The sequence below is a fragment of the Acinonyx jubatus genome, chromosome A1 (assembly GCF_027475565.1).
Source record: "Acinonyx jubatus isolate Ajub_Pintada_27869175 chromosome A1, VMU_Ajub_asm_v1.0, whole genome shotgun sequence".
In the NCBI taxonomy this organism is placed as follows: domain Eukaryota; kingdom Metazoa; phylum Chordata; class Mammalia; order Carnivora; family Felidae; genus Acinonyx; species Acinonyx jubatus.
In genome coordinates, this window is record NC_069380.1 from 88,867,369 (window position 1) to 89,011,547 (window position 144,179).

At 41.3% G+C, this 144,179-nt stretch overlaps 2 protein-coding genes and 1 pseudogene across 6 annotated transcripts; 2 read left to right on the plus strand and 1 right to left on the minus strand.

The window, feature by feature from the left end:
* Positions 1 to 16,038: 16,038 nt before the first annotated feature.
* On the plus strand, positions 16,039 to 17,602 carry SCGB3A1 (secretoglobin family 3A member 1). Its single transcript, XM_027077015.2, has 3 exons — positions 16,039 to 16,193; positions 16,846 to 17,135; positions 17,460 to 17,602. Exons 1-3 carry the CDS (start codon positions 16,139 to 16,141, stop codon positions 17,481 to 17,483), a joined length of 369 nt encoding a protein of 122 aa, XP_026932816.1. The 5' UTR covers positions 16,039 to 16,138; the 3' UTR covers positions 17,484 to 17,602.
* A 10,828-nt stretch (positions 17,603 to 28,430) lies between these two features.
* On the minus strand, positions 28,431 to 102,832 carry CNOT6 (CCR4-NOT transcription complex subunit 6). 5 transcript variants are annotated; one of them, XM_027076954.2, is made up of 12 exons: positions 102,699 to 102,832; positions 80,779 to 80,892; positions 52,010 to 52,196; positions 49,762 to 49,847; positions 41,549 to 41,638; positions 41,385 to 41,453; positions 39,942 to 40,099; positions 39,000 to 39,154; positions 38,253 to 38,407; positions 37,103 to 37,333; positions 35,097 to 35,299; positions 28,431 to 32,465 (listed from the first exon to the last, which is right to left on the minus strand). In XM_027076954.2, the coding sequence occupies exons 2-12, from the start codon at positions 80,888 to 80,890 to the stop codon at positions 32,253 to 32,255; spliced, it is 1,659 nt and encodes a 552-aa protein (XP_026932755.1). In that variant the 5' UTR covers positions 80,891 to 80,892; positions 102,699 to 102,832; the 3' UTR covers positions 28,431 to 32,252. The 5 variants fall into 5 exon arrangements, with proteins under 5 accessions (XP_026932755.1, XP_026932754.1, XP_053075248.1 ...); XM_027076953.2 differs by having other exon boundaries at positions 41,534 to 41,638; XM_053219273.1 differs by lacking the exons at positions 80,779 to 80,892; positions 102,699 to 102,832 and adding an exon at positions 62,280 to 63,484 and having other exon boundaries at positions 41,534 to 41,638.
* On the plus strand, positions 67,669 to 68,341 carry LOC106970031 (factor in the germline alpha-like; annotated as a pseudogene).
* Positions 102,833 to 144,179: the final 41,347 nt, after the last annotated feature.

Sequence of the window (144,179 nt, forward strand, 5' to 3'; positions counted from 1 at the left end):
TGTGAGAGAATAAAAACAATTATAAATGACAAAAATCTCAGAAATAGACATTGTTAAAGATCTGATGAGAGTTCATTATGATGCAATTGACAAAGAAAATCGGTTATTTCTGTGACACATAACACTTCAAGTAATCAGAATATTAAGTGATGACCTTATATCAAAACATTAAAACTTTAGGAATTGCATATATATTTGGGCAGTTACGGAATTTACCTGTGCAATACAACCTAAGGTTTACCATTGTACGACAGTGCTTTTCCAAGTAACTTAGCATCCCAAATAAAAGGGCCTAATTGGTCAAAAAGACTTCATTTACCATTTAAATCCTGGGAAGTTTGTTAAAACCTTAGGAAGTTATAAGTACATCCTAAATAAGATTATAGATCATTACAAATCTTAAAACTTTATTTATTCAACCAAGGTGGCAATAAAAGATCCTAAAGGTGAATATATAGCATTATATAGTTGTTACAAAAACCTAGCTCCTTTAACATTGAGAAGTTTTAACCAAGTAATCAAAGAGCTGATAGATGAAACCTAAAACTTTGATTTTCCCAGAAGACAAACCTTGTTTGAATTGTTTTATCAAGAGCAGATCAACAGTCCAAGAAAACTTTGTCTTTGAGCAGAGAGAAAAGCAGAATTCAACCTTATACCAGTGTACTTTTAAAATTCCATTCATCTCAACCTTAGTCCCTCTGAGCACACATAAAATTCTTTTCCAAAGATTTCCCTTCATGAACCTTATACAACTTTCCTTTGCCTCCAAACTTTGTCCCAAAGCCATTTCTCTCCAAATAACCAGTCTCATTTAGGACAAAATTACTTTCTTCTACCCTCAACAAAAATGTTATTTCCATACCTTATATCTTTTTTACACACCTCTTACTTTCCTACATACAGGGTTGCTTTCCTTATTTCCATCAGTCTTAAATACACTTAGCAGAATTTTAACTCTAGAGCTTAACTTTAACTCTTAGGAAACCCTAGTCTTCAGTTGAGGACTTAGTAACCAACTGAGAGGTGTTTACACCAGATTTTTTTTAGATGTTAAATTCACAAACCAATTAAGTACAAAGGATGTTTTCCAATAGGTCCAAATAGCCTTAATTTCTCTGCAATAAGAAGTTAAAAACACAAAGCTATGTTCAGTAATCAAAGCTTTAGCAATTCATTCTATTTGAAAAAAACCTAGATGTCCAAGGGAGTGCAATTTACTCCTTGACCTTGAGGATGGGAGGAAGAGCCAATGGTGGTGAGGCACTGAGGAGGGTATAGGAATCAGTTATGGACACCACAACCAAGTTGGTGCAGAAACAGCAGGGGGAGGGGAAGGCAGAAGAGGCAAGGTGCCAGTAGAAGGCAGAGAAGGAAAACCTAATTCAAAACCTTATCTCAGAGGAGCAGATGCCATGTTTTTTCCACCAAAGTGGAAATATGGAGTCCATATCAGGCCAGAGGAGACTGGAAATTTCCCCAAAACAAATGGAGTTTAAGCAACTGCTTGGGAACATTCCTTAAAGTCCCCATCCCGAGGTAGACTAACCACAGTTGGCTCCAATTATAGCTGTTAACCTGGGAAATGAGGGAGAATCCCTCACATCTATTAGGCAGAGGAAGAGTGTCCCCTTCAGTCTGATTCTATTTCAGCCAGACCAGTAAGGTCCCCTTCTTGAGGTTCCTCCTGATGTTGGTTGGGTTTCTGGGACTTTCCCTGGTTGTGACATTTATTCTTTTAATGTCCTTTCTCCTTGCAGTAGGCTCACTGACCCACTGCTAAGGAGGTTCTGGGCCTCCCCACTTTTGGCAGCTAGACCTTCCCCGTCCTTTTGCCGTGGCTCTCTTGTGCCTCTGGAGCAAATGGTATAAGCTTCACATAGCCTTTCATAATAATCCCTGGGGGAATCCCCTTGCTGCTGGGCATATTCATGGGCTTCTCAGCCCCTGCTCTGATCCCTGCGGAGGAGAGCCTCTTGGTACCGGTGGATGTGGACCAGCATCTGGAGAGTGTCTGAACCTGGCCGAGGGCACAATCTGGCCACTGGTCCTTGTGGGGGAGGGTTTTCTGGGTCAGGAGGGGAGGAGAGATGGGCCACGGTGGTAGTGGCAGCGGTGGAGGAGGAGGAGAGTCAGACAGGGGAGGAGTTTCAAGCTTAGGGGCAGGGGGTAGGGAGCCCAGTGAGTCATAAGGTGGCAGAAAGACAGGATCTTCCCCCTGGGTCTCCTGCAAACACTAGGGGAGTGGTGGGTTGCTTCTTTGAGTTTCCGGATAAGGCCACTAAAACCTTTGTCTGACTCTGCTTGTTATGGATGAATCACACCCAAGGCAGAGGATTTCAGGCAATTTCAAGCCAGGAGGATGTATGGAAATTGATCAGGGTGACCTGGGTCTCCGGAGACAACATGCCAGATGCAGCGGACCATTGAGATATCCAAGGTTCCCTCAGAGGGCCCTCCTACACCAAAAGTGGGCCATTCTAACTCACATAGGGTCCTTAACGTGCTGGGGGTTATCTTAATTCCATAGTCTCCAAGCAACCCCTTTTTTTGCTCTGTCCCAACCCCATAATGTTCCCATGAGGTGGAGTCACAAAGACAGACAGAGGGATAGGGGGGTGCCCCCTCTAATGAGGAGACCAGTCAGATGCCCATCTGGCCATGTCCCAAAGGAACTTAGGTGACAGCCATAGCAGTCTCAGCTTTGTGACTTACGATCGGAAACTGTTCTGATGCCGCCATAGACCGTGTGCCATTCACCATGGAATCTCAGATGGGCCCACTCAGACTCCATGGGCTTTTGGGGACCTTAAGGGTGCCTGCCAATGGAGCCACAGAACCGAACTAGATAGGCAAGCTAGACTAAGTCGCACATCCACATTCACATACACACCAGAGGTTATTACATTCCCTCCCATAGAATTCCTACCTGTGAGACCTCTGAGGTCTCCAGGGAGTGATCAGATCCCTCTTCCACTCTTGCGAGTGGGCCTGACTAGATTGGGCCCCAGCCTTACCGGTTCTGATGTCGGGTCCAGGTCCTCACCTGCCAATTCTCCTCCAGTCCGGCGGGAACAGCAGAGCGGGGCCGGCCTAAGGCGACTGAGCGGGAGACTGCCGAAATTCAGGCAGGGCACACCTTCTCCCTTGCGATCCCCTGTTCCATCACCACCTAGCCATTCTCCCAAACTGGTGGCAACAACAGGCCAGCGCAGTTGGGTTTCCCAGTCAGGGAACCAAATATGTTATGGAACCAAGCTGGAATGCTGGAGGAAAAACCAAGCGACACTTGGAGATCTTGGTGGATCAGAGATTTATTTAACACCAGCGGGCTCAGAGGAGATGTTTCTCCAAAGATCTGAGCCCCAAATGTGAGCGGGAAGGTAATTTATAGTTTTCAGCTTCCATATCTGTGGGGGTTTTCACACGCACAGCAAACAAAGGAAGAAGAACCGGAGGAGGGGTCTCTAAGCTACAGACCAAAGCTTGTTTTAGTCTCATTGGCCATCTTATGGCGTAAAACTTTATTCATTTTCCCAACAGGTGGATTTAGCCACTGTTCCCTGGAGAGATGCCTCAACCCAGCTGTCAGCCATCAGGACGCCTACCTGGTTGCCCAGCCCCAAGCACACCTACATGTGCTAGAAACCACCACACTCCCAGTTCCCCACAGGATTGTGCTCATTCTCCTGGGATCCTCTGCTCCTACCTGGGTTGGATGCTCAGGCTGCACTCAGTGTCCCAAGGTCCCAGCCCAGCCCCACTCCCCACAACAGGTCTCCAGGTGTGAATGAGAACTCAGCCACAAGGGAACTGTTGGGGGTGTCCCGTCAGTGTGTTCTGCCTTTGGGTCCCTCACTCCACCTCCCCCTCCATCCCCGCCCCACACTGCTATCAGCCTCAACTCCTCTTCTTTAGGGGGCATCAGGCCAAGGGCACACTGGAGTGTCCCTTGATGCTAATGATTCCATTCTGACATGGCCACTGCAGGCCAAGGGACCCACACCCAGGGTGCCACACATCATCATGGGCAACAGGACATGGCAGAGTCCCAGTCCCCACAGAATTCACAGGCCATACTCCCTGCTTTAAGGAGTGACATGTGGGCAGAGCTCTTCACGGGAGGAAGATTGGCAGTGAAGGCTCAGGTCAGAAGAAAGAAGGGTCGAGGGGATGGGAGGAGGAGAGGCCAGCAGGGCCCATCCCAGTGGGCCTGGGAGCCCAAAATTAGGATGTGGTTTCTTATTTTAAGGCCAGAGGAAAGTTTTGATAAAGGGGTGATGTGCTCTGACTTACCCTTAGCCTCTTTTTTTTTAAGTGTATTTATTTATTTTGAGGGGGACAGAGTGTGAGCAGAGGCGGGGCAGAGGGAGAGGAAGAGAGAGAGAATCCCAAGCAGACTCCATGCTGGACACAGGACTCGAACACACGAACCATGAGATCATGACCTGAGCCGAAATCAAGAGTCACATGTTTAACTGGCTGAGCCACCCAGGTGCCCCTATGCTCCTAAAGGAGCAGAGTGGTGCCTTCTGGGAGCAGGGCAAGGGCTTGGTGGGGGAGGCTGGCACCAGGCTTCACCAGAGGCTAGGCTCTGAGAAGGAAGAGAGAATAGCTCTGGGAGACACAGAAGCAGAAGAGAGCTCAGCTGTGAGCTGGGTTTTTATCCACATTGGATATGCAGGGGGAAAAAAAACCCTTTTCTTACATGATCTTCTACAAAAGTGGGTTACCAGATCTGCTGTACCCCCATCACCTGAGACCCAAGGCATTCTCAGTCCTGGAGCCAAAGGGCTGGGGCAGGCCTGGAGGACAAGGGCAGGATGGGACACAGACCCTGACCCACACCCCGGGGGTCTTCCTGGCTTCCTCAGGCCTCGCAAAGTGCCAAGGCCCAGAGGGAGAAGGAAAAGTTCAACAGGGCGAGGAGAGCCGGCACTAGAAGCAAGCAGACTTGCAGGTGGGGTGGGCCTTCTGTGAAAAGAACAGGCAGGGGAGGTGGGAAGTCTGTTCTGAGAAGAATTGGGGTCAAAGTGACGGTAATAGGGGAAGATGCGTCTCTTGCACGAAACGGAATTGGGGAGATCTGGAAGTCAGCAGACACCCCCTGTGTATATGCTTTTCCCAAGCTCAGGAGAAACTGACCCAGCAATCAAGTCTGTCCTGTGCTGGGCTAGGCCACAGGGGAGTGCACAGTGGCCCTTATGGAGCCAACATTTGCCGGGAGAGATGGAAACCCCACGATTAGACCCTGGACTGGAGGTAGCAAAGTTTGCCATAAACCAGATGTTGGGGTGGGGGTAATCCTGAAGATGGATGGCTGCAGAAGGAGAACGGAGGGATTTGGAAAGTGGGGCAGGATCTCTGAAGGCCTCAACTGCCCTCTGTGGGACACGGTCTCCAGTTAGCCAAGTGGCTATGGCTCCAGGGGTGACATCTCTGCACTGCTCTGGACCCTGCCACAAGTCCATCAGAGCTAGTGCAGTGGGGCGGCTGGGCATGGCCCCCTGGAAGGAGGCAGCTCCTTTTCCCAGCTGCCCTTCCCATGGGCACAGCCAGGTATCCTGGTCCCTCCACGGCCTCTGAGGAGTGGGAGTAGCAGAGGGGATTGCTATTAAACCCTTGGGTCTCAAGCTTGTTGAATCAGCTTCGAGCCAGCCTTACTTTGGGATGGCAGTGAGTACCTCTCCATATTGGTGGGGTCCTGGTCCAGAGTTTGGGCTGGGACACCCCTTGGGGTCCGATCCAACTCTCACCCCTCACTTGGCGGGTGGCTGCTCCGAGGGGCACCTGCTGTGGGAAGGGGTCCAGGAGACCGTGCAGACCCACCAACTGGCCCAGGACCTCAGACAGATGGCTGATGTTCTCAGGGCTACATTTCTTCTGACTCATGAGTGTGGTACTATCTGCGCCCTCACCCCATACCGTTCCATTTAGGGAGCCACCACCAGCAGCCCCTCCGGTGGATGCTTCCCTGATTGCTGAGGCTCACTCTGGCCCGGGCTGAAACAGGAAAATGGGGCCTAGGTATCCAGGGCATGGCTCAGCCACAGCTGCTGTGGTCAGCATAGCCGCTCAGAGCAGCAGATCCCAGGGAACCTCACAGGGCTGGTGGCTGCAGGCCTGGGGAAGACAGCTACTTAGAAACTGGAATTTCAGTCTTTGCTTAAGCCATGCAGGCCAGCTTCTCTGTCACTTTTGCTCATGCCTCAAGCCCACACAGCAAAAACCCTGTGGCCGGCTGCCGAACCTCCCCACCCTCCCTGCAGCAGGGCTCTGGGAAGAAGCAGAAGGAAGTACTTGAAGAAGCCAGATCAATATTGACCCAAGCAAAGGCCCCATGGAAGCAGGAATACTGCCCAGAGCCTCAGGGCCCCAGGGCCCCAGATGACCAAGCTGTGAAGAAGAGGAAGGAGCCCGAGGTGGGGTGATGGCATAGATTCGTGGTGTGATTCCTGGGTGGGACACTGCAGCCCTTCTCCCCCGCAGGTGAGGCCAGCAGCCCTCCTGTTCTGGCCCTGCCCCCAGCCTGCTTCTGGTAAAGCCACTCTGAGGCTCCACTGGGTTGGCTGCCTCTCGGTCCCCCAAAAAGCCCTGGCCGTCCCTGCCTGTCCCCTCATGGTGATGACTCAGGACAGAAGAGTGGGGATCATCTGTTGTCTGGTGTGGTGGCCCCGGCCCAGGAGGACTCCCTGCAAGGAAACAGGGAGGCCATGCCCTCTGGGGGATCTCTGAGACCAGGCTACAGCTGGGATGGGGGGCAGTCCCAGGATCCAGGAACCTCTCAGGAACTTGCCCATTCTTCCATGGGAAAGGAGCTCATGAGGAATGAGGAAGGACACCAAGGGTACTGCTTCCAGGCAGTGTGTGCACAGGCCACAGAGATGGAAACAGAGGCAGTTCAGGCTTGAGCAGCCTCACAGTCACACCCCGAAGCCCAAACTGTCACACTGCACAGTGCTGGCCTCAGCAGCCCCCAAATGTGAGTGGCCCACAAGGGGACCACGTCACAGTGAGTTGTCATAGAGAAAGCAAAAGGTGGGCTTGGAAACCTGGTGAGCTCTGGTGATGCATGGTAATCAAGACACCAGCCAGAACGGGGGGCTCCAGCCACCCACAAGTGTGGGGGGGGGTAGGGCTGGGCCCCCTGCTCAGAGTGGCCAACCTCCCAACAGGTGGAATTGGTATCATGATCCACTCCAAGTTGCTTAATTTACTTAGCCAGGCTATCAGGCAGGACTCGGAAACCTGTTTCTGCACTTGGAGGCAGACAAGGCCAGCAAAGCAAACATGACCAGATGCTGATCTGGCAAAAAAGGGGATGGGAAGAGAATATGGGGACGCTCAGGGATGGAGGGCACAGCACTCAGTGGCCCCAGCCTGTTGTTTGCTGAAGTCAGAGCCATGGCCCAGGCAGAAGCAGCCGGCTCACTGCCCAGTCCCTGGCTCTGGGGTCTGGTGGATTTCTTGGTCCTTCTGTAGCCCTGAACTCAGTAACTGACCCACACCCCTGGGGCTGCCCAAGCTCTTGTCCACCTTCAGCACTTCATTCCAGGAGGAGCAAACCAGCTGATGTTTGTTTTGGCTCAAAGGATGTCCTGCAAACATTGCCCAGGACAGCCTGACCGTGTCATTCGCAGGAGGCACACCTCAGTGTCTACTCAGCCTTCTGCCAGCAGGAGGCAGGTGTGTGTGCCAGAGCGGGCTCAGGGAGGCCCAGGTGGATGCTGATGGCCGCCGCCCACCCTGCACACTCTCCTCATGCCAGCTAGGCTGTGACACCCTCTGGACACCCTCCACTGGCCTGGCAGGGACAGAAGGCTCCTGGCAGGGGCAGAAGGTGGACATGCACCCCAGCACTACCCAGGTCCTATCTCCTGAGCCTTTGAATGTTATGGGGAAAAAGAGTATTGGCAGATGTTACAAAGTTAGTTAGCTTGAAATGAAGATGAGGAGACTGGATTATCTGGTGAGCCCTGAATGCAAGCAATAGTATGTAATCTTAAAGAGGGAGGCAGAGAGGGGCACCTGGGTGGCTCAGGCGGTTAAGTGTCGGATTCTTGGTTTCAGCTTAGGTCATGATCTCGCAGTTTCGTGAGTTCGAGCCCCACATCGGACTCTGCGCTGACAGTGCTGAGCCTGCTTGGGATTCTCTCTCTTCCTCTTTCTCTACCCCTCCCCTGCTCACACTGTCTCTGTCTCTCTCAAAATAAATATAAACTTGAAAGAAAGAAAGAAGAAAGAAAGAAAGAAAGAAAGAAAGAAAGAGGGAGGGAGGCAGAGAGGTTTCACACACACACACACACACACACACACACACACACACACGAGGAAGAGGCTCCATGACCACAGAGACAGAGACTGGAGTGGTGCGACTATAAACCAAGGAATCTGGGCAGCCACCAGAAGCTGGGAGAGGCCCACAGAGCCTCTGGAGGGAGCCTGGCCCTGACAGAGCCCACACTTTGGCTCAGTCCAGCCTCCAGACTGGGAGCAAATAAATGTGTGTTGTTTCAGCCACTAAGTATGTGGTGAATTGTTGCAGCAGGATCAGGAGCCAAATGCAAAGGCACCCCCCGCGATGCAGGCCACCTAGGCTCTGGACACACCCTCAGCTGCCCCCACCACTGCCTTCTGCCAAAGGTTCCCTAGGGATTGGGGGTAGTCAGGGGGCTCTGAAAACCTATGTGAGGTGAAGGGTCAGTCTGGCTTCAATAAAGTCCTGGCCTTGACCACTATGATTTAGGGGCCTGAGACCAGTCTCTTGGCCTCAGTGGTGAAATGGGGACACAATGACACACACATTGCTGGGTAGCTATGGGGATGTATTTTTGGAGTTGGAAATCTTTGGAGTTGGAAATCTCCTTGGAAGGAGACCTACCATCACTGTTCAGGCTCATGGGAAACCAGGAACAGGTGTACTCTGACCACTATGCAGGAAGGAGGGGTGGGTCCTTTAAAGATAAAGAACTCCAGGAAGGGGATGAAGGGAGACCACTGGAATGCCGCCAAAAAGCCAGGCTGCTGGAAGCCCACAGATTGCATGCCCCTACTTGCTCCAGCCTCTGGTTTCTCTCTGTTCTTTCCCTGTAGTCAACTTTTTCTAGTCCTGTCAGCACAGGGGAAGGTGTCCACAGGTCAAGTCCCAAGGTCCCACACTGATCACCCCCAGCACTTCTGGGGTCTCCAGTGCAGAATTCTGGATGGGGTCCTGGCTTGCGGGGGTCTCGGCCCTGGGCCAGTGCCAATTCCCTCCAGTCACATGGGGCTGTGCTTGGTCAGCCACTTTGGAGAAATAGGTAGCTGCCTCTGTAATGAGGCGTACTTGGAGGCAGATGAGGCCAACAAAGCAAACACAACTAGGTGTCCATTCTAAGCTCTCCTAGCATAAAGAATAGGACCAGGGTGGCCCTCTCCATAATGCCACAAAAAGTGCCCCTCTCAAAAATGACTCAGGAGGGGTGTCCAGGTGGCTCAGTTGGTTAAGCGTCAGACTCTTGCTTTCCACTCAGGTCAGGATCTCATGGTTTGTGGGATCTTGCCCTGTGTCGGGCTCCCTGCTGACAGCATAGAGCCTGCTTGGGATTCTGTCTCTCCCTGTCTCTTTGCCCCTCCCCTGCTCACACTGTCTCTGTCTCTCTCAAAATAAATAAACTTTAAACAAAATGACACAGGAGGGGCGCTTGCGTGGTTCAGTTGGTTAAGTGTCTGACTTTGGCTCAGGTCATGATCTTGTGGTTCATGAGTTTGAGCCCCACATTGGGCTCTGTGCTGACAGCTCAGAGCCTGGAGCCTGCTTCAGATTCTGTGTCTCCCTCTCTGTCTGCCCCTCCTCCACTCATTCTCTGTCTCTCTCCCTCAAAAATAAATAAACATTTTAAAAAATCTTTTAAAAAAATGACACAGGAAAATGTCCCTCATCTGGACTGGGCCTGGTGTGTGGAGGATCATCTACCCCTCTGCACCCCAACCTGGCAGTAACCGTGAATTGGACTTGATAAGAACCCTGAAACCTTGATTGTCAGGAGCAGAGCTGGACCCTGAGCTGGGCCCTGGTGCCTGCCCTTACAGCGCAGTGACCATGGACCAGGCCACATGTGCTCAAGCAACACCAGGGCACATGAGCAGCATCACTGCCGGGGGCGGTGCAGAGGGGCAGGTGACCCCCCCAAGCACTCCACCTCAGTCCAAATAAGAATATTTTCCTTATTTTTGGCAGTGACATTATGAAGACAGCCCACAGTTTCTGTGACAATGGGTTGTCTCCAGTTACTTCCACTAATGGCAGATGGTTTCTCCACCATGTACATACAGGAGGCCCAAAGCCAAGTGCCAGTGATGTACTTAAGACCACAAGAAGGTTTTAATTTTAGTTTCTCTTTGAATAAAAAAATAATATAATAATAATTATATGTATAATGGATCCAGCCTGGATTCATCAATGTAGTCATGAAATATATACATGTATTTTTTTAATTTATGGAAGAAGACACCCACACACCAAGGCGAAAGTCCTGGGGAACACACAAAAAGCACACTGCAGGCCTGCTTCCTTTTATAAGTAATTGTCACGGACGTTGTCACAAGGCATTTTTGTTGGCATATCTGTTTATGTCTGTAGGATTAATTTCTAGAATTAGATTTGCACAGAGGGAGATTAACAAGAAAGGGGCTTGACCCCTGAGGCCTCTCAAATCCCACAAGGGATTTCTGTCATCTATAGAACTTTGTAAACACTGGTAATTTTTCCCCCAAAGGGTGAATTGTCTTTTATCAATAAATCGTTGAAAATTTCAAAACAATTTTAGTCATTATTTGTTTGAGAAAACTTGGGGCTTGCTTTCTCTGTGCTTGACTTGACAGTGGTCAGAAAAAATGAGGTTTTGCTCCCATTAGTGAGACACCAGGAGAATGAAGCAGGTAGGAAGACATCAGAGACATTTGCAAATTTAAATCTTATGATTTCCATTAAGCACATGCATTTACTTTACTCTCTCCCAAATTTCTACTAAAAATAGACTAATAATAATTGTTTCAAGTTGTAAACCCACAAAGACAAAAAAAATGGTCATAAAATGACAAACAAGCCAAGAAATTTCTGAATGATAAAAAATGGATGAATGGGATACCCACATGCAAAAGAATGCAGATGAATCCCTACCTCACACCATATACAAAATGTAACTCAGGAGCACCTGGATGGCTCAGTCAATTAAGCGTCTGACTTCAACTCAAGTCATGATCTCACAGTTCATGGGTTCAAGCCCCACATCGGGCTCTGTGCTGACAGCTCAGAGCCTGGAGCCTGCTTCAGATTCTGTGTCTCTCTTTCTGCCCCTCCCCTGCTCACATTCTGTTTCTCTCACTCTCAAAAATAAATAAACATTACAATTTTTTTAATGTAACTCAAAATTGAATTGACCAATAACCTAAATGTAATAGCAAAAAACACAAAACTCTTAGAAGAAAATATAAGGATAAATATTCATGACCAAATCTTGGCTTTGGCAATGAATTTTTAGATATGACAACAAAAGCACAAGCAAGAAAAGAAAAAAATAGGTAAATTTGATATCAAATTGAAAACTGTGCACCAAAGAACACTATCAAGAAAGTAAAAAAAAAAACCACAAACAAAAAAAGAAAGTGAAAAAACAACTTACAGAATTAGAGAAAATGTTTGCAAACTATTTATCTGATAAGGGTCCAGTATGCAGAATATATAAAGAACTCTTACAGCTCACAACAAAAAGACAAAGAACCCAGTTTAAAAACGGGCAAAGGACTTGAGTAAAAACTTCTCCAAGGAAGATATGCAAATGTCCATCAGTCATTAGGGAAATGCAAATAAAAACATAATTAAGGTACAATTTCACACACACTAGGATGGTTATAATAGCAAAACAAAGACCAGAAAACAAGCGTTGGTGAGAATGGAAACATTGGAAACCTCACATAAAACAGTACAGCTCCTATAGAAAACAGTTTTGGAGGTTTCTCAATAGGTTAAACATAGAATAACCATAGGAATCAGGTTTCCATTCCTGGGTATCTACCAGAAGAAGTGAAAACAGGTACTCAAATAAATACTTGCATACACATGCTCACAGCAGCACTATTCACAATAACCAAAAAGTGGAAACAGCTCTCATCAGTGGATAAGTGGGCAAGCAAATTGTGGTATGTCCATACAATAGAATAGCTGGCCATAAAAAGGAACGAAGCACCACACAGGCTACAACATGGATGAACCTAAAAATATTATGCTATGTCGTACGTTGTATGATTACATAGATAGGAGATACCCAGAATAAGCAAATTCATAGAGACAGGCCATGGACTGAGGGTTTGGCCAGAGCCAGAGAGGGAGCAGGAATGGGAAAGGGCTACTTAGTGGGTATGGGGTTTCCTTTCAAGGGGATAAAAATGTCTTGGAACTAGATAGAGGTTACGGTGGCACAACATTGTTCACTTTGAAATGGTTAATTTTATGTTATATGAGTCTCATCTCAATAATAATTTTTTTTAATTTTTAAATATATTTATTCATTTTTGAGAGAGAGAGCATGAGCAGGGGAGGGGCAGAGAGAGAGAGGGAGACACAGAATCCGAAGCAGGCTCCAGGCCCTGAGCCGTCAGCATAAAGCCCAACATGGGCTCGAACCCACAGACTGTAAGATCATAACCTGAGCCAAAGTGTACACTTAACCGACTAAGCCACCCAGGTGCCCCTCAATAATAATTATTTAAACCTTATTAGACAAACAATAGAACAATCATTTCCAGGATGAGGGGGTGGTAGGTAGAGGGATTGGCAGTGCCAAGGAAGGGAAACCCCACGGTCTGTGCAGACACCACCCCACAAAGGGCTCAGAACAGGGAGTCTGGGCAATGGATGGAAACAGGGATAATCCTATGAGCAGAGCAGCTGAAGCCCCAAGTCCCCTACCCCCACATACACCCCTCCACACACACACACAGCTGGTGACTACCCAAGCCCCATCCTGGCTGGAGCCTGAAGTTGACCTTGATCCTCTGGGGAAATTGAAGGAAACAAAGGGACACACACAACCCAGGAGGAGGTGATTCCCTGGATGGAATTCCCAGCATAGGGCAGCCACTGGGACCCCCTCACCTGAATGGAGCAGGAAGACACAGTTCTTGACATGGGTGTGTCTCTGTAAATGTCCCCATCCTGTAGATGACCCCAGTGAAGACATCCATGGGAAGAATCAGCAAGACTAGTAGACAAAACTTAGCAAGTAAAAATACAAGGCACTCAGGGTGCCTGGGTGGCACAGTTAAGTGTCCGACTTTGGTTCAGGTCATGATCTCACAGTTCATGAGTTTGAATGCTGTCAGCATAGAGACTACGTTAGATGCTCTGTCCCCATCTCTCTCTGCCCCTCCCCCACTAGTGTGCGTGCTCTCTCTCTCTCAAAAAAAATAAACATTACACAAAAATAAAAGGCACTTGTGTTTGATATCAGAAAAAATATATACAAAAATGTTAAATGTGACTTCATGCAATACTTTCATTGCTACCTCTTATCTCAGATGCAATGAATATTTGTGGGGGCACTTGCCCTGGGCACCAGATGCAAAGATGGAAGCCCAGCTGGGAACAGAGTGACTGTGGCTTGGCTCTGGGGAGGAAGGTCACAAAAGTTCAGATCCCTGGTTCCGTAATTCTGGGTCAACTCTTACAGTCGGCCTTCTCTTGTTGGGCCCTGCTCATTTAGTGCATTTAAAAAAGTCAGATAAGGCTCAATGAAGAGCCATCTGTCCCTGGTGAGGCCAATGTTGGGATTGCAGTTCCATTAGATGGGTTTTGGCCAAGAACTCAGGGAATTTTGCCTTGCTCTGGCTATCCCTTTGGAACCCCCAAGGGAGCAATGGTGGAGAAGAATAAAACCCCGGAGTCCTTTTGGCCCCAAACCACAGAGGCCTGAAGCTGGGTCAGAGCCCAGAGCCTAGACTGCAGGGCTGAGGGGCCGCTTCCATGGCCCGTACCTAAGAGAGAGAAGAGCCACGGGGCAGAGAGGACCAGCACTGGCTAAAGCACAGCCACCTGGACAAAAGAGGAAGAACAGTGGACCCACCAAATGAGCAGGACCATCAGCTGTGAGGGGCCATGGACCAGCTGGCAGGAGCTGTGGTCACTGGGGCTGTGGTGCTTGGCTCGGGATCCCACCCCTGCAGGAAACCTGGTCCATCCTTTTCTTCTGTAAACCCACCCTGACAGCTAAAGGTGTAGGTGACCAGGAGTGGAGAGCATCGCCACCTCCCGACCCCTGCCATCAATGACAGGGTCACTTTGCGTCCTTTGCTTCATGAGGTCAGGACTGCTGTCGGGGTGCGGTCCCAGAACCGTGAAATGGGTCGGTAATTAAGTCAGCCCTGAGGACCCACTAACTCAGAATCCTGCCCTGTTCTGGTTCTTATTTGGAATTGTGTTTGGTTGTGCTGTCCAAGCTCTGTGGACAAGGGGTGCACTGTGACCACAAGCCATGGAGTCTGGGTGAAGCCAGCTATGCACCACATGCAGGGCTTGACCAACAAGAGGGCAGCCCCATCTGCATTCCCCACAACCAGATGCCACTTGGAAGTCATGGCTCAAGTTCACAAGGAACAGAGCCTGACCTTGCCCTTCTCCCTGTCTCCACATTGCCCCCACCCACCCCCAAGACCCCAGTGGGTCTGGGGTCCTTTCGCTGCCTGAATCTGACAAGTTAGGTGGTCCTGTGACTGCTAAGCCTTCCTTCCAGTCCCAAGCAGGGATGAACCGCATCTCCTGTTTATTTCTTTCTTCGATTTTTTTAATGTTTATTTATTTTTGAGAGAGAGACAGAGTGTGAGTCGGGGAGGGGCACAGAGAGAGGAAGACACAGAATCCGAAGCAGGCTCCAGGCTCTGAGCTGTCAGCCCAGAACCCGACATGGGGCTTGAACCACAACCTGTGAGATCATGACCTGAGCCGAAGTCGGACGCTTAACCGACTGAGCCACCCAGGAGCCCCTACCCTGCTGGATCCTACCCCTACTCCTACCCTGCTGGATCCCACTCTCTTGTTGGGTCTTGTCCTTGCCTCAAGAGCAGGAACCCTTTGGAAAAATCCCCCGAAGGTGAATTTTTACAAGTTGGAAATGTATATTCTATTGCAATTAGTTCCACACTGAGAATGATAATGCAAAGCACCCCCAGACAATCAAGACAAAGTGTAAGAATTGTGTGAAGACCACACAAATGTTCACGCACTGGTCACAGCTACTTAATAAATCCTGTGCTGTCTGCAGGCAGAGGGTGCAAAGTGCCTGCCGTGGGAGCTCAGGAGTGGCTGGAGACCCGCCAGGCTGCAAAGGTCAAAATCCTCTTGTAACCAAAGTGGGGGGTGGGGGGGTGGTATTCTATGACACTCCGTGAAAACTCAGATCTCCCCACCAATGAGCCTGTGTCATGGGGCTAAATATGTTCTGCTAATCCTCCATTGTCATATTCTGTAGTGACAGATGTGTAAGGACTTTTAAAGAAACTCTTAGTATGGAGACTGATGGCAGAGTTGGAAAACTGTCCCAGGTCCTTGTGTTCTCACTGGTAGCTGGCTGTGGCCTCACCAGGGAGGTGGCCAGGAATGAGGTCTGACCTGGGTGGGCTTGGACTTTCCTCTCTGCCTCTCCAGGACCAGAAGAGCTAAGAGGACCCCCACTGCATGCTATTTCCATGGTCTGGCAGCAGGAGGAAGGACTTGCCCCTTCCTCAACAGGGCCCACAGCAGTGCTGGAAGACCAGATGGGGTCAGAACAGAGAGCTCTCTGCAAAGGCAACATCCTGGGTGGGCCTTGTGCGCACAAAGCATAGCCTACATTCCTGCTCTCAATGAAGAGCCCAGCCCTCTGGTCCAGGGGCCCTGCCAACAGGAAGTCCTTGGGCCCTGGGTGTGTAGCAGGGCATGGGTCTCCCAGGGCCCACCAGGCTGAGGAGGAAGTTGGCTGGGGCTCTACTAGCTGAGCAAACAACACATTTCTCAGGAGGATGAGGGGGGTAAGGCCCCAGCCTGGGAGAGGGGTGAGGACAGGGTATATGAATCACAGCGAGGCCTGTCTCTGTTCCCAGGAGCAGCCACTGAGCCCAGTCCACCATGGAGCTCACGGCCACCTTCCTGGTGCTCTGTGTGGCTCTGTTCAGTCATCCTGGTGAGTGCCTGCAGGACTTAGTTCCCAGCTCTTCTCTATGGGGCCTTGGCAGAGGCTCTGGTCGGGTCCCCTGTTGCCCCTGCCTTGGGCACCAGGCCACTCCTCTGCTTACCACCTCCTGGGCTCTTCGTCCCTCTGGGCAGGATGTCCTGCTCCTTCCTGGGACTTCAAGGTCCTCTGGGGTCTGCCTGCCCCAGCCCTCAGACTTCCTTTCCTATTCCCACCATTCCTGTTTTCTTCTCTTCACCCAACACCAGGCTGTCCAAGCCTTGGCCAATGCCAGTGCTGGCCCTGGTCGAGGACTACCCATCTGCTCTCTGCTTCTTCCTTCAAGGCACAGCCCAGGTGTCCCCTCATCTGGGAAGCCTGTCTTGGATCCTACTCAGAGCTTTCTTCACCTCCCTCCACCCTCGAGCCACCTTGTATGTCCCGCTGTCCAGCTGCTTGCTTGCTGGGCCACAGCGATCTGCTTACATGACTGCCTCTCCCAACCAGCAGAGGACTCCTCAGGGCTGGGCCTCCCCCAACTCAGACAGGGTAGCTGTCAGTGGGTGGTTAGGGGAGCATGCACAACCTGGAGGAGACAGGCCCTTGGCAGGTCTCCATAGAGGCCCAGTCCAGACAGAGGGCTCTTCTCTACTTGTGTTTGCAGCTGCCACTTTCTTCATGGACACAATGGTCAAGCCTGTGGCCTCAGCTCTGACCGACCTCAACCCTGCTGTGGAGGCTGGGGCAGAGGCCCTGGCTGGGGCAGAAGACATAACTGAGACAGCAGCTCTGGCTGGGGCAGGGGCCATGGCCAACCCCCTTCTCAAAGGCTTCAGCCCCCTGAAGTTCATCCTGACCATCCTGGGGATCCCAGTGGAACATCTCATTGAGGGTTCCAGGAAGTGTGTGGCCGAGCTGGGCCCTGAGGCCGTGGGAGCTGTGAAGTCTCTGCTGGTAATGTGGGCACCCTGTGCACCCTCCCTGTGAAGGCAGTCCTCCCCAGCCATCCTCCCAGAGTGGAACGATCTGCTCCTCAAAATGCCACAAAGGCATCCCAGCCCCATGTCAGGGAATACTCATTGCTGGCCCCCAGAAACAGGATGTCCTTGGGTGGGAACCAAGTTGACCACATACGAATGGCAAGGGGGCTGCTGAGGGCCCTTGGGGGTAAGGTATAACCCTGTTGGGAACTCTGTCCAGAGTCACATCTGTGCCCTCAAGTGCCCAGTGGCAGTGGGATGGAGGAGAGCACACTCAAACTTGGCTTCTCCTTTCCAGGGGTCCCTGATGTACCTTGGCTGAGCGGAGGCTGGAGTATCTCTGCCTGGGGATGATGCTGCCATCTGTAGGCTGGGGACCTGCTGCCCAGCCCTGAACATCCAGCCTTCCTTCCCCTACTCTCTCAATAAACATGGATAAGAGCAGCTTTGAGGCTGATTTCTTCTTGCCTTGATACCAAAGCCTGTTCCTCCCCCTGCTGTAAGTGATGGTGCTAAAGGGGCCTGCAGGTGGGATGGTCCCTATGCCTCAGGAGGTACACCATGCCCCAGATTATGTGAGGGTGCGTGCATGTGTGTGAAAGACACTACTGACATTTGGCAGGTGACTCAGAGCCACCAATTAAAGGTGATGGGGATTGGGCAAGTATTAGAGTTAGTTAAAATGGATTTTCCCCCCACCTGTTACACTCCACAATTGTTAATGAAGCATGGGAATTATCTAATCCTTGGAAATCAGTGAGAACCCTCCAAATCTAGCCATTTGTTGCTAATATTTGAAAGTTTTGTTATCTTCCCTCTGACAGCTTTCTTTCCTGGAATGGAGCAGGACTAAGGGAAGACTATGTCATGTTTGGTTTTTCTCTAGGTTTCTGGTAATTTATTACTGAAATAATTTAGTGACTTTGGGTCCTTCCATTCTACCAGAAGACCCACCATTCCTGGACTGATCCCCAGTGTTGTGGGAAGGTGCCCAGAGCCTGAATATTGATGTCTGTCTTGAGGGAAACTTCCCTGAAAACTCCTTTTTGATTGATAAATTATAACTCCAGGAAAAATATAATTCTGCTTCATGCTTTCTGGGAAGGGTTCTCCCTGGCTTGACTATCAACCCACTGTGGACAATCGAATCCACTTGTACGTATTTTATATGAAAACATGGATCTGGCTTTTTTTCTGTTCCTATTTTGACAAGGACATTCAGGGCTTTAAATGGGGGGGGGCGGGGAGTGGCTGTATTTTGACAAGTTTACACATCAACCTAGAAGAGGGGAGGCAGCCACTGGGATCCAGATTAAATTTAAATCTCTAATCAACACCATTGCCCCCAAGATTCTCAAGGGTTCTGAGTCTTTGTGTAAGGCTCTGGTCTGGACAAAAATGAACCAATAATTAGATGAATCATTATGAATCTCTGGTGAAGAAAGCAGTGGGGACATGACCTGACCTGAAATGACCACAAGCCAATTTCTGGGGACATTACATATGTTCCTCAATTAATGCTCTAGATTAAATTATTCAAGGGGATTACTGGAAAACACCATTCTACTACAGGAGCATTTTGGAACTGACAGGGGGCTTGGGGGTTCAGGAAAGGACCCCGTCCTGAGATGACCCTGCTACCTTCCATCTCTGGAGCCTTCCCAGGCAAACACTGGAGGGGAAATCACAAAACTCCCTGGAAGAGGGAGTTCATGAATTACACTTGAAACCCCAAGCCTAACAGCAATAGCTAGCTTCCTCCACCCTGCAGATTCCTGGGAAGATACCAACCATAATCCCAGGGAAAGAAGGAATATGGCAGAAGGCTAGATTTCCTTAAATATCCTATTTTGTGGGGCACCTGGGTGACTCAGTCGGTTAAGTGTCTGACTTTGGCTCAGGTCATGATCTCAATGTTCATGAGTTTGAGCCCCGCATCAGGCTTGGTGCTGACAGCTCAGAGCCTAGAGCCTGCTTTGGATTCTGTGTCTCCCTCTCTCTCTGCCCTTTCCCCGCTGGCATTCTGTGTGTGTCTCTCTCTCTCTCTCAAAAATAAATTAACACTAAAAAATTTTTTAAAAATCTTTTGCCCATTTGACTTGGTAACTATATAAATATTTTACATGATTCTAAAAGACCAAATAAAAAATTTTAAAGCACTCTAAAAATTGAAATTATAAAAAAAAGAGGAACAAACCTAACTTTATTTCTCATGGTGGTATAATCCCCAAAGAGTATTCCAGGGCACCTGGGTGTCTCAGTCTGTAGAGCATATGACTCTTGATCTCAGGTTCATGAGTTTGAGCCTCACGTTGGGCATATAGATTAGTAAAAAATAAATAAATAAATAAATAAACTATTCCAAGTAACATGAAAATACAGTAATTTAACTCTACATTCAGGGTGGGGGGGGGAGTAACACCCCAAGAATGAGAACAGTAAAAACAATCAAGTTTTTCTTGGTGGTGGTGTTGCTATATTGAGGCTATCATCTGCATATTCTGTGATATGACGAATGATTAATTACCTGAGTGTTATTGAAGAAACTTGAGATTTCTGGCAAAGTGGAAAGAAGGTGCCGATATAAGATTATTAAGGTTCAGTAAAACTTTAGGGCTCAACATTTGAACCGAAAGTACAATTATAAATACCTGGTGTGTTTTATCTTCAGAGAAAAAAAAAAAACTCTTATCTCTGTCCCCTGAAAATTTCTAGAAACTCACAAATCCAGTAGAAATGAGAATCCTCACACCTGGATTGTGGCCTCTAGACACCATTTCTCACTGAAGGAGCCAGGAGTCTTTGGAGAAATGGCTTGTTCCAGAACCTAGAACATCTTTTCATACCAGAATAGAAGTAAGCTACTGAAGACGACCAGGATGGTGCCAAAAAGACACAGGGAACAGTCTGAATAAATCTCTCACTGGCCAAAAATGGGGTAATCTGAACGTCAGTAATGGTAATAAGTGCAATGGATGGCATTAATCAAATATGTTTAAACTGTGTGTTTTTGAAACAGAGAGAAAAAAAAATAGCCTGTTTGGTAACATTTTGATGACACAAGAAAATCAGTTCATCATTCTGAAAACCGAAAAATATTTCAAAATACAAAGTTAAGAAAAATTTAAAAGACAACCGAGGAATTATGCAAGACACATTAACCGATGAAGGGTAAGCATCCTGTGTACATAAAGAACTGTGAATTAACCAGAAAAGGACAAAGTCCTCAATAGGCATAAAATCATAAGAGGAACCTGAAATAGCAAAAATATGTCTGTTATTAATAAAGGAAAGATAAACAGAAACACAATGAAATACCATTATACCCACCAGATTGCCAAAAACGAAGTCGGAGAAAAACAAGCATTGGTAAAGTTGTGGAACAATGGGAAAAATCTCATAAACTTCTGATTGGAGAGTAAGCAGAAACACTTTGGACAGGAATGAGCATATCTAGGAAAAATCACATTCATGCCCCCAACACCTAGCAATTCCAACCTTCTAGAGAAGCTAGCACACAGTGGCACCTACCAGAATGTTCAGACCAGAATGTTTTTAAGGGTTGGGGGAAGGAGAAAGAAAACTAGAAACAACGCAAAGATACCTGCAGAGAAGGGTAGAATTTGGAATATTCATACAATGGCAATATCACACTGCAGCTATTACAACTACATGCATTAACATGAGTGAATCTCAAATAATTGAAATCCCATAAAACTCACCCTTTTGAAGTATATAATTCAAAGGCTTTTTAGACTATTCACAGTATTGTGAAACCATCACTACTATCTAATTTCAGAATATTTTTATCACTCCAAAAAGAAACTCAGTCTTCTTGGAGAATGTCTATTCAAATCCTTTACTCATTTAAAAAAAAAAAAAACTTTTTTAATGTTTTTATTTTATTTATGAGAGAGACAGAGAGCGTGTGTGATTGGGGGAGGTGCAGAGAGAGAGGGAGACACAGAATCCAAAGCAGGCTCCAGGCTCCGAGCTGTCATTACAGAGCCCGACATGGGGCTTGAACCCACAAACTGTGAGATCATGACCTGAGCTGAAGCCAGACGCTTAACCGACTGAGCCACCCAGGCACCCCTCCTTTACCCATTTTTAAATTGGGTTGTTTTTCCATCGTTGAGTTGTAAGAGTTCTTTATATATTCTGGAGACCAGACTCATCAGATACATGGTTTATAAATATTTTCTCCCATTCTGTGGGCTGTTGTTCCACATTCTTTTCCTTTGATGCACAGAAGTTTTTCATTCTGATGAAGTCTAATTATCTGTTTTCCTCCCTTCAGTTGCTTGCACTTTAAGATGTCTTACCCAAGAAACTATTGCTCAACCCAAGGTCATGAAGATTTATACCATGTTTTTTCCTAGGGGATTTTATAGTTTTAGCTCTTAGATTTTTTTTTATTCCTTTTACTTTTTGTACGTGGTGTGAGAATGAGGTCCAGCTTCATTCTTCTGCTTATGGACACTAATCCTTTCCCTACTTAGGTGTCTTGGCACTTTTGTCACAGATCAATTGACCATAGATGTTAAGAGTTTATTTCTGGCCTCTCAATTCAATTCCATTGATCTATATGCTATCCTTAGGCCAATACCACACTTCTTGATTATTGTAGCTTTGTAATACATTTGAACTCAGGAAGTTTGAGTCTTCCAACTTTGTTCTTTTTCAATATTGTTTGGCTATTTGGAGTTCCTTAGATTTCCATGAATTTTAAGATCAGCTTGACAATTTCTGCAACAAACAAAAAGCCAGCTGTAATTTTGATAGGGACTACACTGAATCTTTAGATCAGTTTGGGGAGCATCACCATTTCAATAGTAGTAAGTGTTTCAGTCCATGAACATGAAAAGTCTTAACACTTAATTAGGTCTTCTTTCAATGTTTTATAATTTCCAATGTACCAGTCTTCCACTTCTTTCACTAAATTTCTTCTCAAGCATTTAATTGTTTATTGTTATTGTAATGCAATTGCTTTCTTAATTTTATTTTTGTTCATTGCTAGTGAATTGAAATACAATGATTTTTGTATATTGATCTTGTTTCCATTAACCTTGCTGAATTCATTTATTAGTTCTAATAGGTTTTTGGTATGTGGATTACCTGGAGTTTTCTATATACAAGAACATATCATCTACAGATATAGTTTTACTTCTTCCTCTCAGATTTTATTACTTTCTTTTTTTTGCCTAATTTCCCTGGCTAGAGCATCTGGCATAATGTTGAATAGAAGTGGCAAGAGTAAACATCTTGTCTTTTTTCTGATCTTAGGGGGAGAGCCTTCACTCTCTCACCATTAAGTAGGTTGTCCATTTTGAGTTCTTTGTAAAAGCGCTTTATCCAGCTGAGGAAGTTCTCTTCCATTCCTCTTTGATATTCTGTTGTTGTTTTTAAATTAAAGGTTATAGAATTTTTCTGTGCCTAATGAAATGATCCTGTCGTATTGCCCTTTATACTACTTGATGAAGTATATTACATTAAGTGTGGATATTAAGCCAACCTTGCATTTTTTAGATGAATCCCATTTGGTCATCAATTTTGCTGATCTTTCCAATCAACTTTTGTGTTTGTTGATCTATTTTCTATTCTCTATTTCATTATTTTCTGTTCCAGTCCTTATTATGACCTTTCTTCCAATTTTTTCCTTTGGCCCATTGGTATTTAGGAGTGTACTTTAAACTTCCACATATTTTCAACTTTCCCAACTTTCTTTCTAGTTTCACTTCATTATGATCAGGGGACATACTTTGTACAATTTCAATTAAGCTTATTGACTTGTCTTATGGCATCACCTATGGTCTACTGGAGAATGTTCCATGTGTGGACTTGAGGAGAATGCACATTCTGATATAGTTAGGTAGAGTGTTCTATACATGTCTGTTAGGTCTACTTGTTTTATAGTGTTGTTCATGTATGCTATTTCCTTGTTGATCTTCTGCCTAGTTGTTCTTGAAAAGCAACCCTAAACTTACCAAGATACCAACAAATTGTTCCAAATTTTTCTTGTAGTTTTAGTGGCCAACTTACAAAATGTGATTATGATTAAAATTTGTTAGAAAATGTACAAAAATCAGCATTCTTGGCTTGTATCATGATACAACATAAATTTTTTGTATCCGTCTGTGAAGGTCACAAATACTCTTTCCTTGGAGTTTCAATTTTTGTTCACTCATATGCAGCTTGATACTGGTGAGAAAAATGTGTATCATACTGATATGGTTTGCTTTTGATTACTGAATATTTGGCAAGCATTCCTTTCATTGCAAGATAACTTTAAATTGGTATTAAAATAACTGTAAGCCATTGTTAAAATTTCTTCATAATTCAACCAATGAGCTACTATTAGTAAAAGAAGACAAGATCATTAAATTGTCTTCTATCTCTCTGAATAGTCCTAACTGGTGATGGTTCTTTGATTTGAAATTGTATACACTTATCAGCTATGACACTTTTCAGTCTGTTTCGGAAATTTCAATAAGCATAAGGTGAAACACAATAAAGGAAATCAAGGCTCATAAAAAAAATTCCGATAAACCCAGATTTTTAACCTAACATAGCTAGAGTACCATCTGTAGTGACAGAAACAATTTTTCTTCGTATCTAGAAGAAAAATTTTGGCGGATGTAAAAGATGCAAAAATATCTAGGCTGTAAGTTTGATTTTAGGCCGAGAATTCCCATTTCTTGGTAAATTTGGAAGTCCGTTAAGAAATAGCATACAGTAAGTATTAACTGGTTAGTGCCTTTTATATCACAAAACTCCTCTAAAGCTAGTAAGTACTTTCAACTTTTCAAATATTGAACCAATTGATCTTTATTAGGAAAATCTTGTATTCTATAGGTAACTGTTGGCGTAACTGAACATATTTCATTTTTGTAAAATATTGTCATTTTCTAACAAAATTTCCAAACAAATATATTTTTATACCATATCTCCATTAAAAAATTCTTTTCCTGTGGAAGAATACAAGCCCTTTTATAGCTGGCCAAATCTACAAGCGCATATCCTATTATAGTTAGAAAAAAACGAAAAACACCTTTCTGTGGGACTTTCATTTCAGGTGATTAATTTCATCTATTATTCTTTTTTGACTGTTAACAGAACACTGAATTCAGTAAGTATTTGAAGAAAATGTATCTTAATGTTCACTTTATTACCTCTCTCTTTAACAGAGGTTTTTCCTTTTCCTCTGGTGCAGTAAATTGCAATTGTCATTAATCATGAAATTCAATGACACATTTTCTAGTCTTTATTGGGACTCACTCACTTCTATCTATATCACTACTGACTTTAAATTTAGTAATTTGACCATAGTTTTTAAACCAGAAAAATAATTTATATTAAAATGAACAAAGGGATCTCAATTACTAATGATTTACACAGGCACAGTAACTCCTGTTGCCAGCATAAAGAACTCAAACACATCTTAGTGTTACTTTGGTTAGTAAAATAGGGCAGAAACAGTTCTTTGACATCAACTGGTGAAGTGTTTATGTCTAACACAATACAGTGGTTTCATATCTTACACAATGTGTCAGATACAGGGAAATTTGGTCCTATCACAATAGGGTTTCATTTAACAGAAAAACATTTTAGTTCCAGTCACACAAGCCATGTTTCAAGTACTCAAAAGGCACGTGTGGCCAGAGGCTACCAGACTGAACACAGGTCTAATCCTCGGTGTGAGGGGATACTTACTTGGGTTTGGAATTTTTGGATTCCTTCCATTTGTTATGTGTTGCTGTATTAAAGTACCTTAAAAAAATTTTTTTTTAATGTTTATTTTTGAGAGAGAGAGAGACAGAGAGAGAGAGACAGCACGAGCAGGGGAGGGCAGAGAGAGAAGGAGACACAGAATCTGATGCAGGATCCAGGCTCTGAGCTGTCAGCAGTCAGCCCAACCGACGCAGGACCCGTGAACCCATGAACCCATGAACCGTGAGATCATGGCCCGAGCTGAAGTAGGACGCTCAATGGACTGAGCCACCCACGTGGTCCTTAAAGTATCTTTAAATGCCTACTAATTAATTGTTCAGCAGAGAGACACACTGGATCTATTTTGCAGACTAAAATCTGCATGAAAAATAATGCAAAATGTAGTAAAGCGTAGCTTGAGAAACAAAATTCTTTGCCTAAATGTTTCGGTGAGGTCAGTAAAGGAAAAAAAAACAGGTTGCTTTTGAGGCAAACACGTCTCTTACATGGAGTCAGGGTTTGTCTAATGAAAGTAAGGAGTGACTGAACAAAACTTGCTTTTCACCCACAAATGAGGAGGGATAAATCACGGTTCTTCCTAATTCTATTTCCTGAACATTTCAAATTCTCCTTTCTTTCTTCTCTTCTCTTACTGCCCCGCAAGCCATCCTCAGCTTACAGACCACAGCAGAAGCCAGTTAACTAGTTTTACTGTTTTTTTTTTTAATTTTTTAAATGTTTTTATTTATTTTTGAAGGAGAGACAGAGGATGAACAGGGGAGGAGCAGAGGGAGGGAGACATAGAATTTGAAGCAGGCTCCAGGCTGTCAGCACAGAGCCCAATGCGGCGCTCAAACTCACGAACTGCGAGATCATGACCTGAGTCGAAGTCGGACGCTTAACCGACTGAGCCACCCAGGCGCCCCTAGTTTTACTGTTTTAATCCACCCTCCATAGCACTACTACAGCAGCCTTTCTAAAACATAAGCCTGGTAATGCTGCTCCTATTTAAAACCCTTCTAGAGGCACCTGGATGGCTCAGTCAGTTAAGTGTCCAACTTCGGCTCGGGTCATGATCCCAAGGTTTGTGAGTTTGAGCCCTGCGCCTGCTTCAGGTTCTGTGTGTCTCTCTCGGCCCCTCCTCTGCTTGCTCTCTCTCTCTCAAAAATAAACATTAACAAAGGTCTTAAAAATCCTTCTGTGGCTCTTTATCACCACCTACAGAGTTAAGTTCACCACCTACGGCTCAAGGTTCCAAAGGCATCTACTGTGTCCCAGCCACTCCCTAGTGCACTTCCCACTGAAAGACCCACATGTTCTAAATCCATTCTATTCATAACTATGCACCTTTCACAGAGGGTTTTATTGTAGCTATTATTCACCTGGGAAGTAAGTTCTTAGTCCTTCAAAACTAGCTCTAAGGTCCCCTCTAGAAAACTTTATAGGCTCATGTACACAGAGATTTGCTCCCTCCATGCCTGGTGTACCTTTAGCACATGTTACATTGGATTATAATGACCAAAGAGCAACTTGAAGTCAGAGACCAGGGATGATAAATCTGTATTTCCAATCTTAGCATAATGTCTGACAAGAAGAAATTTCAAATGAGTATTGATGAGTATGGTGACCAAGAAATGTACATTAAGAACAACTCTGATTCACCAAAATGGACATAGGGCTCCCACTATCAGGCCTGTTCAAAGTTACCACTAACAAGCATCGCATCAACGAGGGGAGAAGGTTCTGCTAACTCACAAAGCTCACAGTGTTGAGCATATACCCCTCACACCTATGTCACTGCCCTGAGAACCAGCCACCTCCATCAGCAGGAGTATTAAAAGGAAAGCTTTGGTCATGCCATCATTCCTTTTCAGTCTTTAACAGACCAGGTTTTCAAGAATTACGTAAAATTGCAAAATAGATACTACAGGTGGGTTTGCCATGCAGGGTAGACACGGAACTCACAGGGCTGAAGGACTGGTGGATACGACAAAAACTAAGACACGGCTGTGCTGATGGGCTCCTTGGGGCCTGCAGCTTACTCAAAGTGAGTGCTGGGATGGCCTCAGAACTTTTGAGCCTGCCCGCCTCTGCAGAGTCACACTAGTGTAGTGAGCAAAATTTCTTATGACAGGCCCAAAATAATTGAACAGCTTTTGAATATTAGAGTGATCTGAGGGTTGCAGTTCAAGAAAATTTTTAAAAACGGACATCTCCTTACTTACTTGATTAAAAATGTTAATGTTGCTAAAGAAACCACAGAAAACTGGTTCACAATCCACCTTGTAATCCACTAGTTTTCCCAGTTCCTACAGACTGGTCAGTTAGAGTTATTTGGAGAGCAATCCACTTTGAACATTTTATGTTTTTTATTTGGAAGAAATTAGAGAAATGTTTCTCAACCTCTCACAAAATTCTAGTAAAAACTATCTTCTGTATGATTCTTCTAACACAGAATGTTTACTAAAGTTGTCTTTACAGTACTTGTGAAAGCTTATTTTTTAATGTTTATTTATATTTTGAGAGATATTGGGGGGGGGGGCAGAGAGAGAGGGAGAGAGAATTCCCCAAGTAGTTCCGCACTGTCAGTCTATAGCCCCCACATGCAGCTGGAACTCACCGAAACCTAGAGAGGGACACTTAACCAACTGAGCCACCCAGGTGCCCGTGAAAGCTTATTCTAAAATCAATTAAAATGTGAATACCTAAATAACACCCCAAATTGGGAATTCTCCGTATATACATGTTACCTAGAACCCAAAAAGCTTTATTCTAAATATATTTCACTTCATGTTCCCTTAGGTACTTGGTTCCTCTAAAGAACATAAACTAGAATTTATAAAGTAACACGGGCATAATACTTCACTTACTTTTTTACACACTTACTTCTTGACAGTTACGAGGAACAAGACTTTTCTGTTATAGAGACAAAATTACATATTAAGGATTAAGTAGAAAATGCCTACTTTAAAAACTGGACAGTCTTGGCAAATGCTCATTGTCATCTGATTTTAAAGGACTTTTTCTAGCATACATAAAAACTCACATGTGTTATCGAAGTAGTTTCCAAAAAGCAAATGGGCTTTTTCTGAAGAGTTGGGAAATCCCATCTTTAAAGCTTATATATACAATAAAATAACACACATGAAAAGCAAAACATCTAATGAATTAGTATAACCCCACCAACACAATGTTTGTTACCGTGTTTAAAAGCATTTATTTAAAATACGTCAAACTCCTTCCAAAAAAGACGGAAGACACATGAGCCTAATTCTTATATTGAACGAGGTATATTGGTAACAACAACAACAACAAAATTCCTAAATGCAAATGGACCATCAGTTGCCCAAATATCAAACTGAACTTTGGCAAAGATAGGAGTGTTATACAGAAAACACAGTCAGTACATGGTCTCCCATATCACGGCCCATTCACTCACCCTTTCAGAGGATGACTTACAACCCTGTCCCAGACGACTCAGAGTTTTAATCATATGGTCTGCTAACACTTATTCTTCTCAAACCTCAGTACTACAGCTATACAAATTACACTTTTAAGATATTTGAAACAGATATTGAATTTATTGGTTGGCTATGAGTAGGAAAATACATCAGTAAAGAAAAGAGACCCTGTATATAAATATAATACTAGCTAGTTACAATTTGACCAAGAAGGTTCCACTGAAAAGAACAGTAAAAGCCCTTGTTACCACCAGTCCATAGGTACATATTCAGTTTCCCATGACCCTTATCAAAGAGCTGCCTAGGCAAATGCGACATTCTTCAAGCTTAGTGCAGATAATGTGCTGGGTTCTGTTACATGAACGGTAAACACAAATTAGCCCAGTGCATATTACACAAGATAATGTACTGTGAATAAAAACTAGATCTTCTATTTTAGACGCTACTTCAACATACCGGTTATTAAACTTTATGTAACCAAAAAGAAGAGCCAAGTGAACATCTTAAAATACTGTTTCTGAGTAGGGGAGAGACACTTGCTAAAGGTGTTGTTTGAATTATCTGCAGCATTTGTATGGAATACTCTGATAGGTTCATTAAAAGAACAAACTGCTGTAATTGCTTTGCCTAGGTTGGCTTTTGTCTTACAGATGACATGACCCCAAGACCTTAGAAGTCACTATGGAAACGAATTCCATGAATTGAAATAGTAAAAAATGGAATACTACAACTGGAATTTGTCACTGAAAGCTTGAATCTTAGAAAAGCTTTGAAATTTTAATTTCAACATTTAGAAGTGCATTCCACCCAATTTAATAATGTCCTTAGGTTTCAAAGTGCTAACTCAAAATAAGTTTTCCTGGCTGTCACCAAATCAAGAATGAAAACACATTTCTTGGAGATGTTCCTTGCCTGTCTTCTAGAACTATTGAAGTTTCAATCAACAATTTCTACAACTTTAGTTTAAATTATGCCATAAGTTAATTTTGATGAACATTATTTAAATTCTCAAAGCATAAATAATTACCAGTAATATGGTAAAATGTACTTCAAGAGATTTACAACAAGGAATTGAGTGCCTCCAAATTTCTGATCAGTAAAAACAGAAAACATACCCCAAAATTCTCTGTAAAACATTCATAAAATGGATTTATCCAGCAAGAACACTGAAATTACATTATGGCAACACCACGTTAAATACATGTGTTACAGAATTTTGAAAAAAGTCTATACTGTGAAAACATACTAATTTTTATTGCATTTTAAGGAGTATGGATTATTGGAAATTACTCAGGACACAGAAAAGATTTAAAACACAAAACTTTGCTTAACAAAAGTTATTAGTCTATTTTGGTGTGACTGTTCAGTCCCTATGGACCCAAAATATTTCTTTCTCTTTTGAAGGTGACACTTGTAAATCTACACCCTTGGTTCAATTTATCACTAGATGGAGAAGCTGTTCAAACTGGCCCACAGAATGCAGTGTGCCCAGAAGAGGCAAGAACAAATAGTTGAGACACAACAGGCCCTCATATCTTACTATGCTGCCCCCAAATTCGAATATATTGTAGACAATAACAAATACAGATGAAAACATTTTGTGTAAAGCTCAAACCTTTAGCATCTAACAAGTGCACTCTAGTTCCAGCATCTACAAAAAGAATACATCCTCTGTTAACAAATACAAATGAGTAAGTGCTTCTCCCCTCCCCTGTCCATAAAGCTCTCTGGACCTGTTCTCACGTAATGCAGATCACAGGCAAAGCAGTTCCCTTGCCTCATCAGTCCAACCAGCTCCAGCTCGCCCTCGCTGGAAATTGTCAGGATGCACGTTACCAACACAGTGTTTAGGAAAAAATGAGTAAACACACCTTTTATTCACACTTTACAAAAAAATAAAACAAAACAAAACAAAAACCCCATAAAAAGTTATGCATTGGTTCTACATCAGTAATACCAGCTTTCCAATGTACTGATTATAAACTGGATGTGTTTGGTGTCAGCACAACTTAAAACAAAAAGCAAAAAATAAAAAGTCATCACAACAAAATCTTTAAAACCCTCAAAGGAAAAACCAGGTCCCAGACAAAGATTCAAGATCAACACCTTTTGGAAAATTCTTTAAAAAAGAAAAAAAATCATTTATTTAAACAGCATGTAATTTTATTTTCTCTTAAAAACAGAATAAGCACATTTAAGTGCTGAATATTTTTCATAAAATTTTAAGTCATTATCCAAAATGACTCATTCTCTGTATAAAAATTAAGAACATCTCAACGTTTTTTCTTAATGCTCACATGGTGTCCTTTTGCTCCCCTGCCTGCAGTTGAAACAAAAGCAGTTAGACCACGTTCCCTCTGAATTCATTTGACTTTTGAGAGAATGAATGAATGAGAACAGAATACATACAAGTTACCTTTGCAAAGTTAAAAGCTGGCTTTAATCTCTAATCTACTACTGGCACTATGGGCAAAATACAGGGTACAACAGAACCTTTATCTCGGTTGACCTACTAAAATGACTCAGTCACTTTATAAATGATCTGAAGAATTGTCGTAGGGACCTGTTTTGAAAATACATCTCATTTATACTGTTTCATAAATGGAAAATTATTTTCTTTTTTTTTTTTTTAAAAAGGAATGATTAAAAAAAACACATGGAAAACAAAAAGAATTCACATGATAGTAGTATTCTGGGTGACGAACAGCACTGTGCAATGACAGACACCAAGAAGCAGTGCTTGGGTCTGGTGAGCAAAGACCCAGGGGCCCACCCTATGAACATGTTCCAAAATGGGATATTCAATGCTTCACAATGGAAAAAAAGCCACAGCTCATACAAAAGCATTTTCATAAAATTCCCACAAATGTTAAAACAGTATTTAAAAAATATAAAAGAGGATGCACAGATTTTCTCTGCATGCACAGGCAGTGCTTGGTGAGAACAAATTTAGGCAGGCACAGTGGAGATAGGACAGGAAGTGTCTCAAAAAGGAGTTAAGAAGCTGTATCCAAGCAGCTGGAATTTTTTAACTTAAAAAAGTTAAAGATTAAAAAATATCAGAATGTACATATATCAACCATTACATTCAGTCCATAAATGCCTACAGATCATTCACTGCTCAGCTTATCTGTCCTGGTAGATAGTTTTTGTAAAAACCCAGGAATTCATGAACAAGTTGCCTCTGGTCTGAGAAAATGTCCAAAGCTTTAAGCAGATTTAGATTTAAAGAGCAATGTTCTCAGTTTAAAAATAAAGTAGTACAAAAGGGCTAACAAAACCCTAACAGTGCAAATCATCAGCAGAGAAAGTCTGTTGCAACTTCTTTTACAAGCTGGCCTTTATAACACATGAAACAGTAAAAAAACTTAGCCTTAGTTTACAATACAATCATTTCCAAATCTGAATTTTTAGTACAAAATTTCATAAATCAGGTCTTCTGTGGATCATATACAATCATAAAGGCTAAATTCAAAGTCTCTATTTTACAAACAAGTCTGAAAAGGGAGGGAGTAGAGTATGGAAGAATGGTCTCTGGATGTTATTACTGGCCTCAAAAAAGTAGTGCTACAGATTTCTGTGCAAAGAGAATATGCTGTTCAAACATTTTCCTATTTCAAGGCATGAAAATATTACATTGGATAGAAGAAACAGGAAAATTACTTGTAACAAATTAAAGATAGGTGTAAACACACCGATCCCTGTCTAACAGTATATAAAGCATATTGGGCTCAGAATTTGTCTGTTGCTAGCACCTGGCTTTCATACGATATCCTTATCAAATAATCAAGATCGAAAATTCAAATCCTCAAGGAAAAGAAAACAACAAAACAAAACCCTGGTGGCCATACCTCACTCCCCCACATTCAGATTTTATGAGTTTACAAGTGAAATTGAGGTTGTCCTCTGAAGGTACTTGACTACCTCCTGCCAGGGAGGTGAATGCCGTTGACTTGGGGCAGGAAAGGCAGTAAGAGCTCCAGTTGTGCAAAAAGTGAGAAGTGGTCGGAGGGGATGAGTGGATGTGGGCAGCCGCTGATGTTATTCTCAACTAGCCAGTGGTGGTCCAGAGGTCCCAGGATGCCTAAAGTGTTCAGCTGAGGTTTAGAATAGAAGATGTAGTCAATTATACCCTGAAAAATAGAAGGAAAAAAAGATACAGCCTCACATAAGAGAATACTGAAACACTGAGAGCTTTCAAGACATACCCTTACAGTCATGTTTGGTAAACAAAGAAAGTGGCTGGCGTGTGAGAGGTAGGAAGACATAAACCAAATTGTCCCCCAAATGTCCAATCTAGCAGAATGAAGACAGTTTAGGTAGGAATAATAATCATGCATTCTTCCTCCTTTCTGGACTTTTTAGAATCTTTAATGAGACCTACAGGATCCTTCGTGGTATGGCCTCTGCTTCTCTGCCCTAACTTGATTTGTAATATTTTCCTATGCTCACTACCCTATCACCACACTAGCCTTCTTTTTTCCGGGTGGGGGTGGGGAAGACATTCCTTGAAGATGCCAAGCTCTTTCTTGCCCCAGGGCCTCCACATATACTGTTCTTTCTGCCTGGAACACTTTCTTCTTTCTACATGTCAGTTGGTTCATTTCTTCTCAGCCTTCACGTGTTGAGTCCACTTTCCAAAGACCTTCTTGAATCCTGCCCTCACCCACTTAATACCTGTTACCACCTCCAAGTTTATTCTCTTGCTAAGGCGTACCCCAGGTGTAACTACACACTCATCTGCTTGGTCGAGACCTGCCTCTCCCATCAGACTGTCAACTCCATGAGGGCAGGGCCATCTCTGCCTTTCACATCCTCAGCAGCACCCAGCACAGCACCTGGCGTCTATTTGCCCCTCTCCTCCCTGTAACTTGAGCCTCTCCTCAACATGGTTTCAGCCAAAAATATTTAAGCACATTCAGGTGTCTTCCTATCTCTGTATCAGCAACAGGAACAAGAGAGAAAAAATCCCTATCTCTCCCACCTTTTGGTTATCAGCCTCGCCTCCTCTTTACATTTTTTAAAAATGTTTATTCATTTTTGAGAGAGACAGAGCATGAGTGGGTGAGGGGCAGAGAGAGGGAGAGGGAGAGAGAGAGAGAGAGAGAGACAGAATCCAAAGCAGGCTCCAGGCTCTGAGCTGTCAGCATAGAGCCCGACGTGGGGCTTGAACTCATGAACCGTGAGATCATGACCTGAGTCTAAATTGATGCTTAACTGACTGAGCCACGAAGGTGCCCTCCTCACCTCCTCTTTAAAACAAAAATCTAAAAAATTGGTTTTCACTATCAATCACCTCATTCTTCAACTCACCATATTCCAGTCTCTGTGCCTAGCTCTCCAGTGAAGCATCTTTCACCAACATCTTTCTGAAGCACAAAGCACACTCCTCTTTCCCTAGAAAGGCCTTCTTTCCTTGTCAGGTAGGCTCCTACACTGCCCTGGTTTTCTTCCTCTCTCTGATTACTCTTCTGTTGTTCACATGTTCATTTTCCCCAGAGTCTCCTCTAGCCTCTCTTCAACCCGATACACTCATTTGTTCCCAGGGTTAAATCATTATCTACAGTACTGTGGCTCCTCCAAAGTCAAATTAAAAAGATTTCAAGCTCTAAGTCTAAACAGCGCTCCCCCTCTAAAATTAAGAACCAGCTAACACTAGTATTTTCACTCTAACACATAATCTAATCTGAATGATTATTTTTCCAGGAGGTTAGAAATGGAAAACTAAGATTTAGGAGAGCAGAAATTCAAAAGATGGTTAAAAAGGACAGATGAATGCAAGTCCTAAACAATCACCGATATTATTATTATTTTTTTTTAACATTTATTTATTTTTGAGACAGAGAGAGACAGAGCATGAACGGGGGAGGGTCAGAGAGAGAGGGACACACAGAATCTGAAACAGGCTCCAGGCTCTGAGCGGTCAGCACAGAGCCCAACGCGGGGCTCGAACTCACAGACCGCGAGATCATGACCTGAGCCGAAGTCGGACACTTAACCGACTGAGCCACCCAGGCGCCCCAACAATCACTGATATTAAAAATGAGGAGAAGCTCTAAGGCAAGGCTCCATATTGTAAGCCGTTAACTGCGTATGAAATAAATAGAAGATGTATTTTAAAATGGCTAATATAAAACACATTTTGGCACTTGAGGAGTACAGTTTCACTTAAATTATAATATGAGAGATGAAATATGCCACTCCAGCTGACACCAAATTAGATACTACACAGTACTTTCCAAACAGCTGAGCATATAAGAAATGTATCTGCCCCAAAACAGTAACAGTTAACTCAGGATTTACTATCATTATTTCATATGACTTCTCACCCTGGAAATGATTCTATCAAGTACCTCTCAAGTAGGAATGGGACACGGATCACATCAAATTCCACAGAAGAGTGATAAGAGAACACTGCTGTGAAGTGATTCAAGATGGCTTGCTTCCAGTCTGAACACACACCCACACTTGTGTTCAGAGAGAAAGCGCATGCATGTGTGCACATGAGTGGTTGCGGGGAGGGAGGTAGCACAGAGGAAAGGGAGACAGAATCCCAAGCAGGCTCCACACTCAGCGAGGAGACCAACGTGGGGCTAGATCCCACGACCTTGGGATCATGACCTGAGTCAAAATCAAGAGTCAGACACTCAACCGACTGAGCCACCCAGGCACCTCTACACATCCACATTTTAAAGACATAATAAAGTTACAAGACTCTCCAAAAAAACTGGAGGTTTGAAAAGTTTCTCAATCTCAAAAGTCACCTTGAAATCGAACGTGTAATTTGTGTAAGGCATCAGGCCGCTCTCGTAGGCACTCTTCAACTTGAAACCATGAGTGATCCTTCCATTGGTTGTCCCGTTTTTCCCATTACAGCTGAAGTTTGTAAGACTCTCATTATATCTCAGTTCCTTAAAATCTTTATGATTTGTTTCTACTCCACCGGTACTCAAGTATTCCACAACACCTATAATGAAGATACAGGTCCTTTGCTCACTGTCAAGTAGAATATGCAGTGTACAAAATTACAATGTAACAGTAAATACTTTAAACAGCACGTTCCTCCTTTCTAAAATGTTTGGTTGGTTGTTTTACGTCTCCTAGAACCTATCTAAATCCATTTTTACATGGTTTTGATCGTAGTATACTGCATATTTTATACTTTGCTGTGGCACATGAACTCATGTCTTTTCGATCACCATTTTTTTAATGGCTGCTTAATACAACTGCCCTGGTGTTTCATATTTGTTAAACCAGTTCCTTATTTCTTAAAAAACTTCAGGTTGTTTCTACTTTTTAAGAAGAATTAATACCATAATCAACATCTTAGTATGTAGGTTTCTGCTTATGCTGAATTATTTACTTGGTATAAAATACCAAGATTAGAATTAATGTGCCATTATACATACTGCCCACTACATAAGAGAACGCCACCGGTTAGATGGGCTCTACAAATAGTTCTTTTACTTTGCATTTCATTAGTTAACAAGGTTGGATCCTTCCCCATGCGTCTGCCACTATTTTTAACACTGAAATGAGACTTACTATGTATTATTTGACTAGAGTCTCCCTTTGCCCCTCAGATACTTTGTAGCTAAACAGAATGCAGGACACACATACAGCAACTACTAGAGAATAGTTGTCAACTGCTTTAGCAACTGTAATGCCCAGATAGCTTGATGAGATGAACTAAAGAATTATGGACCTCAGCTACCTTTACTTGCCATGAAAATGAATTTTAACATAGTTACAGCTCCCATGTATCGTGACGGCAGTGATGTACTAGTGAACTGAACCAACCCAAGTGGACGTATGTGTGTGCATGCATGCTTACACACATACACAAGTGCCAGGGAAAGTATTTTGTGTGAATGAGAGACTATAATCAAGGAGGAGCTGAAATATAAAAAGGAATAAGTACTTAGTTTGATATTATAAGAACTACGGCTTGTTCACTGTACTATCTAATGGAAAAGTATTCAGAAATAAGCCTTTCTGTATTCTTCTGCTTTGTAATAAAAATCAAGATCCCTGTTTTTTGGTGTTTTGTTTTTTTTTTGTTGTTGTTGTTCAAATCACTTGCCCGATCTGTGTAAATAAAGGATCTCAATTTCCACCTAAGGTTTACTATTATTTTTTTTTATATTAAAAAAATTTTTTTTTAACATTTATTTATTTTTAAGAGACAGAGAGAGACAAAGCACAAGTGGGGGAGGGGCAGAGAGAGAAAGAGACACAGAATCCGAAGCAAGCTCCAAGCTCTGAGCTGTCAGCACAGAGACCAACACGGGGCTTGAACCCACAAACCGCGAGATCATGGACCTGAGCCAAAGTCAGACACTTAACCAACTGAGCCACCCAGCACCCATAGGATTATTTTTTCTAATCAAGCCCACCAAAACGGAAATCCTGTAAATATCCAATTTAAACTGGTTTGTATTACTACATGCTGGAATCCCAAAGAAGTGGTCTTAATAACCTTCTCAGAGTCTGGATTATATGTCACCTGGGGATATGGAAATCTAATCACACATTCTTTCAAGTTATCAACCACGTGTTTATCGAAGATGATTAATGTCCTTCCTTCTTAGGTTTTCATCTCATTTTTAAAATAGTCTCCCTATTTGCACACAAAATATGTTAAACCTGATTCATAGTTGACGTTACAAACTGAATATTCATTTTGACTAAATTTGGGATTATCAGAAATGATACCTTACAAAAACATTTTAAGTCAAAAAAGCATTCTATATAAAAGAACTTTTCTTACCAGAATCTGGCAAAGAATTAAGATCTGCACATAACACCAGTGGAATAGTTCCAAATTCTCCCAATACACTGGACTGGAGGTTTCGTGAGGCTTTATCAATAATGTTCTTCACTTCTGAGAGGAACATCATAGTTTGAACCAACTTCACATCAGAGTATTCAGGGTCCCAATGCATATGAGCATTAGCCACAAGAATAAGTTGTTTTTCTGTTCCAAGATGGGGCTTTCCAGCTATATTAGATAAAAAGAAAAGAAACAGACAGACAAAACCCGCCCATCAGCCCATATATTCTTACAGGATTCTTAAAGGATTCTACAGTTTCCAAACAAAAAAGGACCCTAAAATTTACCTAACAATCTCCCGACAACTAAATCAATCAACAGGACCACAAACCTGAGAAGCAGTCATCTATGCCTCTGGGTGAATAGCCTCTGGGTAAATACTCTTGAGTAGAGGGCATTCACTACTTGAACAAAGCCCATTCTATCTCCGCCAAAACAGCTATCTCCTTGAAACTTCTAGCTTCATCAAGATGTCCTAAAGTGAGTCTCACAAAATCAAATCTACAGCCTTTTTTCCTAGATATGTTTAATACAGTCACCAAGCTCCATCTTCATTTTTGACTCTTCAAGTTAAGTATCTCTAGTTCCAACTGTTCCTCAAGTGACAGAACTTCCAGTTCTCAGCACGATGGTCACTCTAAATATACTTTTAATTTGAAATAAGTGGTCCATTTTTCCAAAACGCAAGACATTCAAAGTAATGATTACAAGTAGGTCAGGAAGAGAAGTTAGCTTACAGAGTATCCTTGCTGTTAAGAAATTACAGGACTGTATGGAGTTCTTCTCTCTGAGCAGTTATTTTAACTAATATTTACTTCAACATTGTTTTTGTGTGAAAAATAGTGAGGAGCAAAAACACCCATTTTCTCCTCTGGTTTTATGCCTTTCAAAATTTGGAATAATTTTCTGGGCACTGCTTTCTCAATCTTAAGCTTTGTGGTAGAGAGAAAGGGATAGGATATTTTAGAAAGGACTTAAATTCTCACTGAGTTTCTTCAGGTGTTAGACAAGACTATTAATATGTAACAAATTTTCTTTCTATCAGATTTTGGAAGTCAATTTTACAGGAAGTGAAAAGGTCACTCACATGACATTTCAATCAATTCCTTTCGAAGTTCTAGCAGTACTGCAACTCCAATGTTATCTTTTGTCATGACTCTGTTCAGCATGGCTTCAGACCCTTCTGAATTTGCCATTGCTAGCTGATTAAATTCAACAGTGTGTTTCTGAACCAAAGTAAATCTAAAACACAAACAAAAACACACACACAAACATAGAATTGGGAATACCAAAGTATTAGCTTTGTGGGAAATGCAGTTTTCCCGAACTTCCTGAACAAATACAATGGCAAGTAAATCACATTATGGAAAATCATCCACACTTAACACCAAGCTTCCCACATCTGTTTCAAGTTATTCTTCATCTGTTATTGATACAAATAACATCTTGAAATACTTTTACAATGTAAGATAAGGTAGTCATCTTCTGTGTAAGTTTCATGTTGGAATAGTCCATCTTGTAATTTTTAAATAAATCTTTTCCAAAATCTGGATTTAAGAATCCCTCTACCATCCTAGAGGGAATGTTAATTACAAGAAGTTTCAATTAACAATTGGAGTTAAACCCTAGTAAACACCTGAAGAAACAGCAGCACTTTCAACAAGTCTCCAAAACAAGATTATTTCTGATGATTTAAAACAAAACTATTGAAGAGTACTGTTTTACTGAGCAATAACAACAATGCTTCATTCTCTTATTTGTCGACTAATTTCCACACCCTTGACTCCCTGCAAATACTGAGAAAATTTTCTTTTTTAAATGTAAGAGGACTTACTTTTCCGTCTTGAAGAATATTGCACAGCCATCGACATGTTTTCTTTCTTGTTCTGACATTGTCCTAGCTCTAGATTTAGGACTAAAGAATCCATTATAGCCACGTTCTTTCAGTTCTACCAGAAAAAAACTGTAATACTGTTCTGTTTCAACCTCCTGAAAAATTGTAAATGGCAAAGTTATTTCATAAGACAAAAAATCAGTCCTACGCATTAACTTTATGTGTACAGTTTGAGGGGCTCAAATAATTTCAAAGGACTGCTATGCACAATGAGGAACATAACATCTTTCCAACATATTTTATCTGAAACCCTACTTGTCATTTTATAGATACCTGCTGGTATCCTATTGCTTAGGAGTAAATAATGGAAAGACATACACCTCCATGTGTGTATATTTTCTTATGTTTTATAATAGATGGGGAACAAGAATCAACAGAGGTAGAAGGACCATCACAGATCATACTTTCAGACCACAGGGAGAAAGTGACTTGCCCAAGGTCATATGAATTATCAGAAGAGGACTGAGACCCCAAAGTTACTGTGCATCAGGTTCAACGCTCTTTCCACCATGTCCTAATTCCTCTATTACTGCTGATGGTAAAGCAAAACCATACCTTGACAATGCCACAGTTTCAATAATATTTGCCACCCAATTAAAAAATAGTGTGCAAGGGCATTTGAGAGGGAAAGATGAATATTTTAACTGTCAAAGCAAATGCCTAAAACCCAAAATAACCTATTTGCTTAATGTGGCAGCACAGCGCAGCTAAATGAAGCAGGTAGTGAATGTTCCAGGATTCACTAAAAACAGAAAAAGCCAATACTTTAAGAAGTGCTAAAGCTGGAACTTTAAATGTGTCAGGGTAATGCATTCCCATTTTGCTCCTTGCTTATCAACACTGGGGCATTTGTGCAATTTAAACACTGTTCCGATGACTTACCTGAAGACTTATGATATCAGCATTGCAGTTCAAAATTTCTTGAATAATGGCCTTTTTCCTGTAGTCCCAATTTAGTGCCCAAGATGGACAGTAGCCGTATAACTGCCGGGTCGCATATTTATCACAAAGAACATTATAGCACATGACAGAAAACAAGGCTGTAGGAAAGATAACTTTACTTATTCACACACGTGGCAGAAAAAAAAACATAATTAATATCAATAGTTTTCACTTAAATGCTAAGGTTGACTTTATTCATTCAATATATATTCATTGAAAAGCTACTATCTGCCAGACATAGCGGATATAAGTTGGATAAGGAAGGAAGGTCAGATAGGTGAACAAATTATAACACAATGTGTTATCTAATGTTACAGAGATACCACAGAAGGCTCAAAGCTAAAAGACTAAGATCTTGAGTCCCTTGGTCTGTAAGACCAGGGCTCCTCATTTCTATACTCCCCCTACCACTTTGCTACTGCTAATGTACAACGTGGAAAACTGACAATCCTCTTAATAGGCATGGCTTATTTTCTTTTAAAGAGCAACTATTATTAATTCACACAAAAGGAAAAGGTATCATAGACTAAATCCTATTATACACATCATGTAATTCCCAAACTATTTTCATACAATTTAAGTTAAAAGGAAATTAGGGGTCATTAGTTCAATTTCTCTCTCAAGTAAGTGCTTTAGCTGTCTTACAATTCTGTAGTATCAAATACATTTGGAACATAATAGGGTTTGAAAACTTCCAATATAAAGATTTTGGTATATTTATTATAACAAATGAATCTGATCAATTCTTTACAGCCCAATTAAAAAATAGTGTGCAAGCTGGGGCACCTGGGTGGCTGTCTGACTTCAGCTCAGGTCATGATCTCACGGTTCGTGAGTTCGAGCCCCATGTTTGGCTCTGTGCTGACAGCTTAGAGCCTGGAGCCTGCTTTGGATTCTGTGTCTCCCTCTCTCTCTCAAAAATTGAATGAACATTTAAAAAAATTAAAAAAAAATAGTGTGCAAAGGCATCTTTTCAACATAATTTCTTAACAATGGCATCACTAACATTACGGGTGGGTAAATTCTTTGCTGTGGGGGGCTGTGCTGTGCACTGCAGCATGCTCAGCAGCATCTCTGATCTCTAACCATGAGACATCAGCAGCACTTCCCCTATTTGTGACAATCAAAAAATGTCTCCAGACATTGCTAAATGTCCCCCAGGGGATAAAAATGCCTGAGGTTGAGAAGCATTGCTCTACAGCAGACCTACAGCATATTACAGAGGTCAGGTAAGCAATAATTAAGTCTTTATTATGATCTCCCAAGCCAAATCAATCTCAAGCATACATGTGTAACACAGCCCATAATCTAAAGAATGCCAACAACACTGTTAGATATGTAATATCAAGTAAAAATAAGTTAAAAAAATATAAGGCTACCAACCAGTTGGCCTTGTTCTGTCCGGTTCTTGTAACATAATCCAAGATCTTGGAGGTGGCTGTTCTGTTGAAACTAGTTGAATATAAACACAAAATTAAGTAATATTCTTACACATCTTCTTAAAAAAATCATTTAAGCAAATGACCACTTACTTCTTTTTGCAGTACCTGCCAAATTATCAAGCAAATAGTTCAGTAGCCTTCTTGTTCCATCTGGTTCCAGATAGAGGTTCAATATATCCTGGGTAAGTGGATTTCCTGGAAATATTTTTTAAAAAGGTAAAATGAAACCAAGAAAGGTAATAAAATATTGCAAAAGTGAAAAAACATACCAAAATTATCAGACCTATCACAATATTTGTAGTTATTAGTAAGATACCAAACTAGAGGAAATATTTTTTCAGTTTCTGACATGAAGAATAAAAATGATTGAAACCACGTTCTGCATAAGTATCCAGAAAACAATTATTGTGGACTAATGTCAATCTAGAAGATATCTAATAGTGCTCTGTATCTGGCCCTGTGTCATCAACACTTTTATGACAATCAAAAGCAAGTGAAACTGGACGGGGAAGAATGGGAAAGAGGACAAGGGAAAGACGACAGCCACTATAATGGATCAGAGAATCAAAAGTTAAGATGCAACAAAGCTAACACGAAGATATCCTCATGACAGATGTCTTCATTTAGATTTTTAAAAACTCTACTAAATAAAGCAATAACAAGATGGGACAGATCTGATTTAAGATCAAGTTACTGGAGCACCAGGGTAGCTCCATCGGTTGAGCATCTGACTCTTGATTTTGGCTCAGGTCATGATCCCATGATCCCATGATCCCAGGGTTGTGGGATTGAGCCCTCTGTCAGAGTCTGTGCTGAGCATGGAGCCTGCCTGAGATTCTCTCATTCTCTTTCTCTCTCCCCCTCTGCCCCTTTCCCCTGCTCATGCTCTCTCTCTAAAATAATAAAAACAATTTTTTTTTTAAATTTTAAAAAAGATGTAGTCACTAAAGAAAAGGGAAAACCTCAGGACTGTGAGCCATCTGTAAATTCAATGACGGTTTCATAAGTGCTAAAAATGAAAGCAAATGCAATGATTTACATGTATCTACAAGAGTCTCAAATCCTCTCAGAAGGATTTCTTATGTGCTTATGAAAATTAACAGTATAATGAACTGTTTTGAACAGTGAAGGTCCTGGATACCATAGCTCACTTTAAGAAAGACTAATAATAAATTTTATAAATTGAAAAGGACAAATGATTTATAAATCATTATAAAGTGATTATAAGATGTTAACCATGCCAAATGAAAGAAGTTCAAAAGATACTGCCCCCCTCACTTTCTCTGCCAGAGCAGTTAGAAAGAGCAAAATAGGTTTAAGTAAGATCCAAAGTTTTATAATATAATATGAGTACGTCCAGTTTCAGGTGAAAATCACTCATCCTACCAAGAACTAGGAAGAATTCAAACTAAATGAACAAAGATAAACAAGACTCAACACCAAGATGACAAAAACATTAGAATAATCTGACCTAAATAGAGCAGGCATGTTTCAATGAGAAATTACAAACATGCTTGAAATAAATGAAAAAATAGGAAGACTCAACCAAGAAAAAGTTTTGGCAAATTAACAAAACATATTTTTAAAAATGGAAATATTGAAACTGAAAAACTGAATACATGAAATAAAAAGCTCGGTGGATGGGTTCAACAGCAAAATAAAGCATCAAAGGAAATAATCAGTGAACTGGAAGACAGTAAGGAACAACAGAAAGGAAACTGAACAACAGAACAACAGAAAGGAAACTGAAAAAAAAAAATGAAAAGAGCCTCAGGAACCTGTAGGACCACAAGAAAATTCTAAGGTTCATGTCCTCAGAGTTATGGAAACAGACAACAAGAAGCACAGAGCTGAAACAGTACTCAAATAACAGCTGAAAAACTCCCCAGATTTGGAGAAACACAAACGTGCAGATTCAACAGTCTGATAAAATCCAAATAGGACACATTCAAAAGAACCCACAACAAACCACACAGCAACTAAACTTCTAAAAACTAAAGACAAAGACAATGTTGAAGGCAGCCAGAGTAAAACACCTTCCCTCTAGGTAAGAGTAAGAACTAGGGGAAACACAACTTGAATGAGCAGATTTCTCATCACAAGCCATGGCAGTTAAAGGGAAGTGGCACAATAGCTTTAGGTGCTGAAAGAAAAGAACTGACAACCCAGAACCAATCCCCAGTGAAAACAGCCTTTAGGAATGAAGGAGAAATAAAGACATTCTCAGAGGACTGAAAACTAAGAGAATCTGTTGCCAGCAGGCCTACTATAAAAGAATCAGAACAGAAGTTCTCTAAATAGAAAGGAAATGATAAAAGAAGGAACCCTGTAACATAAGAAAAAAGACCATGGTCTTTAAAAAGGGGCAAACATAGGCTTTCCTTCACCTAAGGTTTCTAACTCATGTTCAGCTGTTAAAATGTCTTTGTAACACTGACTTGGTTCTAAATATAGGTAGAGAAAATATTAAGACAATGATACTATAAACAGGGGGCATATGAAAGGTCATAGAGTTAGAGATTCTATTATTTCACTCAAAATGTAAAATGATAGCCCTACAAGACTTGATAAGTTATGTATGTTATCACATGAAACTTGCTTCAAATATAACAATACAAGCAGGCTGAAAAGGATGGGAAAATATAAGTCATGTAAACCTTAACAAAAGGAAAGCAAGGGTGACTAATATCAGATAAAGTTGATTTCAGAGAAAATAAATTTACTAGAGAAAGTGACATTATGTAATGATAAAGGAGAAGACACAGCAATTCTAAACATGCATCCACAAAATGAAAGAACTAAAAAATATTTTAAGCAAAAACTGATAGAACTGAAAGGACAATAGAAAAATCTACAATTATGCTGATACTTCAGCACTCATCTCACAATTGACAGAACTAGACAAAAACAAACAACAAAAAGAACTAGACAAAAAAATCCTCTAAATACCATCAATCTAACAGACCCTAGTGTTAATATAGAGGACCAAGTTGAGATTTATAGAAGATTCTACCCAATTCATATTCTTGTCCAGTGTCCAAGGGACACAAAATTTGTGACTGGACACAGCTAAAGCAGAGCCAAGAGGGACATTTATAGCACCTAATGTATACATCAGAAAAGGAAAAGTCTCAGGGGAGCCTGGGCGGCTTAGTCAGTTGTGCATCCAACTCTTTATTTCGGCGCAGGTCATGATCTCATGGTTCATGAGATTGAGCCCCACATCAGACTCTGCGCTGACCGCCTTAAATCTGCTTGGATTCTCTCCCTTCTCTCTGCCCCTACCCCACTTGAGCGCTCCCTCTCTCAAAATAAACATTTAAGTCCCATCTGAAGAACCTAGAAAGAGCAAAATAAACTGAAAGCAAAAAGAAGGATTAAAAACACTAAAAATAGGAATCAATGAATTGAAAACAGAAAAAGAGGACTTTTTTAAAAAGCGGTTTCTTTGAAAAGATCAATAAAATTGGCAAACTTCTACCAAGACTCACAAAGAAAATGAAGACAAAAATTACCAATATAAAAAATATAAACCCTACAGAAATCAAAAGGATAAGGGAATACCATGAACAATTCTAGATACATAAATTTAACAACATATATGAATGCGGCCATTTCCTTGAAATACACAAACTGTACTCACTCACCCAGTACAAAACTTAAATAGCCCTATACCTATTAAAGGAAATGAATTCAAAATTTAAAAACTACCAGAAATCTCCAGGCCCGAAATGTTTCACTGGAAAATTCTACTAAACACTTTAAGAATTAACTCTAATTCTATAGACTCTCTTCCAGAAAACAAAAGATGAGGGAACACTTTCAAATTCATTTCATAAAGCTAGCATTACCTAGATACCAAAACCAGACAAATTGAGCATAAAATAAATGAAAATTAAAGACAAATACCTTTATGAATATCGAGTCAAAAATCCTTAAAAAAATATTAGCATACAGAAGTAAGCAATATATAAAAAGATTTATAACCATGACCAAGTGGGATTTGTTCCAGGAATGCAAGGCTGGTTCAATATTTAAAAATCAATTACAAGGCTAACAAAGAAATCTTATCAACTGATACAAAACAAGCATTGACAAAATTAAACACCTATTCATGATTAATAACTCCCAGCAAAAGGGCAGAGGGAAACTTCCTCAAATTGATAAAGACAATCTACAAAATACCTACTGCTAATGTTATACATAATAGTGCACACAGAATACTTCCATATATCAGGAAAAAGAGGGATGTCTGTTCTCACAACTCTTATTCAACATGATGCTGGAAGTTCTAGTCAGTACGATAAGTCAAGAAAAGGAAAGAAAAAGCAGACATATTGGGAAGGAAGAAATAAAATTATCCCTATTTCCAGATGACATAATTTTCTACATAGAAAATTCCCAAAAATTTTACCATTAAGTATACCAAAAAAAGCAACTCCTAAGACTCTAATATAAAAATATAAAAATCCATCCAATTCAAAAAGATATATGAACCATGTCTGACTTATTTTACTGAGTATAAAATATCCTGTACATCCATCCATGTTGTCACAAATGGCAAGATCTTGCGCTTTCTCTTTTTATGGCTAAGTAATATTCCACGCAGCATTATTCACTATGGCCAAGAAGATATGGAAGCAACCCAATTATCCATCCATAGATGAATGGATAAAGAAGATGTGGTATGTACGTACAATGGAATGTTATTATACTAAGTGAAATAAGTCAGACAGAGGAAGACAAATACATGATCCCACTTATATGTGGAATCTAAAAAGCAAAACAAATGAACAAACAAAACCAGACTCTTAAGTACAGAAAACAAACTAGTGGTTGCCAGAGGGAAGGGGGTGGGGGTTGGGAGGATGGGTGAAATTAAAAAAAAAAAAAAAAATCCATTGTATTATGTCCAGGAACATACACATGGAAAGCAAAATTTAATAATTATAATTTACAACCACTTGAAAAAAAAAGAAACCCAAACAAAAAGACTTAGAAATAAATCTAACAAAATATTTATGTGGTTTATATACCAAAAACTACACAATACTGATGAAAAAAAAAATCAAAATTCTAAATATAAGGAGACATGGCATATTCACGGATCAGAACACTCAACATATTAAAGATGTTAATTCTCCCCTAATTTGATATACAGGTTTAACACTATTCTGATCAAAATCCCAGCAATATTTCTTTTAACTATAGACAGGACTATTCTAAATATATATGGAAAGGCAAAGGAACTAAAATAGCTAAAAAATTTTTGAAAAAGACTATTGTAGGGGAATCAGTCTATCCTATTTCAAGACTTAATTACCTTATTTCAACTTTCAAGTAACTATTGGCAAAGGGGCAGACACATACATCAATGGAAAAGACGAGAGAATCCAGAAATAGATCCACACAGATATGTCCAACTGATTCGAGAGAAAGGTGTAAAGGAAATTCAATGGCGGGTAGACTTTTCAACAGATGGTGCTAGGGCAACTGGACATTCACAGACAAAGAAATGAAACTTGAACTACTCCTTTACTTCTTTTAGCTCTATTTTAACTCAGATCACAGACTTAAATGTAAAACATAAAGCCATGAAACGTTCAGTACAAAACACAGGATCCATAAAAGGAAAATATGATAAACAACTTCATCAAAACCAAAACCTTTTGTTACAGAAAAGACCCTGTGTAACATCATGATTTATAATAAGAAATACATATCTGATCTTCATCCACTGTTCCTAAAGATCCTAAAATCCTGAAAGTGATTCAAGGATTTCTTCCAAAGTGAAGTTGTAGAGGTGCCTCTTGTGGTGTCAATGAAGTAACTTTCAGCCTCCACAGGAGGATGGGGGCTGGCTGACAGGAACCAACCATGTGACTGGAAGGTTAGAACTTCCAGTCCCAGTCCCCCAGGAGGAGGGGCTGGAAGTCAGCTCAATCATCAAGGCCAATGATTTAATCAGTCATGCCTATGTTATGAAGCCTCCACAGAAACCCAAAAGCATGGGGTTCAAGGAGCCTCTGGGTTGGTGAACAAATAGAGACTCGGGAAGAGTGGTGCTCTCGGAGAGAGGGAGAGGGCATGGAAGCTCTGTGCCCTTTCCCCATACCTTGCCCTACTCATCTTTTCCATCTGGCTGCTCCAGAGTTATATCCTTTTATAATAAATTGGGAATCTGTGAGTAAACGGGTTTCCTTATTACTGTGAGCCACTCTCACAAACTGATCAAACCCAAGGAGGGGACTGCGGGAACCTTGATCAGGAGCACAGGTGACAACCTGGCCTTGTGACTGGAATCTGAAGTTAGGGAGGCATGGGCAAGTAGCAGTCCCGTGGGACTGAACCTTTTATCCATGGAATCTGAGGCTATCTTTGGGTAGGTAGTGTCAGAATTTAGTTGAATTACAGGACATCTAGCTGGTATCCTAGAATTGCTTGTTGGTGTGGGGGAAAGCCCCACAGCGCTGGAACTGGGTGTGTTAAGTGGGTGAAAAGACTACACACTGGGGAAAAAATGTCTGCAAATCACATATTTGACAAAGGCCTAGTATCCAGAAAATATAACGGACTCTGAAAATTCAACAGTAAAAAAACAATTCAATTAGGACATGGGCAAAGGCATGAAGAATATTCCACAGATGATGACATACAGATGACAAGTAGGCACATGCAAAAATGTGCAATATCTTTACCTAATAGGAAAATGCAAATTAAAACCACAATGAGATGTCACTGCACATCTATCAGAAAAACTAAAATAACAATAGTGACAACACCAAAGCTGGGGAAGATTCAGAGTAACTGGATCACTTATTCATTACTGGTGAAAATGTTAAATAGTACAGCCAGTCTGGAAAAGTCTGGCAGATTCCTAAAAAACTAACCAACACTAAAATATGACCAAGCAATTGCATTCCTGGGTATCTATCCTAGAGACATGAGGACTCATGTGCCATAATAATCTGTACACAGAATTGTTCATAGCTGCTTCATCCACAATAGCCAAATACTGGAAACCAGCCAGATGTCCTTCAACAGGTGACTGGTTAAACAGACCATGATTCATCCATACCATGGAACACTGCTCATCAATATAAAGAAGCAAACATGCAACAGCCTGCGAGAATCATCAAAGAATTAACCTGAGTGGAAAAAACTAATCTCAGGTTACATACAGCATGATTCTACTAACACAATATTCCTGAAATAACAAAGTTTTAAAAATGGAGAACAAATCAGCGGTTGTCAGAAGTTAACAAGTGAGTGGGGCAAGCTCAGAAAAGTAATGGATTTGTCCAAAAAATCGGTGAAACTCTATTTCGAAGAAAGAAACCTAAAACCTAGATGTCAAACATTTTAGAGGATCTTTCTGAAATGAAAGAGCAAGGGATCCTCAAAAACTAAGGTGCCACAAAGACTGCCCTATCACTCCCCAACGCTTCCAAGGCTTTCATACACATTAACACAATGTGGACATGTGTGACCAATGACCCTAATGTCAAATAAAGTTTGTGAATCCTTAGAGAAATGAACACATTTTTGTAAAATAAATACTGTTAAGATTACAAAACCTGAAACTAAGAGGACATAAAACAGTAGCTGCTTCTGGGATGAGAAAGGGACCTAAAGAAGAACAAAGAGGGTTTTTACATTCTGTAATGTTCTATTTCTTTGTATTAGAAAACAGACACAAAAGTGACACAATATTAATTGTTCATTCTGATGTTGCTACATTTTATATTTTTGTTTTTCAAAGTTAAAACTTTAAAGGGCTTTTAAGGAGCCTCAGCCAAAGGGTGGCTGGGTGGCTTAGTTGGTTGAGCATCTGACTTCGGCTCAGGTCATGATCTCACAGTTCATGAGTTTGAGCCCCATGTTTGGCTCTGTGCTGACAGCTCAGAGCCTGGAGCCTGCTTCAGATTCTGTGTCTCCCTCTCTCTCTTCCCCTCCCCCACTTGCACTCTCTCTGTCAAACATAAATAAACATAAAAAAAAAATTTTAAAAGAAAGCCATTTATAGTATGATGACATAAAGTATGATCTGAGGAATGTATCATCAGAACACTGAACTGACTGAAACAAAGGATAGAAGAAAGAAAAGCCGGGCTAGGAGTAAAAAGGAATACAAAGATTAGCAGACAGTCTCCAGGTGGACAAGAGAGAAAACCACTGGGATGTACCTAAAAAACTGATGAAGTTTGGGGAAGAGTGAGCCTGCAAATCCCTGGCGACAAGATCCCCCTCTTACAGCTTCTTTAGACTCAAAGACACAACATACAAACCACAAGAAGCACAAATATGAGAAATCATACCTTTCAGGCCTAAAGTCTGCAACTGAAACAGTTTTCCCAGCTCAAAAGGTAGAACTCGTAACAGGTTGTTATTTAAATGGAGTTCCCTGTGGATGTAAAAATTCCACATCAGAACATATATTACCTTTTAACCCATGGCTAAAATCAGCACTATAATTTCTAATACTCTTCTCAGAATGAAAAATTTTATATTATATTCCAATGTCTAATACAGTGCTTCTCAAACAATGATGTAGCAAAGAAACAAAACACGACAAAAAAACCCCAGATTGCCACAGACCAAACATTTAAAAAATAACAGAAAACCGGGGCACCTGGGTTAGTATCCAACTTCAGCTCAGATCATGATCTCACAGTTCATGAGTTTGAGCCCTGTGTCAGGCTCTCTGCTGACAGCTTAGAGCCTGGAGCCTGCTTTGGATTCTGTGTGTGTCTCTCTCTCTGCCCCTCCCCCGCTCACACTGTCTCTCTTAAAAATAAATATTTAAAAATATTTTAAAATATTTTTAAATAACTTTTAAAATTTTTTTTAAATTTCTAATTCAAGAAAAGAGAGGAGAAAAAAAAAAAAAAAGACCAACAAAGCACAGGTCATATTTTTAAAGTGCATTAGATTCAATAGATACAAAACTGCTCTCACATGTTGTCTATTTCACTGCAGGCTGATGACACAGTTTACAAATGGGCACAGTCCACAGACTGCCCAAGAGCAGCACTGATCCAGCCATATGGAGTCTACTACACAACTTTAAGAAAGTAGAAATGATAAAACAGCCTAACAAGTGAATTGTTAAATGAGATTTAAAATGATCATGTAACACCGACTGAAAATAGCTTATGACAGCTGCAAAATTAAGTTTACCATTAATATTTCTCCAAATTTTAAAGTTTCACATTAGACATAATGGAAGCTTTATTAACAATTAATATTTTTTTATGAACTATCAAAAGAATCTTCAGTAGTGAAAAGAAACAAAGACCCAACACTGAGATACTTACAATTTTCTGCGGTAAGTTTTATTCATCAATTTTTAAAGGTGAGGAGAACTACTTCTAAAAAAAAAAAGAACCAGTATAATCCCTGGTTCTTAGAATTTAAATGAACCTCGATTACTACTTAGTGAACCAGAGGCTGGTGAGGCCATAAACTAAACAAGTCTAAATAATTTGTTCCCATTTATTTCCACATATATCACATGGGAAAGGAGGTCTTTTAAGGAGATTAAAAATGGTCATGGTATATACTCAGTAATTAAGCCCAAAACAATGTCAAAAAGCTGGAGTGGGAATAACAAAGGTAAAGAAACTCTCACGAGGTCCTTATTCCTTTTTACTATGCAGCAAATGGTAGAAGCAGCAAAACAGCCAGGGGAATAAAAGAAAAGGCAAGTAATACGATATGGAGCAAGATTTTTCCACTGGGATTAACATAATAACTAGAAATTAGCTTTACTTTCAACTTGGGTGGATCCCATCTACCATACAAAAAAACAGGGATAATAAAAGAAATAGCAATTACCATTTATTAAATACAATATGTGTCCAGCAGGGTGCTAGTAGTTTCTTACTCATTATCTCAGGTATCTCTAATCTCAGCCCTGGCTAGGTAGGCTTTACAATAACTTTACAGAGGACAAAACACTCAGCAAAGTTAAGGAGATTGCCCCAAATCACACAACTTGTAAATGGCAAAGTCACAGGATTCCAAACTGAACTGTGTGACTCCATATCCTATCTACTCCTCTACTCCGCACTCTAGTCCTCCAAATGCAGTGACTAATTCTAGCTTTTTTTTTTGAGTCCAGGCTTTATTACTATCATGCGTACAAGCCCTGGGATGGCCAAAAAGGTGTCATTCCTTGGCAGTGGTATCCTGGACCCTGTGTTAAGCATAATATGGTACCCCAGAATTTAGAGGGGAAAGCACCACAATCGTTTGTAACAGGAGAGTCCGTATGTAGGATTAACATAACTGCCTTTTATTTATTTACCCCCACTTTATCCAAAAATTTTGTTTAGGAATAAAGTATATTACACATAACATAGCAATAAAACAAATTTTAGGCAATGTATCTACCTAATTTATTATTTATTGACATTCAATTTTCCCAGAAAACTTTACAAGGGATACAATTATGTTTGCTCTTGTTCAAATACCATTTAATTGGTAGTGCAGTTTCCTAGCAAAATAAGTGTTCTATTTTGTTTGTAGGGGGTTAAAGTCAGAAAAGAAGTCGAATCTGCACACCTGAGTGATACCATGTTTCCGAGTTCTGCCGGTAAACTCCGGATTTTATTAGAGGACAGGTCCAGATACACCAGATTGTGAAGCTTGGCAATGTCTGAAGGAATGCGGGACAGGGAATTGTCACTCAGATGCAAAGCTGTCAAGTGAGTTAGTGACCACAAAGATGAGCTTAAGCTTCTTACTTTTCCTGTAAGAGAAGGAAAAAATGGGGAAAGGATTATATGGTGTTGTCTACAATTTGGTCCCTGGATCAAATAACATTTAGATGTTTCAATGAATAATAATGTATCTTTCAAAACATTGTGAGGAAGGGTTTAACAGGAGAAAGCTTACCTATTCTAGGACAACGTACTGCTATGATTAGGTTATAAGCTCTACTTAGCAAACTAAAAAAATCTCAGTGTTTAAAATGCATCATTGTTTTTTAAGAGCACAACAGCTAAGACTTTATCCTTTAAGGTTGCCTCCGCTATGACACAAAAGAAAGATATGAATGATTTATAGTAATGATAAATCTAGTATGTCACCACGATCAATTTGGATACGCAAAAAAAATCAAATCCTCTCTCGGAGGCTGTTCCTATCTATACTCTAGAAAACAAGAATTCTGCCTGCAAAAAAAAAGGTAAGCCATATATTCTCAGCTTAACAAAGTTTTAAGACCAGTGTACTCAAGTGATAACTGCATCAAGAATCATATAACTATGGGGCGCCTGGGTGGCGCAGTCGGTTAAGCGTCCGACTTCAGCCAGGTCACCATCTCGCGATCCGTGAGTTCGAGCCCCGCGTCGGGCTCTGGGCTGATGGCTCAGAGCCTGGAGCCTGTTTCCAATTCTGTGTCTCCCTCTCTCTCTGCCCCTCCCCCGTTCATGCTCTGTCTCTCTCTGTCCCAAAAATAAATAAACGTTGAAAAAAAAATTAAAAAAAAAAAGAATCATATAACTAAACAAAAGCTGTACTGAATAATTTACAAGCAAAAATACTTGCCCAGAAACATCAAAGATATGAAGTCATAATCAAACAGTAGTAGACCCCGGGTTCAGTAACTAAGAAAGTAATCTCTTTCAATGTAACATTAAATCAGTACTTTGGTACTTCTTGGTAAGATGACAATCATTTCTACAATCCATCTAATGACTTTCCTCCAATCTCTTTAATGGTCTAAGATCTAGTCTGAGACAGAATGAAATAAACAGATGTAATGGAAATACACTAGTCTTTGAGAACTGATTTTCTATTGGCTGAAAAAGCAATCTTAAGATTTCTAATCAAGGTGGAGTAACAGAGACCAAATTTACTATCCTACCTGAACAACTACCACACCAGACAATATACATGAATCAACAAATTTCAGCGATTAGACTTCAACCAGTGCAGAAGAGTGATCCCCAAATGATCACAAACAAGGCAGGCCTTACAACTGTCTCAGCTTCCTGGACTGCACAGGTAGGAGATCCCAAGGGCAGCACAGTGATCTCCCCTAAGTTCTGGAGCAGGGAAGCCAAGATGACCAGAATTTACAAAGGCAGAGACAGTACCAGAGAGGAAGAGATAAACAAAGAAGTCTGTCTGGAGATGGGAAAAAGTTCCCCCTCAAGTTTTCAGCTAAGTATTGATCAGTATAAACATGTGAGAAATTGCCTGAGCCAGAAGGAAAAACACCCAAAAGAAGTAAAAACAATCCCTACATTTACACAGAACTGAAGCTAGCTAGTGCTGCCAACTACCAGAAGGAAATGTATCATAACTCACAAGGTACTGGACTTATTAGTGGTATAAAATCAGGGGCACCTGGGTGGCTCAGTTGGTTAGACGTCCAACTTTGGCTCAGGTCATGATCTCACGGTCCATGAGTTTGAGCTCCGCATCAGGCTCTGTGCTGACAGCTCAGGGCCCGGAGCCTGCTTTGGATTCTGTGTCTCCCTCTCTCTCTGCCCCTCACCCGCTCATGCTCTGTCTCTCTCTCTCTCTCTCAAAAATAAATAAAAACATTAAAAAAAAAAATCAGCCCTGAAGATTGCTCTGGTCTCACCTAAGAAAGTTTAAGAGCAAGCCTCAAAAGAACTACACTGTTTCTGAGTAACCTAACTGTATCCCAAAATAAAGTTCAATACTGGTTATAGGAATACAAAAATATGCATTGCCCAACAGGGCAAAATTCACAATACAGCAACAAAACTACTCAAAATGAAAAGAGAGAAAAATACTAGAAAAAAACACATGCATGGGCACCTGTGTGGCGCAGTTGGTTAAGCATCCAACTGCCGATTTTGGCTCAGGTCATGATCTCACAGTTTGTGAGACCAAGCCTCACCTCAGGCTCTGCACTAGCCTACTTTGGATTCTCTCTCTGTCCCGCCCCCACTCGTGCTCTCCCCCCCCCACCAAAATGAATAAACATTAAAAACAACGTCCATGAACTCTTGGACAACTTTAAACAACCTAATATATATGTAATTGGGAGTCCCCAAAATAGGGGAGTTGGGGACAGAAAAAAATATCTTAGGAAATAAACCCAAAAGATAACCAGATATCCACATGTTTTAACTTTTAAGAGTTAAACCTTTACCTTACACCATATACAAAAACTGACTCAAAAACTTTTGGAAGAAAACAGGCATTTACCTTCAAGACCTGAGATTATGCAATGGTTTGTTAGATAGGACACTAACAGCATAAGCAACAAAAAATATGTTAAACTGTACTTCACCAAAATTAAAACCTTTTGTGCCTCAAAGATCACCATCAACAAAGTGAAAAGTGTGTTCACACAGGAGAAACTATCTGAAAGTCATAAATTTAATAAGATATTTGTATCTAGAATATATAAAGAACTGATACAACTCAGTAAGAAAAGACAAATAATTCAATTTATAAGTGGGCAAAGAACAGGCACTTCTCCAAAGAAGATACACAAGTGGCCAACAAGCACTTGAAAAGATGCTCATTATCACCAGCCATCAGAGAAAGGCAAATCAAAAACAACGATACGCTACTTCATACCCACTAAGATGACTATAATAAAAAAGACAGAGTATTGGCAAGGAGTAGAGAAACTAGAACCTTCACATACTGCTGGTGGAAATGTAAAGTAACGAAGCCACTTTGGAAAATAGTATGGCAGTTCCTCAAAAAGGTTATACAAGTTACATGAGCCAGCAATTCATTCCGATGAATATGCCCAAAAGAAAGAAAAACACGTGTCCACACAAAAACTTAAATGCTCACTGCAGAATTATTCTTAAGAGTCAAGAAACAGAAACAATCCAAATGTCTGTCAACAGATAAATAAAATGTGGTACATTCAAACATATGAAATATTAATATGTGTTAAAGCACGATTGAACCTTAAAAATAATTCGCTGAATGGAAAAAGCTAGTGACCACACATTACATAATTCCATTTATTTGAAATGTCCAGGAGAGTAACAAATCCATTCAGACAGAAAAAAGATTAACGCTTTCAAGGTCTGGCTAGCTGAGGTGAAATGAAAGCTAATATGTATCGGGTTTCTTTTGGAGGCAATGAAAATGTTGTCAAAACTAATTGTGGTAATGGGTGCAAAACTCTGTGAATATACAAAACCACTGAATGTGCATTTAAGTGGATGAATTATGTGAATTATATCCTGGGCTATCACCAAAAAGAAAAAAAAGACAATGAAGAGATGCAAAAAATTTTCTACTTTTCATGAAAACTATAAACCTAGACACAAAAAGCTCAATGAACCCCCAAGTATATGAAAACTCCACGAAGAATAAACAAGAAAACTACAGGAAGGCACATCTTAATCAAATGGCTTAAAACAAATGATAAACAAAATCTTAAAAGCTGCAAAAGGAAAAATAATTACACAGAGAAACAAAGATAAAATGTCTGCAGACTTTTACTTGTGAACAGTACGAGATGACAAGCAGAGCAAAATCTTTAATATACTGAAAGAAAAAAAATACTATGAACCTAGCAACCCAGTAAAAATACCTTTCAAAAAAGAAGACAAGTTAGAAGATGAAAAGAGCTACAGAGATGGATGGTAGAGACGGCTGCACAACATTATGAGTGTTTTGTTTTTTTTTAATTAAGTGTATTTTAAGAGAACGAGCACAAGCAGGGTAGGGGCAGAAAGAGAGGGGGGAGACGGGGGGGGGGGGGGAGGGAGGGAGGGAGGGAGGGAGGGAGAGAGAGAGAGAGAGAGAGAGAGAGAGAGAATATCCCAAAAAGGCTCCACACTGTCAGCGTAGAACCTGATGCAGGGCTTGCACTCATGAGCCTTGAGATCATGACCTGAGCTGAAACAAGGAGGACGCTTAACTGAGTCACCCAGGTACTCCTGAACATATTTGATAAAAACCTTCCCACAAAGAAAATTCTTGAACCAGAAAGGCTCATTGGTGAATACAACCAAATATTTAAGGAATAACTATAACAATTCTACACAAACTGATCCAGAAACGTGAAAGCAAGAAGATCCTTTTGAACTCATTCTATGTGGCCAACATCACTCTGATACCAAAACCAGATAAAACTAGTACCAAAAAAACTACAAATCAAATCCTTCATGAACAAAAATGCAAATTTTAACAAAATTTTAACAAATCAAATTCAACAATAGATTAAAAAGATAATGACCAAGTAAGACTTGCGCTAGGAAATTCAAGGTTTGTTAAACATTCAAAATAATTTTTCAAAAAACTTTTTTAGAAAAGAAAATCATATACACAGATGTAAAAAAGCATATGACAAAATCAACATTTAAAAATCAGCATTTAATCAAATCAAATCCTGATTTAAAAAAAAAAAGCTTGCTTGTAAGCTAAGAACAGAACTTCCTAAATCTTGAAGAAGGGTATGTATAAGAAGGTTAGTGGTGAGGGAATGAACACTTTCCTCCAGAGATCAGAAACAAAGCAAGATACGTCCACTATCACCACTCCCAATCAAAATTATGCTGTAAGTTTTAGCCTGTGCAATAAGAAAAAAAGTCCAAAGAAGTAAAGTCATGGTTATCTGCAAATGGCACAATCATCATGTAAAATCCTAAGAATCTACAAAAATACCACCAATAAATGAGTTTAGCAAGGTTGTAGGATAAAGTATCAATATACAAAATATCTACTGTATTTTTATATACAGCAATGCATAATCAGAAACATATTTACAATAACATTTACATTAGTACCAAATTACAAAGTAGAGGAAAATATGACAAAAATATGTGTAGGACCAATATATTAAAAACTACAAAACACCCTGAAAGCAAGTAAAGAAGTCCTAAAGAAGCACAGAGATATACAGTGTTCACAGATCAGAAGATTTAATGTTGGTAAGATATTAGATCTCCCCCAAATTGGTTTAGAGTCAACACAATCACAATCAAAATGCCAGCATGTCTGAAAATGGCAAATGGATTCTAAAATTTGCATGGAAATTCAAAGGCCTTATAAAATTCAAAACAACTTTGAAAAAGCTGGAAGACTAAAACTACCTGATTTTAGAAATTATATAAAGAACTCTCAAAACTCAGTAATAACAATCCAATTTTCAAAACAGGAAAAACATCTAAATAGACACTTCACCAAAGAAGACATACAGCTGGTAAATAATCATATGAAAAAATGCTCAACATCAGCATCATTAGGGAAATGAAAATTAAAACCGCAATGAGATACCACTACAAACCCAGAAGAGTGGCTAAAATTAAAAAGACTTGACAAGTGTTGGTGAGGATATGGATCAAAGATATCTAGTAAGAATGTAAAATGAGACAACCTCTTTGCAAAATAGTTTGAGGTTTTTAAAAAGTTAAACCTTACCTACCTTATGATCAATTTCATTCTTAGGTATTTGCCCAAGAAAAATGAAAGTTATATCCTCTATAAAGAAGTGTACATAAAGCTTTATTTGTAGAAATTATCAAATATTTTCATCAACAAAGAAATGGATAAATAAATGCTGGCACATACAAATAATAGGATACTACTCCGTAATAAAAACTATGAACTATTAAAAACCAACTGCATGGATGAATATCAAAATAAGTAGCAAAACTAAACAACAACAACAAAAAGTACATACTGTATTACTTCTTTTAAATAAAAATTCTACAAAATGTAAACCAATCCTATGGTTAAAGAAAACAAAACAGCGATTACCTGGGATTAGGGGAAGGGACAGAGAAATGAAGGAGGTAGAGAAAGGAATTACAAATTTAGGGGAATGATAGATATGTCCCTTGAATGTGGTGATGGTTTCAAGGATGTATAGATGTCCAAATATATCACATTATTCACTTTGCATACATGCTGATTATTACATGTCAACTTAAATCAATACAGCTATGCAATAAAATCTATCTTGGTCTAAGAAAGTATTTTTCCTTACTGTGTAATAATTACAGTAGAAACCACATCATTTCCTATTTGTAAAACAAATTTATTTACTTTTCAGTTCATAAAAGTAAAGCACACAGCTAATAGTCAATATAAATAAATAAAGCACTTAAAATATCACAAACTACTTATTGGGTACATGTCTTAACATATGTTTCAGCCTCAAGATAACACTTAACAAAAAAAGGTAGAAGGGTTTGAGAAATACATTTTTATACCTCAACTTAATAGGAAGGATACAAAATTAATTCTCAAGAAAGTAGGCAGAAAGAAAACCAAGAAGAAAGGATGAGGGGCTGGGTGGCTCAGTTGGTTAAGCATCCAACTCTTCATTTTGGCTCAGGTCATGATCTCATGGTTTGTGGGTTCAGACTCTGCACTGGACTCTGCACTGACAGTGCAGGGCCTGCTTGGGATTCTCTCTCTATTCCTGTCTCTCCGCCCCCACTCCTGTCTCTCTCTCAAAAATAAACATTAAAAAAAAATTTTAATCAAGTATAAGGAGTCATGTATTAAATAAATCAATCATACAAGATTTAAGGGAGAGGGAAAGGAGGAATCAGATCTCTACCATACACAGATAAGTAACACAAATAAATTTCTAAATGCCAAAAAACCAGAAAAGTAATGGAAGAGATTATTTCTAAAAATAACTCAAACCCAAGATTCCAAAAACTGTCAGGTTTGAGTACATTAAAATTTAAAACCTCTCTAATGTGGAGATGCCAACAAGTACAGCAGCCAAAGAGATAATATTCAGGGACACCCAGGTGGCTCAGTCAGGTAAGCATCCAACTCTTGATTTCGGCTCAGGTCATGATCTCGTGGTTGTGAGACTGAGCCCCACATAAGGCTCCGTGCACAGATCTGCATAGGGCTCCACACTGGACATGGAGCCTGCTTCAGATTCTATCCCTCTCCCTCGGCCACTCCCTGCATGAGTGCCCGCTCTCTCTCTTAAAAAAACAAAAAAAACAAAAACAAAAACAAAGAGAGAGAGAGATAACATTCATTTATTCGGTCAACTTTCAGTGACTAGTAAGCTGGTGTGGGGACAGAACAGTAAATATAAAGTCCTCAAGAAAAAAGGGTTAGTTATAAAAAAATGTTTATTTCAATAAAACATATGCAAATTTAAACAAAGTATTCACTTCTACTTATGCAAATAACAAAATAAGATTAGTATCCAATATTCACAAGGCCAAGAGGGTTGAGACACCTTCATTAATTATGGGGAAAAACACAACTATATTTTGAAACCAATCCTGAAATAGCTACTGAAAATTTTAAATGTGAATATCCTTTGCCCCATCACAATTCCTCAATTAGATTAAAACTCTACTGGTAGAACTATGTAACCTAAGAAATTAAGGTTCCTAATTTTTGAGAATAAAAGAGAGTCACCTTTTGAAATTCTGAGGATATCTATTTACTTCTCCATAAAATTGTACATATTCCTCTGCATCCAAAAATGTGCATTCAATTTTAAGCAGCTTTGTGACTTGAGAAATGCTGAGATTATCCTGACCTAAATTAAGAGCTGTGTTTTGAGAAGTAATTTCATTCTAACATATCCAGAATCCTTTATTTGTTACATACTAAGAGACAGGGGGAATCTAACTAGTGTTCCTTCAAATCAGAGGGGCGATTAGCAAACTCTAGGGACCAGGTATAATTAACATCCCTATGAAGAAATCAAAATTGCTACCTCTACATTTGCAGATTTAGAGAAAGCAAGGAAGAAAACATCTTGACTTGAATCTTTAAAACTGACATTTTAGAAGAAAAGGGAATTATACTTATCTCCATTATTCCCAGATTCTGTATCTGTGAATTCCCCTATCCCCTCCAGTTTACTTGTAACTCCAAATGCAATTCTTGTATTTCTGTTACACTCATTCACAAACATGCACAGAGAAGCAAAAAACTGTAGTCACCCAGAACAGTTCCCAGATGAGGTCCAACAAGGTAACACTCTGGCTTCTTGCTCCACTTTTCACAATGTGAACAAGTGTCTTCTTCATAATTTAGTGCTATATTTGTTTTTGCATATTTTTTTTTGCGTATTTGTGCTTTTTGTGGGTGAATTTGAGGTTTTAAATGGCCCCAAAGCATGGGGCTGAAATGCCAGCTGCAAGGCTGTGAGGTGTCTAGTGTTTGAGCTAAGTTTCCCTCAGGCATTCGTTAGTGTCCAAGAGTTCAAGGTTAATGAGTTGACAATATACATTAAATAAGGTGTCTTTAAACATAAAGACACATAAAACAAGCTTATGTATTGACTAGTTGATGAAAAGTGTTGTGACTAGAGGTTCACAGGAACCTAACCATGTATCTCCTCTCGGAGCAATGCTTCAGTACTTGCTAATTCCATGCTCAAGGTGACCATATAGAGCATAACTACTGTGAATAACAAGAATCCACTGTAACTGGAAACGGTGGCCATTTGAAATTTTCCCCACTCACAACTCCTGATGAAGTTAAAGACCAGGATTTCGGGGTCATGGTAAGGTAAACTTCACAAAAGGAAGAGGACTGTGCTGTGAGAATGGCAAATTGGATTAAGAAGAAGAAGAAGAGAGACCCGATTAAATTACATGAAGGGCACTAAGGAGAACATTTGGCAGATTAAATCCATTGATAGTGCTTAATTTAAAAATAGCAAAGTTGATGGGGAAGGAAACGGCCTTAACAGGGCATGTGAGTTAACAAATGGAAGTTTCAATCCGTGAAGGAAAACACATCTGCAAAGGTACCCTCATCAAACTTTGGTGGGAAAGAATTCAGGTCTTAAATGCAAGGAAAGAATGTCGCTTGTTCAAATTAAAGAGATCTAGTTTAAGTAAAAGAAGATTAGGCCTGGAGGTAAAAAGCCTAGAACCTGAGAATGCAAAGACTGAGGCGAGTATTAGAAAAAAGGCAAAAGAACAAAGAAAGGTGAGAATATCAGGCTCAAAACAGAATGACAGTGGAGGTGGTGTGATGCAGATGAAGAAAGGGCTGAACTCAGGTAAGGGGACTCACAATAGTCTGTGCTCTACCACTAAGGAGCTCCACCATCTGGTTAACTGACCTTAATAAAAGGAAATGTTTGTTGCGAAGCTCAGTCAGTAACATCCGAACCGGTTACACCTTTTGCACTTTTCTAACTTCATTTTTTAAAGATTTTATTTTTAAGTAATCTCCACACCCAACATGGGGCTTGAACTCACAACTTCAAGATCAAGAGTCAAATGACTGAGCCAGCTAGGTGCCCTGTTAATAAATTTATTTTTATTATTATTTAAAAAAATTTTTTTAACATTTATTTATTCCTGAGACAGAGAGAGACAGAGCATGAGTGGGGGAGGGGCAGAGAGAGAGGGAGATACAGAATCAGAAGCAAGCTCCAGGTTCTGAGCTGTCAGCACAGAGCCCGATGCAGGGCTCGAACTCACAAACCGTGAGATCATGACCTGAGCCGAAGTTGGTCACTCAACCGAGCCACCCAGGCGCCCCTAATTTATTTTTAAATGAACATGCTTATTATATAATTCAACACTGTTTAAAAATACCAAATCCCATCACCTGGTGTAACTACCATTATATCACATTCGTGTTAATATAAAAAAAAAAAAAAACAAACAGGAAACAAAATTAAACTATACATGATTCCTTAATGTGATTTAAAAAAAAGAAAAAAATTAAAAAATGATGGAACCATAGAACTTTTGTTTGCTATAAAAGATTTTCTAAAACTGATCTAAGATTAACAGAGATTCTAAAAACATTAAAGGTTATAAATCTTAGTTTTAACTGCATGTTTTGCTTTTAAACTTGATTGCCTACAATGAAAGTGAAATAGACCATCATTGTACATTTCCCCCATCCACTCATTACATACCTTTTCTATCAAAAGCTTGTATCATCTCCAAGGAAGATAAGTAAATGGTCAATAAATACACGCAAAGATGCTCGATTTCATGAACCATCAAGGAAACCCTAATCAAAGCCACAATGCTTCTTTCATGCCCACTAAGATGGCTAAATCAAAAAGACATATGTAACAATTGTTGCCAAGGAGTGGAGAAATTGTAACCCTTGTACAAGGTGGTTTAGAATGTAGAATGATGCAGAAACTTTCAGAACAGTCTGGCAGTTACTCAAAAAGTTAAACATTTACCATATGATCTAGTAATTCCACTCCTAAGTACCTACCTGACAGAAATGAAAATGCCCACAAAGAAACTTGTACACAAATGTTCACAGCAGTATTATTCTTAGAGCCAAAAAGTAGAAACAATCTGTGATGCTTTGATTTATAACAAAAAATATACAGTTGATCTTCATCTCTGTTTCCAGAATGGAGCTCCTAAAATCCTTGGAATTTCTGAAGTGATTAAAACAGTAAAGGTGTCTTTTATTACAGGTGCTCCTTTCAAGGACACCAGAGTTTAACCTTAAATGAGGTGACTTTTTTAATGCCCCCATAAATGGGGACTTGTTGCCAGGGACACCAAGCAGGATTAGAGAATTGAAATTTTCAGTCCCCACCAGCCCCCATCCCCAACCACCAGGGAGAAGAGAGGGGGGAGAAGTTGTATCAATCACCAGATTTAATCAACCGTGCCTAATGAAGCCTCTGAGGGAATCTGTTAACTATGGAGTTCTGAGCTTTCAAGAGTAGGGAACACAGGGAGGTATGGGGAAGGCGAGGGGTCTGGAAAGAGCATGGAAGTTTCTTACCTGTTCCCTACACCTTGCTCTATGGGATCTCTTCCATTGGCTGTTCCTGAGGTTTTATAATATGCCAGTAATCTAGTAAGTAAACTCTTCTCCTGGTTCTGTGAGCTGATAATAGCAAATTAATTAAACCCAAGGAGAGGATGATCCTGGGAACCTCTGGATTTGTAGCTCCTCAACTGAAAGCACAAGATAACCTGGACTTGTGACTAGTGTCTGAAGTTGAGGGGAGCAGTTCCGTGGGACTGAACCCTTAACTTGTGGTACCCGACACTAGTGTCAGAATTGAGTTCAATTATAGGACACCCAGCTGAGGTGGTGTCACAGAATTGCTTTAAGTGTAGAAAACGGGCACATCCAGTGTTGAAGTAAAGTAGTATTGTAGTAGAGTACTGAGTAGACAAGACACACAGGAGTGTGTTTTTACACAGATAAATAAATACAATGATACACAGATAAATAAATACAATACAATTTCATGTGTGATATCCACACATGGAACATTATTCAGCCACTAAAAGGAATGAAGTACTAATACATGCTACAACACGGATGAATCTTGAAAACATTATCCTAAGTATTAAGAAGGCAGTCACAAAGACCACAAGAAAATGTTTGGAACAGGCAAATCTATAGATGTAGAAAATAAACTACTGGCTACCTAGGGCTAGGGGACCGGAAGGAAATGGGAAGTGACTGCTAATGAGTATAGGGTTTCTTTTGGGGTGCTAAAAATGTTTTAAAAGTGAATGTGATAATGGTTGCACACCTGTGAATAAACGAAAACCCACTGACTGTGCACTTTAATGAATTATAGGATATGTGAATTATATCTCAATAAAACAGTTACATAAAAAAGTTTATAGCATAACAGAGAACAAAGCACAAAATAACATATGCAGAACAATTTGCATGTATACAATAATTAGATGAAAAAGTAACAGAAGATTCTATTCATAAGAAGAACCAGAAGGTAAAATACCTATGAATAAATCTACCAAGAAGTATATAGGACTTCTACAAAAAAACAAATGGAAAGACATCCTATAGGGAAGCCTGGGTGGCTAAGTTGATTAAGCATCTGACTTCAGGTCATATTACAGTTTGTGAGTTTGAGACCCACATTGGGCACTGCACTGATAGCTCAGAGCCTGGAGCCTGCTTCGGATTCTGTGTCTCCCTCTCTTTCTGCCCCTCCCTGCTTGTGCTCTCTTTCTCTCTCAAAAATAAATAAGCAAACATTAAAAAAAAAAAAAAAAAGGTATCCTACAAATCACCCTAGTTTATAAAACAACATGATCATGATAAAAATGCCAGGACCAGATAAGTTGATTCTGAATTTCATTATTGAAAAAAGTTGCCAACTATCATCTGTCAAAATTATAAACACATACACCCTTTTGATCTACATATATATTAGAAAGGATGCAAAACAATCTACAAGGTTATTCACTGTAGCAGTGGTTTGTCATAGACTGAACATCAATATAGTACTACTTAAATAAGTTACAGGGGTGCCTTGAGCCCTTCATCGGGCTACACACATGGAACCTACTTGAGATTCTTTCTTTCTCTCTCTTGAAAATGGGAAGGGAGAGGGAGAGGGAAGGAGGGAGGAAAAATTACAGTGATAAGAGAACTATTATTTAGAATCTCTGCACAGTACAATGTTACATGGGAAAAAAAGCAAAGTGCAGAAATTTGTACATAATATACTATCTTTTGAATTAAAAATAAGGTGTAGGGGCACCTGGGTGGCTCGGTTGGTTAAGTGTCCTGACTTCAGTTCAGGTCATGATCTTACAGTTTGTAGGTTCGAACTCTGCGTTGGGCTCTGTGCTGACAGCTCAGAGCCTGGAGCCTGCTTCAGATTCTGTGTCTCCCTCTCTCTATGCCCCTCTCCTGCTCATGTTCTATCTCTCTCTGAGAGATATTTAATGAATACACATTAAAAAAAATTTTTTTTTAAGTACGGTGTGGAATAAGAAACTATATTTGTATTTACATATGTATGGAAGGACTCCAGAGGTGTATAAAAGAAACTAATAACCCTGTGTATGAATGCATACGTGTGTGCATGCTGGGAGGTATAACGGGAAAAGGGGGATGAAAGGGAGACTTCCACCATATACTTTATATTCTCCATGTCCCCTTTTCCTGTGATGTCCTTAACTCCACTTTCTCCTGGCTAATATCATTAACTCAGTAGTCAGCTATTCTAGGATGTTTTCCCTGATCCTGCCAAGCTGGCTAAGACCGTCTTAAATAAAAGATAATATAATAGGTCAAGCTTTCTGTCCTGTATTTATCATGGTTTTATAATTATCTTCTTGTGGGAGTCTTCTATAGCCTGTAAGATTCCTGAAACCTTATGTCTCATCACCTTCCACATCAGAAGTCTCAGAGTAAATGAATAACATGTAAGTGATTTCCAGTAAGTTAGTGATGGCCTCAAAACTAGTATTGTACATGTCCTGCCTCCACTTGAGTTTCCCTCCTCTCTTGTTTACCTGTCCCCACTCTAGACTTCCCTAGAGTAGACATCAGGGTCACCGAGAGGGTGGACAGCTGTTAACATTCTGAAAGCTACTTGACTCTGGAGTTACACTTACCACAATTACCGAAAAGAGCTAAATGTAGTACTATCTTTAAAAAATTCAGAAGAACTTGGGACGCCTAGGTGGCTTTGTCAATAAAGCGTCCAACTTCAGCTCAGGTCATGATCTAACAGTTCATGAGTTCGAGCCCCATGCCGGGCTCTCTCTGCTGTCAGTGCAGAGCCTGCTTTGGATCCTCTGTTCCCTCTCTCTCTGCCCCCCATCCTCACTCATGCATGTTTCTCTCTCTCTCTCTCTCTCTCTCTCTCTCTCTCTCTCTCTCAAAAATAAACATTAAAAAAAAAATCATACTGGCACAAAAACAGGCACTCAGACCAATGGAACAGAATACAGAACCCAAAAATAGACTCACAAACATATGGCCAACTAATCTTTGACAAAGCAGGAAAGAATATCCAATGGATAGACAGTCTCTTCAGTAAGTGGTGGTGGGAAAGCTGGCCAGTGACATGGAGAAAAATGAACCTGGACCACTTTCTTCCCCATACACAAAAATAAACTCAAAATGGATGAAAGACCTCAATGTAAGACAGGAAGCCAACAAAATCCTCAAGGAGAAAGCAGGCAAAAATCTCTTTGATCTTTGCTGCAGCAATTTCTTACTCAACACGTCTCCGGAGGCAAGGGAAACAGAAGCAAAAATGAACTATTGGGACCACATCAAAATAAAAGGCTTCTGCACAGCAAAGGAAACAATCAGCAAAATGGAAAGGCAACCGACAGAATGGGAGAAGATATTTGCAAATGACATATCAGATAAAGGGTTAGTATCCAAAATCTATAAAGAACTTATCACACTCAACACCCAAAAAACAAATAATCCAGTGAAGAAATTGGCAAAAGACATGAACAGACACTTCTCCAAAGAAGACATCCAGATGGCCAACTGACACATGAAAAATGTTCAACATCACTCATCATTAGGGAAATACAAATCAAAACCACAGTGAGATCCCACCTCACACCTGTCAGAATGCCTCAAATTAACAACTCAGGCAACAACAGATGTTGGCGAGGATGTGGAGAAAGAGGATCTCTTTTGTACTGCTGGTGGGAATGCAAACTGGTGCAGCCACTCTGGAAAACAATATGAAGGTTCCTCAAAAAATTAAAAATAGAACTACCCTACAATCCAGCAATTGCACTACTAGGTATTTATCCAAGGGATACAGGTGTGCTGTTTCAAAGGGACATATGCACCCCAATGTTTCTAGCAGCACTATCAACAATAGCCAAAGTATGGAAAGAGCCCAAATGTTCATCGATGGATGAATGGATAAAGAAGATGTATGTGTGTGTGTGTATGTATGTACGTACACACACACACACACACACACACACACACAAATGGAGTATTACTCGGCAATCAAAAAGAACGAAATCTTGCCATTTGCAACTACGTGGATGGAACTAGAGGGTACTATGCTAAATGAAATTAGTCAGAGAAAGACAAATATCATAGGACTTAACTCATGAGGAATTTAAGATACAAAACAGATGAACACAAGGGAAGGGAAGCAAAAGTAATATAAAAACAGGGAGGGGGAGAAAACATAAAAGACTCTTAAACATGGAGAACAGACGGTTACTAGAGAGGTTGTGGGAGGGGGGATGTGGGCTAAATGGGTATGGGGCATTAAGGAATCTACTCCGGAAATCATTGTTGCACTATACGCTAACTTGGATGTTAATTTTAAAAAAATTTTAAAAAAGAAAATCAGAAGAACCTGATCCAGAATTTGAGCAACATGGTCTACCACTCTTCATGGAAAAACATGAAGAAAGCTTACTCAAACTAGACTCAAACTCAACTGAAGCCTTCAAAATGTCAGAAAATGTCACAAACTAGAAAAGGCTAATGTGTGACCCTACAGCTAAAGGCACCTGATTTATAGATCATTTAAAAACTACCAAGGAGGACCCCCACCCTCCATGGCCCCTACACCCACTCTCCTGGGTGCCCAGCAGGCAAAGGTGCTGGAGGACATGCTGTGGGAGCAGTCTGAGCCGCTGCCCTAGCTGGCCACCATCTGCCAGTTCAAGTGGTTACCTCCAACTGGTGCTGGAGCAGGAGCACGTGGCCAACACCAAAGAGTATGAGTGGATAAAAAAATCTGAACTTTGGTTTTGCCAAACTGAAGGCACTTGTGCTATTTCTTCCCCAGAGCAGGAAGCACAGCAAAGCTGATATCCTTAAAGGTGCAACTGAATACATGTAAGTTCCCAGTGATATTTTCAAAAGAGCCAAAGACTCAGAAGAAAATCCAGATCACCAGAACTATAGCAACAATACTTCTGAACCACATATATCCTTGGCTAGAAATCTATCGAGAAACAACACCCAATATCCCAGCTGTATTGTGGGCTTGAAGAATGAGGAGGAAAGGCCCAGGGCAGATGGTAGCAGTGGTGAGTCAGCATACACTTAGTCGCCAGAGCATGATGTCTAGGACTGGAGAGATCTCCCCAACCGGGAGTCTGGACAGATTCTTAGAAGTGGATGTCCTGAGTCACAGGCTTCCCCAAGTATGCGAAGTGAAAAGGCCAGACCAGGCCTACCTCCTAGAGACACATGCAGTCTTGAAAGTTTAAAAAAAAAAAAAAAGACTCCCAAGGAGTCCAGACCTAAGTTCCTATATCCTGGAAGGTTCCTTAGTGTGACTCTGGTCAGTATATCTCTCCCTACCTGCAATGCTGCCTCAAGGGCCTGGAACAAGTACCTGTTCTGGGCTACAGATGTACCTCAAAAGCAGGCAGTCACAGTGCTGCCACAACACAATGGAAGAACAAGAGGAACATGAAAGTTGTTTGTTATCTGCAGATTCTTTACGTAGAATTTAAAAATTTGTATATATCTGAATTTCAGCTTCCTGTAACAACAAAATAATTTGCTGTTGACCAACCACCCTACTGAAGGAAAGAAAAACTAGATGAAAACTGGGTACAAAACACAAAAATGAATTTGAAAGCACCAGAGAACTACCAAGGCAGCAAAGAGATGAGAGACAAAGAGCTCAGAAGAGAAGTACCAGGTAGGACAGGTCCCACATTACCTTTGGCAAAATATGCAGAATCACAAGCAGCTAAGGCAAGTAGATGAGGCGAAAGCAGAGAGGCTGAGGTGCTAAGCAAAGCTTTAATCCCTCTTCCACCGCTGGGGAAACAACACAGGAATTCGGGAACCATCACAGAAGACCCTGCTAAATCATCAAGATTCTAGTTAGGATCTATAAATGGTGGTGGGGGGGGGCGGTGCCTGGATGGCTCAGTTGGTTAAGCTCAGGTCATGATCTCACAATTTGTGAGTTCAAGCCCCGCATAGGGCTCCCATGCTGACAGCGCAGAGCCTGCTTGGGACTCTCTCTCTCCTGCTATCTCTTTCTGCCCCTCCCCTGCTCATGCTCATACTTCCTCTCAAAAATAAATAAATAAACTTAAAAAAAAAAAAAGAAGATCTATAAATGTAGTAAGTATGACCTGCAATAAGCCAACCCAATGAACACCACACAAAAGGAGATAAATCCTTGATTAGATTATGGTCAGCTGCTCCTACCGTTGACTACCTGCCCAAGGACAAAAGTAAATCCACCCGTAAGGAAAAAGAACACCATCCAGACTATCAAATTATTCTACCATTTCATACAATTTCCAGAACTCAATGAAAATCACCAAAGTGGGGTGACTGGGTGGCTCAAGTAAGTGTCTGACTCTTCATTTTGGCTCAGGTCATGATCTCACAGCTATGAGATCAAGCTCTGCAGCAGGATTCACGTGGAGCCTCCTTAAGATTCGCTCTTTGCCCCTCCCCCGCTCATGTGCATAGGCACACTCTCTCCCTCTTTCTGAAAGAAAGAGGGAGAGAGAGAGAAGGAAAGGAAAGGAAAGGAAAGGAAAGGAAAGGAAAGGAAAGGAAAGGAAAGGAAAGGAAAGGAAAGGAAAGGAAAGGAAAGGAAAGGAAAGGAAAGGAGGAAGGAAGGAAGGAAGGAAGGAAGGAAGGAAGGAAGGAAGGAAGGAGAAAGAAAATTACCAAAGTATCGAAAACCAAAAGAAAAAGAAAAACAACAAAACAGAACTCCCAGGAGATTTGGATATTGGAGTTATCAGACACAATCTTAAAAAAAAACTACGATGGGGGCACCGGGGGGCTTGGCTGGTTGAGCAATCAACTTCAGCTCAGGTCATAACCTTGCAGTTCATGGGTCTGAGCCCTACATCAGACTCCCTGCTGTCAGCACAGAGCCCACTTTGGAGCCTCTGTCCTCCTCTGCCCCTCTCCCACTTGCACTGTCTCAAAAATAAACAAACATTGAAAAAAAAAAAAAAAACCTATGATGGACTTGCATTTTAGGCAAGAAAGAGTGACACATACTAGATTTACCCTCCTACATAAAACAACTAAAAACCAAACAAATATATGAAAAATTGAGTTTCAGATATTAGACATCAAGTAGCACGGGACAATAATCATTGACAGATGGGACATAGACAAGGTGAGCCTTTGTGACAGTTGCGCCTGGACGGCTTCCTTAGAGTGGTGTGGGGAGATGGAACCCAAGTGGAGTCTGGTGGTCTATGTGAATTGAGATGAAGCTGTCAGTCCAGGGACATCAAGGTGGCTACAGTTCACAGGGCAAAGTGCCAGAGAGAGCTACACACATAGAAAGCTCTAAAGATCTGAAGATCCTCCTGAGTCTTCAGCTGAGTAATGATCGGCAAATGCATATGAACAGAATCTGAGACCAGAGATGGGGGAGGACAAACAGAAAAGGGCAGAGGAAACAAACCTTAGATAGATCACACAGGACCAGGGATAGTTTGTGTTCCCATCAGATGGAAAATTTCATAATTCAGAGAATTTAGAAAGGTAGTACTTAAAGCAGATCTTGAGAAAAATCAAACTGTTTCCAAATAATTCAACTGCATCCCAGAACAAAGCTCAGGAGTATTTATAGGAGTACAAAACCATCAAGCACCCAAAAAAGTAAAATTCACAATGCAATGTGACTAATACAAAATTACCAGACATGCAAAAGGAGAGAAAGAAAAAGAGCAATGGGTAGAGGGAAAGTGAAAAGGAATCATAACCAATCCAATCTATCTAAAAAGACAGAATTAGCAAATAAGGACATTAAAAGTTATTTTAACTGTATTACATACCCTCAAAAAGGTAGAGGCAAAATGTTAAGTAAAGGCATGGAAGATTAAAAAAAAACCACACTTTTAACTTCTAGTTATGAAAAATACACTATTACTGGATGAGATTAACAGCAAATTAGATATTGTAAAAATTAATGAAATTAAAGACAGCAATAAAAACTGTCTAAAAGAAAAAAAAGGAACAAATTAATAAACAGGATTAGTGAGCTATAAGGCAACTTCAAGATACAAGTACAGTAAAACCTTGGATTCTGAGTAACTTCTTCTCTTAGTGTTCCACAAGTAAACATTTCTTTTTAAAAGAAATTTTTTTTAATGTTTATTCATTTTTTGAGAGAGAAGAGAGAGCATGAGTGGGAGAGGGGAGAGAGAAAGAGGGAGACACAGAATCCAAAGCGGGCTCCAGGATCTGAGCTATCAGTACAGAGCCTGACATGGGGCCCAAACTCATGAACCACAAGTTCATGACCTAGCCGAAGTCAGATGCTTAACTGACTGAGCCACCCAGGTGCACCGATGAGCAAACATTTCTAGCACATTTTAACTTGAAAAACGAGCCATGTCTTGCAATAAGAGTAGTATATGACGCTGAACGTCACATGATCACAACTGAGCCAATGGTTCTTCTTTCTCTCTCTCATTGCAGGATTGTGGGTGATCCTCTCCCATGGCTGTGGTGCTTGCAGAAATCAGTGATTTCTTTTAGAATGTTGGAAGGGCACTAGTGTATTTTTTGTCACTTCAAAGCACCTATGGACAGTCCTTTTCCACAAAAGAGTAAGCTTAGGAATTCTTTGCTTCATTCTAGGTCAGGCTATCTGCAGGGACCCTTTCCTCTGTCTTACTGCCAGTTACATTAACTACAGTATATAACAAGAGTTTATTAATACTGCACTGTAGTAAACATCCATGAGAGCACATACAATGGCTCCCATGCAGAAAAAGGTTGAAAAGAAAGGCTGTAAGAAGATGATTACAGTGGAAGTTAAGAAGAACATCATGGAGGGACGCCTTGGGTGGCTCAGCCGGTTGAGCGACCAACTTCAGCTCTGGTCATGATCTCACGGTTTGTGAGTTTGAGCCCCACATCAGGTTCTGTGCTGACAGCTCAGAGCCTGGAGCCTGCTTCTGATTCTGTGTCTCCCTCTCTCTCTGCCCCTCCCCCACTCATGCTCTGTCTCTGTCTCAGAAATAAACATTTAAAACAAAAAAAAAGCAAATCACCCAGAAGCATGAATGAGGTATGAGGGTGGCTGAAATTGAAAGATTTTGTAAGAAGTCTACATGTGCATCTCATCTGTAGAGAAGGAGGAGAAAAGGCAGAGGAATCCCTCACTTCAAATGAGATTAGGGAGATATGTAAAATGTGGGAAACAGTCCAAAATTTTGTAAAAAAGCACCACCTGAATAAGGCTGTGGCAGTGCAAGTGATGAATCTGTTTCACAATAATACAATATTCCATTTCTGAGAAATCCTCAATGACAAAAGCCAAGTGTCATTGGATAGGTTCCTTGTTAAAGCTGCACCAAAAGAAAAAGATTCCATTGAGCCAATGAGTAACAGTGATTCCGTTAGGGATACTGGAAGTCGTCCTACACAATAACCCTCCTCTCTCATCTACCTCACATCAGTCATGAAGGTTTTCAAAGGTAAGTGCAGGTTAATTTATTTTTCTTTATAATTTTGTATTTTCTTTATTATTTTGTATTATATTACAGTATTGTAATCATTTTTATATGCATGTTTTTGGTTGTGGAACAAATCATCTGAGTTTCCATTATTTCTTATGTGGAAATTTGCTTTGATAGACAAGTGCTTTCTTTGGATTACATGAATGTTTCTGGAATGAATTATACTCACAAACCAAGGTTTTACTGTAACTGTATTCCAAAAAAGGTGGGGAGTGGAGGGAAGAATATAAAAAATTACTTAAAGAGTAGCCTAAACTCTTTCAAATTTTCTGAAAACTATTAACCTACAGATCCAAGAGGTTCAACAAAACCTAAGCACAAGAAAAAAAAAAGACACCAAAATACATCATAATCACATTGCTTAAAACCAGTAATAAAGAAAAAATCTTAAAGCAGCCACAGAAAAGGGACATACATAAAAGAGGCAAGGGTAAGAACAACAGCAGACTGCTCATCAAAAACAATGCAAGCACAAAGATGGAACAGGATCTTTAAAGTACTTCAAGATGAAAACTGTTAACCCAGAATTCTATACCCAGAAAAATTATCTTACAAAAAAGAAGGCAAAATAAAAAGACTTTTCAAACATGAAACCTGAACAAACCAGCAAGCATACCTCCACCACAGGAAATACTAAGGGGAAGTCCTTCAATCAGACAGAAAATGAGAACAGAAAAAAACTTGCCTATACACAAAGAATCAAGAACACTGGAAATAGTAAGTACATGGGTAAATAAAAACAACTTTTCCTAATACTTCAGTGTTTAAAGCAAAAATAACAATATATTGTGAGATTTATAACACATATAAGGAAAATATATGACAGCAACAGCACAAACACCAGGAGAAAAGAAACAAGTAGACTGTTAAAACTCTCATACTAAATATGAAGTAATAGAATATAACTTGATATACTTTATATTATTAACCCTAAAGAATTAGACATATTAAACAAAGAATTATAGCTTACTAGTCAACAAGGAGATAAAATGCAATTTTACAAAAAATACTGAGTTAATTCAAAATGAAAAAGGCAACAAAAAAAGATTATGAAAATGGAAAATAAATCACATGACAACAGATTTAAGCCCAACTAAAAGAACTGAAAAGAGAGAAACCAGCTAGTATCCACTGGAAGCACCTATCTGAGAACATCATCACAGCTGGAAGGAGTTTAGTGCAACTCAATTATGAGAGCAAAGTGTCCACAATAAGTCAAAAAAGCAGTCTGGACCCCAGGAATTCCAAAAACTGGCCAGCCAAGGCCCCCCACGGGGGGGCGGGGGGGCAGGGGGACACGGACACTCTCTAAAAATGAGAGCAGGGAACAGAATCAGGAAGTTTCACTCTGCAAAAACCAGAAGAGGAAGCTCTAAAGTTAGAAAAACAATCCTGAATTACACCTTCTAAAAGTTCAGAAAAATGAAGTTTAAATAAAAATGAACAGAAAAGTTATATGGTCAAATCTCATAGAAGCTATTAAGTTTTTTTTAAAGTTACCAGAATAACTAAACTCCCTATGGACAAGGAAAGCATACCACAAACATGCTCAAAAAACTACTTATAATTTCAAACGGAGCTAAAAATTTGACATTAAGAAATGATAAAAAAAACATAAATAAGAATTAGAAAAACTCAGTAAAGGAAATCTAAACTACCAAGAACTTAATGATGAATAACCACAAAAAGAGTATGCTTTTACAAAAAGAGGAAATTTTTAAAAATCACAAATAAATGAAGAACTAAGGGTTCAGAATCAATTGTTTTGTTATACACCAGCAATGAACAATTGGAATTTGACATTAAAAACAGCAATACCATTAGCACCCCAAAAATGAAATACAGTAAAATCTTGATTTGTGAGCATAATTTGTTCCAGAAACATGCTTATAATCCAAAGCATTCGTATATCAGTGAATTTCAAGAACCCTTGTCTCAGTTGTGATCATGTGAGATTCGGCATCACGAAGGACTCATATTGCAAGCCACTGCTCATTTATCAAGTTAAAATTTATTAGAAATGTTTGTTCATCTTGCAGAACACTCACAGAACAAGTTACTCACAAAGGTTTTACTGTACTTATGTACAGATCTAATAAAATATACACATGACCTGTATGAGGAAAACTAAAACTTTGATGAAAGAAATCAAAGAATTAAAGAAATGGTAGATATTCCATGTTCAGCAATAGGAAGACTAAATATTATCAAGATGTCAGCTCTTCTCAACTTGACCTATAGATTCAATGCAATCTCAACTGAAAGTACAGCAAGTTATTTTGTAGATGTTGACAAACTAATTTTAAAGCCTTATATGCAGAGGCAAAAGATCACAAAATAATCAACACAAAATTGAAGGAGAAGAAGCTGGAGGATTGATGCTAGCTGCCTTCAAGACTTACTCTAAAGCTACAATCATCAAGACAGATCAACAGAACCCCAATACATTCATACAGTCAACTGATCTTTGACAAAAGAACAAAGACAATACAATGGAGAAAAGTTTTTCCAACAGATGCACAGGAGTAACTGGATATCCACAAGCAAAAAAAAAAAAAGTAGATACCTCACACTCTTTATAAAAATGAATTCAAAATGGATCACAGACTTAAATGTAAAACACAAAACCATAAAAATCCTGGAAGATAGTACAGAAGAAAATCTATTGTGATTTGGGTTTGCAATGACTTTTTAGCTATAACACCAAAAGCACAATCCATGAAAGAAATAATAAGCTGGACTTCATTAGAATTAATAACTTCTGTTCTGTGAAAGCCACTGTCAAGAGAATGAAAAAACAGGTCATAGACCGGGAGAAGGCATTTGCAAAGACCTATTTGGTAAAGGACTGTCAATCAAATACACAAAGAACTCTTAAAACTCAACAATAAGGAAACAACCCAATTTAAAACTGGGCAAAAGAGGGCACCTAGGTGGCTCAGTTAAGTTAAACATCCAACTTTGCCTCAGGTCATGATCTCATGGTTCATTAATTCAAGCCCCACATTGGGCTCTGTTCTGAGAGTGGAGACCCCACTTCGGATCCTGTCTCCCTCTCTCTCGGCCTCTCTCCGACTAGTGCTCACTCACTCTCTCAAAAATAAACATTAAAAGATTTTTTTAGCATATAAGCATAAGAAAAGTTATGCTCTTAATCATATGTCATCAGGGAAATGAAAATTAAAAATAGTAACAATGAGATACCACTACACATACCATTTAGAATGGTCAACATCCAGAACACTGACAACATCAAATGCTGGAAAGGATGTGGAGCAATAGGAAGTCTCATTCATTGCTAGTGGGAATGCGAAATGATATAGACATTTTGGAAGAGTTTAGCAGTTTCTTACAAAACTAAACATATTCTTACCATATGATCCAGCAATTGTACTCCCTGGCATTTACCCAAAGGAGTTGAAAACTTACATCCACACAAAAACCTGCACATGGATGTTTATAGCAGCTTTATTCATAACTGCCAAAACTTGGAACAACAAAGATGTCCTTCCGTAGATGAACGGATAAATAAACTGTAGTAAACCCAGACAATGGAATATTATTTAGCACTAAAAAGAAATGAACTATCAAGCCATGAAAAGACATGGAGGAACTTAAATGCATATTATTAAGTGAAAGAAGCCAATCTTTAAGGCTACATACATACTATATGATTCCAACTATGTGACATTCTGGAAAAGGCAAAACTATGGAGGCAGTAAAAAGATCACAGGTTGCCAGGGTTCAAGGAGAGGGAAAGGAGGATGAATTGGCAGTGCACCAAAGTCTTTTAGAGCAGTAAAAATATTCTCTATGACTCATAATGGTGGATACACTGCATTATATATTTGTCTAGACCCGTAAAATGTACAACACCAAGAGTGAACCCTAATGTAAAGTATGGACTTTTGGGTGATCACATGTCACTGCAAGTTCATCAACTGTAATAAATGCATCATTCTGGTAGAGGATGTTGATAGTCAGGAGGTGGAGGGAGTCGTGCACTATACTTTGTCAAATTTGCTGTGAACCTAAAACTGCTCTAAAAATTAAAGTCATTAAAAAAACAAAAATCTAGATCAGTGGCTGCCAGGGGCTGGAAGTCAGGAGGTCTGCTTAAAAAAGGTTCATGGGGAAGTTTTTTGGGGGTGATAAAGCTCATATTGTAACTGTGGTCGTGGTTATACAACTGTGTATTTATTTTAAAAGCTGTACAACAGTAAAGTGAATTTTACGGTATTTTTATTTTACTGTAAATTATACCTTAATTTTTTTTAAGTTTTAAAAATGATTCAAGAGACCAATATGCAAATTCAGAGAATAAATCTCTGAAAAAACACAAAGGAATTGGAATAATAAAAAAATATTATCCAAACTATACTGAAATGGTTTTCTTTAAAAATAATGTATAGTTTGAAATTTTTTTTCTTTATATACTGTACTTGAGAATATCAAGATAGAACAACCAACACCAAGATATATTCCAGTAAAATTACAGGTAAAAAAAGAAAAAAAATCCTTTGGGTATCTAGGCAAAAAGAGCAACTAACTAATAAAAGAAAGAAAATTATACTGGCATCAAGGCCATAGCAAAACTGAAGTAACATACATAAAATATTTAAAGAAAAAATGTGAGCCACCAATTTTACATTCAGCTAAACTGACTTTCAAATATAAAGGACACAAACTGTTATCAACATGCAAGAAATACAGAAAATACTACTCCCATGAGCCCTTTCTAAAAGGAAACATCTAGAGAACAAGCTTCCAGAAAACCGAAATGATTAGCAATAAACGAACTGGTGGGAGGCACTGAATATATACTTACCTACAAAACAAAGTCTAAATGGGGAATTATGCAGGTTAAATGGGAAGGCTGATAGTATATAATGACTACATACTCTAGCTAACAGTATAGACAGAAAACAACTACTTACTGGGAGTGAGGAGGGAAACGGGGATAATATTCCGAGCAGTTTTACCCGCTTTCAGTACTCATATTAGTAGTAGTATTTTTAGTACTGTTATTCTGAGACTGCAATGTAATATGGGATAAACCAAATAAGTAATTACGGGATATTCAAATTCCATCATCCCATGTCCCTGAGAACTAGGACACCCAGTATTAAAGGAGATACACATGTAATTACAGAAAAGGTTAACTAAAATCCCTGTTATTCTGATTCTGAATCAAAAGTCTCAATATATTTTTATATTTTAACTGTAAATATACACATGTTTTTAAAAATTTTTATAATAAGTATGTATATATCATATAAGTATATATCTTTCAATCATAAACGTGTACGACTATACATATATGATGAAAAGCTATGATGCATATAGTCTTATTTCACAGCTCTGTCCAGTGAAAAGACCTAGAAACAGTGACCAACCCAATAGTAACAAGCATCTGTAGCAACAGATATTTTGGTCTTGAAATATCATTTCCAACTTAAAAAAAAAAAAAAGATTTCTTGGAAAAAATTATAAATTCCAGGTTTGAGGCAGTAAATACACAAGATGAGTCAAGAAAATCTTATTATATCAGATAGCAAAGAAACTACCAAAGACAGGGTTGTATCAAAAACTCATAAATCCTTTAAGAAGCTCTCCCACTGGCCGACAACAGGGCAATTTAAGCATAAAAATAAAAGTAATAATCCACAATCCACAACATATGTTTGAAACTAAAATGTTTAGATATCGTAGGTAATAATGACACTTTAAAAAAACCTAATTAGTCACCACCAAAGAATGATAGTTTATACTGAAAACTGGTAAATAAAAGGAAACAAGCTTTCTTTTCTAATTAATCAGTAAGTGTGGGAAAGCATGTGTTTGTAGATGTAGCTCACTTAATGAAAAAAGATGACAGAATTAGAGTATCACTATTTTGCTTAGATATACATAATTTACTATTAAAACTATAAGGAAACAAAGGAAGTGATTAAAAGAAAGTAATGGTTACTTTTGAGAGCACAGAGGTGGTTATAATTGGCTGTGGCAAAGGAAGGGGCTCTGGGGTAGGTGAAAAAGTTCTAATTCTTGACCTGGATAGCGGTTACAAGGCTATTGACCTTATAATAATTCATTAATAGATTTGTCTGTGTGGTTTTCTTTATCTGTGTTTCATTTTACAATAAAAAAGGTTTTCTTTAAGAAGTAAATGATGAATAGCTGTTTGGCTTATCTGGTTAATACCAAATGGCAAAAGGAACTCACCACCCATCCCGCTGGAACCAGAGGAGCATATGAGATAACTGTGGGTCCAGGATTCAATGACCTCAGGTCCCTAGAACTCTGCATCACAGAATCTTAAGGAACTGGTGCTAAAGCATATACATGAACTGTCTTTGCATGAACTGAATTCAGGCCTTGACAATTTCTACATGTAGGAGCTTATGTACTCAAGACTGCTAAGACAAAAAGTGACCTTTCTGATAGCGGCTTTATTACAAGGTCCTGTTCCATAGACCAATTTCAACCAACAGTTTATCCTCTGTGTTACTTGGTAAAGATACGACTATTTGTTAAGAAAGTTACTCCACAGGAATCCTTTCTTCCTTCCTATCTTGTATACAGATTTCTTACCAAAGCTCAGAGTAAGCAGAAAACAATGATTCAAAATTGTCAAGTAGTTCTCAACATAAGGTAAAGGGGGGGGAAGAGTGAGGTAGTAGGAGGAAAGAGTGGAAGAGAATCCTCTTAACCTCAGAGATATAATCTCACTGACCAAAGTGAGTACTTTTTAGTTTATCCTGGTATTGTAAGAAAATGGAAACTTCCCTACATGCAAAGGACCTATAATTCAAAAGCCACTAACACAGGCTGAAAAAAAGAGAAAAATACAGTTAAATACCAATCATGAGGAAATTAAAAGGGAAAAGCAAGAAAGGGTGACTGCCTGAGTTTTAAAGGTAACTGGTAAATCAGACAGCATGTTTCCCTTTGGGCTTACCTGATCCAGAAAGCTATATCTGACAGAAGAGGGAGAAATTTTACTCTCTACCACACCTACTCTATGAAACTGAACACCCCTTACTTACCACCAGCACTCTAAAGAGAGAGGGAAACCAAGAGAGACTCGTGTGGGTACCCAGGGAGAGTGTTTAGGTTTACTGAATAGGTTCATAGAGATTTTGAGCTGACAAGGAAAGAATACTACTATCATTACTTTCTTTTTGCTTCCTGTAAATATTTTCCTGCCTAGTCTTGGCAATTATATTTTGTCTATTAGTTACTTATATTGGTGCACTCCGTTCTTCTCACTCCCTAATATGCCATAAGCTTCAGAATGCAGGGACTGTGTTTTTTTCCATCCTATGTATCTTCCCTATACCTAGTACAGCACCTGGCAAGATGTTATACACATAGCATGTGTTCAGTATGTTTGCATTAAATTAAAAAAAAAAAAAAATTAAGGACAGTCAGGAAAAAGAGGAGAAAACTTGCAAAACTCAAGACAGAATAGAAGAAAAGTATGAGGAGGCATATTAGGCCAATATTAACACAAAACCTCTTTAGCACTGGTTGCCTTAAGAATAAGGTACCTGGTATTAACCAGGTGTATCCCTTCACCACCTTTGAAGTATTAAAAAAGAGGCTGCAGGCCCCCCGGCAGGGATGATGGGGATATCTCTGCGGCTCTGGTTCTAGGGGCTCTCCTATTTCTTTGACTAGGTCTAAACTGCATTAAGGTAGAAGGGAACTTTGAGATCTGCTTTGAATTCTTTAAAGATTTTGTGTTTCTGAATAAGGCTATCCTTAGAGACTCAGACTGAAAAGCAAATGAAAAAAATAAGGAGAAACAAATCTATCACATAACCTATTCTAGAACAGGCATTTCCCATCCCACTGGAAATCTGTAATTTGATAATACAAAAGCTCAATCCTACTTTATCAGAGAATTAAGTATCAGAACAAACCTTTATGCACTAGGCAGTTCACATGTGTCATTTTTATTTCATCCTTGTCATTCCCATTTTTATAAAAGGACACTGACACTGAAATAAGCAATGAATGGGTTTTGAACTTTGACCAAAACCATATTCTTTCCACTGAACCTTCCCACTTCTAAGATAATTAGCACTGGTAAAATACAACACTGCCTCTTTAGTGCACTGGCATTAGAAAGCTTAATTTCTACCATCTTGATTTCCACACCATTAAATTTATGCGTGCATGTCTTACCACTTATTTCAAGCTCTGCCCAATGTGATTTCTTTCCATTTGCTGCTTCTTCAGAGGACATAATTGTGTACATCCTCCTAGGGTCAGGAGGCTCGTATTTTTCTTTGGGCATGCCTGTTGAATTGAAAAAAGCAATCAGTATTCTGAAGAACCAAATAACTGGAAATAACCAACATCCTTTTAAAAGTAAGTACCCGTATTATCATCTCTAAATACCACTTCCCACTAAAAAGAAGCTTCTTGGAGAAATGGAGAATTGCAGGTCCAGGATCAGAAAAATATAAAACAAGGCTGGGTGCTAACAAAGATGCTGTGACAGCAGACAGCTTGGAGAAGCTTCCATTGGCCACAAGTAAGACAACATGAACATCAAAAGAATAACTATTAAAAAAAAAAAATTAAAAAAAAAATTCAGTCACCTAAAAAGTGGCAGAAGGTAAAGAATTAAGCATTTATCCTGCATTTCTGGCCAAAACTAAATAAGGGAATAATCTTAATAGAATTCCATCTAATAAATGCAGAAAGTTAAATAGTTAGAAAAATCACTATTTCACAACCCAAAATGGAAAAAAAAAAAAAAAAAGGACTGAGGCAATGACCACCAATGATTAATGAAAGCATTAGGTGAAAAAAGAATACAATGGAAAAATTACAAATGGATATTCAGGCTATGAGATGTCAACACAATGGTCCATCTCATCATTAGGATGACTAAACTCATGTGCCAACACGACATATTTTGCCCCCTCATCTAAACATAGTAAAAATAAAAAAATTGAACGTGAATCAAATCAAGCCCTCCTACTCCTGGTAACCAGTTGACACAAAATAAAGAGGATAGAGGAATATGTTAAAAATAATACATTCGGGGTGCCTGGGTGGCTCAGGTCATGATCTGGTGGTTCATGAATTCGAGCCCCACGTTGGGCTCTGCACTGACAGCTCAGAGCCTGGAGCCTGCTTCAGATTGTGGGTCTCCCTCTCTGTCTTCCCCTTCCCCACTTGTGCGCATGCACTCTCTCAAAAATAACTAAACATTAAAAAAAATAACACAAGACATAACAACGTGAACATACTGAACACTTCTGAACTGTATACTTAAAAATGGTGAAGGCAGCAAATTGTTATATTTAACCACAATTAAATTTTTTAAAAAATTGTAAACAACTCCACAAAAATACAGCCAACCAGATACAGAATATGGAAAGTTCTACATGAGAAAGATCCAATTTCTTCAAAAATAAAGGACATGAAAAAGAGGAGACCAAATTGACATGGATTATACAACTTACAGGGCACAGCAATGAAATGCAATACCCACACCTTGTTTGGGTCCAATTTGAACAAACCAAGCATAAAAATTTTTGAGAATTTGAAAAACTAAATGTAAGTTGATACTGAAAGATTACTCTTCATTTCATTTGTGGTTATTTCCTTAATCCTTATCTGTTATCCATACATTCTGACACATTTACGTGAAACGAAGTCTCACACCCTTGCATATCCCCCAAACTCCTTGCCTGAGTCTTACTTCACCTTATTTGTTTGGATGAGCCCAAAGCCACTTAAGCCAACTCTCCACCTACTATGGATACATACCCAGCTAAATATAGCCAGAGAAAAACCTACTACACCATGTGAACTTAAAGGGAATCACTCAGCAACCACTTAACCTCAAATGGACTATTTATGCCACCAAGAAATTATACTTTAAATTCTCCTAGTCCCTTCTACATGACTTTCTCTTCAAACTTCTAACATTTACCCTCCATCCTCCCTTTCTTACTTCCATTTTCTCATTGAAGCAGAAAACAACCTAAAGGGGCCTTTCTATGAACTCCCACCCCCACCCATCTACACTCTCATTTAGTAGGACAAATTGCCCCTCTGAACACTCAATCTCATCCCCATCATCTTGCCTGTTCAAGGACATTACTTGGCAATTCTCTCCTACATCACTTTCCCCCTCTATACTAGATCTTTATCTTCAGTATACATATATATGGTATTATATCCTTTATTTAAAAGTCCTGACCCCATTTCCCCCTCCAGTTACAATTTTTTTCTCATTCTCTTCACACACACACACACACACACACACACACACACACACACACACACACAAATTATCCTTGGAAGTTACATATGCTGTCTCTTCCTCCCTTTTTCCCAGTTAAAATCATTCAAATCAGTATGTGCTTTTAACATTCCACCAAAAACTGCCAGGAAGAAAACCAGTGGCCCAACATTGTTATAGTCAATGCTCGTTTCTTAGACCTACTTTTGCTTGTCCTATGATCAGTATTTGATGTAGATGATCACTCCCTCTTAGACAGACTCACTCAGTTGGCTTCCAGGATATCTTTTCTCTTGGTTTTCCTCTCATCTTACTAAATTTAGTCTTTTGCTAGTTCTTCCTACAGTCAGAATTAACTCCATTTTACCAGCAGAAACCTGAAGCCCAAAAACGTTTAAGAAATTTAACCAGCATTATAAGGCTGGGAAGTAGCAGAGTCAGGCTTTGATTGCATCTGATTAAAAAGTTAAAGCTACTTTCTAAGTGAAATAAGACAATCACAAAAAGACAAACATTATTTCATTTACATGAGGTACTAAAGTAGTCAAACTCACAGAGACAGAAAGTAGAATGGCAGCTGCCAGGGGCTGGGGAAGGGAAGTTACTGAATGGGTGCAGAGTTTCAGTTTACGAGAATTACGGAGATGGATGGGGGGTAACTGTTGTACAACATTATGAATGTATTTAATACTACTGAATGCTACATTTAAAAATGGTTTTAAGATGATAAATTTTATGTACATTTGCCACAATAAAAAAAGACTGGAAAAAAGTCAAAGCAACTTTCATTATACTATGCTGCCTTCCTAACTGATGGGAAGTAGAGCTATTTTTGAAACAGAAATGAGCTTTGGGCAGTCAAAACATAGAAGTAAATAATCCTTAAAACGCTGCTTTAAAAAATATAAATGATGAGACTAATCATCTGCACAAGAAACAGCACATCTATTTTTTGTTTTCTTAAATATTATTGATGAAACTGTTGTCTTACATGTTAACTTCTGGAAAAGAGAAATACAAGGTCTGAAGTTTTTAGACTGTTACAAAATATCTAACAGAGAGCTATACAGTCAGAAAACTGTTCCTATTCTAGAAGACAATCTGGCAAAGCAAGTGCCTTTTCTGAATGATCTGAATATCCTAGTAATAACCTAGAAAATATAAAACGTTGTGTAAGGCTACCAAAGCTTGATGGTTAACAGTGCTTAAGATCACCCAAATGCCATGGTTTTGATCAGACTCTACTTAGAAAACAACCATCTGGGGGCACCTGGGTGGCTCAGTTGATTGAGCATCCAACTTCAGCTCAGGTCATGATCTCGAGGTTCATGAGTTCAAGCCCCACACTGGGCTCTGTGTGACAGCTCAGAGCCTGGATGGAGTCTGCTTCAGATTCTGTGTCTCCCTCTCTCTGTGTCTGTGTGTGTGTCTCTCTCCGCCCCTCCCATGCTCATGCTCTCTCTCTCTCTCTCTCTCTCTCTCTCTCAAAAATAAATAAGACATTTAAAAAAATTTGGAAACCAACCATCTGATCTTCATTGGCTTTTCCAAATAGAATTTAACAATGGTAAGAAATTGGCTCTCTCCAGCTGAGTTTAGTATCTTGGTCCTATTATTAATCATTTGACTCCTTAGTGAAAGTTCAGAAGTCTGATTTGCCAACTACATGTGAGCTTAGTTTGAATCAAGGTCCAGAGTTTGATTCCACTTCGGAGAATGGACAGAAGTGCCACTGAACTAATAAGAAATCTGAAAACTAGGCCCTGCACTTGGGGTCATTCCATTAGAGGGTCATAATTTCTGCATAGGTAGCCAACCACTCCCTTTCTTGATTTTTCATAATGTGGGATGGGTTGTCTTAAAATTTAAGAGACAGCTCATTAAATGTGAAAGCAGTGAGGAGATCATCTTTATTTCCAAATCCCTGAGACTGAGGATTCGGAAGTGGGGGTGGGGGGAGGTGTATGACAGCAGAGAAGTTGGCCAACCACTATACTGTACACCTGAAACTAATTTAACACTGTGTCAACTATAGTCAAATTAAAAAAAAAAAAAAAAAGTAGCAAATTGGACAAACTCCAGAAGCAGCAAGACAAGCACATCTGCCCACTGAACACCTCCCCGTTTTTTTGTTTTTTTTTTTTTGACTCTGGCAAAGCATAGCATTGGTAGGGAAAAGGATATAAGAATGCACACAATTTAGGATCTTTCCCAAGACTTTGAAATCAACAAGCAGATCTCTCCTCTAAATAATCTGCAGTGGCATACCTTATTTTTATCTAAAAAGACTAAAAGGTTTCCAAAACAGACTTAAAAACTGTCAAAGATTACAAAAGAATTAGAAACAGCTAGGCCAGGGTAAGCAGCTATGCAGCACCTGACTAGTCAATCCCCTATCCCTCCAACCCAATACCAGACATCACTACTGACCCTGGCAGCATAAAACCCACCCCCACTCTGGATCTGAGAAACAGTTTTTCATTATCTTAGAATAATTATTTGCCTTAAAGAAACACAGGACATAATTTACCAACATAGAAAGACAGGCTTTCATAATTAAACATTTTAAGAAATGGCCTCAAAATACAGAACTATAATCACAGTGGGAAAGTTAGCGTTGCAAAGCAGAGTTACAAACCATAACACAACTAATAAGGTTATCCTGGAGTGTTTAAACTAAGAGTGGCCTAACTGCATACCATAAACTTAGAAAAACAGCTATCTAAATGAGGAAAAAAAATTAGGAACCTACAGATTCTTTACCTAACATTTCCAGAAATGGTCTGTGTGTGTGTGTATGAATATGGTGCAGTGAGGGGCCTGGGGCAGGAATCACAGGGAGGGGTTACGAGGGATTTATCAGAATCTAAAATAAAAGAAGAACACCTAAATAGGAAACAGACTAGAATGAAGATACAAAGATAACTTGCAAAAAGTTATACCCCACCCCCATAGCCCTAAAAAGATTCATAGTTCCCTAATCAAAGGCCTTATATTAAATCTATTTTAACCATCCTCTGGCTAGGAGTGGAAAGAAACAGCTGCTTAGAAACAGGAACATAAAGAAAGGGGTAAGAACCTCTGGTCTTTTTCCTGTTAGGAACCAAACTTCTACCAATCAAAACCAGGGACAATCAGGTATCTGAATGTTCCCATGGAAGGAAAATGTAATTATAAAAAACCACCAACTGGGGGCTGAAATCCACTAATCATAACTACCCACAGCCAATAGGTGTGCCACAGCCTGCCTCTCCCTCATCTGTACTTAACCTTCACAATCAGTCCGAGTGGAAGCCAACAGAAGTGCTTAAGTACCCACCCACACCATATCTGTATAAAATGCAAGTCAACAGAGTGGTCGATGTCAAACACAAATTAAGCATAATACACATAGCACAATGATTATACAAAATCATACAAAAGAAAAAAGAAATACTACAGAAATCGAAAAATATTCCACAAAAAAATTGTTTCTTGTGCTTAAAAAACTACATAAACAAAAACTACAAATAAAGAAGTCAACTGTGCAACAACAAAAAGTGAGATAAAAAGAGTGTAGATCTAAGAGTGTAGAGGAAAAAATATTTGAATATTAGAATCTCTAGAACAAAATCAAGGCAAAAAAGGAAAGTCACAGACTACATAAACATAATTCCTACTAACACAAGAGGCAAAGACAGGTGAAAATTAAATACACGTTTTTATGGAAAAACAAAAGAAAAGAGATGATTAACATAATATCTAAGAGAGTAATTGAGTAATGCCATAACTCAATAAACCTACGCTTTGGTATTTACCAAAGAGAAAAAAAACTGCATTTCCAAAAAAATACATTTATATAAACTTGCATAATAGTTTTATTCATAAGTGCCAAAACCTGAAAACTGAAATGTCCTCAACAATGAAAGGATAATCAAAGGATAAATACTACTCAACAATAAAAAAGGAATAAACTATTGATACATAACACACATATACAGATGAATCTCAAACATTACACTGAATGAAAAAGACCCAAAAGAGATTCCATTTACATGAATTTGCAGTGGTAACAATGGCTGCCCTAATGGGAAATGATGAAAATACCCAATATCTTAAATGAGGTGTGGTTTATATTGGTATATATTATGTATCAAAATTCAAACTGTACATTTAAGGACTATACATTTTACTTTATATAAATTTTACCTTAACTAAAAAACCTTCTGTACTCAAAGACTTGGTCAGGTGTGAAGACAAACAAAAGGACATTTTCAAGCAATTACTAACAAAACATACAACCCATGTACTTTTCTAAATTACTCATTATAGCATTATGACAAAAAGTGCACACAACTTAAGTGGCCATTAACAAGAATGTTCAATTAAATGAGTCACTCTACAGCCACACTAGGGGAAATCATGCAGCTGTGGGAAGAATGATGGTTAAGTATTGGCATTACACTGAATTATTTACTTTGTATTTTAGGATTAAGCAAAGAATGACTTATGTCAATGATGTTAAGAACCAAGATTTTCAGGGTAAGAAAGCATTTATAAATCAAGTGAAAACACCAACACCAAAACTGACTTGAGAATACCAATATAAACTAATGATTTTAAATTTGTTTCTAACAATGCACTGGAGTGCTTCAGAAGCTATGCTATGTCTGGAATAACAGCACCTCTAATCCTCAGTTTTGATCTCTAATACCAAGAAAGCAAAGTTCTTTGTAAAATGGGTGATTACAAGTCTGGGGCAGGAAATGTATAAAATGTATAAAGCCTGAGACATCCTTTAGTGCCAAAAACCTAAGTCAACAGGACACAGGAGCCAGTTAGAAGGGGTCCTCACTGGCCAAAACTGTGGACAACTTGAGCAAAAAGAATCATAAGTATGAAGGAATGAAATACACTGAATCAACAGAGATGTGTAGATAATATTAGTACCTGTGCTACAGAAAACAGCTGGCAGTGCTGTAAAAGGTGGATTAGCAGCAGAGGAAACTACTGCAGTAATCAAGGCAAGAAGAAAGCAAGGGAGAGGAGGAGGAAAGGGAGTGCCAAAGGTGCAAGTTAGACACCATTGGAGGCAGCTTTCAAACTAAGAAAACTGGTCACCAAAGAGAAAGATTTAGGTGTTTAACTTTTCAGCAAGTACCACATTTGAGTTAACCAAACAGTTCCAGTTGAAGAACAGCCCCACTTTACAAAAGAATGACAGCTAACAAATGAACGAATAAAAAAAAAAAAAAGGCAGTATCATTTTATAACTCCTTTTTTAGGCAAGGATTCTAAATTGTGTTAAAACCATTAGATGAATCACTGGCACTGGTGTAATGCTAAGGTAACACCATCATCCAAATTGTTTTTGGATCACAAGGTAGAAAATGTTCAAGGGAGGAATAAAAGGTTACCTTCTTCAATCTTCACGACACTAATGGGGGGGAGAACCAGACACTGACTGAGTCTCTTGATATGACAGAACCCCAAGTGCACATCAACAATGTTCACCTTGATGAAGAACTAGAGGAACTGGCCAGATAACACCAAAGAGGCAATCAAAGTGAGAATGCAGGAGCTTCTGCAGGATAACTGGTCTGCTTCAACAAGCTGGTGCCAGAACTATTTTAGATTTGAAGAGAATTAAGGGATACATAATCAGAGGTAATAAATGGTCCCTATATAAGACCCACAAATCAGCAATAAAGGACATTTTGTGGGCAGCTGGGGAAACATTTAATACCTAGTTCATATTTAAAATATGAATGAATAAGGGACGCCTGGGTGGCTCAGTTGGTTGAGCTCTTGATTTCAGCTCAGGTCATGATCTTGCAGTTTGTGAGATGGAGCCCCGTGTCTGGCTCTGTGCTGACAGATTCTTGGGATTGATTCTCTCTCCCTCCCTCCCTCTCTCTCTCTCTCTGCCCCTCCTCTGCTCATGCTCTCTCTCGCTAAATAAATAAACATGAAAAAATTTTAATATTAATGAATAATTATGAAATCATGTTATTTTGGCCATGTACAAAAATGTTAAGAGGCACTCTGAAGTTGAAGAATTTATTTTAATTATATTGGCCAGATCTTTTTCAAGGAAAATGAAGTTGAATTACAGCCATCCTCAACTGACAAAAAATGCTAAATTTAACATCTCTTTTTTCCTTTTTACATTTTCATATCCATTCTTTGTGTATTCTTTCTCAAACATGAAGGAGAAAAGGACTGGGGCAGAGGAAAGGGAGGCAGGGAAGCAGAAAGAAACTCATGCGCAGAAAGACCCTTTTGATTGACTTATCAGGCCCCTGTCAGAGCTACAAGTTAGGGTGTACAGTTGACACCTGAACAACACAGCTGAAAACCCATGTGTAACTTCCGACTCCCCAAAATCTTTACTAATAGCCCACTGCCAACCTCAAGCCTTACTGATAACATGAACGTCTGATTAATACATATTTTGTATGTTATATATTATACACTGTATTCTTACAATAAAGCTAGAGAAAAGAAAATCATATGGCAGAGAAAGTAGTTACAGAACTGTACTATAAAAAATCGACACAGAAATGGACCTGTGCAGTTCAAACCCGTGTTAAGAGACAACTGTATTTGAAAAACTAGTGACACTAACCTTGGTGCCAATTTATTTCTTCTAATCCAATCTTTCACTAAATCAGACTGATTTTTAACTCTTTATAATTTCTAAACCTGTCTTCTCCATTTTCACTGCTACTGAAGCTAATTTACACCCTCCTCATTTCTCACCTTCAAGTACTAACAATCTCCTCTATCCACATCTACCTTCCAGATAGATGCCTGCTCATGTTGCTCCCCTGCTTAAAAACCAAAGATGGCCCTTTCCACCGATCTACCTACCTAAATTTCAAATTCCTTTATTATCTAGACTTAGCCAACTATTTTCTCATTCCTCTTCATCCACTTACACTCATGCCACTCTATAAAGTCCTAAATTGATTACAGCAAACCTACTTCTAAGGAGTAGTATTTAAGTATGTGCTAACCCCTTCACCAAAGACAACCTTCACGCTAGACTTCTACTCGCCCTCCAAGCAAACCCAAGTCACATGTTGGAGCCTCTGTAAACCCTTCCCAATAAAAGCACATGTTCACTACTCCCTCCTCTGCGCACCAAACACTTTCTCCACCATCTGTCACACCGAACACCCAAACAGTTTGCATCTCCCGGAGTCTGGTGGAAGCACTACTAGAATATTCCACTAATGAACTGGTCTAAACATTCTTTCATTCATGACCCAGAATCAGGTTTTCACAGAAGAAAAATCCCAAAGCAACTCAGTACATCTGAACCACGCTTCCTTAGGGAGCTTTCTTTACAGAATCACTCATTCACCAAATGCTTACTAATCACCTTCTCTGTGTCAAGTACTCTGTCAGGTGCCAGGAATAAACAGTAAATAAATACATGGTCATGGCACTTTATCTGCTTGGGGAGCAACAATTTCACAATCATATAATCACACTACAACCCTTTCTTATTTTTACAGTCATCACTCTAATTTAGGACTTTGCCTTTTTTCAACTATTATAATAAACTCTCATAATTGGTATGTATGCCTTATAGATTACAACTAACCTACATAACACTCTCAAATTATTATTATTAACCTACATAACACTCTCAACTTCTAAAGCTGAGTCCTAATTACACTGCAGAATTCAGGAAAAAGAACCGTTCTTTGTAAAAAAACTGGGAAGTCTTCTGGAATGATTTCTGGTCCTATATCAGCTTTAAAAGTGGGATTCTATGGCATCCTCTCTCCCATCACTGCCCCCCACCTAAACTTTCTACTCCTTAGAAAACAAATTCAAACTTCTTAGTTTAGAATTCAAAATATTCCCTTTCCAGATTTTATCCAATACTTTTTTTTTTGGATGTAACTGCCATCCTTCAAATATGCTCCACTATCTTCTATTACCATTACAAAAACACCAAGCCACTGTAAGAATGCCACCAAAAAAAAAAAAAAAAAAAAAAAGAAAGAAAGAAAGAAAGAAAAGAAAGGAAAGAAAAAGGAAAAGAAAAAGAAAAAAATTACTCCCTCTTTGAATACAATCCAATTTATTCCAGGTACATTAAAAATCTGCGTAACAATAAATACTAATTTAACCTGTTTTCTGTTCCTACCAAGACATGTAATAAGACATGTAAAATGTCACATAAACACAATAATTCGATGCTTTTTTAAAATATGAAAACACTCTGGAATTTTAAATCGATAGTAATTATGGCAGGCCTAGCACACCCTGTACCTTACCTTCTGTTTCTTCCAGGTGTATTAGTTGAATTCTACACATGAGAAACATGTGACTCTCTGTAACTGAAATCAGCTACTTCCCGCGGACTACATTCTTAAGTCTTTTTTTAGAACTTCAAGTCAGTTAAGGCATAGTTCCATCTCACTTTAAACCCCAATCATCCTGACTCTCAATGTCATCACATTTGTCTTCTTTTTCTATCCAGATTTCCAGCACAATTGATGGGCCAATTAAAAGTTTACACAGATGATAAGCCTCATTCAGGAGCTGTCCTTAGTGGCAAAACTATCACCCTATCACTAGTGCCCTGTGGCAAGCCAAGCATAAAAAAACCTTTGCAAGAAGACTACTCTTATCTAAAACGCAAAACTTAAATCCAAACTGTGAGATCTGTTGAGTTCAAGGCTACTGTTATAAACAGCCAAAGATACAGCAGGTATCTTACATTTCATGATTATCTCTCAAAACAGGTTTCTGAATTGCATAGGAGAGATAATAGAAAAAAACAAGGCACCAAAAAGATCTTACTAAAAAGTGAAATTGTCATCTTGGTCTTCCAACCTGCCCTTCCTCTATGATCCCCACACTAGCTTTCCAAGCCAGAAATAGGAGTATTATCCTTAACTCCTTCCTATCCAATCCCAGCCTTCATATCCAGTTCCCTAGTTCTAGTCCACTTGACCTCCTAAATCTTCGTCTCACCCAATCTGTCTCAACCTCCCAGGCTCTTCCCTGAGATACGAGCTAATGCCAACAGTCTCAGACCCACGTTCTTCTGCTGCACCCCAACTTGAATGCAGCCTTAGACACTATCCAAAGTGACCTCCTAAAAACACAAGTACTTAACTCATGGTCCTAAAACCACATCTCCTTCATCTTTGTACCCACGGACTGACAGTGCACCTGACACAAAGGAGGCTCAAATACGAGTTGAATTAAACAGAGGAAACCCAGGCTCATCTACAAAACAGGCCCCTGTGTGCCTCTCCAGTCATATCCAATTCCCACTTACCTCGCACAAACCTCTGTGCTTTACCATATGCTATCGCTCCTGCCTGAAATGCCATCTCTCCCTCTCCTCCAGATACCTTAAGGAACTCTGGTCATCTTCAAATGCCAAATCAGATATCCGACTTCAAACAGGTCCTTCCTTCCCTATCCCTCCCAAACACAGAGCTTATCATTCCCTGCTTTGAGCTTTTCCGAACCTTGAAGATTTTTTCTATAAGAGTATCTTTAACCACACCTGACTTTTTCTTTTATGTCTCACTCACCTACTCTAATATAGCTCCTTGCACTTCTATTTTTAATATTTTTTCTCTTCAGAGCCTGGCAAATAGTAAGTGCTTGGTGAATAATTATAAGAATTCAAGGAGAGAAGCTGTGATAGTTAAAAAAAAAAAAAAAGAGAGCAAACATTTTTAAGAGACAAGTGTGCTAACAGAAGCAGGGCCCATTTTACCAGCAATAAGAAAAACTAACATCTATACTTCTAACCTTGAAAGCAAAATCTAGAAAAACCAGACAGAAAGGACCAAAAACCGAGAGTACTGGTTCTAGGACAAGAATCAAGGGGACAAACTTAAAGATTAAATTGTATAAACATAATCTTAGTGACATGCCCTAGCAGATTAAGAGCAAACCTCAAACAGATGGGGGTAACAGCAAAACTGTGTTGCACTGCCCATCTGCCACACGCTGCACTTGGCAGTAACAGCCAATGTTATCTGAGCACTCACCTCGTGACAGGCCTATCAGGCCCTTCACATACATGGTCTCATTTAACCCTTCAGGACTCCTGTAAGTAAATACTACTATTCTCCTTACAAACAGAAGGGAAGGTCCAGAGAATGAGTAACTTGCCCGAGGTCACAGATACCAGTGGCACAACTATGATTTTAACCCAAGTCTGATCCACAAGTCTGTGCTCTATCTAACCACTATGCAGTCATTTACTTTTATTACTCTCAATTCAATTCTCAAAGCAGCCCATGAGTTAGATAATATCGCATTGTATTTTAGACGAAGACACAAGGGTTTAAATCATTTGCCAAGGTCATACATGCTTGTTAAGTAGTAGAGCTGGCAATCTAGCTCTTCACACAACTCTAGAATTCTGGCACTGATAAAGCCAAGATCTCATGTTCATTCCTCAAATATTGTGTGGTTGAGACCATCAGCCCTCCAGTTTCCTTCACAGATGTATCATCTTTCCAAGCTACTCCCCACCTGCCTTCTCTACTCCCAACCTCTGCCTAATACTCTAAGACAGCAGATCTCAAACACTATCGCCTCAGAATGCTTACATACTTTTAAAAACTCACAAATACCCCCAAAGAGCTTTCATTTATGTAGATTATACCTATCAACATTTGTCATCCTAGAAATTAGAACTAAGAAAATTTTAATATGTATTAACTTGTTAAATATACAACCATCCCATGTTAAAACATTTTTATGAAAAGGAACTATTTTTGAAAACAAAGTAAAATTTTGTGAGAAGAATGACACTGTCTTGCATTTTTGCAAGTCTCTTTAATGTCTGACATACTAGAAGACAGCTGGATTCGCATATCTGCTCCGAAGTCAATCTGATCAGATCCCACACATCATTTTTTTTAGCTTCTGGAAAACTCCACTGTACACTCATTAAGAGATTAAGAACGAAAAAGACAAATAACATCTTAGTAATATTTTTAAGAACTTAAGGTTTCTGTAGCCACCTCCCCCTCCTCCTAAAATCTCACACACAATTTCCTTAAATCCTTTTTCAAGTAGTACAAAAATAAGTTCCAGTCTAAATTGGTTTAAAATTTCCAATCAGTAAAAGACCTTGGTGAAAATGGAGCGATTTTTAAATTATGGTAAAATATTCCTCCAAAACATAGAGCTGAACAGCAGATGTAGCAGTCAAAACCAAGCTCTAACAGGAAAAGATCGGCATACCCATCTGCATCCGCAGTGCCCAGCCCGTAACAGACAGCCTGCAACAGCCTGTTACCAGACTCCTGTCACAACGCAATTCTGTGTGCATGGGCCCAATCACACACGAGTGAGTATAAAATATAGTCAGAGAAGCAGAGAGAGAAGTTTCCTGTGCAACAACCATAGGAAACTACCAATTTGAAAGGTCAAAAATGGTTCAGGGGGCACAGCTCAGTTGGTTGGGCATCCGAATTCAGCTCAGGTCATGATCTTGTGGTTTGTGAGTTGTTTATGAGTTTGAGCCCCAGATCAGGCTTGTTGCTGTTGGCGCAGAGCCCACATCAGATCCTCTGTCCCCCCCTCTCTGCCCCTATCCCACTTGCACTCTCTTACTTAAAAAAATAAGTAAATATATTTTTAAAAATGGTTGAAATACTAGCAATTTCAGTCAATCCAATAAATTAACTCAAAACACGACTATGAAAATACAGCAAATACAGGTTAGGTTAGATTTTTATTTTCTATATTTGAAGTTAAAGTACAACATACTAAGACAAGTAAGATTTGCCATCTAATCAGCAAAAGCTAAGTAAGTGCCCACTAATAAGCAGGGTAAGTAAGTCAAAACCTCACCAAGATCAAAACAGCAAGGTAAGGGGGGCCACCAATCCTAAATCTGCTCCTTAGCATGAGATAAGCTGTAAACAACCATCTCATTTACAGCTTCAGCACCAAATGATGGATGCCAACAGAAATCTCTTCATTTCCTTCTTATCTTTTGTCAGATTTTCCATAATCTATTTGCTGCTCTCTCTCTTACAATAACTCATGATAGTCTAGCTACCACCAACTAGTGGTGATTTTGGCCTTTGAGGCATTCAACATTTATTCTAATTCATATATCCAATCACTTAGGAGGTTTTAATATCCTGGCCATGTTTTAACCCACTAGTCCTTTTTTCCCCTACAAGAAAATTATTCATGAAATGCTGACCTTACAAATCATCAATAATAACACTACAATATTGCTCTGAAGCTACCTAGTGATGTTTCAGAAGATTTGGAAAGAAATCTTAAGCAACTCTGTTGAAATGGAGTTCCATTATGCACTGCTTTCTGACCACATAAGTGACTGCCTTTTCCTAAAACAATGAAATGCTTTAAAACTGGATTTTTGGCCAGCATGAATAGTATTCTTATGTGGACTCTCATGAAGTTTTTGATCCATAACCTAAGAGGATCACAAATATTAAGAATCTGCCAGGTAGTTTCATTCTATCAATACGATCAGCCACCAATGTAAATGGTTATAAATCTGGGGCAGCAATTGGGTCTCCCTATATCATCAAATGTATATCAAAGGTCCATTCTAAGCCACAGCACCATGAGAGTGTGTTAGGACGGAAGTGGGGAATGTACAGTGAAATTAATACAAACTAGAGGGGCGCCTGGGTGGCTCAGCCAGTTGAGCATCTGACTCTTGATCTCAACTCAGGTTGAGACCAATGTCATGGTCCTGAGACACAGCCCCACATCAGGCCTGCTTAAGATATTCTCTCTCTTGGGGCGCCTGGGTAGTTCAGTCAGTTAGGCGTCCAACTTTGACTCAGGTCATGATCTCGCGGTCTGTGAGTTCGAGCCCTGCATCAGGCTGTGTGCTGACAGCTCAGAGCCCGGAGCCTGCCTCAGATTCTGTGTCTCCATCTCTCTCTGACCCTCCCCCGTTCATGCTCTGTCTCTCTCTGTCTCAAAAATAAACGTTAAAAAGAAAATTTTTAAAAAAAGATATTCTCTCTCTTTCTCTCCCTCTGCCCCTCCCCTGTTCACTTGCACTCTCAAAAAAAAAAAAACAAAAACAAAAACAAAAACACACAAACTAGAGTCAAACAGACCGATATCAAGAAAGATATGTTTACATTCATCTTTAAGGCTAAAGCTTCCTCATTTATAAAATGATATCTACCTCACAATTTTGGTATGAGGATTAAATAAAATAACACATGTAAAGTACAATGCGTACCACATCATTAGCATTCAACAAAGCTCCTTCTTTCTTTGACTGCAAATCCCTAAGTCTGAATATCTCTAGTCTCCCTAAAATTAGAAACCAAATGATAATTCTTTAGATGTCCCAAATAAAGTACAGTTTTCATTTTCAACAATTTTAGATGAAAATATACAAAAGAAGCTTTCAGTCCACAAAACATGGCAGTTAGCTTCATCAGATACTGCTTTATAATGCTGTGGTGTTTGCATACAACCATACACAATCTTACGGAAGAAAAAAAAATTGCCCCCCAAAAAGCTGAATGCAAGAAATCTTTTTAACTTAACTTGAATAAATCTTCGTTTCTGTTTGGTCTTAATTAGCAAGGACTCCTCTAATATCCTTTTTCATCTATCTTGCCACACCACCCCCACTCAAAATCTGCCTAGTTAAAAAAAATCTATATGGGACAGCTAGATGTATCCAGAGAATCACCTGTAATACTCCTTTTAGATACAAAGATCACTGTCTAATTTTTGTTTTGTTAGATCTCCATATGCTTACTTTGTAAGGTATATATGTGTAGCAAATAACTTTGAAAGAAAATGACTATGCCTTCTTTGCTACTATTCTACATTTAAAAGTACATCAAACATTTAACTCAACTGCAGACTGCTGAGCACAGGACAAATACAAATCTAGCAAGGGAATATGAAGAGTAAATTTTAGGCTTTCAGTAACTGAAGACTGAAAGTTCTAATATTATGATTTCACATCAGGTCCACCTCCAATGAGGAAATTTTTCCTTTGCTTTTTAAATCACATAAAATTCCACAAAGAAAAAGCTTTATGTGATCCAATAAAAAGTTCATCATTTCAGCTAATATATCAGGGAAAAGTCTGAAATATAAATATATATAGAAATTTCCTAAGTTTTGGGCTTAAGGAAAACATAAGGTAGGCAACAAATATAGGTGTTTACCTTCAGTCAACCCTGTCCTCTTCTTTATATTACCCCCTTTCCTTCTTTCCCACTCTAAACTTTTCCAAACAGCAGTCTATAACATTTTTCCTTCTTAACCTCCCATTTGCCCCCAGCCTAACCTACAGTCTGACTTCCACCTCCCTGGTTCCAGAAAAATTTGCTCTGCTTATATTCACCTAACCGCCAAATCCTATTAAACTATTCTCAGAGCTCATCCTACCCTAAACCTGGCCATCACTTGTCACTGAAAACTCCCTCTTGCTCGGCACTCCTACCTTTCTTGGCACCTGTTATTGTACTCTCTTATTCTCCTACCTCTTTAACCATTTTATTGCCGTTGTGTCCAAAATGTAATTTTGGCTGTTCCTAAGGGTTCCCTTGGTCACCTCTTCTTCCTGTCCTATATTATCCTGTGTTTCATTAAGTTTCACACTTAAGCGTATGCATATTTTTATTCTCTTCAGCAGGAGCCATAATTCTCAACCGATTCTCAAATGGGGACTCTACCTCCCTAAAAAAAGGTAAAAAGCATTTGTTCATACACTCTTCCTGAGTGATCTCCTAACTTCCAATACTAACTATATACTAACCCAGTCTTTAAAATTCCCAACCATTCTCTGGTCCAGATACCTATTAAGACATAGTGCACCTAAATACCCAATGGGCATATGAAAGTCAGATGCAAAAGCAACCTATTCCACTTCCTTTGCCCAAATCTGCTCTTCTTCCTCTACTTCCCCCAAGTTAAATCATACCAAGTTACCCAAGCTAAAAACCTTCTGAGTGGTACTCAATTCCCTATTTTTATAACTCATTGCTTGTCTGTCCCTAATTCTGGTATCTTTCAAATTTATCCTATTCTTGTCCAGCTCCTATGCTGATATCCTTAGCCTCTCACAAGGACTTAAATGAACTCTGACCCCTTTCATCCACTGTCCGTATTTTTACTGTCCTCTGAAAAAAGTGTGTCACACACAATTGCCCCACTACTATCCTCTCAGTGGATCCCCAGGATATACAGACAGAAGTCCCAACACTTTAAGAAAAAGCCTTAGACTATTCACAAACTGTTTCTGGCCACTCCTCCTATCCCTCCCATCCTTGCATCCTATGTTTCACAGCCAAAGTCGTATGCAACTTGACTTTGCAAATATCATTCCTTCTCCATGAAAAGTCCTACTCAGCCTGGCAAGTGCCTATTCACCCTTCAAAACTCAGCTCAAAGACCTCGGAGATGACTCTATCAAGTTTCCCAAGCAGAATTAGTTGTTCCTTTCTTAGCACTTGCTTTGTATACTCCTTATTACTGTATAACCTGTGAGAGTTTTATTGGTCCATTTGTCTTTACACCCCACTATAAACCCCACTTGGGACAAAAGACCATAAGTCCCATAAGGATAGCAAGTCTATACATGGTGCCTAACATATGGGTGTTTGGGTATTTTTTGAACCGCGTTTGAGTACTATTTTAAAATGCTGTATTCAAGTATAATTAGTTCTGCTTTATTGCTTGTTCCGAAATGTGAGTTTGTTCCAGTGTGATTGATATATTAGGGAATTTAAGCGTAACGCAAAATTCTCATTTGCATGCCATTTCTCATCTGCATCTACTGCACTAAACGAAGGTAGAAAACTGCACCCAGCCAAACTGAGCTGAGCAGAAATACACAAAACACACACATCTTAAACACCCACCCTCCAGACAGTTCTCCATGTGTGTGATACAAGACACACCCACCCACCCACATCTGGTGTTACTAAACATTCCATTTGATTTCAGATAACCTGCCTGCTACCACTTCAAAGTAACAAACAGCAAACATTTTGATGCCCATTTCCACAAGCAAATGAGGTCTTTCTCAATGTAAAGTGCCACATTTACTGGAATATTTAGATACTCCTTACCCATTTCACATGTGTAAAACTTTGCTACCATTTTCATCAGGTTCCTTTTTCAAAATAAGTCACTATGTTTTTGAGTGTTGGACTCCAATCTCATTTTCCCCCACAAGGCCTGTAGTTTTTACTGCACAATCTTGCATACCATGGTAGCTTTTGGGAACCTGTATGCTGCTACACAGCAGAATAGACTACATAAATTAACAGCTAGCTGTATCATGAGCTCAGAGACTTTAATTTCAATGCTCCAATTGCAGTAAATTACTGGAGAGAAAACTCTGCCCTCCTACAAGTTTCACATACATATGGCCTATGTCCCAATAGACTATTAGGGAGAGTTGCAATCTTTAAAAGTTGGTGCCTCCCACTTCTGGTGAGCAGAGAGTTGTTTTTTCCAGCTTAAGCTCTACAGTCTGCCTAAGCAGAACTCAAAAAACAAGTTCTCAGTGCCTGAATTTTCAAGTGTACCATTTTATGGGTTTCATTGTTTTGACTGCTTTTAACTTCTTCCAAAACATCCTGACATTTTGATTTTAAATTACCCAGCATTGTAAAGCAATTGGGCAAACCCTCAAGTCCACTATAAAAGGAACTACAGAACACAACAGACACTATATCCAGGTTAAAAAGATTCAGAGTCATTAACTCCACAGTACCTAAAATGTGACTTTTTTTATATATAGGGCCTCCACTCAATCCTCCACACTGATGCCAAAGTGGTCTATAAATCACCTTGCTTCCATACTAAAAATATTTTGGTTCCTTCCTTTGCTACAGGATAAAGATATAAACCTCATTTTTAGTTGAGCAAGCATGGTCCTTCAAAATCTAGGCTGGACACACCTTTGCAGGCCACTCTTCCTGTTCCATTAACACCTCACCATTGGGTCTTAGCCCAACTTTTGGCACCTGAGTGCACCCGCCGTTCCCTTCTGTTTGAAATGACCCCTCTCCCCAGTTTGACAGACACCTATTCTGCTGTTATTTTCTGTAAACTGGCCCCACGCCTTCTGCGAATTTATTCTTTCTTCTATTCTCTCATAGCACTTCATGCGCCTATGATAACTAGAGACTACATGACAAAAACTAGGTAGTATTCATTTTTGAACTCTCAGGGTCCAATACCGTGTCCAGCATGTTTTATTCCTTGACATCCAACTGAAGTTATCCAGAAAATATAAACTGATGACGGAGAGGTAAGGCCAGAGAAGGGTAAGGTTAAGGCAGCCTACACATGGGTCCTCATTCTGGATACAAACAACCTACTCCTTTTCATTACTTGTTCAAAAACCAAAATATGGTGCATTCCATTGTACTTTAACACGCCAGGCTCTGTGTACAGGAAGTTTACAGTTTAATTTATCAAGTATATCTTAATTTCAGATGGTGTTTCCTTAATCACACTTGTTGTAAACTGGCTACCTTTGGAAAGTGAGTAGCAGGCAAGGTCAAAGCAAAAAAAAAAAAAAAAATAAGCCAAAAGTGGAAGCTGAGGATTTGAAAACTGAAATCAGAACCTTTTTCTACATAGCACTGAATTCCATCCACAACAAAAAAACGCAAATAAATGCTGCAGGCCCACAAATCTAAGTCTTTTCTGCATTAAAATATATATCCTTACTGAACCTATTTGGACTTTTCCAAAATGATAAGCATTTTAAAAGCATAGCTTCCCAATGAGCAAGCATATAGGAAAGTTAGTGGTCCCTCACCCCTCATGGACCAAAGGCTACGGCTGTAATGTTGACCATTTATTCCAGTATGCCTTACATATATTATCCCTTTCCAGTGCACTACGACATGAAAAAGGTTTATGCTTCAGGGCACCTGCGTGGTTCAGTTGGTTAAGCATCCAACTCTTGGTTTCAGCTCAGGTCATGATCTCATGGTTAGTGAGTTCGAGCCCCATATCAGGTCCTGCACTGGCAGTGCGGAGCGGTGCTTGGGATTCTTTCTCAAAATAAATAAATAAACTTAAAAAAAAAAAAGGTTTATGCTTCAAAGAATATAAGAAGGTTAACACAAGTACAGTGGCATGCCTAAGCATGGACCAAAATTCTTATTTATAAACCAGTACAGTAGGCAAATTCCTACAATACCTTTATTTGCAGTCAGGACCAAGTTCTATAACCAACTTCATTTCTAGTCAAGAGAAAATAGTCTGAAATTTTCCAATAATTGTAGTTTTGATTTACCAAGATTTAAGAAACCTGAATACACCTACAACCAAAACAGGCATTCAAAAGGGCTTCATCTACATCCCACTGATCAAGACACTTCTGAAACTATGCAAAAATCAACTTGCACAGTGAATCTTCCTGAAAATGTCTGTCTTCTAGCCCATCCTTGTTTTCACTACTTCATTAAGTATCTTGTTCACCTGAGAACTGAACAGACACATCTATCCCAAATAACTTCTACCCATTAAAACACCTTCTGCCCTCCCCACCAATTACATCACTCTTTGATGTGCTTTCACACTCACACAAAACCTGGTCCTTTCCCTTTAAAAGTACCTTGGGCAAATCACTTTAACCTCTTTAGGTCTCAGTTTCCACATGTAGCTTTACAAATATTTTGTTTAAAGCAAGGTGACTGGGCCAGATCACTGGTCTAAAAATATTAAGCAATTTTAACTCTAAAAGTCATCCCATGCTGAAGACTGTCATAACTGCTCTGACAGCAATTACAAAAGTCTTCAAAACCTCTTGATCAATGACCATATCAACTCTTAGAGCCAACAACACTGTTTTGAAATGGTAAACCCTAGTGATTGTGAAAAACACAAAGTGCTATTAGATGCCATTTTATTTGCCACTTGTTCATATTCCCTCTTTTCCTCTCCAAAATTAAATTTCCAGACACAAGAATGCAAGAAATTCCGCACTAACAATACAATCCACCTAGAAAATGGTAAGTGCAGGAACTCAAATTCAAGCAAATTATTTAAACAACGTCAGTTTAACACAGTAATTCCAAGATCAAGCAAGATGACTATTCACAATGTTGTCATCTGCAGTAACAGTTAAAGAAAAGGTTACAGGTGTTAGCAGACTCTCTGGAGAAGATGAGAAAGGAAAAAGAGTCAAAAAGTTTACAAAGACAATAACGATTGGTGTTTAAACATAAAAAGGAGGATGAGGTTCGGGGTTACTGGAGAAAACGGCTTCAAGTAATTAATTAGGGCTATCTCCGAGCTCTGAGCAATACTATAAATCTTCAAATCTGGTGCTAAGTGCCTCTTCAACCAGGTCATTGTCACACCTACCCCCTCCCCCCAAATCTGCGTTAAACTGAATTTTAAATACTTTTGGGGTAGAGGGTCAACAGTTGGTTTCCCGCGTTGCGGTAACTGCGAAGTTCCACACTCCACGGCGCACAATCCCACACAGCCACTCCGCCAAAGTTGCCACCCATCCTGGCCAAGAGTCCCCAACACCCACCCGCCTCCTCGGGATGACCGGAGTCGGGGTCCCAGGGCCCGGGCGCCGCTCCCCCGCGCCCTGAGCCCCCCAGTCCCCGCCGTCCATCAACGCCCCCCGCCCCCGGGCTGGGCGCGGGGGCGCGGCCTGGGACCCAGCCCGATCGGAGAAAGGCTTTCCCCCCTAAACAGCCGCCAGCTCAGCCAAGCTACGGGCTCGCTACCCACAAAACTCAAGTTGCCCGCGCTAAGACCCCGCGCGCTTCGGTCTCGGGGGCACGACCGAGCGGGGGCCGTGCGCGGCCAGTGCGGGCAGCAGAGCCCGGCCGGGCCTCGGGTCCGTCTCCCTCACCTCTCGGGGTGCGCCGCCTTCCTCCGCCGCTGCCGCCGCCTCCTCCCTGTGAGTGCAGCGGGGTCTGACCTGTGGAACCACCATACCAGTCCCGCCCGCTGCTGCAGCGCCGCCGCCGCCGCTCCTCCGCCGCCTCAGCCGCCGCTCTTTGTTCCCCCTCCGAGCGCCACCGCGTCAGCCGCCCGCCTCAGGCGCCCCGACGGGCCGCCACTATGCCCTCCCGCCCTCTCGGCCCCCGGCCTCGCCCTCCTCGCTGCGCCCACTGCCGCCTTCGCCTCCGCGCCGCCGACGCCGCCGCCACCGACGCCGCCGCCTCCTCCTTCGCGCCCCCCTCGTTTTCATTGAAAGCAAACAAGCATCATGGCGGCGGCCGCCGTCCCCCAGCCAGCGAGCACCCCGACCGCCGCCGCCGCTCCAACATCCCGGCCGCCCATTGGCCGCCGCCGCCGGGCGCGACCATTCGGTGTCCGACGGGGTGGGTCGCTCCCCTCTCGTAGTTTCCCAAGCCCCGCCTTCTCACCCCCCGCGCTGGACAGCGGTGCGCCTGTCCGGCGCGCTCCTAGGCCAGCCCTCCCGCTCCTCTTCCCGCTCTGTTCCGCTCCTTTCCTGCTGGGTCCCTACTCTCTCCTCTCCTTAACGGTCCTCCGTTTTTCCATCTCCCCTCCCCACGCCCCCTTTTTTTGTGTGTGTCTCAGGCTGTTCACTTTTGTCTCCTCTCTTCCCTCGTTTTCCTCGATCTCTTTCCCCTTCGTTCTCCTGTCAATCACGTGAAGACGTGGACCAGCTCTCAGACTTTTGACTTTAGCCAGTGCCTTGATCTGATTAAAGACGAGACATTAAATCGTGAACAGTCTCACGATTCCTCTTGCCTCACATATGCAGAAAAAAATTAATGGCCCGTTTCGGCCCATTAATGGTCGTTCAGTCCAGCAAGTTAAGGGACAGTTCTGGTGGTGGGATCCCAGCCGGAGTAACTGTCCGAGGCTGCCTTCAAAAATCAAGATATTCTGTTCAGGTGATGATTGAAGATGAGCAGGAAAAGGACTGGGCTAATTGATGATGCTTGCATCAGTGCACGTCGGTTAACTGGCGGTTGGAGCCAGGATGTAGAGATGAAACACCCCACCCTGCCCTGAGTAAGCTCAAAGTCTAGGGAAAAGAGAGACACCCAACAAACAAATCCATTAGAGAGGCATGCTCAGGGGCGTGGTGTGAGAGACCTACATGGCAAACTAAGATGGGCCACTGGCTCCTTCTTGAAAGATCAACCCCCAAGAAATGTGTGAAATTGATTCCAGGAATTAACAATAGCAACAAAGTGAGACATCCCCACACTGAAGGCTGTCTTGGGCTACAGGACATGGGAAATGGGTGGCAGCTTGCTGCTGGGGCAGAGGAGAACTGGAAGAGCCAGGAAAAGATGGAAGGGCAAAAGCTGTTTGAGTTCCATACTTGCCTCTCCAGCACCGCGTGGGATTGTCCTTACCTGTCTTCTTCCAAGAATTCAAGTGACAGCCCCATCTTCAAGTGCCAGAGGACACTGGACAGGCAAGGCAGGGCAACAGCAAAGCCCAGCAGGGGTAAGGGATTGATAAAACAAGTGCAGACCTACACTTGCCCATCCCTCCACATCTCCCAGCCCCAGACCACAGAGTACTGGAATTGTGCAGCCTGGCTGAGGAGCTGACATCTATCTGGGTCTCTGCCCCCGCCTTGAGTACTGTGCCCTGGCAACCTGTGCTCTAGCCTGGACAGTGAGGTGCCATTTTTGTAATTGATCTTTCCAGAGGGAGCTACTTTTTACAATTGGCACAGTGGGGATGGAGGAGGGCAGTTCATAACAAAAACCTTAGTGCATGAAACAACTAATTTATGAAATCTCATGATTCCGGTGCCTGGCTAGACAGCTCTACTGGTCTCACTGGGGGTCTCTCATGCCTGCACCTGGGATGGTGGCTAGGGATTGGCTGTCTGCCCCCTTAGAGCACTCCCCCCCCCCCACAGTGAGACCTCTTATCTCTGTGTAATGTCTCATCCTCCTGCTTTTCTGTGGCCTCTCCCTCTAGCAGGTTATCCTGGATGTCCTACTTGGCAACCCAGGGCTCCACGAGGGAGGAAGGGGAAGCTGGCAGGCCTTCTAAGGAATATCACTCTCTCTATTCTATTGGTTAAAGCAGTCACATGCCCAGTCCAGATTCAAGAAGGGAAGACATAAGCAAGGCAGGAGCTGCATGTACATACAGGGAAGATGGGCTTATTTGATGCCATCTCAGGAGACTACCACAGAGAGAGTACCAATGGTGGTCCCCTGCCTGAGAACCTCCTGGGTTTTTTTTTTTAAGTTTATTTATTTATTTTGAGAGGGGAGGGGCAGAGAGAGGGAGAGAAAGAATCCCAAGCAGGCACCACACTGTCAGAGCAGAGCCCGATGTGGGGCTTGAACCCACCAACCTTGAGATCATGACCTGAGCCAAAACCAAGAGTTGGATGCTTAACCCACTGAGCCACCTAGGTGCCCACATCCTATTCTTTCTGAAGAGAAACCCACCAAATGCCTCACCTTTCCAGTTCCAGATCAAAGAGACCCATGTATTAGGCAGGACCTCCTGCTGCAAGTTGTAAAACCCCAACCCAAGTAGAAAGACTTCTGCATAAAGACTTTCTTTATGCAGAAAGAGGTCATTTATGGATTCAGGTGTCATGTAACTGAAAAGTCCGGGCATCATAAGATGTCACCAAGAATTGATCTCACTCCCCCACCCTCCACTCTGCACCTCCACACCAGGGTCCTCACACAGGCTTTGTGACCAGGTAGGGAAGATGGCCACTAGCATCTGCTTCTACCAGATTCTACCAGTTTCTCCACTTGGACAGAGTACCTCTTTCCTAATCATTCCAGCAAAAAGCCCAGGACAGACTCTCACTGACCTAGCCTAAGCCCCATCTCTAACCCTGGTCAGCCCCATATGAACTAGATATATTGAGAGTGAGGAAGGGATTCCTCAGGGAGAGTTGGGGACAGCCAGAGAATGGGAGCAGATTCTATCTCATCCCTCTGGGAAGGCTCTTGGTAGAGCTAGTCATTCTCCTCAGACCCCCCTCCATCTTTGCCTCTATAAGGGCACTTAACAGATGATGCTGTTATCTCCCCTGCCAGGCTCTGAGCTGCTCATGTGAGTCTAACTCATGTTGCCTCCATGCCACCAACTGGGGTTGCTTTTGAGTCTTTCCAACCTGCAGGCTTTCCCACTTTCTTCCTCTATTAGGAGAACCTTGCCCCTCAGGTCCAGGCATGTGACCAACGCAGGACCAATCTGGGATTGATTTGTGGACACAGGAACAGAATTCTGGCTCCATTGGGATGCTAAGCTAGGACAGTATGAATTGGTGTCAGTCAGTGCATCTTCCCCACCACATGGAGAGATGACACAGTGATGAACAGAGATTGTCTTGGTGACATAGAATCTTGGTGCTGGGCGCCAAGGTCCCAGTTTCAGTAGTTTCTCCTTTTAGCCTGTGACCTATCTCAGGTACATGTCCAATCAATGCATTTTCTGCTCAGAGTTGGGCTTCTGTCATTTGCAAACAAAATACTTATAATGTGATGCTCACTAAATGTATTGGATAATGGGTGGGTGGATGAATAAGGAAGACGAACAACTGAGTGCTGGCCATGATCACCAATGTTGGTGTGGTGTCTATTTCTCACACATGCCTGGAGCATTGGAATTCAAACTCAGGGTCAATTTTGGATGTGGACCATAACTTGATGGGTCCAGCAGCTGGAGTTGTCAGGGTCCCCAGAAATGAGCAGTGTTGATCAGACTGACTCCAATAACTAAAATCCACAGGAGACTTCCAAATGAAGCAGGTTCCCAGGTTTATTTGCAAGATAAGCCCCAACCACTGTGTGACCAGAGTGCTTGCAGTGGAAAATCCATGCACCTTCAGCCTGTAAACACAAAGTCATACGAGAGGTTGCTGCATGAGCCTGAAATATGGACCCTGGCCACTCAGCTTCGATAGTCTGATGCCTTCTCTCAGGGTGGAGACTTGCTAGCTAGGGACCAGAACTGATGACCAAGATCCCTCATCCCCACTCAGTGCCAAAAACATGGATACACCCTGCTCATCTTCTCTGGGCTCGAAGCCTCCAGACCACAGTTTTCTTCACATAGGACATAATACAATAGATGAAGTTTCAGATCCCAGTCATATCTCCCTATAGTGTCCTTTGTCCATTGTTTTAGCTTGAGATTAATTGAAAAATCTAACTTAAACAGCTTTAAGATAAGAAAGGAATTAGCTGGCCCAAATAGCTTTAAAGGGTGAGGAAATAATACACCAGCTTCAGGTGTGGCTTGATCTGGGGGCTAATTCCATTCTCAGCTCTGCTCACCTCCATGTTGATTTCATCATCAGAGGCCATGGGTGCCAGCTCCTACCAAGTTCAAAGCCAGTGGGGAGAGCTTTCCTCAACAGATGAACAGACATCCTGGGCCTGACTCTCATTTCCATCCCTGAACTAAATGCCACATTCAGGGCAATGTCCTACCCTGGTCAAGAAGAAGCCACACACCCACTCTTGGACCTGGATTGTCTTCAACCTCACTCAAAACTGAGGATTTTTTTTGCTGGAGTAAAGAGGACTAGATGTAGAAAGGCAGAAAGAAGCAGAGGTCCAAGGCCTCCCTATCAAGCCTTGAGCTGCGCACACTCATACACCCTGTCAGCTGCTTCTCCAGGAATCCATCTAGTCCTGATTTCACTCCCAGTGCACAGAGTTAGAAGGTTCCTTGATGCCTCAGAACGTGGGAGGCAGAGGGGGTTCTCCCATTTCAGAACTCAGATGCTCTCCCTGAAGGCTCACCTTAGAGATATAATGGGAACAGGGAAAAGCTGCAAATCCATTTCTGGTTTTAAGTGCATGTGATTTTTTTTTTTTTTCTAAGATCAACCCACCCTTTTCCTTGTAAAAGTAATTTGTGGTCATAGTTTAAAAAATGGTTGAAATCAAACAGCAGAAAGGCATGAAGAAGAAAGTGGATATCTCCTCTCTGTCTAATCCCAGCCACACTCCCTAAAAATTTGAATTGATTATGATGCTTTGGCCTTAAATAACAAAGTAAACAAACAAGCATACACAAACACCTTCAAATACGCTTACTGGATGAAGTACTTACTCCCAAGACTGAAAATCCAAATGTAGGGCAGCCATTAGGGGTGTTTGATTTAAAGCCTAAGGGGAGATTAATCACCGATACTACCTCGGCTGAAAAATATTTTGTTACTTTGCTACTTATTATGGGATACATGGGGTGATTAGCAGGAGTCTGAATGCAGGTTCATGGGGATTCATCCAGAGGGGCTGAGGTGACAGAGTCTCAAGGGTCTTTATGTATAATTTGATCTGTGGGTCACTTTCTGAATTTATTAGGATTTATTCAGTTTCTAGGATAGAGACCTGACTCATAATTTAGGCAGAAATAGTAACTTACTGCCTCCGGGTAATGCTGGCTGCTTTAACAAACAGATACAAAATATCTTGCTCATGTAACAACCTTTACAGCAGATGACTTTCTTCCATGCAGTGATTCAGGGACGTGGGCCCCTTCCTCTTATGGCTCTGTCATCCCCTAGGACAAGAGTTCTTATGGGGGAGGGGGGTGTAGGGAGGGGAGGTAAAGATGTGGGGCAAGTACTCCCAAGGGATCTGTGCATAGACCTCAAGGTGGGATGCTATGAACCCAGATGGGAAGATTTTCACATTTGCTGCCATTTTGAATCTAGGTAACAATCCCAGTATTATGAGTAGAACCTGTGACTATCCCCAGTGGAAACCCCAACCTGACAGTTCATTATTCTGTCATGGTCATTGGGGAGATCTCCCCCACTCCCAATTAATCTTTTTTTCCTTTTTTATTAGGGTGAAATTCACATAACTTAAAATTAACCATTTTGAAGTGTACAATTCAAAGGGTGCCTGGTTGGCTCAGTCGGTTAAGTGTCCGACTTCGGCTCAGGTCATGATCTCATGGTTCATGAGTTCGGGCCCCTCATTGGGCTCTGTGCTGACAGCTCAGAGCCTGGAGCCTGCTTTGGATTCTATGTCTCCCTCTCTATGCCCCTCCTCTGCTCATGCTCTGTCTCTCTCTGTCTCTCATAAGTAAATAAATGTTAAAAATTTTTTTTAAATAAATAAATAAAGTGTACAATTCAATGGTATTTAGTATATTCACAATGTTGAGCAATCCCCTCTCCCTCAATCGAAAACATTTTCATCATCCTAACAGAAAATGTTGGGGATATCTTGAAATATCATTTTCACTCATTCATACTTTGAGAATGTGGTAGCTATGAGACCCACAAGTAGATCTTGCTATTTGATACTCTATTTAAATGCATAAATATGTCATAACACTTAGAATATTTTGATAACTGTATTTCAATATAACTGATTTCCTTTGTAATGCTATGTATTGTATTTTATGCTTTTTATTTATTTGGGGGGTGGGCAGAGGGAAAGGGAGAGAGAGAATCTTAATCAGGCTTCACACCCAGCATGGGGCCTGACGTGGGGCTCCATCTGACAACCATGAGATCATGACCTGAGCTGAAATCAAGAGTCAGATGCTTAACTGACTAAGCCACCCAGGCACCTCTATTTTATGCTTTTTAAAAAACATTATTCTGCACAGGGGTCTGTAGACTTTTTTTTTTTAATGTTTATTTATTTTTTGGGTGGGGGAGGGGCAGAGAGAGAGGAAAACACAGAATCTAAAGCAGGTTCCAGGCTCCAAGCTGTCAGCACAGAGCCTGATGCAGACCTTGAGCTCATAGACTGAACCCATGAACCATGAGGTCATGGCCTGAGCCAAAGTTGGACACTTAACCAGTTGAGCCACCCAGGTGCACCAGGGGTCTGTAGAGTTTATCAGATTACCAAGAAGGTTCGTGATGTAAAAAATGCCAAGAAATGAAATAAGTCAGAGAAAGACAAATAACATATGATTTCACTCATATGTGGAATTTAGGAAACAAAACAGATGAACATATGACGGGGTGGGGGAGAGGAAAGCAGGAAACAAACCACAAGAGACTCTTAATGATAGAGAACAAACTGAGGGTTGAGTGAAGGATGTGGGTGGGCGATGGGCTACATGGGTGATGGGTACTAAGATGGCACTTGTGATGAGCACTGGGTGTTGTATGTAAGTGATGAATCACTGAATTCTATTCCTGAAACCAATATTGCACTGTATGTTTACTAACTAAAATTTAAATTAAAAAAGAAAAAAAATGCCAAGAACCCCAGCCCTAGGCTTTGGTCCACCTGGTCAACAGGGAAGAGGTGGAGAGAAAGCTTGTGCTTGTGTGTTTCTTCACTAGCTCAGCTTGAAGTCACCCACAGAACTTCCCACACTCCACTGCTGAGAGCTAGTCTCATATCACCACCAAGTGCAAAAAAGACGGGAAAGATTTCACAAGCTTAGAAAGAACTTACTTCATTCTTGTTGTGCTTCACAGCTACCAGTCTATACAATGGAAGGAACAACATGAATTTGGTTAAGCAGACGACCATCTCAGGCACAGTCACCCCTCTGTATATGAGATATCCACATGCACACTTCTTCCAACAAAGGGTACCTCCTCTTCCTGTCCCCAAGGAAGGCCCCATCTATCACTGCCTCCTTCCCTTAGCCTTTCTTCTGTCCTGCTTCCTGGAACTTGGAAGCTGCTGTCTTTGACCATGAGAAAGAGGCCCACAGTGTCAGAGTAAGAATAGAAGCTGGAAGAAGCCTAGTTTCTGAGCATTTTGTGGAGGAGCGACACCATCTCAGCTCTAGGCTGAATTCTTCCAGAATCAAGGTATGTATTTGGCAGGAGATAAGATTGATGCCCTGTCATGCAGAAACCAACAGCTTGCTGGCAGAGTGTTGCCCTTCCAAACTAAGTTGATTATTTAAAAAATGGCCTCAATTTCATTAGGTTGTGGAATTTGGTAATGAGCAGACCACAGAAGCAAATAAGGAAATGACTCAAGTCTCAAGATTTTAAAACCATGTCCAGGCAAGATCTTTGGTTATGAGTACTTTTATATGGAATGAATAAAATGAGAAGAGACTGGAAACCTAGTAGGTTTTGGAGGGAAGTGTATTGCCAAAGGAACCACCAATATGGCCCATAACTCCATAATTATTTAACCCTGAAAGCAGCACCCAATTTCTCAAGCCTGCACCAGCTGGGAGTAGGTGCTCTACTTTCCAAATCTAATGTGATCACAAAAGAAAATATACCTTCCAGTAGGTGGGGACAAAGCTGTAGAGGGCAGCAGACAAAGGACTACCAGTTGGGCTGGCCAATAACTTACTCTACTCTGGAGAAGGGAGACTGCAGTGTTCCTAGAAAACCAGATGGACAAGAACCAGTGACTGCTGTATATCCACCATCATCTCGCTTTCCTTTTTTTAAAGCTTTTTAAAGAGGCCTAAGAGGTATGTTGTACTGGGACCATAGGGTAACTCTTCTTCCGGAATAAAGATTAAATTTTCCAACCTCCTTTCACTTGCCAGCATCCTTACAGCTGAGTAATATGAATAAATATAGAGAAACCCTGTGCTTTACTCTCTTGAGAGAACAAAAAACAAAAAACAAAAAAACAGGGTGGGGGAGGGGCAGACATCTGGCTGAGCAGAGTAGGGGAGGGGACCTGGGTCTAATTTCTTCTGAGTGCTTTCTCCTGTTCTTGGTTTTAGCCTCCTTTACAATTAAAAAACAAAAACAAAAACAAAGCAAAACCAAAAAACCATAATTTTCAGTTGAAGATATAGCTGATGCCAATTTCTGAGACTTGAGGATTTTTGAAGTTTTTCATTGTTTATTTTCCTTCATAGGAGTTCCTTGCCTCCTTAAAATTTTTTTTTCATTTTGAGATAATTATAGATGTACATGAAATTGCAAGGAAATGCACAGAGAGGTCCATGCAACTTTCACCCAACCTCCCCTGATATTAACAGTGCAATATCAAACCCAGAAGGTTGACATCAGGCACAAACCGTTGAGTTTATTCAGATTTCATCAGTTTACATGCACTTACATGTGCATGCATGTGTGTGTAGCTGTGCAATTTTGTCACACGTGTAGCTTCATGGAACCACCACAATCAAGATGCTTAACTGTACCATCACCTCAAGACTCTCTTATGCTGCCCTTTTTCAGCCACATCCTCCCCTCCCCAACCCATCCCTAGCCTGAGTCACCCACTAACCTCATCTCTCTAATTATGTTTTTTCACAAATGTTGTATAGATGGAATTATGCAGTTTGTATCCCTTTGAGATGGCTTAGCATAGCTTCCTTGCCATTCATTTGAGTTGTTGCATGTGTCAATAGTTCCGTCATTTTTATCACTGAGTAGTATTCCATGGTATGGACATACCACTCTTTAACCATTCATCAGTTGAAAGACATTAAGATCATATCTAGTTTGGGGCTATTATGCATATGGTTACTAGAACATTCATGTACAAGTTTCTGTGTGAAATTAGTTTTCACTATTCTGTGATAAAGGCTCTGTAATTGCTGGTTCATATGATAACTACATTTTTTGTTTTAAAAGGAACTGGTTGGGGGGGGCACCTGGGTGGCTCAGTCAGGTAAATGAATGACTCTTGATTTTGGCTCAGGTCATAATCTCATGATTTGTGAGATGGAACCCTAAGCTCCAAAACTGGAGTCCAACTCAGGGTCCTACTCGGGGCCCGATCTCACCAACCTTGAAATCATGACCCAAGCCAAAATCAAGAGCCAGACACTTAACCAACTGAGCTACCCAGGTGCCCCAAGATAGAATTTTTAAAAATTATATTATACTGTATTATTTTACATTCTCACCAGTAACATATGAGTGATCCAGTTTCTCCCCATCTTCACTAGCATTTGTGTTATCACTATTTTTTATTTTGATCATTCTGATAGGTATGTGTCATTGTGATTTTATTTGACCTTTTACTAATAGTTAATGATGTTGAACATCTTTCCATTTGCTATCTGCTTATTTGCCATCTACATGTCTTCTTTGATAAAACGCCTCTGTGTGTCTTTTGCCCACTTTCTAATTGGACTGTTTGTCTTTTTAATGTCAGGTTTTGAGAGTTCATTATATATTCTAAGTACAAGTACCTTGTCAGATATGTGATTTGCAAATATTTTCTTCTAGTCTGTAATTTGTGTTTTCATACTCTTTTTTAAAAAATGTTCTATTTATTTTTGAGAGAAAGAGCATGAACGTGAGAGGAGCAGAGAGAGAGGGAGACAGAGGATCCAAAGTGGGCTCTGCACTGACAGCAGCAAGCCTGACGTAAGGCTCAGACTCAGGAACTGTGAGATCATGACCTGACCCGAAGTCAGACACTCAAACTACTGAGCCACCCAGGTGCCCCAGTGTGTTTTCATACTCTCAACAGGGTCTACTGCTGAGCAAAAGCTTTAATATTTGATGAGGTCCAATTAATCAATTATTCCTTTTACGGATCACACTCTTGGTGTCAAATTTAAGAACTCTTTGCCACTATATTTTGCCAAAATACAGAATCCAGAATATCTTCTCTCATTTTTTTTTCTGGAAGATTTATAGCTTTACATCTCACATTTAAGTCCATGATCCATTTTGAGTTAAAATTTGTATAAAACGGATGGCTTCGTTCAAGGATTTTATTTGTTTGTTTTAGTTATTGATGCCCAACTGCTCCACCACTATTTACTGAAGAGGCTGCCCTTTCTTGTTGAATTGCTTTTGTTCCTTTGTCAAAAATTAATTGAGACCATTTGTGTGGGTCTACTTTTTTTTTTATTCTCTATCTGTTGCATACAGTGCTTTGATTACTGTAGCTGATAGGAAAGCCTTAACATCTGGAAGAATGATTACTCTCACTTTATTTTTCTTTTTAAAAATTGTTTTGGCTATGGGGCACCTCAGTGGCTCAGTTGGTTAAGCCTCTTACTTTGGCTCAGGTCATGGTCTTGTGGTTCATAAGTTCGAGCCCCCGCATCAGGCTCTGTGTTGACAGCTCAGAGCCTGGGGCCTGCTTCAGATTCTGTGTCTCCCTCTCTCTCTGCCCCTCTCCTGCTCATACTCTGTCTCTCTCTCTCAAAAATAAATAAACCTTAAAAAAAAATTTAAATAAAAAAATAAAAATAAAAATTATTTTGGCCATTGTAGACCCCTTTTCATATAAATTGTAAGTATTTGTTTTAATGTTTATTTGTTATGAGAGAGAGAGAGTGAGTGTGGGGAAGAGGCAGAGAGAAAAGCAGAGAATGACAAGCAGGGGCTCATTGCTGATGTGGGGATCAATATCACCCCCTGAGACTGTGACCTAAGCTGCTACCAAGAGTCACTTAATCAACTGAACCACCCAAGTGCCCCTAAATAATAAATATTTTTAATAAGCATTTCTATATCTATAAAATAAACCTTGCTGAAATTTTGAGACGAATTTGGGAAAATTGCATCTTTACTATGTTTCTGAACATGGTATGTCTTTCTAATTATTTAGGTCTTCACTGATTTCTTTCATCATCATTTTGTAAATTTCATCCCACAGATAATATTTTGTGCATGTTTTGTTAAATTTATACCTAAGTATTTCGTTGCCTTGAAGCAATCTTAAATGGTATTTTTAATTTTGATCTCTACTTATTTATTGTCAGTATATAGAAGTATGATTGAGTTTTGCATGGCAATTTTGTATTCTACCATCACTGAACTCACAAATTAGTTCCAGGTTATTTTTTTGTATATTCTTTGGAATTTTCTATGTAGACAATCATGTTACTACAGGTAGAGGCATTTTTATTTCTTCTTTTCCAATCTGTGTGCTTTTTGTTTTGTTTTTTCTTGCTTTGTCACAGTGGTTAGAACTTCTAGTACTATGCTGAATGAGACTGGTAAGAGCAGACATCCTTGCCTTATTCTCCATCCTGGAGGGAAAGTTGGCAATAATAGGCTTTGTAGATGCTCTTAATGGAGTTAAGGAAATCCTTCTTTATTCGGTGTACTAAGACTTTTTATCATGAATGGTTTGGTGGTTGAGTTCAAGAAAATGCTTTTCCAGTGTAAATTGATACAATCTTTCCTTCACGATTTCCAAATATTGAAGCAACCTCACATACCTGAAGTAAGTCCCATGTGGTTGTGGCGTATTAGCCTTTTCACGTGTTCTTGGATTTAATTCACTAAAATGTTCTTGAGGCTGATTGCATCTACACTCATGTGGGATATTGGTCTGTAGTTTTCTTTTTTGTGTTATGTTTGTCTGGTTTTTGTATCAGAGTAATACCAGCTCAGAAAATGAGTTCATGAGTGTCCCTCCTCTCCTATTTTCTGAAATAGACTGTGTAAAATTGGTGTTAATTGTTTAAATGTTCAGTAAAATACTCCAGTGAAACTATCTTGGCCTGGAGATACTATTTTTCTATTCTTTTATTTTGTACCTATCTATGTCATTATGTTTGAGGTGAATTTCTTATACCCAATATATAGTTGGGTTATCATTTTTTAAGCCACTCTTCCAAATCTTTTAATTGGTGTGTTTCAACTATTTACATTGAAAGCAATTATTGATACATTAGGGCTAAGTCTGCCATTTTATTTTTCTGTCCGTTCTCTGTCTTTCTCCTTCTTCCTCTGTTTTTTCCCCTTGCTTTGTGTTTCAATGCCCTGAACATTTTTTTTAGAATTTCACTTTGATTTATTGATAAAGCTTTTAAGTGTATCACTGCATAATTTTTTAGTCATTTGCTCCAGGTGTTATCATATATGTCCACATATGTAAGCTAATCATAGCCTGATGGTATCAACATTTTACCATTTTGTGTAAAGTATAGAAAAATTACCTCCACTTAGGTTCCTTTATCTTTCCAATTTATAAAATATAATTTCCTTTTCTTTTTTTTAATTTTATGTATTTTGGGGGCACCTGGGTGGCTCAGTCGGTTAAGCATCCAACTCTTGGTTTCGGTTCAGGTCACGATCTCATGGTTCACGGGACAGAGAGAGACAGGCAGAGCAAGTGGGGAAGAGGGAGAGAGAGAGAGAGAGAGAGAGAGAGAGAGAGAGAGAGAGAGAGAATCCCAAGCAGGTTCCATGCTGTCAACACAGAGCCCAACATGGGGCTCAAACTCATGAACCATGAGATTATGACCTGAGCTGAAACCAAGAGTCAGACACTTAACCAACTGTGTCACTCAAGCATCCCTAAAATATAATTTTCTTAAGTATTTTCTCTACATACATTGAGCACTATAGCAGATTGTGCTATAACTGTTGCTTCAGTCATAAACTATGGTTAAGGAAACTGATGAGGTGAAGGATAATCTATTCTGTTTACCAATTCCATTGTTTTTCACTCCTTTCTGAGGGCTCTGGTTTCCTCTGTCATTTTTTTTTTTCATTTCTGGGGAGTGTCCCTTAGCCATTCTTTTTTCTTTTTTCATATTTTATTTATTTATTATTTTTGAGAGAGAGAGCATGTGCACGAACACGTGTGCAGGGAAAGGGTGGGTGGGGGGAGCAGGGAGAGAGGATCTGAAGCATGCTCTGTGCTGACAGTAGAGAGCCCTATGCAGGTCTCAAACTCAGGAACCATGAGATCATGACCTGAGCCAAAGTCAGATGCTTAACCGACTGAGCCACTCAGGCACCCCTAAAGATTTTATTTTTTTAAGTAATCTCTATACCCAACGTGGGGCTTGAACTCACAACCCTTAGATCAAGAATCACACGCTCTGAATACTGAGCCAGCCAGGCACCATAGCCATTCTTTAAGGGTAGGTCTGCTAGCAAATTCTCTTAGTTGGTATCTCATCAGAGAATGTCTTTATACACCCTAAATTTCTGAGGGACAATTTTTACTAGATTTAGCCTTCAGAGTTGATATTTTCTTTCAGCACTTGAAAAATGAGCCACTTCCTTCTGGCCTCCCATAATTTCAGATGAGAAATCCACTGTCAATTGAATCACTGTTCCTTTGTGGGGTAGTGCACTGTTTCTCTTCAGCTGTTTTTAAGATTTTTCTTCTCTGTTTTTGGTTTTCAAAAGTTTAATTATGATGTGTCTTGGTGTGGAGTTCTTTGGGTTTTCATATTTGGGGTTCTCTTCAGTTCTTGAATCTGTAGGTTCATGTCTTTCTTCAAATTTGGGAAAATTTCAGCCATTATTTCTACGAACACCTTTTCAGTTCCACACTCTTCTTATCTTCTGGGAGCTTTACGACATGAATCCTTTATCGTACTCACAGGTCCTTGAGGCTATGCTCATTATTTCTTCAGTCTATTTTTTTCTCTGTTGCTCAGATTGAGTAAACTCTGTTAGTGTTCAAGTTCACTGCTCTTATCTTCTTTCATTTCCACTCTTCTACTAAGTATATCCAGTGAGTTTTCATTTGGGGTATAGTATCTTTTAGTTCCATAATTTTCATTTGATTCTTCTTCTTCTTCTTCTTTTTTATTTGATAACCTCTTTTGCTTTGCTGAGACTTTCAAGTTTTTATTTGTTTCAGGAGGACTTGTAGTTGATTGTTGAATCATTTTTTATGCTGGCTACTTTAAAATCTTTATCAGGTATTCCCAGAAACTGATTTATTTCAGTGTTGGCCTTGGTCTATTGTCTTCTCTCAATTGGATTGTGATTTTCCTTCTTCTGGGAATGATAAATGATTTTCTATAGTGCCTTTCATATTTTGGTTAGTGTGTGAGAGGACTCTTAATCCCCCTTGAATCTTCGATGTCAGCAGGAAGTCACGAAGTTTAGTATGTAAGTTGTGTCTGCTTATGTCTTTAGTTCTGGTGACAGCTTTAGTTTTCTGAACCCTTACCATGTTCTCGTTGGCTTTGTTCTTCTCGTGCTTCTGGGCCCCTGCTCAGTGCCAGCCAGCCTTTTGGGGTCAGGAGGCACTTCCTGGGTTTGACTGCTGTTCCTGGGTGACTTGTTTGCAGGGGATGGGGGTGAACCGAAGCCACTGAACCTGGGTCTCCTAATGCCACTGGGTAGAGGGCAGGGAGACATAGCTGCTTTGCTGTCCCATTTCAGGGGACTCGCAAATCCCTGGTTGTGGAGTGGGGTCCAGAACACCCCAAGGCTTTACCACTGCCATTGCCGCTGCAGGTATAGAGCACCGTCCAGTGCCCTGGTTGTGGAGTGAGACTGGGGTGGCTGGGGACTTTGTAGCTCTGCTCCTGCCCATGGATCCACTGGCCGGGGTTGTGGTGCCAGGGCTAGATTCTGAGGTTTTTGTTTTTGTTTTTGTTTTTGATGTTTATTTATCTCTGGGACAGAGAAAGACAAAGCATGAGTGGGGGAGGGGTAGAGACAGAGGGAAACACAGAATCCAAAGCAGGCTCTAGGCTCTGAGCTGTCCTCACAGCTGTCTTTCTTACAATGTTTTATCTTCTACATACATATGGTCTTATCTTTTTCGTCATTTCTAAATTTACCTATTTCTGTTTCTAGCTCTTTTTTAAGTTTGTTTATTTATTTTGAGAGACAGAGAGTGCGTGCAAGGATAGAGAGAGGGAGGAGGAGCAGAGAGAGAGAGGGAGAGAGAGAGAGGATCCCAAGCAGGCTCCACACTGTCAGCACAGAGCCCAATGTGGGGCTCAAACCCACAAACAGCAAGATCATGACCTGAGCCAAAACCAAGGGTCCTATGCTTACTTGACTGAGCCACCCAGGGGTCCCTTGTTTCTAGCTTTTTCCCCCTCTTGAAGGCATACTTGTCAGAGTTTTGTCTATTTTATTGGTATTTAGAAAATATTTATCAGGGCTACTTTTGTTTCTTATTTCATTAATTTCTTTAAGTTCACTAATTTCCTCCTCCTACTCTGTTGGTATTTATTATTCATTTTCTTTCTAGAAATGACTGCTTATTTCATGTTTTTCTTTTCTTTTTTTTTTATTTGATAAAGTTTCCTAAGACTTTGCTTTTTTTTCTGTAAATTTTCCTTTGGCTACATGCAATGGTTTTAATATATGATATTATCATTGATATCACTTTATAAATTAATATTTTATTCTATGTTTCTTCCTTAAAAATAGTTACTTATGAAATTTAAAAAATTCTAGACGGCTCTGGAATTCTGGTAGGTGTGGGAGGATGGGATGAAGCAGGAAGAAGCTCTCCTTTTGTAGTTAATTTCTCAGTTAGGGGCACCTGGGTGGTTCAGTAGGTTGAGCATCCAACATCAGCTCAGGTCATGATCTCATGGCTCGTGGGTTCGAGCCCCGCATCAGGCTCTGTGCTGACAGCTCAGATCCTGGAGCCTGCTTCAGATTCTGTGCTTGCTTCGGATTCTCTCTCTGCCACTTTCTGGCTCACACTCTGTCTCTTTCTCTCAAAAATAAATAAATGTTAAAAAAATTTAATTTCTCAATTATTTCTTCACGGTAAGAAAATGCTCTGTATAATTTCTACATTTTAAAATTTACTGAGGTGTTCTTTATGGCTGAATAAAACAAGTTTGGTAAATGTTCCACAAGTATTTGAAGGCCATGAACATTTCTGTGAGAGATTCTATGCTTATATATGGAAGATAAAAAAAATTTTCTGCTGTTTTTTAATGTTTTATTTATTTTTGAGAGAGAGAGAGAGAGAGAGAGAGAGAGAGAGAGAGAGACAGGGCACAAGTGGGGGAGGGGCAGAGAGAGATGGAGACACAGAATCCAAAGCAGGCTGCAGCCTGTCAGCACAGAGCCTGACCCAGGGCTCGAACTCACGACCTGTGAGATCATGACCTGAACCGAAGTCGGATGCTTAACAGACTGAGCCACCCAGACACCACTCTGAAATACAATTTTACTTTTAATTTTTACTTTAAAAAAATGTTTGTTTTTGAGAGAAAGTGGACGCTTGAGCAGGGGAGGGAGCAGAAAGAGGGAGGGAGACAGGATCCAAAGTAGGCTCTGAGCTGTCAGCACAGAGCTCAGTTTGGGGCTCAAACTCATGAACTGTGAGATCAGGACCTGAACCGAAGTAGAACACTTAACTGACTGATCCACCCAGGTGCCCCCTAGAAAAAGAATTTTCATTGCAACTCTTAAGAAAATAATTAATATTTACTGACTGCTTATTTTGTGACATGCACTATTTCAGGGTTTTTCAACTTTGGCACTACTAACACTTTGAGCTGGGTGATTTCTTTGGGTGGAAAGCTATCCTATGCAGTGTAGGATATGTTTAGCAGATCCCTATGCTCTGCCCACCAGTTTCGAGTAATAGCTGTGGTCTCCTTCCCCAAGGAAGACCAAAAATGTCTCCAGACATTGTCAAATGTCCCCTGGGTACAAAATTGCAAAATTACCCTTGATTGAGACCCACTGCTGGTTTACATTTATGAATGCATTTAATCCTCATTACAAACCTATGTGGTAAGTTCTACAGTTCCTCTCTTTACAGAGAAGTATCCGGGTGCCTTGGGTGGCTCAGTCAGTTTAGCGTCCAACTTCAGCTCAGGTCATGATCTCACGGTTCATGAGTTTGAGCCCTGCGTTGGGCTCTGTGCTGACAGCCTGGGACCTGCTTCGGATTCTGTGTCTCCCTCTTTCTCTGCCCCAACCCTGCTCATGCTCTCTCTCTCTCAGAAAAAAATGAATATGAAAAAATTTTTTTACAGAGAAGTATCTGTAAACTGAGAAAGTGCCTGTAAACAGAAGCCTAGAGAGGTTCAAAGTAACTCTCCAAAATTACAGAGCAATTAAGCGTCATTTGTAACTGAAAAACCAAAACAAGGCAAAACAGAATCAACCTAAATGTCATTCAATAAATTGTGGAATAGGCATACAAAGGCACTTTGAAAAAATTAACTACTTGGTTTATTTACATATGATGAATGAATCTCAAAAATAACACTAGGAGGAAAAAGCGAGTCACAGAAATCTTTCAGGGGGAAAATAGAATATACATTATTGTCTGTAACCTCTCTGAGGATTCTTCTCATTTTTTTTTCTTTAAATATTCAGAGAGAGACAGAGAGAGAGAGAACCAGCAGGGGAGGGGCACAGTGGGAGACAGAGGATACAAAGCAGCCTCCCCCCCCCCCCCACCCCGCCCCAGGTGGGCCTCAAACTTACAAGCTGTGAGATCATGACCTGAGCCAACATCAGACACTTAACCGACTGAGCCACCCAGGTGTCCCCTCTCTGGGGATTCTAATTAGCGTTTTCCTTTCTGACCCCTTGCCCACTCCCAGAATCATCCTTGCGTCTCTGGGAGTCCATGCAGGCCTCTGTTTCTCCATCTCTCCCTTTCGGGAAGCTGGCTTTCCTCACGTGTCCAGTAGCTCTCGTTCTTCCATTCACATACAGGGGAAGAAACAACCAGGATATTGGGGGCATCACTACGGGGTTGACTCTGTCCCCAGAGCACAGGGTTGCAGAAAGCATCTGCACCTGGCCTAGGCACCCGAACCCCCTCTCGGCTGGGTGGCCTTGGGGTCCCCAGAGAATGCTGCTGCCGCTCAATTCAACTACTCCCTATTCTTCTGCAGAAATCTTTAGCTGTTGACAACCCCCCCCTTTTGTTTGTATTGGGGGCTCATAGGGCCTTTATTCCTTTACTCTCATGTTAATAGTGTCTTGGGAAAACAGTAGATACCCAGCCAATGCACTCTGCTGGGTCAGTTACCACTCAAGTGCCTGCCTTCCAGCTTTTGAAATGGTATTACTGCTCTTCTCCGCATGCTTGTACATTTGTGTATGTGTGTGTGTGTGTGTGTATGTGTATGCCTGTGTGTGTGTGCGTGTGTGTGTGTGTGTGTGTACCGGTTGTTAAAATGCTGACTTGACCCCCCCCCCCCAACTCTGATTGGTCCCTTGAGCCTCCAAGTATTCCCCACAGGCCTCACCTCTTCCCTGAGACCCCCCCCCAGGCACCCCTAATGATCCAGAAACTGATGGGGTAAGGCCTGGTTTAGCAGGGAGGGGTCTCCAGAGCCCACTCTAGCTCCAGGGCCAGCCTCTACCCTGGGTGGCCATGGTCGTCTTGCCTTTGACATTCTGTGTGTGTCACAGAAGGGACAGTAACCACGTGCACATGGCTGATTCCTCACCTCTGGTTTGAAAATGCTCCCTGGGGGGCACCTGGGTGGCTCAGTCGGTTAAGTGTCCGACTTCAGCTCAGGTCACAATCTCGCGGTATGTGCCCACTCTGGGAGTGGGCAAGGGGTCAGAAAGGAAAGCGCTAATTAGAAACGGGTATGTGAGTTTGAGCCCCGCGTCGGGCTCTGTGCTGACTGCTCAGAGCCTGGAGCCTGTTTCAGATTCTGTGTCTCCCTCTCTCTCTGACCCTCCCCTGTTCATGCTCTGTCTCTCTCTGTCTCAAAAATAAATAAATGTTAAAAGAAAGAAAATGCTCCCTGGGTGATTTTGCCTACCAGGCAGATTTATAAGCCATTGGCATGGATGACAGCGCTGGGGTTCAGACAGACCTGGAATCTAACCCTGATTCCTCTACCCTCCAGGTGTGTGATTTGGGAGCCATCACCTCCACTCTCTGAGTCTCTGTTTCACCATCAGTGACATGGGGATTTGGATCCCTCGCACAAAGGGTTGTTGGAGATATCAGAAGAGATATTGTGTGTAGCAAGCCAATGATCCTAGGGCTAAGGAGGGAACACATTGGGAGCCTTCCTTTAGGAACGCCATGTAACTCACCCGAAGGCCACCAGGTGGGGCCATTGGCATCAGTGACCCAGAGCGGCAGCATTAAAACTTGGGTGGGCCTCTGCAGCTCCTGAGCCGGTTTTGTTTGTTGTTTTTAATTTTAAAATAATGGCTTCCCCAGGCAGGCAGAATCTGAATCTCTGAGGTGGAAGCTAGGATTTTAGTCCACACTGTGAAACTCTAAGACCACTGATTTAGAGCACTGGGTAAGGGGGACCAGGCCTCCCTCCCTCCCTCCCCCTAGAGTGGGGCCTCACCCTTGGCTCTCCCTTGCTTTGGCCCAGGACCTTTGGACATGCTCTCCGGGACTGATGGGATGACCCTTTTAGGGTCCATTTCCCAGCTTGGATCTTGGCAGTCCATCCAGACTCTGCTCTGTGGGCATCCCCCGGCCCCATGCATAGGATCCATGGTGAGGAGAGCCTTGGACCCTGCAGCCTGCCCTTGGCCAGTGGGTGGAGGCCTGGACCCACCCTCCCCCTGTTGTCGACTTCGGCCAAGACGACTGGATAAGTCATACTGATCATGGAACATTTGGTTTCTCCGGGGAACACCCATCAACAACAGGAACCAAGGGAACATTGGTTGAGGAGGTGACTGTAACAATCTAGGTTAGAGATGATGGGACCTGGTAGGAGGAGAACACTGGGGACAGATTCAGGAAGTATGCAGGATACAGAGGGGGAAGTAAGAGAGGAGAGAAAAGCCTAGAAAAGCTGCACTCTTCCAACTGCGTTCTTCCCCAGCACCTGGGGGCTTGTCAGAAATGCAAAATCTCAGGCTTCCCAAGCCTGCTGAGTCAAAACCACATTTTAACAAGACCTCCAGATGATTTGTATGTACCTTAAAGTCCGAAGGTACTAGCCCTGGTCCAGAGTGCTGACTAGGTTTCTGGCTGTTTTGACAACACCCCTGATAGAGGACACAGGAGGAACAGGAGCGGGGCAGGTGGTGGGAGAGACTGTGTTTCATTTGGGCCCCTGGGATTTGGGGTTTCCTAAGGACATCCAGGTGCACTATCTGCGAGGAGCTGGGCATGTGCCTGAGCCTGGGGGTGGGAGGTGCAGGTGTAGGAGCCGGGAGCACCCCTGTGATGACTCAAGTCCCAAGTACAGATGAAATCCCTCAGGGAGGGTGGGTGGCAGTGAGGGTGTCTGGGTGGTCCAGCCAATATGTGATGGAGTGGACTTGAACTCAGCCCCTTCTGACTCTGATGAGAGCCAGGACTTGCCTGTGGTTCAGACCAGCGTCCTTGGTGCCACAGGGACTCTCGGGCTCCTGCCATCTGTCCAGAGCCCCTCCTCTGAGTAGCCAAGCCCTCGTGACAACTTTTCTACTTGCCATCTCCACCCATACTTTGACTGGCATCTCACGCCTGTTTTGCCCCACCTATTCCACAGAACTCCGGGCCTTCTTCCCCCTGCTCCCTGAGGCTGCTGTCTCAGCTTCCCCTCAGTGGATGCAGGCTGTACCTGGGCATTCCCCATCTCACCCCCCAAGACCTGTGAATTCTGCTCCCCAAATCCATCCACATTTTATTCCCAGCATTCCTTGCCCTGGTCCAAGAACATATGTTAAACTAGATGACTTCCATGACCCCAAAGTGGTATCCTGGGCTGCCGTGGTGACCTCTCCAATCCACTCTGCCCATAACAGCCAGAGCAAGTTTCTCAAAAGCAAATCAGTTAGCATACACCTCTGCTAGGAACCTACTGGTGGCATCCTGAGGCTCCAAGAACAAAGCCAAACCTGCCACCAGGCTCTCAGTGTATGAGATGCAGGGCCCAGTAACCTGTCACACTCTGTCTGGGCACTCCCCACTGTGTCCTCTGACAGACTCACGACTTCCTTCACATCCCAGGTCTACTGGGGGAGGACTGCAGATCACAACAGGCTCCTTCCCTGAGTCCCCAGCTCAGAGATGCCTTGCCTCTTAGCTCTGTATTTAATGCATAGAGCCTTTCCTTCATCCCAGATCTCAAAGTCACCACGGTGTGTCTGCTCCTTCCCCCTGATTATTGTCTGTCTTCCCCAACTATCAGTTCCACATAGTGAGGGCAGTGGGTGCCTACCATGAGCTTGTGTTACTGCTGGTATTGAGTTCCAGGAAATCCAGAGAAATTCAGGAGACACTTCCTAGATGGCCTTCCTGAGATAAAGCTGGAAGAGGGGCAAAGCTCTGGGTTTGGGTAAGCTGTAGTTTGTAAGTAGAGACTCGTAGGCAGAGTCAACTGTGAGATGAAACTGGAATGTACTTATGGAGAGGGGAGAGACTGACAGGTCCAAATGGGAGTCATAGAGAATGCCTGGAGGCGGGTCTGGGACGTGAACACTAAGCAAGGGTGATGGGGCCGGGCCCAGAAATCCCCAGAGGCCTCTGAGCAGTATCTAGGCGGTACTCCTAAACCACCTGCTCTGGCCCTGAGGCCTTGCCCCCTGACCAACCCTTCCCTCCGGTCCAGTCCACAGCCAGACCCTGCCCTTCCTGACCTGCTGCGCCCCTATCTGAGCCCACATCGGCTTCTCTGCCCTGACTGCTGTCAGACTTTGTCAGACCTCACATTTTCCAGATCAGTAATTACACTTACCCCCAAGGTTTGCCCTTTCCCATCTGGGGCCCATCTGGCCCTTCCTCCACCCACCCTAGGCTACTCCCAGCTAGCTCCCACCTGCCAGGGATCCTCCAGTTTTCTTGTCTGTAAACCAGGGTGAGGGCGTCTCCTCTCTGGCAATCAGTGCAAAATGCTTCCTCCACCTTCCCCACTTCAAATCTTCTAGGCCAGTAGGGAGGAGACCTGCTGGGGCTGACCTGTGACCAGAAAATGGTTTCCACTGGCCCTGAAATTTCACCAGAGACACACCTTTCTTCTTGCACAACAGCTGGTGGGGTGTGGCCGCCTTCGTCACCCTTTCCCCTTAGCTGTGTCCATTCTTATCTTGAGTGTGGGGCCCCAGGACACCTCTCTTACTTGTCTCAGGCCACCTCCAATCTCCAGGAAAGGCAGAATGTGCCAGTTGGCTGTGGGCACCACCCAGAGCTTCCCAGCTGTGGCTGGTGCTGAAGGAGCAAGATAGGAGGGACAACCCACTCCACCCTGGAAAGCCCTGGGGAATTCCAAGATCATCATTGGCTCTAGCCCACGCGGTGCGCCCTGCCTTCCCTACACCACCCTGGCCTTGCCCACAAGCACACTCAGCTGCTCCCCACTGTCTCACCCCCAGGCCCAGTTCTGTCCTCTGGAAAGCGTCCCTGATGACCCCAACCCCCAGGGCTCTCTCCTCCTGAGGATGATGCTCCACTGAAAGCAGCACCTGCAATGGATAACATGGGGCCTTACATAGAATTTCTTTCAGTGATTCGGTGCTTTGTGGGGTGTGGGGTCTCGCCTTTACACCTTACCAAGTACTCAGTGCTTGGCGGCTGCCATGAGCCCCTTCCCCACCCACTACACCTCTCCGAGGTCTCCTGCTCTCAGGAACGGATCAGGGACACTCGTGAGCAGCCACGTTGGCCTACGCGGGGCTGAGGGAATCATTTGGGAACTCTCGACCCTCCAATCCTGCTCCCCTGGGAGTGGATTAAGCCTAAAATATAGAAGTTTGAAGCCTGAGAGAGAGGTTGATCAGCCACAAAGCCAAGGGGCAAGAGGCAGGACAGAGAGGCTCCAAAGCGCCCTCTGCCGGCGGCCTCTCATGGACCGGCGTATGTCGCACTGAAAATGAACCGGTGGGAGTTTGGTTTGCAGGGACCAATCGGGCCTGGAGCTGCAGATCTAGGGATCACACCCTGGCCCAGGCACCTTCTCCAAACTCCATGTCACTTAGGGGAACCGCCTGGGAGACCCGTTGGCCAACTCACATTTCAACAGTGCATTTAGCCCGCAAAGCATCCTTTCATAGCTGTCCTAACCCTAGTGCAGGCGAGTAAACAGGAATTAGGGCCCCTCGTTTTGAGATCAGAGAGATTGAGACCGAATTCTCCAGTCTCGAGTAACAGGCATGTCTCCCTGTCCTGCTGCCCGCCATTGCCTCTTTCAGCTGGGGAAGGTGAGGAAGGTCCTGTGGCAGGACTTGGTTGGCTCAGTCTGATCCCTACAAAGGAACAAAGACATTGGGCTGGGGCTGAGGCAGGTGCTGAGAGGCCCTGTAACCCAAATGGCCCACCCGGTGGCCAGGTGCAGCCCCATAAACAGATCTGGGCAATCTGTTGGCAGTGGGAATGCGGTGGGGGGTTGGGGGGGGGTGGGCAGTGCCAAAGGAGGTTGTAGCCAACATGGGCATCTTTTGGTGAAGAATTTGCTCTCTCTGCCCACCCAGCATCCACTCCCTCTTATGGTATGTTTCCCTTAGGGATCTCCCCTGTCCTACTCTCGGGACATGTGGCTCTATTGAGATCGCCTTTTCCAGCACCAGCGGGCACAGGGCCCAGGCCCAAGGCTGACTCAGAGAATTCCATTCCCTGCCAAAGTTATTGCTTCTGAGGTGGGCAGAAATTCAACCCCAGATGAAAAGTCCCACCACTCAGGGACTTTTGTAGGGACTTTTTCCTGTGGATTTATTAAGGAGGGCACATGAAGCACTGGGGACTGCTTGAGTGTGAAGCCAGGGCAGAGCTGGGAGAGGGTGGGATGGGGAGCAGAGGCACAAGCCTGGGGATAGGGTATCAACCACTAACCAGGCAATGTCTTTTTTCTTGGGGCAATGTCTTTTATCTTGGGTCAAGTCTTTGCCCCTGCCCAGAAGAGTCCAGCAAGGCTCAGAGCCCAGTGGGCTGAAGCCAGAGCTTAGATGTCCTATAGTTATGGGAATTCACAAGGGAAGTTCTAGGTGGAGGCCGAGTGGACAGAAAGGTGGCCTTGAAGTGCGTGTGTGTGCGCACATGCACAAGGGGGAGGGGGAGGGAGAGTCAGGGACTTGAGCCAAGAAATGAAGGAATTTTCTGATGGAACCAGAAGTCCTAAGCAGGATGCTGGAGAAGTCTAGGGAGTCTTCACAGAGTTAGGTACCAGGGTCTCCCTCTCCTGCCAATGCTCAGATCTGCCACTAGGAGTGGGCAGGAGGGGGGCCTGCAGGAGGGAGGCAGCAAGGTGCAGAATGAGACTGGGAACATGGCCCCGATGCTTTCCTGAATAAATCAGCTTTCTCAGGGTCTACAGGACTGCTCATTCAGCGAAGACTCCGACTCACCCCATCCCTGGAAGGTAGTGGATGCAGGAGTCGGATCAGACCTAACCCTGCATTTCAGGTCTAGAATGGGAAGAGGAGGTGGGTCTGGCCCTCATGTCAGGTGCCAGCCCTCCTGTGTCCCCAGGCAGCAAGGCCTGCTTAGCCCAGGCCCCTGCAGGGGCCAGCAGTCCCACAATGAGCACCAATTTCTACCGTTCTGCTGCAGAAGGGACAGTCTCTAATCTCAAGGAGGCCCAGTCTAAAGGCAGATGTGTGGGCCCTGATATGTGAAATGGTCAGATGGGCCCGGAGCCAGGGGAACAGCAGAGGGACCCTGGGCTCCAGAGCTGGGGGATGTGGCCCACTCAGGATCTGGGGAGGAGCTGAGCACAAGCTGTGACTCCCACGCCCTCTCCAGCTGGCAATCCTTCAGGCCAGACCAGGTTGCCCGGGGGCCTCACCCACCTGGCCCAGGGACATGAGGAACTGGGCTGCAGATGGCCTTGGTAACCAGCTGTGCCAACATGCTGATGTCTGATCTGGGGTGGGTCTAGGAGGCCCCTGGCTTGTCAGATAACTGAAAACAACAGCCTGAGGGGGAGCAGAGGTCTTCAGGGGCTGCTGGCTTTGGGTTCAACCCCCAGAGGACTCCTCCCTAGGCCCCTCCTGGTCCTCTCCACCAGCCAGCAGAACAGCCAGGACACCAGGTCACAGCTTCCTGGAAGAGATGCCCCATCGCTGCTGTGACAAATTATCACAAACTGGTGACTTAAAACAATGCCAGTTTAGTCTCTCATGGTTTTGGTGGCCAGAAGTCTGAAATCAGTTTCACTGGGCTGAAGTCAAGGGGTCAGCAGGCCTGGGTCCCACTGGGTGTGCCAAGGGAGAATCTGTTCCTAGCCTGTCCCAGCTTCTGGTGGCTATAGGCATCCCTTAGCTTGTGACTGCATCACTCTGATCTCTGGTCAGTGGTCACATCACCTTTTCCTCTTCTATGTCTAATCTCCATCTGCCCTTCCTCTTTATGAGGTCACTTGTGGTTGCATTTAGGGCCTGCCCAGATGATCCAAGATAATGTCTCCATTTTAAGACCCTTAATTGAATCACAGCTGCCAAGACTCTTTCCACATAAGGAAATGTTAATAGGTTCTAGGGATGAGGGTATGGGTATCTTTGGGGGCTATTACTCAGCCTACCACCCTCCCCTCTGTGTGGAGACCCCTGGTCCTGGAGCTGGAGGGTTGCTCAGCACAATGGGCATTAAAGAATGGGTTCCTGAGGGGCACCTGGGTGGCTCAAGTTGTTAAATGTCCAACTTCGGCTCAGGTCATGGTCTTGAGGTTCGTGGGTTTGAGCCCCACATGGGGCTCTGTGTTGACAGCTCAGAGCCTGGAGCCTGCTTTGGATTCTGTGTCTCCCTCTCTCTCTGCCCTTCCCCTGCTTGCCCTCTGTCTCTCTCTCTCAAAAATAAATAAACGTTAAAAAATTGTTTTTAATTAAAAAAAATAGAATGGGCTTCTGGGAGGAGGTAGCTCCCAGGGACACACCCACCCTCCAGTTGGGGGTGACCAAGGCCTCCACCCCACAGGCTGCCTGAGAGACCCTGCAGCATGGCAAACCAGGCAGCAGCAATTCCAGGCTGAGTAGTTTCCTGGTGTGTGGCTGAAAGTACTTGATGCAGAGGCTTGAAGAACGTGACCCTCACTCTCCCAGTGCCATGGGGTGGTTGCTAGGGATGCAGACTCCCAGGCCCAGGAATCCAGATCTTTCACAAGCTCCCAGGGGCTGAGGTGCTAGTGAAGTCAGAGGACTACCTCTACTGATGAACATAGGGCTCCCCTGAGGACCATTGTCTTGGGGGCTGCTTGTGTTCAGAGATTTCTCCCTCACCTCTGCCAGCCAGGAACACGGGGGGTCCTGTGAGCTTTGGGGGACAGGGTGAGTCTAACAGACCCTCCCCAGTGTCAGGTGAGCATCAATGTCCACATTTTTACAGAAGTGTCCCCAAGCACAGAGCCCTCAGACCTCATCAGAGACAAGCCAATTGAGGTGGAAAGATCTCCACTATACCTCCAGAGACAGGGTCTGACCACTGTCAGGGTGGCTTCTCCCATCTTGGGCAGCCCTGTTGCTGGGAAGTGGTCTTCTGAAAAGAGAACACATTGGCCACGTTTTGGCCTGGGTGCCACCCCAAAGGATACTCAACTGTCTCTTCAGTTTGGTTGCTTACAAAGCCCAGATGCTCCCCATGGCCCCATGAATATCAGTGAAGGGTCCACCCCATGCCACATGTGTGGGACACACCTCTGCAAACAAAGGGGGCAGATCTGTGGCCCCCTGGAGCTAGCCTCTTGGGAGTGGGTGTTTAGGACTGAGCTTCTCTGCATCTTCATTGGAGCAACAGGGATGAAAGCCCACCTCACGACCAGGACCAAGCAGGGCAGAGGACCTGGAGGGCTATCCCTCATTAACTTCCATTTCTACTTGCCCTCCCTTTTCCAGGCTGGAGTCTGCTCCCAAGTGCTCAGGGGTTTGTCAGCAGCACTCTTGAGTCCTAACACAATATCACCCTCCTCACCGTGACCTCATCCACAACTGGTCACAAGTCAGCTTCCTGTACATGAGAGAGGAATGTCTCAGACAGGACAGGTGTCCAGGAGTTTATGTGGCTTTACCTCTGACTCCTGCAAGGGGCCAACCAAGTGGGTATCCATTGTTTCCATGGGCACCATCATCACCCTTCCCTTTATTGCTCACTCTCTTCCCCATTCCCCATGCTAGCTTCTGTCCTGGGCAGGGGAGACAGTAAGTGGAAGGAGACTTCCCAAAAGGGCACAGGCCATGAAGCTGGAGGAGACTCTACCGGCTCAGGGATGTGGTGTTTCTGGACCTCAGCCACAAGAGACACCACTCAGGGCACCTCCATTCTTCCACAACACCGTGTTTGTGCTATTCCTCTTTCTTTTAAGGAAATTCTGCTATACGCACTGCTTCGTTCTGGCACATGATCTGCAGATCTGCTGACCAGCTGCCACACACCAGGCATTGTTCTTGGCACTAGATATATAGCAGTGAAGGACCCAGACAAAGACACTGCTCCAGGGAGCTTATATTCTAGGGTGGGAAGGGAGAGACAGGACAAAACAAGCACATGGGGACAGACACAGGAGCCAGGTGGTGGAGAAACAAAAGGCCAGGACCATGAGCAGCAGTTGCAAGAGAGAAGACAGGAAAAGTTTCCATCGAGAAGGGGACATTTGAGCAGAGATGGAGGGAAAGCAAGAGAGGGAGCGATTCTATCTGGGGAAGAGCCTTCCAGGCAGAAGGAGGCCAAGAGCAAGGCCTAGAAGTGGGTCCGTTCTTAACTATGCCTTTGGGTCACCTGCAAGCCCCGTACCACCACCATCAGCCACAGAATTAGGCCCTTGACACCTGTTGGTTCAGTCATGGTACCCATCCCTGTGTACATGCTGGGGGTGGGAGAGGGGGACAGGACTTTCCACCTAAGCCAGGTCAATGGGAGCTCCTTTCATGTGGAGCAGAGAGACATGGCTTTCCCTCCAGTCCTAGAACAGAGGCTGCCATGTCTCCACCCAGGGGAGAAGCTGTCTGCATGAACAAAGCCAACACATGCTCAGAAACTGATGGAGGAAAGGGGGAAAGGGGATGGCTGATTCCTGTCATGATCCCAATTTTCCTAAAGACCCCTTTCCTCTGCCCTTCCTAATTTGATTTGGCTTCTGTGTTGTTATATACATATGATATATATGATATATATATCATATATGATATATATGAGACATATGATATATATGAGCTGTGACACACAGAGCCCGATGCGGGGCTCGAACCTATGAATCATGAAATCATGACCTGAGTTAAAGTCAGACGCTTAACCAACTGAGCCACCCAGACGCCCCTATATTTTTTATTTTCTGTTTATTACAAGGCTTTGGCATCTTTAAAAAAACAAAACAACAACAAAAAACCTTTCTGGCCAGGGAGACTATTCCTCCTGGGGCAGGCCAATTCTCTGAAATGGCAAAGGGCCCAACCCAGAGAGCATGCCTTTGATATGCAAACTACAAACCAACTGTTCCAGAGCCAGAGCTTCTCTACCTGGTCCCTAAAGCCCAGGAGACAGTGTTCCTCTGCCTTAATCATCCCAGGCCTGGTGACCCACTACTGGGGACCATCCCTGTAGCTTAAAGCCAAACCAGCCCATCCTAAACTGTCCACCTTGCTCTGCCTTGTCTTTCCCAAGGAAACCCCAAGAAAGACTCTGGCCCAGATTTCCCACCTCACTCTTGTCTTCTGCCTCCTGAGCACGCTGGTCTCTTTCCCATGTGGTTCTGCACAGTGTACCCTGCCTCCTGTCTCTAGAACCAGTGAGAATAATCAACTTTATTTTCCTGAGCCTCTTTTGGGACTCCTCTGGGGTCACCCCTGACTGACCCTCGTGTAAAAAAAAAAAAAAAAAAAAACCATGAAACATCTTTCTCTTCCCGTCCTTCCCTGACTTTCTCACATGTGAAACTCTTCTTTATTCTTTTAGATCCAGTTTCAGTGTCACCTTCTCTAAGAAACCCACCTCAACAGCCTCTCCTTCCCCAGAAGTCCTGTCACCCACAGCTCAGTAGTCGAATGGCAGGTATTTGGGGCAGAGATGCTCAATACTTGGTGTCACCCAGAGCCCAGTGCAACATTCAGGAAGCGCCAAGCAAGTCCAAATCAGCGGAGATGTCTCTTGGAATGGAGCTGGTCCAGCCTTTTAAAAGAGAAGAATCTGGCAAAATGTGGCAAGAACTTCAAAACTAGTACACCATTGCCCTAATACTTCTGGAAATCTGCTCTTTGCAAATAATCTTTAAAAATAAAAATAAATCAACATATGGGAAGGGGGGGAGAGAAGAAAAGGAAGCAAATCACAAGAGACTCTTAATGATAGCAAACTCAGGGAGGTGAGTGGGGGATGGGTAAGATGGGCGATGGGTATTAAGGAGGGCACTTGTGATGAGCACTGGGTGTTGTATGTAACTGATGAGTCACTGAATTCTACTCCTGAAACCAATATTGCACTGTATATTAACTAAATAAAATTAAAAAAAAATTTAACATTTGTTCATTTTTGAGAGTGAGAGAGACAGAGCATGAGCAGGGGAGGGGCAGAGAGAGAGAGGGAGGGACAGAATCCGAAGCAGGCTCCAGGCTCTGAGCTGTCAACACAGAGCCCCACGTGGGGCTCAAACCCATGGTCATGGCTCAAGACTATGACCTCAGCTAAAGTCCGACACTTAACCAACTGGGCCACCCAGGCGCCCCCAACTAAATAAAATTTAAATAAAAATAAAGAGGGGCACCTGTCTGGCTCAGTCAGTAGAGCATGTGACATGCTTGATCTCAGAGTCGTGAGTTCAAGCCCACGTTGGATGTGGAACCTACTTAATTATAAACAAACAAACAAATAAATAAATTTCTGCCTAGAATGGCTTATCACACTGTTATTTGTTTTAAATTTATTATTGGTCATTGAAGTTATGCATGCACGCAAAGTAAAGACATAAGAAATTGTGCAAAAATTATATCAAGAACAGCAGCCCCTTCATGTCCTGGTCAGGTTTTCTAGTTGGTTCTTTAGGCATTAACTTTCATACCTCTAAATAGCATGCTTATATTGCTACTTCTGGATTGTTTCATTTTAAGCTTTATTTATTGCATTTCTACAATGTAAGATGAAAATTTCACTCACGTCCCTTCCTTCTCGCACCCATCCCGACTTTAAATCCCTCATCTCCCAATATGTGCAGTTTTATTGTCATTTTAGCTAGATTGCTATTCAGGCACTGTATCATTATGTTTATGTAAATGCTATTCACAGCTGAACATGTGGTGCCATAATTACTTCTCCTTTCCTAGAACAGCCTTTTGTTTGCACTAGAGGTAATGACTGCCATCTATTTCTCTATGTACTCATCACGAATTTCATCCCTAAACTTTTTTTCTACTTAGGCAAATCTCCTTTTGACTGTGTAAAATCATATTAGATGTCTTTGCACCTTGAACCTCTTGAGGAACTCTTTCCCGGGGCCTCCTTGTCCTCTTCAGTCTGGACAGGGGCTGGAATCTCCTGTCTTAGATCCTGTGTTGTTCTTTTTCCTTGTGCTATAAGCACATTCTCTAACAGCTTCTAGAAACCAAAAGCATGGGAGGTAATGCTTTTGAGGACCTGCATGCCTGAAAATGTCTTTAATTTACTCTTATACATAATTGACAGCTTTGTTGGATATAGATATCTAACCAGGGGTATATTTTCTCCCATTATTGTGATGGTGTGTGCTGCTTTCCCAGAGTAGTTATCGAGACATCTGAAGCCATTCTAATTGATTGTCTTTTTTTAAAATGAAATCTGGTTTTTTGTTTTTCTTCTTGTCTAAGATCTTATAAAATATGTGCTTTTTATTCAGTATGCTAGAATTCTATTGTGATGTATTTTGGTTTGGTGTATTTTCATAAATTGTGCAGAGAACTTGTTGAGGAAGGTGTGCTCTTTTTTGGGAGACTTGTGTCAATAATTTCTTGAATTATTCCTTTGGTCTCTCTGTTTCCTGTTTCTTCTTTCTGAAATTCCTGTTATCCAAACATTAGACTTCTTGGGCTGGATTATGCATCTAAAATTTTTTCCCTGGGGCGCCTGGGTGGCGCAGTCGGTTAAGCGTCCGGCTTCAGCCAGGTCACGATCTCGTGGTCCGTGAGTTCGAGCCCCGCGTCAGGCTCTGGGCTGATGGCTCAGAGCCTGGAGCCTGTTTCCGATTCTGTGTCTCCCTCTCTCTCTGCCCCTCCCCCGTTCATGCTCTGTCTCTCTTTGTCCCAAAAATAAATAAACGTTGAAAGAAAAAAAATTTAAAAAAATAAAATAAAATTTTTTCCTTATATTTTCCATCTGTCTTCTGAACTTTATATTTCTGGGATCATATTTTTTAATATTGTTTTTTTTTAATTTATTTTTTAAAATTTATATCCAAGTTAGTTAGCATATAATGCAACAATGATTTCCAGAGTAGATTCCTTAATGCCCCATACCCATTTAGCCCATCCTGCCTCCCACAACCTTCCAGTAACCCTCTGTTCTCCATATTTAAGAGTCTCTTATGTTTTGTCCCCTTCCCTGTTTTTATATTATTTTTGCTTCCCTTCCCTTATGTTCATCTGTTTTATATCTTAAAGTACTCATATGCATGAAGTCATATGATATTTATCTTTCTCTGTCTGACTAATTTTGCTTGCATAATACCCGCTAGTTCCATCCACATAGTTGCAAATGGCAAGATTTCATTCTTTTTGATGCCGAGTAATACTCCATTGTATATATATACCACATCTTCTTTATCCATCCATCCATTGATGGACATTTGGGCTCTTTCCATACATTGGCTATTGTGGATAGTGCTGCTAGAAACATTGGGGTGCATGTGCCCATTTGAAACAGCATACCTGTATCCCTTGGATAAATACCTAGTAGTGCAATTGCTGGGTCATAGGGTAGTTCTATTTTTAGTTTTTTGAGGCACCTCCATACTGTTTTCCAGAGTGGCTGCACCAGCTTGCATTCCCACCAACAGTGCAAAAGAAATCCTGTCTCTCTGCATCCTCACCAACATCTGTTGTTGCCTGAGTTGTTATGTGAGACATTCTGACAGGTGTGAGGTGGTATCTCATTGTGGTTTTGATTTGTGTTTCCCTGATGATGAGTGATGTTGAGCATTTTTTCATGTGTCAGTTGGCCATCTGGATATCTTCCTTGGAGAAGTGTCTATTCATGTCTTTTGCCCATTTCTTCACTGGATTATTTGTTTTTTGGGTGTTGAGTTTGATAAGTTCTTTATAGATTTTGGATACTAACCCTTTATCTGATATGTCGTTTGCAAATATCTTCTCCCATTCTGTTGGTTGCCTTTTAGGTTTGCTGATTGTTTCCTTTGCTGAGCAAAAGCTTTTTATTTTGATGAGGTCCCAATAGTTAATTTTTGCTTTGGTTTCCCTTGCCTCTGGAGATGCATTGAGTAAGAAGTTGCTGCAGCCTAGGTCAAAGAGGTTTTGCCTGCTTTCTCCTTGAGGATTTTGATGGCTTCCTGTTTTACATTTAGGTCTTTCATCCATTTTATTTTTGTGTATGGCATAATAAAGTGGTCCAGGTTCATTCTTCTGCATGTCACTGTCCGGTTTTCTCAGCACCACTTGCTGAAAAGACTGTCTTTATTCCATTGGATATTCTTTCCTACTTTGTCAAAGATTAGTTGGCCATACATTTGTGGGTCCATTTCTGGGTTCTCTATTCTGTTCCATTGATCTGAGTGTCTGTTCTTGTGCCAGTACCATACTGTCTTGATTATTACAGCTTTGTAACACAGCTTGAAGTCCGAGTGGGATCATATTTTTAAGTTTTTCTTTCCATGTGTGGTTTCTGCCTCCTTCAAGTTATTTGTTTGTTTGCTTATTAGTGTTGGTATCCTGACTTGATATAGGAAAATTTACTCACATGTATGGTAATCCTTGACTATCCACTCACATCTAAAATGGGGGAAAGTAGAATGGAAGATTTTCAGTTTCAGCCACAACAAACAAGTATTACATTTATCTTCCTCTCCTAGAAAACTATCACACTGTGGAAGAAATATGAAGTGACCTTCAAAAAAAGGGAAGCATGGGAAGTCCCACACCCATCCCAGCTTTCCTCCTGATAGCACCACAGATTGTTGCTGAAATAGGGGCATTGGTTTTATTAGGTGGATGAAATGAGGATTTGAGTTTAGAGCTGCTACAGTAGCTGGAATCTGTGAGGTAGAATAACAGAGAGGAGGGACCTGGGAAAAGAAGACACATAGAAATCTGTATGGTGGTCCCTTTGAGCCCTCAGCCAAACACTGAGCTGGCATCCTGAGGGTAAGTCTTTGTGAGGCCACTCTGAGAACAATGATTAGGAAACTGAGCTGAATTGAGATTCTTAAGATCATACAGTATTGGAAAGAATTGCAATTTCAAACAGCCAAAAGAAAAAGAATTTGCTGAATGTCAGGCAATCAGATGGAAAACCACAAAGGTAAATAAAACACAATGCTCTTTAAAGGAAAACTACATAATCTAGTCCCACAATAATGTAGCATAACAATGTCCAACATACTATCAAAATTTACTAAGCATAAGAAGCCCGTAAAAAGATGGGGAAAAGTCAATAGAAACCAACTCAAAGGTGACAAAGATTCTGGAATTAGTAGACTGAGTTTCAAATCAGCTATCACAAGAAATTCAAGGAAAAGATGGGGGTCCAGCACAGAAATGAAAACATGAAAAAAGGGAAAAATTAAAATTCTAGAACTAAAAAAATGCAATACTTGAAGTTAAAAATTCACAGAATGAGCTTAATAGTAAAATGAACACTACAGAAAAAAGGATTAGTAAATTTGAAGGTAGGTCAATAAAAACTACCCCAACTAAAGTACACAGAGAAAAACAAAAAGAATAGAGCTCTGGTGACCTGGGGGGAGGGGGTAATATCAAGCACTCTTAAGACATAGGTAATTAGAGTTTTCAAAGAGTGATATTTGGGCAGAAAAAGTATTTGAAGGAATAATGGCCAAATTTTTTTCTAATTTTTCCCAGTTTTATTGAGCTATAATATACATATAACATTATATTAGCTTCAGGTGTACTATCTGATGGTCACCACAGAAGTTTAGTTAATATCCATCACCCTACATAATTACAACTTTTTCCACATTATGAGAACTTTTAAGATTTACTCTCTTAGTAACTTTCAAATACACAATATAGTATTGTTAACGTTAGTCACCAGGCTGTACATCACATCCCCAGGATTTATTTGTCTTATAACTGGAAGTTCATATCTTTTGACCATTTTCACCCATTTTGCCTACCCTCTACCCTCCAGTTCTGGCAACTACCAATCTGTTCTTGGTGTCTGTAAGTTTGGGCTTTTTAATATTCCAAATGTAAATGGTATCATACATTTAATCTTTCATGTTTTTTAAAAACCAGTTTTTTAAAAAAACTCACATTTTTTCCTTCTGTATATTCAACGACCATATATTTAAAACACATAGTTGGATCTTACATTATTCAGTTTGACCAGCCCTGCCTTTCATTGAAGTGTTTAGTTCATTTACATTCTGTTAATCATTGATATAATGAGTTTATTCTCAAGCATCTTTCTGTTTGCTTTCCATTTGTCCCATGTAGTCTTTGTTTCTTTTTTCTTCCTTTCCTACCTTCCTAGAGGCCAATTTAAAGTTCCATTTTATCTCTTCTATTGGATTTTTAGCTGTGTGTCTTTATTTTAAACTTTTTGTTGCTTTCTGAGGATTACAATATTCAACTTCAATTTTTTACAAGCCACCTTGATTTATTATTATACTTTTTATATATAATTTAAGAAACTTAAAATAGTATAGTCCCTTTTACTCTCTTATATACTTTATACTATTGTTATTATGTTAATATATGTTGTAAACCCCACATTTCATGGTTTTCCTTATTTTCTTGAAACTGTCAGTTGTCATAAAAAAATAAAGAAACTAGGAAGAAGCAGGAGTGTCTAGACAAAGTAAATTTCAGGATAAGGGCTATTACCATAGATAGAGACATTTCATGATGATAAAAGGTTCAGTTCATCAGGAAGATATAATACTTATAAGTGTGTACACTCAACAGGAGAACTTTTAACATTCAGGAAGCAAAAACTGACTAATCTAATGGAGAATTAGACAAATCATCAATTATAGGTAGGAATTTTTACACTGTCCCTCAGTAATTGATATAAGCCAAAGTAGACCAACAAAAAAAAATCAGTAAGAAATGAATAGTTTTAACATTACTATCATCCAATTTAATCTGATATATGTAAAACAGTACACTCAACAACCTTGGAATATAAACTTTTTTCAAGTGTACATGTAGCATTCATCAAACTAGACCACTTTTTGGTCAAGAAAACAAATTGTACTAAATGCAAAATGATTGAAATCGTACAGCACATGTTCTCTGACCACAGTGGAACTAAATTAGAAATCAAAGACAAAAAACAATCTGGATAATTCCTAAATATGTTAAATTGATCAGAACACTTTAAAATAATGAATGGGTCAAAGAAAGAATGCTGTGGAAAATTAGAACGTATTTAAACTGAAAGCTAGGGAAAAAACAAAAAACAAAATAGCAACATTTGTGAAATGCAGCTAATGTAGAGCTTAGAGAGACATTTATAGCTTTCATAGGGATTCAGGACAGATCCCCTTCCTCCCAAATGTACCACTTTGGCGTGTGTATTATTTTGAACTAAAGGCACGTGAGATCCTTCAGGCTTAAGAGAAACTTTTATCCTTCCTTAATCACACAGAAGAATCTAAATTGGAGGTCTTTCTCAGAATAAAGGTTATTAACAGAGAGAAGTTTTATCTGAATGACCCATCTGTATGGCAGGGCAAACATCTAATTATCAAACCCCTGATCTTCTTATCATCCTGTGAAGTGTATTCCTTTCTTCTGAAGTCCCAGACCCCTACTCTCTTCTTAGTTCAGAATGATATATATATACCTCATTTTGACTGACTGTTTTGGAATTTCCATGTCTATATGGATTCCCCATTCATATGCTTATTAAATTTGTTTTTCTCCTGTTAGTCTATCTCGTAACAATTTGTTTCTTAGTCCAGCCAGAAGGACCTTTGATGGGACAAGAATGCTTGGTCCCCAGTGCTTTATTTTTTTTCAAGATCCAGTTCTTTTTTTTTTTTAATATAATTTATTGTCAAGTTAGCTAACATACAGTGTATAGTGTGCTCTTGGCTTTGGGAGTAGATTCCCATGATTCATCACTTACACACAACACCCAGTGCTCATCCCAACAAGTGCCCTCCTCAATGCCCATCACCTATTTCCCCCTCTCTCCCGCCCCCCCATCAACCCTCAGTTTGTTCTCTGTATTTAAGAGTCTCTTATGGTGTGCCTCCCTCTATGTTTGAAACTATTTTCCCCCTTCCCTTCCCAATGGTCTTCTGTTAAGTTTCTCAAAGTCCACATATGCTCCCCAATACTTTAGATGTTTATATTGTACAAGAGTGAAAATTTAAAGTCAACTTTGTTCAGTTTCTGCCTGCAAATTTAGGGAAAAAGAGCAATAAATTAGAAGGAAAAGGAACTCATCACTTGCCTAGAAGCAAATAAAACAGCAAATATATAAACAATAGAAGAAATACACAATCAGAAGATGGTCTTTTGACAGAGGAGTCAGCCTGAAGGGGTCAAATGTGGGAACATTTGAGGAACAAAATAAACAATGGGTTATATTATAATGGGTTATAACCCACATGATAAAATCAATATCCATCAATCTGATATAAATAAGTATTTAAATATATAATTAATTAAGAGAGAAGGGGAAGCCCTTTCTTATAGCAGCATTCTAATTCATCAATGTAGAAGTAATGATGGAAATAGAAAATCACTACTTGGCAAGCACCGCTGTAAAAATTGTTGCCAGCAAGGAACCATGCCAGCAGCTAAACATTAGTAATCTAGAAGTCTCCCCCAACAGGGTGCCTATTAATTACAAAGGTGAAAATAGTAACTTTATTGTGGAGGAAAATGGCATTCACCACCTTAAGCAAGTGACCAAGGCTGATGTTAGCTGTGATGAGACACATCAACAGCATGTACCTCCTGGTAGGATGCACTGGGGGGAAGGACTCGGCAACTATTCATGCATGCAGCTTCTTCTTCTTTTTAACATTTTTTAATTTGTTTTTGAGAGACAGAGCATGAGCGGGAGAGGGGCAGAGAGAGAGGGATACACAGAATCTGAAGCAGGCTCCAGGCTCTGAGCTGTCAGCACAGAGCCCGACGCAGGGCTTGAACTCATGAACCATGAGAGCATGACCTGAGCCGAAGTTGGACGCTTAGCCAACTGAGCCACCCAGGCGCCCATTGTGTATGCAGCTTCTTGTCCACCCCACACTCACATGGAAGTATTTATGGTTGCCACAGACTACATCAAGGTGACTGTGTATTTGTCAGGATCTGATCAGAGAAGCAGAACGTGCAGGTGATTATAGGGATTTGTTAGAGGAGTTGGACCTCACGCAGCATGGGAGCTGGTTGAACAACGGGTCAACTCTTGCTTCTGTGTCTGGTGCTAGAACCTGAAGTCAGCAGACCAGGCAATCAGAAGAGATTTGAATGTGAAGAGGGGGAAATAAGGACAAGCTAAGACCTGTAAGCATGGATCAGAGCCTATGAGAATGGACTGGAACCCATGTCGATCTATCTCTGTCTTGAAGCCTCCAGCTTAGATGAAGAAAGTGACCTCCTGGCACCCTTCATCATGGAGCTATACATGTACCTGGCCCAGAGCCTGAGAAGCCAAAGGAGATTCTGGCAAGAGCTAGAAGAGCTGTGTGCTCGGAACAGCTGCCTATACCAACCAAGTGAGCCAGCAGATAAGCATGCTGTGAGGGCCACAACAGGGCATTGCATCAAAGAATATGGTTGCTGGGACGCCTGGATGGCTCAGTTGGTTAAGCATCTGACTTCAGCTCAGGTCATGATCTCATAGTCTGTGAGTTCAAGCCCTTCATCGGGCTCTGTGCTGACAGCTCAGAACCTGAAATCTGCTTCAGATTCTGTATCTCCTCTCTCTGCTCTCCCCTGCCCCTCCCATGCTCTGTCTCTCTCCGTTTCTGAAAAATGAATAAACCTTAAAAACTTAAAAAATAAAAAAGAATATGGCTGCTGTTTCACTTCCACTTCCATGATCTCTGGTGAAATGTCTCTGTAGCCCACGCGGACCTGGAACTTCACGGGGATGGGAATTCTGGGAAACAATTCTAGCTCAGCTAACTTGATGGAATGCAAATCCACCACACTTCAACACAGAGAAGCCACCACCTTGGTTTTCCTCCAGGCACTTGTGGTCCTGCCCCCCCCCCCCACCCATGCCAATTCACAGCTCTCTGGGTCCAGGCACGACAGTCACACAGACTGGGGGGGGGGGGAGTTCACTGTAAACAGGGTTCATCAACAATTGTTCATGAATGGCATTTCCCTTGTATCTTGACTCCACATCTTCCAAGGAAACACTGCTCTAAGGAAGGAAACTCCAGGTCATTTTTCCAGTCAGGCTTACTTCTGTGAAGAAAGGGTCCAGGCTTGCTGTTACCTTTTCTTTTCTTTCTTTCTTTCTTTCTCTCTTTTAAAAAAAATTTTTTTTAATATTTACTTATTTTTGAGAGAGAGGGAGAGAGTCGGAGCATGAGTGGGGGAGGGGCAGAGAGACAGGGAGACAGAATTCGAAGCAGGCTTCAGGCTCTGAGCTGTCAGCACAGAACCTGACACCGGGCTTGAACTCACGAACAGCTAGATCATGACCTGAGCAGAAGTCGGATGCTTAACCAACTGAGCCACCCAGGTGTCCCATCTTTTTTTTTTAAGTTTATTTATTTCGAGAGAGAGAGCGAGAGAGAGAGCATGCGTGCATTTGTGGGAGTGGCAGAGAGAGAGGGAGAGAGAGAATCCCAAGCAGGCTCTGCACTGTCAGCACAGAACCCAATGGCTGGACCCATAATCTCTTGAGATTATGACCTGAGCCAAAATCAAGAGTAGTAGGTTTAACCGATTGAGCCACTCCAGCGCCACCTGCTGTTATTTTTTCTCATGAAAGTGTTCCCTCTTTTTGTATTCTCTGGAAGAGTGAGATGGTTGCAATGTCTTCCTTAAATGGGACAATTCACCAGCAAAACCATCCGGCCTAGAGTGTTTTGTAGAAAGGTCTTAAATTATGAGTGAAATTTCTTTAATATTTAAAGTCTTCAAATTTTCTAGATCTTCCTTTTTCTATTTTGCTGGGTTGTATGTGTGTTTTTCCAGGAATCTATTTTGTCTTCATTTTTCAAATTTATTGTCATGAACTTTTATATAACATCTTATGACATTTTTAAGTTTTTCTTGATGTTTATTTATTTTTAAGAGAGAGAGAGACAGACAGAGTGCAAGGGGGTGGGGGATGAGCAGGGAGAGAGAGGGAGACACAGAATACAAAGCAGGCTCCAGGCTCCGGGCTGTCAGCACAGAGCCCGATGTGGGGCTCGAACTCACGAATCACGAAATCATGACCTGAGCCAAAGCCGGACGCTTAATCGACTGAGCCACCCAGGCGCCCCACATTTTATGATATTTTTAATGTCTAAAGAATATGAGGGGTGCCTGGGTGGCACAGACAGTTAAACATCCGACTTCGGCTCAGGGCATGATCACGCAGTCCGTGAGTTCGAGCCCCGCGTCGGGCTCTGTGCTGACAGCTCGGAGCCTGGATCCTGTTTCAGATTCTGTGTCTCCCTCTCTCTCTCTCTGCCCCTCCCCTGTTCATGCTCTGTCTCTGTCTCAAAAATAAGTCAACGTTAAAAAAAATTTTTTTAAAGAATATGAGATCCTGCTATTTGTGACAATGTGGATGAATTGGAGGACATTATGCTAAGTGAAATAAGCCAGACGCAGAAAGAAAAATACAGCAGGATCTCACTGATATGTGGAATCTAAAAAAGTTGAATACATGGAAGCAGCAAGTAGAATGGTGGTTACCAGAGACAAGGAAATGGGGGAAAATGAGAAGACATTAGTTAAAAGGTACAAAGTTATGTATGATGAATGAGTCTAGAGATGTACAGCATGGTGATTATAGTTAACAATATTGCCAAGAATAGATTTCAGGTACTCTCACCACACACACACACACACACACACACACACACACACCCCACACTGGTAGCCATGTAAGGAGATGCATATATTAATGAGCTTGACTGTAATAATCATTTCACTATATACATGTATATAAAAATGTCATATTGTTTAGCTTAAGCATACACAATTTGTATTTCAAAATAAGAATATGTAGTGACATTCTCTTTTTTGTTGCTGGTTATTTGTGTCTCTTCCCTTTTTTTCCTTAATTTCATTGGAGGTTTATCAATGCCATAGTCTTCAAATAGCTCTATTTCGAGTTTGCAAATTCTCACTATGTGTATGTTTCTTTTACGTCCACTCATTTTTGCTCTTATCAGTATAATTTCCTTCCTTCTATTTTATTCGCGTTTAATTTGCTAATCTTTGCATTTTTAAAAGCGTAGTTATTTTACATGTAGTGAGATGTCTGTTTGGAGAAGAGGTCCATTGTGTGTGTTCAATCCACCATCTTTAACTAAAAACTCAGAATTGTTTATTTTTTTTTTAATTTTTTTTTCAACGTTTATTTATTTTTGGGACAGAGAGAGACAGAGCATGAACGGGGGAGGGGCAGAGAGAGAGGGAGACACAGAATCGGAAACAAGCTCCAGGCTCTGAGCCATCAGCCCAGAGCCTGACGCGGGGCTCGAACTCGCAGACCGCGAGATCGTGACCTGGCTGAAGTCGGACGCTTAACCGACTGCGCCACCCAGGCGCCCCTCAGAATTGTTTGTATACAAAACTGGGAAATACCTAATTACTCAGCCTTCGGCCTAACTCAAGGTCACAAACATTACTTCTAGAAGGTTT

What these genes read in the sequence shown, in the direction of transcription:
- SCGB3A1 (XM_027077015.2), top strand. Translation starts at nt 16,139, where the DNA reads ATGGAGCTCACGGCCACCTTCCTGGTGCTCTGTGTGGCTCTGTTCAGT. An exon ending in GGCTCTGTTCAGTCATCCTG is followed by an intron (nt 16,194 to 16,845) that starts GTGAGTGCCTGC and finishes TTGTGTTTGCAG; the next exon opens with CTGCCACTTTCTTCATGGAC. An exon ending in GAGCTGTGAAGTCTCTGCTG is followed by an intron (nt 17,136 to 17,459) that starts GTAATGTGGGCA and finishes TCTCCTTTCCAG; the next exon opens with GGGTCCCTGATGTACCTTGG.
- CNOT6 (XM_027076953.2), bottom strand. Translation starts at nt 80,890, where the DNA reads ATGCCCAAAGAAAAATACGAGCCTCCTGACCCTAGGAGGATGTACACA. An exon ending in GGCAGGTACTGCAAAAAGAA is followed by an intron (nt 41,454 to 41,533) that starts GTAAGTGGTCAT and finishes ATATTCAACTAG; the next exon opens with TTTCAACAGAACAGCCACCT. An exon ending in CTGATATCATAAGTCTTCAG is followed by an intron (nt 39,155 to 39,941) that starts GTAAGTCATCGG and finishes ACAATTTTTCAG; the next exon opens with GAGGTTGAAACAGAACAGTA.